The sequence below is a fragment of the Panicum virgatum genome, chromosome 2N (genome assembly GCF_016808335.1).
Source record: "Panicum virgatum strain AP13 chromosome 2N, P.virgatum_v5, whole genome shotgun sequence".
Taxonomy (NCBI): Eukaryota; Viridiplantae; Streptophyta; class Magnoliopsida; order Poales; family Poaceae; genus Panicum; species Panicum virgatum.
The window spans coordinates 10504256-10622834 of record NC_053146.1 but is presented as its reverse complement, the minus strand read 5'-3'; the positions used below and the strand labels follow the sequence as shown (position 1 = coordinate 10622834).

General features: G+C 48.4%; 14 protein-coding genes and 1 pseudogene across 29 annotated transcripts; 8 read left to right on the top strand and 7 right to left on the bottom strand.

The window, feature by feature from the left end:
• Positions 1–1340: 1340 nt before the first annotated feature.
• Positions 1341–4144, bottom strand: LOC120662379 (annotated as a pseudogene).
• A 4695-nt stretch (positions 4145–8839) lies between these two features.
• Positions 8840–14430, bottom strand: LOC120662378 (2-oxoglutarate-dependent dioxygenase 11-like). Its single transcript, XM_039941540.1, has 5 exons — positions 14362–14430; positions 13473–13737; positions 12437–12605; positions 10985–11285; positions 8840–9079 (listed from the first exon to the last, which is right to left on the bottom strand). Exons 1-5 carry the CDS (start codon positions 14428–14430, stop codon positions 8840–8842), a joined length of 1044 nt encoding a protein of 347 aa, XP_039797474.1.
• A 7224-nt stretch (positions 14431–21654) lies between these two features.
• Positions 21655–23303, top strand: LOC120662377. The gene is made up of 2 exons (XM_039941539.1): positions 21655–22751; positions 22859–23303. The coding sequence occupies exons 1-2, from the start codon at positions 21655–21657 to the stop codon at positions 22971–22973; spliced, it is 1212 nt and encodes a 403-aa protein (XP_039797473.1). The 3' UTR covers positions 22974–23303.
• Positions 23304–23553: 250 nt separating this feature from the next.
• LOC120658027 (DIMBOA UDP-glucosyltransferase BX8-like) lies at positions 23554–25467 on the bottom strand. The gene is made up of 2 exons (XM_039936236.1): positions 24665–25467; positions 23554–24579 (listed from the first exon to the last, which is right to left on the bottom strand). Exons 1-2 carry the CDS (start codon positions 25140–25142, stop codon positions 23687–23689), a joined length of 1371 nt encoding a protein of 456 aa, XP_039792170.1. The 5' UTR covers positions 25143–25467; the 3' UTR covers positions 23554–23686.
• Positions 25468–25585: 118 nt separating this feature from the next.
• LOC120658028 (mitochondrial import inner membrane translocase subunit TIM10-like) lies at positions 25586–28971 on the bottom strand. Of its 2 annotated transcripts, XM_039936238.1 has the most exons (7): positions 28818–28910; positions 28646–28702; positions 27698–27750; positions 27343–27381; positions 26795–26864; positions 26339–26390; positions 25586–26084 (listed from the first exon to the last, which is right to left on the bottom strand). In XM_039936238.1, exons 2-7 carry the CDS (start codon positions 28685–28687, stop codon positions 25723–25725), a joined length of 618 nt encoding a protein of 205 aa, XP_039792172.1. In that variant the 5' UTR covers positions 28688–28702; positions 28818–28910; the 3' UTR covers positions 25586–25722. The 2 variants fall into 2 exon arrangements, with proteins under 2 accessions (XP_039792172.1, XP_039792171.1); XM_039936237.1 differs by lacking the exon at positions 26339–26390 and having other exon boundaries at positions 25729–26084; positions 28818–28971.
• A 1156-nt stretch (positions 28972–30127) lies between these two features.
• LOC120658026 lies at positions 30128–31101 on the top strand. The gene has a single exon (XM_039936235.1). It carries the CDS (start codon positions 30466–30468, stop codon positions 30808–30810), a length of 345 nt encoding a protein of 114 aa, XP_039792169.1. The 5' UTR covers positions 30128–30465; the 3' UTR covers positions 30811–31101.
• Positions 31102–31498: 397 nt separating this feature from the next.
• On the bottom strand, positions 31499–37989 carry LOC120658022 (glucose-1-phosphate adenylyltransferase large subunit 4, chloroplastic/amyloplastic-like). The gene is made up of 16 exons (XM_039936232.1): positions 37771–37989; positions 37450–37602; positions 37096–37269; positions 36879–36971; positions 36702–36785; positions 36558–36613; positions 36141–36234; positions 35819–35931; positions 35419–35491; positions 35229–35309; positions 35066–35152; positions 34880–34984; positions 34242–34348; positions 34093–34153; positions 33385–33509; positions 31499–31987 (listed from the first exon to the last, which is right to left on the bottom strand). The coding sequence occupies exons 1-15, from the start codon at positions 37951–37953 to the stop codon at positions 33408–33410; spliced, it is 1566 nt and encodes a 521-aa protein (XP_039792166.1). The 5' UTR covers positions 37954–37989; the 3' UTR covers positions 31499–31987; positions 33385–33407.
• A 2951-nt stretch (positions 37990–40940) lies between these two features.
• LOC120658025 (transmembrane protein 184A-like) lies at positions 40941–45376 on the top strand. Its single transcript, XM_039936234.1, has 6 exons — positions 40941–41277; positions 42361–42434; positions 43529–43678; positions 43809–44094; positions 44298–44531; positions 44668–45376. Exons 1-6 carry the CDS (start codon positions 41119–41121, stop codon positions 44986–44988), a joined length of 1224 nt encoding a protein of 407 aa, XP_039792168.1. The 5' UTR covers positions 40941–41118; the 3' UTR covers positions 44989–45376.
• Positions 45377–45419: 43 nt separating this feature from the next.
• LOC120658024 (pentatricopeptide repeat-containing protein At1g31790-like) lies at positions 45420–47057 on the bottom strand. The gene has a single exon (XM_039936233.1). It carries the CDS (start codon positions 47007–47009, stop codon positions 45699–45701), a length of 1311 nt encoding a protein of 436 aa, XP_039792167.1. The 5' UTR covers positions 47010–47057; the 3' UTR covers positions 45420–45698.
• A 2281-nt stretch (positions 47058–49338) lies between these two features.
• Positions 49339–49943, top strand: LOC120662376 (pectinesterase inhibitor 8-like). The gene has a single exon (XM_039941538.1). It carries the CDS (start codon positions 49380–49382, stop codon positions 49941–49943), a length of 564 nt encoding a protein of 187 aa, XP_039797472.1. The 5' UTR covers positions 49339–49379.
• Positions 49944–58599: 8656 nt separating this feature from the next.
• Positions 58600–61491, top strand: LOC120658021 (guanosine deaminase-like). Its single transcript, XM_039936231.1, has 5 exons — positions 58600–59037; positions 60339–60398; positions 60599–60789; positions 60911–61015; positions 61106–61491. The coding sequence occupies exons 1-5, from the start codon at positions 59022–59024 to the stop codon at positions 61292–61294; spliced, it is 561 nt and encodes a 186-aa protein (XP_039792165.1). The 5' UTR covers positions 58600–59021; the 3' UTR covers positions 61295–61491.
• A 1167-nt stretch (positions 61492–62658) lies between these two features.
• LOC120658020 (guanosine deaminase-like) lies at positions 62659–64140 on the top strand. 4 transcript variants are annotated; one of them, XM_039936230.1, is made up of 5 exons: positions 62659–62873; positions 62955–63013; positions 63159–63365; positions 63448–63552; positions 63678–64140. In XM_039936230.1, the coding sequence occupies exons 3-5, from the start codon at positions 63309–63311 to the stop codon at positions 63858–63860; spliced, it is 345 nt and encodes a 114-aa protein (XP_039792164.1). In that variant the 5' UTR covers positions 62659–62873; positions 62955–63013; positions 63159–63308; the 3' UTR covers positions 63861–64140. The 4 variants fall into 4 exon arrangements, with proteins under 4 accessions (XP_039792164.1, XP_039792163.1, XP_039792162.1 ...); XM_039936229.1 differs by having other exon boundaries at positions 62659–62882; XM_039936228.1 differs by having other exon boundaries at positions 62659–62882; positions 62955–63365.
• Positions 64141–64753: 613 nt separating this feature from the next.
• Positions 64754–66386, top strand: LOC120662375 (guanosine deaminase-like). Its single transcript, XM_039941537.1, has 3 exons — positions 64754–64772; positions 64859–65229; positions 65978–66386. Exons 1-3 carry the CDS (start codon positions 64754–64756, stop codon positions 66242–66244), a joined length of 657 nt encoding a protein of 218 aa, XP_039797471.1. The 3' UTR covers positions 66245–66386.
• A 27949-nt stretch (positions 66387–94335) lies between these two features.
• On the top strand, positions 94336–100111 carry LOC120658018 (probable polygalacturonase). Of its 10 annotated transcripts, none has more exons than XR_005668481.1 (9): positions 94355–94558; positions 94651–94766; positions 95440–95760; positions 96022–96142; positions 96230–96404; positions 96500–96570; positions 97084–97778; positions 97943–98132; positions 98219–100111. XR_005668481.1 is itself a non-coding variant. In XM_039936219.1 (8 exons), the coding sequence occupies exons 2-8, from the start codon at positions 94749–94751 to the stop codon at positions 99767–99769; spliced, it is 2907 nt and encodes a 968-aa protein (XP_039792153.1). In that variant the 5' UTR covers positions 94336–94558; positions 94654–94748; the 3' UTR covers positions 99770–100106. The 10 variants fall into 10 exon arrangements, 8 of the variants coding, with proteins under 8 accessions (XP_039792153.1, XP_039792154.1, XP_039792152.1 ...); XR_005668482.1 differs by having other exon boundaries at positions 97943–98150; positions 98239–100111; XM_039936219.1 differs by lacking the exon at positions 97943–98132 and having other exon boundaries at positions 94336–94558; positions 94654–94766; positions 98264–100106.
• Positions 100112–101578: 1467 nt separating this feature from the next.
• On the bottom strand, positions 101579–106294 carry LOC120658017. Of its 3 annotated transcripts, XM_039936217.1 has the most exons (7): positions 105673–106294; positions 104437–104651; positions 102851–103070; positions 102672–102757; positions 102464–102582; positions 102264–102355; positions 101579–102136 (listed from the first exon to the last, which is right to left on the bottom strand). In XM_039936217.1, the coding sequence occupies exons 1-6, from the start codon at positions 106048–106050 to the stop codon at positions 102294–102296; spliced, it is 1080 nt and encodes a 359-aa protein (XP_039792151.1). In that variant the 5' UTR covers positions 106051–106294; the 3' UTR covers positions 101579–102136; positions 102264–102293. The 3 variants fall into 3 exon arrangements, with proteins under 3 accessions (XP_039792151.1, XP_039792150.1, XP_039792149.1); XM_039936216.1 differs by lacking the exon at positions 102464–102582 and having other exon boundaries at positions 102851–103025; positions 105673–106283; XM_039936215.1 differs by lacking the exon at positions 102464–102582 and having other exon boundaries at positions 105673–106280.
• Positions 106295–118579: the final 12285 nt, after the last annotated feature.

The following is a 118579-nucleotide window of genomic DNA, read 5'->3' as shown; positions in this document are numbered from 1 at the left end:
GAAATGGCATAAATGGTGCCATGTTCGTTACACCGGGTTTAGAAGGAAGGCCGGGGGTGGTAGGCCGGCCCGGCGGTGGTGGCGGGCGCGGGGGCGGTGAGGCCGTCGGCGGTGGCGCCGCCGGCCGGGCGGTGGAGGATGGCGGTTGGGCCAGGCCGGGGCGGGGGCGACGACGGCCATGGCGGCGGCGGCGGCGGTTGTGCGGGAGGGGGCGCGCGGAGGAGCCACGGGCGCGGGAGGGTCTCGCCGGAGCCCCGCGCCGGCGGCGGCCGGCGCGGGGCTTCGGCGAAACCCTCCCACGCCCGTGGCTGGGGAGGCCGGGCGGGGGGGGGGGGCGTGGGCGTGAGGAAGAAGAAGGGGGTGAGGAAGAAGACTGGATGACTCAAGGTTGAAGATGAACAGGGATCGTTAGATCTTGATCCAATGGCCTGAAATTCGAGTGTGGGGAAGAAGAAAAATACCCAAATATGGTATAGACAACCCCTAGTTTTTTCGTCTATACAAAAGGTCCCCTAAACCATACAAATTACAATATTTTGCGCGTTCTTCTTATTACTAGCCGGCATACTGGATTACAGATTGCTTCGCGTATTTTCGATCAAGCTGGTGAAGCAGAGCAGAGTAAAACTGTAGATTTGTTTTTTTTTTAATAAAGAGAGATGAGTAACTCAGTCTCAGAGGATCGGTAGTACCCGTTGCATTCCAGGCACGGCGGGATCGGAGGATGCCCGCCGGCTCGGCGAGCCGGCGTTGCTGCCGCGGCGTAGCCACGTGTATGGTGCTTCGCCTCCGTCGTTGCCGGCAGCGGCATGTGGGCCATCAAGAGCAGCCAGGCCCCACCTGGCCCAAATCAACCTATGTCTGCAGCCATGTGTACTGTCCATCTGTTCTAAATTATAATTCATTTGATTTTTATCCTAAATTTCATCACTTGTCTTATTAAAAAATTTATGCAAAATATCACTTCTTTTATTAATAAAAATTTCTTTTTCACTTTATTTCTCCTTGCACAAACTTTTATTCAAACTCAAATTTTGCATGCGCATAGATAATTGTGTGCTCTATCTATATGTAAATTTTTTTTAATGTAGTTTTATATGCACCGGTTTAGGTACTACTACTTAGGCCATGTTTAGTTTCCAAAAATTTTGCACAGTATCCGTCACATCGAATGTTCGGACACATGCATGGAGTATTAAATGCAGTTGAAAGAAATAACTAATTACACAGTCTAACTGATTTGCACGAGCTGAATCTTTTATGTCTAATTAGTCCATAATTGAATATTATTTGTCAAATAACAACGAAATGTGTTACAGTACCAAAATCCAAACTTTTTCACCAACTAAACACACCCTTAATAAGTTGGTACCAGAGCATACACGTTTTCTCGTAGAAGGCTTTCTCTTTAGCCTCAAGTGTGAGACTGTGAGTGCTTTTACTCCTCAACAAATGTTGCGCGGAATCGGGTATTGGAGAGCGTCCTGCGTGGCCGCTCTGCACACAGAGCTGGACAGACTTTGTTCAAGTCTTAGATACTAGCAGGCATGCCTGCATTATTGTACACAACTAGTAGCTGCAAGCTAAGCTTGCTGCATGCTCACAGTTTCACAACCCAACTCGCGACAGAGTAGGAAGCACACTAGTCTTGTAGCACGCATTATTGGTGATCAGATCACAGCATTCGTCGACGATGGGTCGGTCGATCAGATCACAGCATGATGGCCCAGTCCTGCGTGGGACTCCCCGTGGCCGGCGACACGACGACCTCCCAGCCGCCGCTATCGGCCGCCCTCACGTCCAAGACGCCCCGGCGCCGGCGTTCAGGACGCTGCCGTCGTTGCGGAACCACCACCAGTGCCGGAGGGGTAGAGGCACCACCAGTGCCGGAGGGGTAGAGGGACCACCAGGTGCCGTCGCCGCAGGCCGCCACGGACGCCGGGCCCCCGGTCCCGCTCGCCGCCTGCAGGCAGAGCTCGCCGGGCCCGACGACGGCGGTCGCCAGCGGCGCCGTGTAGTTGGTCGGCGTCCACGCCTGGAGGCTGCCGCGGTCGTTCCGCTGCACCGTGAGGCCCGTGAAGATCGTCGACGCCGCTGCCGCCAGCACCAGGCCGCCGGACGCGCGCAGCGCGATCGCGCCGTCGGCCCGCGCCTCCCAGACCACGCCGGCGTCCAGCGCGCGGGGGCAGTCCCAGACCAAGACCCGGTCTCCCGGCGAGGTCCCACGTGCTGGTCAGGCACATGCCGCCGGACCGGACGGTGCCGTCCCGCTTGAAGGTCCAGAGCTGGTCCGCGTCGCCGTTGGACTTGCACGGCCAGACCTGCACCTGGTTCCCGTTGTGGTACCAGCCGTTGGGCACGGCGACGCACCTCCCCTCCATTCCCGCGACGCGCACCGTCAGCTCGGCCTCGGCGCACGCCGGAGCGCCGCCGCCCATGTCCGGCTCTTGCGCGACGGACCTGATGACCAGCATGGGGGAAGAAGAAGAAGCTTTCTTGCAGCTGTCGTGGAGCAGGAAGGACAGGAGGGGGACGACCCGACGCACGTTGTCCACCGGCATCCAGTTACCGTCCCGTAGCTGGACGCTGACCGGAGCCGGGAAGACGCCTTGGTGAGACGCTTGGACGGCGGCGGAGAGCGCTGGCCAGCTCGCCTGGAGTGCCGCTCCGCACGCCGGCGCTCATCTGCCGCTCGACATACGGGGACATCGCCGCGCCGGCGATCATCATGACGCAGGTGGCGACGCCGCGGCCCACGTCTTGTTTCGTGGCCTTGCCGGTGGCAAACAGGAAGAGGGACGAGACGGCATCGCCCAGATCCTTAGCTCGCCATGTTGCGGCGGCTTCAAGATCGTCGCCGGCGACGGCGACACCACCTGCACCAAGGCTGTCGCTGCTGTAGCAGATTGCTGACGAGAACGCGCGGCCTGATCTTTTGAGCAGGCACGAGTACTTCCCTGCCACGTAGGCTGAGAAGTAGGCTCCGGTGACATCCATTTTCAGGCTGATGGAATGCTCCGCCGTGTTCGTCAGAGTGATGTTCAGAAATGTTTGGAGCGCAAGCGGATCATGGACGGACCTGGCTGTTGTGCCCGGGTTGCAATTCTGGGAAAAAAATTCAGTAGTTCTAATAACTATATACATGTATAATGTACTTAAGAGGTTAAAGTGTGTTTCTTTGCCATTTTAAGACTGTAATTCGTGTGAAACTGAAAGCAGCCCACAGGCCACTCCTATCCGGACGGCCCATGGCCCATCTAGCCTTCCCACTCCCCCAATCCATCACCATCAAGCAATCGACCCAGTTCAGCCACCAGCCGTAGGGATAGGGCAGCTTCGTCCACTCGTCCCCGCGACGGAATCGCGTTGCGCGACTCGCGCTGCTGCTCACCGCCAGCCGCCAGGCCGCCCGCCCGTGCGGCTGCTCGCAGCAGGTCGCCCGCTCCAGCGCTGCAGCGCGCCGCCCGCCCTTACCTCTTCCGGTCTCCCTGCGCGCGCGGACGCTCGCGTGCGCCGCCGACGCGCCCCAGCTTGGAGTTCTTTGCTTCGATTTAGAGGTAATCAAAAATCAAATCTCTTTGTCCTTTGGCACTTTGCTATGTTCTGTTAAATGTCATTTTCAATTGAAAAATTTATAGATGCGCATTTGTTTCTTTGTAGGCAGTGGCATTTCGTTTCTTAAAAAATGAACAAGTCAAAGTCGATTGATCTGAAATCAATGTGGGAAAGGGCTGCAAAGGCACGCAGAGTAGATGTAGATTCCCCTTCCACATCAAGACCACAAGTAATCAGTATTGAGAGTCATGCTCAAGCTCAAAGTACCCCTTCTGTTGAGCATCAACCAGAGTGGGCGACCTGGTGGGCATACCCTGCTTTAAATTCCTGGGTCCGCCACTGAAGCGGATCGTCCTCGCTGAGGAGCACCGGGATCCCATTGCTTTTCTTCCCCTTTGATGTGCTCATCAGAGCAGCACGAACAGAAGCGATGAAGCTTCTGTACGTCTCTGGTGTCGCCGAAGCGGTGCTGAACTTCACTTGTGGGTAGTCTGAGAGCTACTGCATCGGCAGTTTCAGACGGTAAAGCCGGAGATGCAAGGCAGAGCAATGGTAGTACTGGGCAGGGGCGGACACAGTAGAGGTGCATGGGTAACCCAATAATTTTGACTAAAGAATTTTAGTAAGTACAAATATACATATATGTATAAATGTAGTTGAGTCGGATTATATCTAACTAGTCTATCAACCCGTGCTCCCGCACGGGCTAATTAAAATTAATATAAAAATAATATCAATAATTATATCTCACGCCTTTTTCATCTATTAAATATTTTAACACATGCTCTAAAATATATATTTTTATTATTTAGTTACAATAAATTTTATTTTGTGCACCTCCATATGTATTTAATATATGTTTACTTGAATTATTTGTTTGTGAATTGGTATTTTTATATCTTCCATCATACATGAACACATGATGACATATATCGTGGGTAGTATTTTTATATAAATAATAATATAAATAATATATTAATAATGATAGAAATAGTAATTTTAGAATTTTATATTAGTGCACTTTAATATATTATTATAATTATATAATTAGATTCATATTTATGAGTAATTTAATTTGTAATAATAATGATATAGTTGATAATTTATATGCAAATTTAGGGGGTATTCGTATTAGTTTTATAATGACATAGGTGGGTAATTTACATAAAGATTAGGTGGGTTATTTTAAATTTTTTTTATAATGGCAGATGTAGGTAATTTACATATATGTTTAGGGGGTTACTTTAGTCTATTTTTATAATGGCAGAGATGGGTTATTTATTAGAAAATATAACAGATCCGATGGTTATTATAATTAGAGTTGTTGGATTGATGGCCGGATGTTTCTAATTTTTGTGAGAATTTATAGAATTTCTCTATTTTTTTTCAGAGTGTTCATGTAGAATTCTAGGTGGTTTCACGTGAAGAATCTAATTAGTAATAGTAAGATTAAACCCGGACAAGAGAAAAAAAAAGCCTACGGATCGGCATATTTGCTCCATTGGTTGGCCTGCGGCTCCTATCTCAAGAATCACCAGGAACCCAAATCGGCCAATCCTGTTAAGTCGTTCCGCTGATGCATCGCCGGCCCTGACAGGAACAAATCGGAGGCAGAGCCCATGGGGGGCGTAGCTGGCGGCGACCAAGCCACACCAACGCTGCACGCAGCAGCGACGAGCACTGGAAGTTTAGCGGCTGCAGCACCAAAGGTCCATGTGAAATGCAAATTGGCAATTAATTCATTAAGTGCTATTCGTGTTTGTTGCAATTGGTTAATGTTCAAATGACTTGATGAATCTAGGAATTGGTTCAGAAGTTATTGACTTTGTTTGTTTCCCCCATTCTATTCCATTCTATAAAAGAATCTCGCATGCATGGTGTACTAAACGAAGTCTATTTGCAAAAAAATTTCAGGAATGAGTGTAACTTTTCGCGACAAATTTAATGACGGTAATTAATCGATGATTTGCTACAGTGATGCTACAGTCGGCGTCCTCTAATCGCGCGGTCAAAGGCCTCATTAGATTCTTCAGGATCACTAGCGCGGGAGTTCTGAAGTTGATTTTGTAAACTGACTTTGTTTGACACCGTAATTAGCGATCAAAATGTCACAATTCACTAGCACAGCACAAATCAAATGGGGCCAATGTAGTTTATTTGTTTAACTGGAGGCAACAAAAAGATTGAAGGTTATTTATTCGAAATCTTTATGGCCTAGAGCAGCAAATAAACCGAAATCATATAGCCAATGCCTTTTCGCTACATGTAAGTACACCCAATGTTGAATTCCTGTGTCTGCCACTGGTACCAGGTGCAGCAGCATCAGGAAAATTGGTAGCATCATCCCTCCTTTCATAGTAATAACACACTGCTAAACATACATCACATCTGTAGCTTTTTAGTGTATACTAGCCATGCAATCAAGAAGGGCAAATTTGGAAAAAGTGGAGAGAAGTAGTACCTTGGAAATGTTGAATGGCTTGTGCTGAAGATACAGTGAGGAATGGGGATGGCTCAAATGACTTTCAGATGTTTAAGATCAGAGCTATTCTGCAGAGTAAGTTGAAGTTGAAGAGCCACCTGTGCATGGCTGGAGGAAGTAAAGGTAATAAGATTCAATAATTTTGTTACGCTCTGTTCATTTGGTTTGTCAGCCAACCAGCCAGCAGTACTGTTCTCTTATACTAAATCAGCACCAGCAGCTACCAGCTAGTCAGCAGTATTGTTCTCTCATAACAAGCCGTAGGAGGCAGTTGAATTTGATAAGACGGCAGTCTTTTTCAAAACTATCTGCCAGCAGCCATAAGTTCATAACGTTATTCCATAACAAAAAAAAATAGCAGAAGAATATATATGCAAATTTATAATGCTGAAGCAGATCCGTAGCAAAGCCAGTGGCAGTAGGCAGTAGCTATGGGATAGAAGAAAGATGAGTAATTCAGAGGACAGACCAGAGGACCGGCGATGCTGTTACCTTATGCTACCGCCATAGCCAAAGCAGGGTGGCGATCGACAGGATGGATCTTCCCACTTTAGAGGTGGACTGGCGCAATGACACTCACCAGAAGCGTCTTGCTGTCGACAGGATCAATGAGGCAGCAGGTCCACCCATCCAGAGCATACTCCAGACCAGCTTGCAGTGTGTCACGCACAGCTCTGGCGAAAAAGGACCGTGCATGTCGAGGAGCACAAACGGCGAGGCCGGCCGGCGAGAAACGCGACGACGGCCGTGGTACGACCGGGCATTATAGGGGTGACAGGGGATCCGAGGTGGCGAGGTTACTTCTCCGCCTAGGCTGGTACGGTGGTGCATCAAAGTTGCTGATGATGGCGCAGCTTAGACAATGTAGCTTGCCACAACAGAACAATGAAAGTCCACTGATTATACGTAATCGAAACCTCAACATGGTTTCCAACCACCGTAAAAGAGCTCAATACTTTATTATTAGTTGTAAAGACTTGACTGTTTCAGGCCATGGTATAGTCGTGATTGACGTTTATCATACATCTTTATAACTTACAGAACACACGATAAACCTTTTTTCTAACTTAACGATAAACCTATCATATGTAGTGTATCATTTTCATTTCTTTTGGCATTGCATAAGAGAATGAAGATCTTGAGAAAGCCAAGGAAAGGATATATCCTTTTCCGGAGAGGCAAGCAATGAATGGAAGGAAATAGAGCTGCCCATGATGCAGCCTTTCCATTAACTAGCCGTGATGCAAGAAAGGGTTAAATTTGTCCGGTTTCGACAGTTGGATGGTCTATGTTATCTAGTTTTTTTGTTGAAAGTTAAAAATCAGACTTCTGTGATAGTTTGAGGTTGTAATTCGGACTTTTCTCTTGAGTTAAAATATTTATGATTATTTTCTCAAGGATAGCTGTACGTAATTTGAAAAAGCATGGCTCAGATTTTGGACATGTCAGATCACATCAGAAAAATAAAAGTTCCACACACGGCATTTGTTATGGTACACTGAATGACTTTGGACCATTGATCTTGTCGACTATTACCTTTAAGGAGGTAATAGTTTTAATATTTATTCTATGTATTTTAAATTCAAAAATTAAGGATCAGATCTAATTTGCATGCATGATTAGTTGAGATCTCTCCTCCATACACTCGTCACATAGTTGTAGGAGATTGGGTGTAACTTTTTTTTTTGCCATGACGTGACATTTGGCAACCAGATTTCTGTTTTTTTTTTGCCATACGATGTGCCGGCCATTAAATTGAGATACATTTTTTTGTCCCCTCCATGCCATGCGCGTCACATACCCATCACTCGTCAGTCGTCACATACTGGTAGCAAATTGGGTGTAACGTTTTTTTGCCATAACGTGACATTTGCCAACCAAATCTTTTTTTACCATATGATGTGCCGGCCATTAAATTGAGACAAGAAACTTTTTTTTGTCCCCTCCAAGCGTGTCACATACCCATAGCATATTGCATGCAACATTTTTGCCATCTCGCCACGTGCCATGTGCCAATCATAATCTTGTGAAATGGATTTGTTATAAAAAAGAGTGACGCCATCGAGTGGGGGGAGGCCAACTTGCTCGAACGCAGATGACTGCAACCTCTGTGATAGCAGCCCGTGGCCTGCAGGGGCGGCGTAGGAGACGGCAGCGGCCTCTATGTAGCAATAGAACTCTAATCCATGACCAACTGTTGAATCCATCTCCCGAGATTACAGGAACCAGGCTAGCGGAATCATGAATCTCGGGACGAACAAGATGCAATCGAGCTCGAGCATGGCTGCAGTCGAATAGAGATTGATTTTGCCTGTCGTCGCATCCGCCTGACTCCCAGCGGATAGAGATTATATTTATTATTTCAATGTTTAAAATTATATTAATTATCTAAGAAATCGACGGCTGTGATTTATTCGAGCTCTTACATCATGGGAGGTAATGGGTGTACCGTAGCAACGACCTTCACACATGCACACCACAGTCATGCACATGCAGGCCTGACATCCAAACATAAGAGTGCCAAGTCTTTTTTTTAAATCAAATCACACACACTGCAGCTTTAGCAGAACATGCTCGTGCTGAAATTGCCACAGATTGTCCTTCACAGGGCCCCTCTGTCTACTCTTTGTGAGTGGACCTGCACTAGCACTGCTTGCATCTGAGCTTTTTCAGAGTGCTGTCATGAGCAAATTACGCTGCTCTTATTCACATCACAAATATGTAAAACAGTAAAAACTCATATTTGGTGTTTAAAGGGTGGTTATTCTGAAGAATAGATATAACTAGCCAATCTCCACTCTTTTAAAGTAACTTTGCATGATCCAATGCTCTCTTCCCGTCTAATTTGTTTGACATGTAGAGTTTCGAGTACTCTTCTACCCCCACTGCCTTGTACAGGGGCCTCTCTTCTGCAATATCCGTTACTGGTGAAACTACCCCATCAAGCGATGGAACGTGAAACGCAGACAAGGTCAACCGTTCCTGATTGGTGTTTATTGTGACCCTGTGCTCGATACTCTTATATTTCCCATTCGACATAATCTGCAAACATTAAAAAAACAAGTTGGGTATTAAGTTGGTCCATATTCAATTCAAAATATGAAAGTGATCGGGTGCTCTAGCCTAAGAGGGGGAGGGGGTGAATTAGGCACTAATAAAAACTTAGACCTATGGCTCCAACTAGTTTGCACAAAGCTTAAACTAAAACATGCTATCTAGATGTGCAACTAGGTTGTTCTAGTGTGAAACCCCTATCCCAAAAGAGTTTAGCAACCTATAGCCTTTCCTATCAAGAAACTATTCTATGAAAGTAAAGGCACACAAATTGTTAGTATGAAATGCGGAAGCTTAAAGAGAGGGATAGGAGATAGCAAACTCTTGACGCGGGTGTTTATCCCGTGGTTCGGTTAGCCACAAAGGCACAACTACATCCACGTTGTTGTAGCACTCACTAAGAGTATTGCTACTCGGCCACCAAGTCTCTTCCGTGAACACAATCACGGTCACCTTGGCCCCGGGTTGCACTAAGGAGGTTCTCCACAAAGGATGGGGGTCTCCACGTCCCCCGCACAAAGATGTCGTCGCCGCTCCACACCAAGTCGGAGGGTCGATGACGTTGCCGGCGAGCTTCACGCTCCAAGGTGCCGGCGCACCAAGCTCTTGTTTTGGTTCGCTAATGAACCACAGCACAAAGGCTCTAAGCCTTGCAAACTCACTCACTAAGAGCTAATCCTTTACACAACACTCTCAAAGTGTGCTAAGGGCTAAGGATATGATCTTGATGCTTTTGTATGGCTTGGAGATGTCCTTGGGTGTGTGTGGGATGTCCAGCAACTCCAGCAATCTTCAAATGGCCGGGGTGAGGCGTATATATAGGCCACCAAGTCTTGTAGCCGTTGCTCCAACGGTTAGCTGAAAATCTGCGTACCACCGGAAGAACCGATGCCTCTTGGCGGGGTAGCGTCGGTTCATCCGGTCACTCATAACACGAAGTAGCCGTTGGACTCCTGTCGGCTGACGCAGAGACCACCGGTTGAACCGATGCTTTGCACCGATGCCTCACCGGTTCAACCGGTGCTAAAGGAATCTTCTCCTGGACGCTGACGTCATTACACCGGTGGTATGCACCGATGCCCCATCGGTTGAACCGGTGCTGAAGACACTTCTCCTGAGCACCTGACATCGTCTCTGGTACAAAGGACGGCCAATGCACCGATGCCCCTTTTTGACCCGTCGGTTCAACCGGTGCCTATAGGCTGACTTGGCTTCGACTCCCTTCTGCACCAAAGTACCATGGCGTCGGTTCTTCCGACTACCATCGGATGCTCCGATGCCTATGGCGTCGGTTCTTCCGGTGCTCCTGATCCGAAGAGCTTTCAGGGCGCTGCCCTGAGACCCGCGAGGGGCGGCTCCCCCTCGACCCCCGTCCGCTAACCGGGTAGCGGAACCCCCGTAGGGGCTGCCCTTCGGGCCTTGCTACGCCTATTTTCTCTTTCTCTTTGTCATCACTTGAACCTAAAAGCCTGAGAATGATCATCTTAACAATCATATTAGTCCAAGTGTTGTGTTGTCATTCGATCACCAAAATCACTCGAAATGGCATAAATGGTGCCATGTTCGTTACAAAATATAATCGTTTATCTTGATGAGTATACTGTATGCAGGCCACCTCTATATTTTAAGAAAGCATTTCGAGAAAAAGGAATGGTAAACAGGAATGTTTTTTGCGAGAAGCTTTACCCTATATATAATGGGAATTTAAGATGCTATGTAGAAGATAATATTTTTAAACAGTGATTTATAAACAGAAATCCTGATTAATCTTTTTTTCATGGTTATATGTGTTGATCATGGATTTTTCCTATTGACACATGGATTTTTCCTATTGAGTTAATAAAATAATATGTCCATATATGGCAGAAATTAATTTCTTGAAAGACTTTGTACCTCAAGAAAGTCACCCACATTCACCAACAATGCATTAGGATTTGGTTTCACAGGAATCCATGCATTGTGCCTTTTAATTTGAAGGCCTTCCACTGAATTAACTTCTAAAAGGAAGGTTAGAAAAGACCCATCTGAATGGGGCGAGAAGCCCAAAACCTTCTTGGCCATGGTCATGCATGGAGGGTAGTAATTCATTCTCAAATATTGACACACATATTTGTCAACCATCAGTTCGAGATCGATATCTAGTGTTTTTGCAATGACGGTAACAATAGAATGTGCAGTTTTCATCAACTCAGATGATTAATCTTCAATGGATTTCCTGGTATGAAAAATTAAAATGTCAATTATACTGATATATATAACGACACACGCTGAAGTGTATTGGATTCTTGAATGTATAATTTAGTTGTTTGTCCTGTTTTAGCATTCGAACCACAGTACAACTCATGGCTTTTTCCGACCTTCTTGTTGAGTAGTCTATGGACATACTACATTCTCATGACCATCAACTCTTTTGCAATAATTCTTGTGTGTGTTCAAAATTTAAATTTTTTCGCATACAATCCTGATGTGTCTTGTTTCTTGTTGTTTCTAGTGTTCACTATTAGCAGTTTATAAAAGAGAAAATCTTTAGTCACTTAACTGTTGTGTTGAACATTGACTACAGAAATAAGAAAGGTATGTCCTCAATAATAATTTTTAAATACCTCACAAACTGGAACGTCCACTAACGCTCCTCTACAGCCTCTATACTGCTGTACAACTAAAGAGACATATATACAACTTAAAAAATGAAAATAAATCCAGACATTTAATGGTTGACCAGTTAATAATGACATTTAAGCTTTATCTGTAAAAGTTCATGTAGTTTGAGGATAATTTTAATCTTAGTCTCTATTCTATTTTATTTTGGTGCCTATGCCAATGGGTGACACGTACGGGAACCAATAACATTATGTTCAATGTGTAGAGAACTGACATGATGTTAACTCAATACAGGAGAATAAGGTTTGTTTGGTAGAGCTCCAACTGATTCTAATTCTCTATGGAGCTGATCTATAAGAGAAGTGATTTTGTAGCTAAATGTGATTCTCTTTGATTCTCTAGCATAGACTCTTAAAATCAGGATGGAGAATCACTTCACAGAATCAGGACAAGCTAGCTAATTTTTTCAGCTCCCAGGCTCTTAGTTCATTCCACAGAATCACTTCACGAAATTACCAAAGAATCTATTCTCCCTAAAAAACAGTTTGACAGAGCTCCTGCTGGATTCAGCAGAGAATCAGCTCGCTCTACCAAACGTACCCTAAATAGTCATAAGCGGGTCTAAAGGCCACAATAATAGAGTTGTCGTATGATATGGATGTTGAATCACACGCAACACTGAAGATGTCAATTTATGACAACTTGAGCACATATATTTTCTCGCAGATTTCTGCAGTAACACACCTGAAAGTATGCGGTTGAACAGGCCAATATCTCAGATCTCGGGCCTCAGGCGGATGAGCTATGATGACAAACATGTCGGACCAGTCAAGTGTTTGCCTCTCCGACACAACAAATGATAGGCCATAACCTTGAAGGTCTCCTGGAAGCTGTGCATATAGGTACTCTTTACCTCGAGCGGAAGTTGGAAGAACTTCTCAATGTCACATCTTATACTTGCAATAATCTCGTCTGGTATCGCGTGATTTACAAGCTGTGAGAGACAGAACGAAGTTGGACATCAGTGCTTAATAGCAAAACACGCATCAGAGCAATTAAACTAGTTTGATTGGTGTTTTCAAACTTCATATATCTTTTTATTTAGATAATGGATACAATCCGGCCTCTATATATACATAGCCAAAGTTTACAAGAGTCTTTAGACTCTAAGCTAAAGCAAAAAGCCCAAAAAGAAGAAGAACTAAGAGCTAGCTAAGTTTCTCACTACTCTCTTCAAAACTGCGCTGATCTTGTGTGCGGAATTCTTGAATTCGGGCATCAAAACTTAATCTTGTGCAGTAGCAATCCTTCGCATCCTTGTTTATTTAGAAACCTTGATGTCCAGACAAAGCTACCGAAGTGGAAGCCACATGTAGAACTGCAAAGACAACGCCTTCAGAAGGAAAACGACGTAGGCACGCCGCCGCTGCCCGTCCAACATGGACAGTGATTACACCTGCAAGATTCACACCAAAAGAGAAGGGGGTGCATCGACCGGCTCCTTCAAAGTCACCCAAAATCGACGTCGCCAGCCCAACAGCAAGGCGAAAGCTTTCGCCACCCAGCCAACTCTCAAGCTCCCATCAAGATCCAGTGTTGATGCATCGACAATAGCCACCACCGCACAATTCAGCACATAGTGCTGGCGGCCCGCACCACATCGCCGTCGCCGGTCTGGCCCGCACCTCGTAGAAGTAGCAAGCGAAGGAGGGAGACGACGCCATCGTTGGCAGGAGTCGACGGTGAGCAGCCCCTCGAGCCCTCGAGAAGATCCGAAGACCTGTGCCAGCATAAGCTGGCCGCCCGATGCCGGCAAGGACCTCCGGCCGGACAGCCTCGGCCCTACGCCTCTCCCGTAGCTCGTAGAGGTAAGGAGCGGAGGAGAGCGACAACCACCGCCGGCGGGAGTCCACGGCGAGCAGCCCTCCCTTGCCCGGGAGAAGATCCGCAGATACCACGAGGCGACCTCCGCCTTGCTGCCGCGCCGCCAACGAAACAGCAAGCACGACGAGGCCACGGCTGCCGCCCGCAACCGAGGGGCTGCCCTGCGACAGAACCGCCAAGTTAAATGGTTTAATTAATCGTAATGGCCATCATTTGAACGTATTAGGCACATTAGCTTAAGTAAGTGTAACCTGACAATATGTTTCCAATCCACAGGCCGATCGAAACACACCATAAGTCTCGCGCGACGGCGAGCACAGACGGTACCAGCATAATATAATTTCACAAAAATAGATAATAACAGAAATATTTACAAAACAACTTTAAATTTAGAATTTACATAGAATAAATGACAGCAGCGGAAGAGAATATGACCTGAGAGAAGGAAATTTGATTGAGAACCAATAAAACAAAACGATAACTATGAACACGTAAGGACGTCACATCGAGCCCACTGATGCGAATCCCGGTTAGCTTCTATACCTGAAACAGGGTAAACAACAAACTCTGAGTATACTAATACTCAGCAAGACTTACCCGACTATGGGTATACATAGCCCACTATCTAGACATGCACGGCTTTCTGGCTGTGGGTTATTTTGCGGAAAATCAAATAAGAGTGAGTCCTTGCTTTCAATAATTTAGCTCAAGATTAGGAATGGTGCCTATTTTCTACGGTTTGCATATCTATACCAACCAGTGTGGAAAAACAATTGATTAGGTACCACTATACTGATTATTTCATTCCCTTCCATATTCTTATTACGATGTGACTCAGAGATCAAGGTGCTCATGTCCGAAAGCGACTAACGGCGAATCGATCCGATTTAAGCTTGCAAGGTGGACCTAACCAACACGGCACGTATTAGCCCCGTCGGACCATACGGACCAACCATTCCCCTCCCCGCCTCGAACTACAGAACCGCCCTACCTACATATAGTCAGCCGGGCTCAACGAGAGACCACCAAAAGTAAACATATGCATCACAATTCTCCGCGACTACCCGACTCGCCCTAAGGGGTGGTGATGAAGTTCTGTACTTTCGAAACAAGGCAGTACTCGGCTTACCGGTTTCGACTACCTCCTACTCCCGGTATGCGGTTAGTACAAATCAAACATGATCAGCAGGGCCGACAACGGCACGGTCCTTAACCGACACAGACGGGGCTAGACAGTTCCCGTCCGGTCTCCAATTCTTTTCCTTTCCTCCATATTCCAATATTCCATAATCAAATCATAAAGACATCCTATATCTCGCGAGTAACAGGACATTACTCGACTTCTACCGAATCCAAATTTTAGCATGGCAAGGATAACGACATATACATACTAGTATTCCGACCAATGGAACCTAGGAATCATGCAACTAGGGTTTCATCCAACGCCTAAAAACTTAATGCATAAGCAAGTAAATACATATATAACATTTCATAAGTTAAAATAATAGATTATGCTCCGGGGCTTGCCTGATGTAACACTAAATTAGTGTTAGGTAGATGATACTCGCTTGGCGAGTATTCCGGTCCAAGCATGTACTCCTGGTTCTTTGCCTCTTCTGGATATGTCCACCAACATCGTCTTAGTGTTCGGTTCCAATATCACGTCCTTCACGTGGTTCATTTATCGTACCTAAATGAGGTGCAATAATGCATATGTATGAATGCACAGAGGTACAATAGACAATGCATCAAAAAGAGCAAGCAAGACAGACACAAGGTCACGACTGAGCATCCATAAGCATGAAGGTCATGAGCTAGCTTTAGCAAGCATGCAAATAATATCAAGCTTAAACAAGAGTTGCATGAGCAACATCTAACATGTCATACATGACTTATGATCACCAGAAAACATAGCATCCAACCCCAAATTAATTTATCTAAAGCCTTTCTTAATTTATTTAGATAATAAGACATACATGCATATATATATGATCATACATGTAAAGTGCACAATAAATTCTACCAAAATCAAAGTAGATCACCAATACTCCTAATAGTCTACTGCACAAATTTCACATGCTCAGGTTTTATATTTTATTGATTATAAAACAGACAAATCTTTATTGCACTTAATCGTGTGAGAGCAAGTTAAATGTAAAACTTCATATTTTCTGTAAACACATGGCCATATTATATATTTTTAGACTAAAATAACATCATACAAGGGCAGTGAAATCACATTTTCCATTTTTACACATTTCTATTATTTATAAACTATTTACTTAGCATTTAACAAGTTAAATACTCAATGAACTTTAAATTTTTACCATAGCACACACATCACAATAATAGACTATCATAAAAATTTCATATCATTTAGAGTACTATAACTGCAGTTATGAAAAAGACAAGCAACACTAGCATTAAAACCTTAACAAACATAAATATGTTTTTACAGCAAATATTGTCAACTAACACCCATCATATTATGATTCCACTGCACAGATATACTCACAAGGATTCCAAAACATCTTAAATTGCTATTTTACGATTTTTCTACTATTTTCTATGGATTTTCAAAGTTTCAAGCGATTTGGTCCCTGAAACACTATTCCTATGAGTCTATGACATTGCAGAAAACCCCCTGCACTTGTTTGAATTTTAGCCCGAGGTCCTTGACGCGAGTTGGAACACAGGAGGTGCTCGGGAGCTCGATTCGGCCAGAGGAAGCCATGCCAGCGGCCTGGGAGTGATGGAGAAGCATGAGGAGAGTGAGATCTACCTGTAGGTGGGCTCGGTTGGGGTTGGGAGCGACCGGAGAGGCGCCGGCGTAGGTAGCAGCACCTCGGCAGCGGTGATGGCGGCGTGCGGCGGCGCTCCAGCGAGGGAGGACGATGGGGCGGCCATGGAAGGTTTCAGCAAGGCCGGGCGGAGTGGGGGCGCTCGGCAGCCCAGCACAGGGGCGCGTGCACGCGGCTCGCGGCGAGCAGCAGCATGCCGGCGGCGGCGTGGCTCGGGAACGAGCGCGGAAACTCACGGAACGCACTGGAACGAGGAGAGCATGAGCTTCAGGGAGTCGAGGAAAGTCGATTTTAGCCTTTGGTTGTCGGAGATGATGACCGGAAGTGGGAGTTCACCGCCGAGCGGATCTCGGTGGCCATGGCAGGCTGCGGTGACGAGCTCAAGCGCGAGCAGGAGGGCTGGCGTGGTCTGAGGAGGAGAGGAGGGATGGGCACGTGCAGAAGGAGGAAGGGCAGCACGGCATAGAGGAGAGGAGCGTCGCGGCGTCACGCACGGACGGTGCCGTGGCAAAGTTGGGCACGGGAGCGAGCTGGCCGGTTCGAGCGGCTTCGAGAGCGAGGATAGGCACGGGAGGAGGAAGAGGAGATGACAACTGGGGCCCACAACTAGGTAAAATATCTGGGTTATTACAGCCCCCGACGGGGTGCGACCCACGCCGCCGCCAATCCGGCCGCCGCCCGCAACCGGGGCGAGCACCGGCGGCGGCGAGCCGGCGATGCCAGGTAGAGCGGGAAGGGAAGGGCGCGCCGGCCCATCCACGAGCAAGATCCACCATTGAAGGCCCCGCCGCAGCCTTCCTAGCCGCCGCCCGGACTTCCGGGGGCGAGCTCCGGCGGCGGCGGCGCTAGGGTTTTGGGGGAGGGGAGGGGAGGGGTCGGGAAGGGAGCGTTTCGCGAGAGTGGTTGGAGCTCTACTAAAGATGATATAAAAATGCTAACAATGGAAGGTTGATAGCTTGGCATGCCATCGACAAGTAAGAGTAAGCACAAATTCGTTCAGTGATTTGTGTCTCATCGCCATGTCTGTGATATTATCAGTAGCCTAACACATATGATAAATTTAGGATTTTAAAAAACTAAAGCATTGGATCTTTCTAGAAATCATATGATGAAACCATAACAAATAAACTTGACAAAGGTTCAGCTGGGGACTAGCTACCTCATCTACTCAAACATACAAATCAACACTGGTTCAACTCATCTTGTTACAAGTTCAACTGAGTGTGTACCTGAAAAAATCCCCAATCCTCACAAGCAGATCTGAGGCGTGCAGACTCATCTTCCGCAAACTCAGGATCGAAGAGCTTACCAAGGTCGATCATCGGAACCTCGCCGGATTGCTCGGCAGCGACTTCATCATCTTGACCATCCAGTCGGATGTACCTTTTAAGGTTCTCTTCTATCAACCTCTCAGGACATGTTGCGAGCTCCTGTACATTCCTGACAGGGAGCGAGGAAGCCACCCTTGACCACCTAGTTTCACCGCTCCTCGGAGCCTCCATCTCGATCCAAAGTTTCAAACTTGCAAGGCTCGAATCATGTATGTAGTGCTTGGCTTGCTTGTCATGTCGTCCTTGGTGGGTGGGCGCAATATAGCTAGCTAGCTAGGAGGCTCCAGTTATTGGTTCAGATCCTAAAGTAGCATTTTTTTTGGCACGTCACATCCTGCTTAAAAATAAGTTTGTTGACTCGATAAAGAACTTTATAATGTGATAGCTTGCCCAAAAATAAGAATGTCATCCATCCAACTCTAGAAAAGTCATTTGGTTTTAATAATGCAACAGCATGGACACAGTCTTTAAACTCCCATTTACTTAGTTCATTTAAGTTGTTGTCTTCCTAGCTAATTAGGTGCCACTTGTGCTTATCTTGCTAATCAGCAATTTTTTGTTCCTTATTAAACATTTGGATTAAAAAAAGCTTGTTGATGGAATATGTGCAGGTCAGCATATCATCTTTGGTCAAAAGTCTAGTTCCTATCTCTAATTTGGCATTCTGGTACAACTAGAAGGCGTTACTTGAGGATCTGTCCAAACAAATCTACAGGAGAATCTTCTAGCTGGCCTGATCAAGAAAGCATTACAAAACCAAATTTACTCTAGGAAAAGATAAAGGGAGTATTATTTCCAATGAAGAACAAAAAAAACTGTTGCATTTTATCGGATGAGTAATTTTATCAATGGTTTGGGATGTTGTCATTGGTATGGCACCATCATACTGTTGATTATTAAGACTAAAGCTACCAGTATAGTTATAAGTTATGCCTATTGTTTATTAATGCCCTGTTTAGCAAGGCTCCAAGAGCGACTCCAACAGGAGCCCTGCCAAACGGTGCATTTTGCACTAGGTCCAGGTTAGGAGCCGCCCATGGAGCCCCTCGCGGCTTCCACATGCGAGGAGGGGCCCGGAATAGTGGCTCCACGCAGCTTCGGCCTCCCTTTGCCAGCCCTGCCCCTGGGTGGGGCCCGCCAAGGCACGGCCGGCAGGGACAAGTTGGCCGGCGGCGGGCATAGGGGCACGGCCTGCGGGGCGGCCAGGGAGGAGGGACTGCGCGGAGGAGGTGGCTGGCATCGGCCGCGGGGAGGAAGTGGCCGGCGGCAGCCGTAGGGAGGGGGAGGTGCGGGCCGCCGGCGCTCTAGGAGGAATCGGCGGTGGGTACTGCCGCGCAGGGAGGAGGAGGAGGTGCGGGCCGCAACGCTCTGGGAGGAGGAGGCGCGGGGCGTCGACGCTTGAAGGAGGAGGAGGCGGTGGGGCTAGGCGATGGAAAGGAGGAGGCGGCGGTGGGGCTTGGCAATGGAAAGGAGGAGGAGGCGGCGGGGCTGGCAGCTTGAAGGGGATGGGGGCGAATGGATAAGAGAAGAGGAGGAAAAAAAAGAAAAGAGAAAGAAAAATAAAATAAGAGAAGAAAAAATAAAAAAAGAGCAATTTAGATATTTTACAACCTCAATCAAACAAGTGAAGTTGTTTTGCCAAACGTTTTTCAAAACGACTCCAGCTCCACCAGAGAAGCCGCTCCACCAGAAGAGCCGGAGCTATTTTTGGAGAAGCCGGAGCCCTGCCACACAGACCCTAAATATGGGTTATATAGTTACTCATTGAAGTGCTTATAGGCAAGCTTATGAGAATGTGGGCTTTCTATGTCAATGGATTCATGAAATGTTGTCGATAAAAGGGCCGGGTGTGATAATAATGAGAGACGATTGTGATTGCAACCCAACAGTGGTCCATGTCCCGTTTCTTTCCGCTTCAGTTTGTAGGCGGCCCAGTTGTGGCCTTAGAGTCGAAGCCCATGCCCCCCACCACCCTTATTTTTCGTCTTCTGTTTTATATTTCTCTTATCTTACTTTCTTTCTTCCATTTTACTTCTATCCTCATTCCTCTCGTTTTCTCCGGTCCGGCACGCAATATTCACATGTTTCATCTTTATTTTTCATAATCAGATACAAAAACACATATACCTGATTGATTGTTAAAGTAGTGAAAAGTAATTCCGTCATACATATTGAATTGTCCTAGCAGTGAAGATTTAGTGTTTTCGTGATATATTTTGTATTGTTTAGTAATAAAAAAGTAATTGTTTATTGGTATATTTTGATTGTTCCAATGTAAAAATCTAGTGTTAAAGATTCTTGCATAGTTGCATGGTTAGAAACATGTACCTTAAAATATTCATCGAAAAAGTATCACGTAAAAAAATCATACTTAGGCTCTCATACTTAGGCTCTGTTTGGGGACGCGGGTGAGAAAAGCGTGATAGCGATAAGCCAACGCGGCTCGCGGCCCGCTTCTACAATTCTCGACCGTGCAGTTCAATTTCCGCTTAAAGTGCGGGCGGGCGGCTGGAAATGTGTGTTAGACGCGCGGTGTTTGGCGGGCTTATTCTGCGTTTTTCGCTGATAAGCCTCGCCAACACGGTCCCAAACACGGCCTTCGAGCAACTCCAAGAGCTTATGTAAATGGACTTGGTTATGTAAAAGAATAAACAAAATTTACAAAAACTGGATCCAACAGCTTATGCAAATCTCTCCCTTAGCTATCCCATTAGCCATTCCCGGTATCCGGAAAGCAAAAAATACATGCCCGCTCCGTATCCGCCTTGCGCCTCGCCCCTCGCCCCTTGCCTCTCGGCTCGAGCTCCGAGCTCCCTCCGGTGTCTCCCCGAGCTTCGACGTCGGTGGCGGTTGTCGAATCCGCGGTGACGGTGGCTGAATCGACGGCGGCGGCGACCGATTCAGCAGCAGTGATCCTTGCTGTCGTCGCCAACCGCTCGTCTTCGCCTCGAAGGCGGCGCTGGTGCTCGTCTCAAAGGCCATCGTGGCGGCACGTCGTGGCAAACACGTGGAGCTCGGCCAGGGCGACGAGCTCCGGCAGCTGCCCGACTGCTGGCTCGTCGTCGACCAGTGGCTCCGCTGGTGGCCCACCAGCATGATCCTCCTCCGGCGAGGCCCGCCGCCACTACTGCCTCTCCTCCGACAAGGGCCGCCACCACTGCTGCCCCTCCTCCAGCATGGGCCGCCGCTGGTCCTCCTCCGTGGGCATGGGAGGGTCACTGACATGTGGGTTTGGATGTGATTCAGAGTTTGGATAGTCAAGATTTGAAGGGACGGTTGGTTTCTCCACTTGTTTTGAAACTTTCTAATTTTTTCCTAATCTTTTACCTCTTCATTTAGCTAGGAATTTTACCTAGTCTGTTGGAGTTGCTCTAGATTCAATCTTATGTTAAAAAGATTTTGTTGTAAGAAACATAACTGAATTTAATTTAAGCACCTGCTCCGGGACTCTGAATCTTTTTAGTCCCAAATTTTTACTTGCTGCTGCATGCACCGAGGATGAATGATCATGTCATAATTTTGGCAACGGAATTAATTAATCAGTTAAGTCGAAACTTGGATGACTATTAGCGAAGTCACGGAACCACATAGCCATTAAAATTTTAGTCAATCTCTTAAATGTCATTGACCCCACATGTCATAGACACAAAAAAATCCATTCAATGTCATTTAGTAGCATTTAAAGAATTGGTTATAAATTTCAATAGCTAAGGAATTAACTCAACCACATAACTATTAGCGCCAGAACTTTTCCTTTTTTTAAAAAAAAGCGCCAGAACTAACAATTCCGGGGCGTGCGCGCGAAAAAAAAAGGCAGTAACAAAAACAACTTGGCGGGAAAAAATGGCGGGGGCTCGCAGTTCCCGCCAAAAACCGCGAGCTGCCAGTGCAAAAGTTCTGAGATCCACGTCGACCCTCCTCGCCAGAGGTAGGGAAAGAGCCCACGATGGCGGCGCGGAAGCAGCCCTGGATCGCCCCCGGCGACGGCGTGGACCACCTCACCGCGCTGCCGCTCGAGCTCCGCGCGCAGATCGTCGCCTCCCTCCCGTTCTGGCAGATCGTCCAGCTGTCGGCGCTGTCCCGGCCGTGGCGCCGCATCCACCACCACGCGCCCGTCGTCAGGCTCCGCATCTACGAGTTCGTCTGCATGGAGGACCGCTCCCGCTCCCTCCCTGGCTTCGACGAGGGCGCGATCCTCAGCCTCCGCCTCGCCCTCGCCCGCCGCGCGCAGGACGAGACCGCGCCCAAGGTGGACACCCTCGACCTCGACTACAGCGTCGCCGACCCGCGCCACGCCGACCACCTCATCGCGCTCGCCGACGCGCGCGAGATCATCCTCGACGTCCCCTACAACGGCAACCCCGCGTCCGTGCGGGTCCCGTGGAGGCTGGATCTGCCGCCCGCGGCGCGCCGCCTGCACGTCGACGGGGACTACATGCACCTCGCGCCCGCCATCGCCGGGCCCGGCGCCGCCACCCTGCACAGGCTCCGCCTCGACAACGCGTCGCTCGCCGAGTGGCCGCGCCTCCCTTCCCTGCGCTCCCTGGCCCTCGACAACGTCATCGTCCAGGCGCCGTTCACGCCGGCCGAGTGGTGCCCGCTGCTCGAGCACCTGGCCGTCTCCATCTCCGCGGTCGAGCAGGCCCGCGTCGACATCCGCCTGCCGCTTCTCAAGAGCCTCGACATGGAGGACGTCGACATCCGCCCGCACCGCGACTCCCTCGAGCCGTTTGGGGAGGTCACGATCGACGCGCCGGAGCTGGAGGAGCTCGTGCTGACCTGCGCGTCCGGGGGCACCACGGAGTATAGGTCGTTCACGCTAAGGGCGCCGCGGCTACGATACCTGCGCTATCACAACCATATCGCCGGCCGCGTCGACGTCGATGTTGGCCGGCCAGGCAGCGTCAGGGCGGGCTCGATCAGCTTCGAAACCAATGAAGAGATCGCGTGCCCCGAGATGAAGCTCTGCAGGGTGCAGATGATGCGGATGCTCGAGGGCCTCCTCCCGGAGCTGTCGCCGGAGGACGTCGCCGACGCCGCGAGGTCAGGCCGGGACACCTCCACCCGCTTCTCTACGAATTGTGTTGATTAGGGTATTAGATTAGTACTAATTCGATGTGATCTGAGCCTCGCTTTGTTGTTCAATGCAGGCCTCACATGACGCTCGACAAGTACAGTGTGGAGAGCTTTGATAGTGGCAAGATGATCCCGGAGGAGAGGCTCACCTGCGACCTCAGCGCCCTCATGTCCTCGCTCAAAGTCTGACGAACGCCTATTGGTGCTGCAGCCGCATGACAGCAAACTTGCAGTGCCAACTCTGGAGTTGATCTTATGGAAGTCCAGCAAAGCAAGTGCAAGTCTGAACATTTCTTGCTGTTCTATCGTCTGCTGCATAGACTGTAATCGCATTACATTTTTCTGCTACTTCAGCGAAGTTTAGTTGAACTTAAGCATGACCCTTTCTGAAGATCTTAAAATCTTTGATGCTCCCTGCACAACGCTGTGTAGGTGACAATTGCAAACGACATACTTTTGGAACTCTGAAAGTGATATGTTGTGGAAGCTCAGCAACCGCAAGGCATGTGGAAGCCCAAATTTTGCCTGAAGTACTCTATCTGATGCATAGTTGTGATTGAACTGGATTTATCTGTTACTTTGCAAAACTACCTAAAACCCGACTTTTCCAATGATCTTACAACTTTTGATGTTTATTACTGCATTATGTTGCCCTTATATTTACCGTTTGCTGCAAGTGCCGAATAATATCTCGAGAATATACACAGATGGGTGTGATTTTTGTCATACAGATACTACCTGCTAAAAAGTAAAAAAAACACTTTTTGACATTCAGATGCAGTCCTTTATTTCATGTTTTGAATTGATAAAACATGACACCACACACGGCTCATTATTCAAAGACAATGTCATGCACAAAGCTGAATGGCACACCATTCAGTCCCCAACCATGATCATGCTCATCAAAGACCCAAGATGAACTCCACTAGGCCATCCATGGCCAAGCTAGCCGGGCCTCCTTCCGCGACGCACTCCCTCGCCTGCATCCTCAGGAGGCGAGCCCTCTCCCTCGGCGCCTGCGGCCCGTGCTCCCCGACCATCAGCCTCCGGATCGCCCTCGCCATGGCCGTCCTCTCGACCACCCTCCCGGCCTCCAGCCCGATGCCCCACCGCCGCGTCACGCACCGCGCGCTCCCCGTCTGGTCGGCGAGCCACGGGTGCACGAGCATGGGCACCCCCTCGCACACGGCCTCCATGATCGAGCTCCAGCCGCCGTGCGTCCAGAACCCGCCGACGGCCGGGTGCGCCAGCACCGCCCTCTGCGGCGACCACGCCACCACCTTGCCCCTCCGCCTCACCGTCTCGTGGAGCTCCTCCGGGAACGGCGGCTCGTCGTCGTCGCCGCCGACGGAGCCGGGGCAGAGCGCCCACAGGAACGGCACGCCGCTGCCGGCCAGCCCCCACGCCATCTCCTCGAACGCGGCGCGGTCCACGCGCGCCGCGCTGCCCAGGCTCACGTACAGCACGGAGCGCGGCGGGCGGGCATCTAGCCACTCCAGGCAGCCGCCGTCCAGCACGTGCTGCTGCGGCTCCACCGGCGGGCCGCCCGCCAGGTGCAGCGGCCCGACGGCGAACACCGGGCGGGACAGCTCGCGCCGGATCCCCGCCAGCTCCGGGCCCTCGATGGCGTCGAACGTGTTGAGCACGACGCCCAACGAGGCGCCCCGCACGGCGCCGGCGACCGAGGCGGTGAAGCGGAGCACCGTGTCGCCGTCGTCGCTGCCGTCGACGCCGATCAGGTCTCGCACGCGGAGCGGCTCGAGGCCCGGCACCACCTCGTCCAGCCGATCGGCCTCTGCAACAAGGAAACCAAACGACGGTCACCAAGGTGTACGTGCCAGCCGTCGTCGCCACGAGATCACGGGTTTACTGGAACGTGCCTTGGACGGGGGCGTGGCCGTCGGCGCGGGGGCGCGTGGCGGCGAGCATGGCAAGGAACGCGGCGGCGCTGTCCGCCCCCAGCGCGAGCGCGGGGACGCCGGCGCGCCTGGCCGCGCCCAGCATCCTGTACCACTGGCCGTCGACCACCGTGCAGGCGACCGGCTCGCCGCGGCGCACCAGATCCTCGAGCGCCGCCTGGAACGGCGCCTCGCAGGCGGCGTTGAGGCTCATCACCCGCTCGGCCAGGTCGGGGCTGGAGGCGATCTCGTCGGGGAGGGACTCGCCGATGGAGACGAAGGCCAGACCCGGGTGCCGCGCGGGGTCGGGCGCGTTGAGGTCGGCGTGGAGCACGGTGACGCCGAGGCCCCGCGCGCGGAGGAGCCCCGCGAGCTGGAGCATCGGGGTGGTGTGGCTCTCGGACGGGAAGGGGAACAGCACCACGCAGCGGCCGGTGGGAGAGCGCCCGTCGCCGGCCATCTTTGGTGTGCTGGTGCAGTGGTGCTGAGTTCAGGCGGCTGCGGCTGCGCGAGGAGGGAGAGGTTGGCTTGCACTGGCAGCGGCACGCCGTCTTGGCGAGGTTGGCGAGGAGTTGTGCGAGCTTATCTTGCCACGGGAGCCTGATGAGGCGCGTGAAAGGGCGTCGTGAGGCATGACCACGATGAGCTTGCTTCCTCTGTCGTTGCCTTGCAAAGCGAAAACAGAAAGGGGATAGATCGAGCTAGGAGACGAGTAGACGACTGCTGTTTCGGAATTGCCGTGGCAAGAGAACACTCTGATCATGTGTTTGTTTCTGGATGTTTGGCTTGGCTAAGGATGACACACAGACTCAGGCTGCCACGCGCACACACGTTTTTGAACACGTTCTAATTCTAACCAGATACATTTTTGCAGTTGAGGTGGTACTCGAGGAAGGTTTTGAATCAAGGGTAAAGCCACCATTTTGTAAATTAACAACGTGCAAATTCTGGTGCTCGTTGTTTAATCCAGCATCAAACTCAAGACAGCTAGACACCATGGCGGCACACATAATATGCCCACGATACAAAAACGACAGCATCTACAGTACGCCAAGGGCACAAATAGGTATGCAACTAGGAACAGGGGAAGACCAGTTATGTAAAATGCTGGAAACATAGCTCATCTTCTCATTCTCAGTAAGGCTTAGTTTGCCCGGATAAGAGTAGATGCCATGTTGCTTTCCAAGCTCAAAACGCACGGTACATGCAGAATTTGGTACCGGTGCTCGTTGTCCAAGTGCCGAAAGTTCGGGGCTAAAGATCGAAAAATGTAACTTCTCTAGTCCTGGTTTACTTAGTAATCCGTCAAACCTTGGAGCCAAAATCGAAGACTTCCACCACAAAACGAAATTACATCTCACTTGGGGGCATTTCCAAGAAGCTGTCCAACTAGAGAAGTCACCTGAAGAAATTCAGAAAGAAATAACAGTCAGATATGAACTGCGCTGAGGGGGAACTGAAGGGTAATCACATGACATGCCCAGTAATAATTCTAGTTTCTGTATCGATAGAAGACTGAAGTAAACAGAGATAGAAAGCCTTAAGTATCTGTTCTGAATTATTTAATGCTCGAATTAATACAAAAGAATGGTAGATTCGTGCAAACAAGTTGAACCATGCAACTACATAGCTAGAACAAGAAAAGAAATATATTACCAAATTTGTTTGCTCTTAGACATAAACTCCAAAGGAAAAGAAAGTAGACTACCTGTTGAGGTAGAAACATTTAGAAACAATCATAGGCAATTTTTCCATAGAAATCATATGAAAGCACTTCAAAGACTTTGCTCCCCCCCCCCCCAAGCACTAGTCTATTAACGTCAATCCGAAAACAGCAAATATGAGTCTCAACCATAAGCAAAATCGCAATAGTACAGAAGTCTACAAATTCAGCATTTCACAGTTTTTAAACTAACTTCATGCACACACTATCTCTTCACTAATAAAGCATGTAAAACTGCAGGAAACTAGATAAACACTCAATGTGAAATGGAGCATGTAAAACTGCAGGAAACCGGATAACCACTCAATGTGAAATGGAGCATGTAAAACTGCAGGAAACCAGATAAACACTCAATGTAAAATGGATCAAGAACACAGAAACAAACTTGCCTGCCAATACTTGGAAACACATCGATCAATGCAGCTGTTCTCACCCATATTGAGCTCAACTTCTTTGTGCCTATAGATACAGTGAGCATAATCAAAATCAATCAATCACATGTAATTAATCAGTTCTGCACTCACTGACACCATGGCAATGAATCCAAGAATGTAAATTTTGATGTTGGGAGGCATTCTGTGCAAGTTGTGTCTCAAATATTTTAACTATAGCACATATGATTATCTTCATATCACAAATGGATTAACAGAAGCACCTACAGCAATCAAACAAATATTCATATATATGAATGCTATTATTAAAAAGAAAGGCACAAATGAAGCAGTAACTTATAGCATAACCACAGGACAATGAATATATGCTAATTCCAATGTTATCAAATCGTCCGAATCGCAATTAGTTGTCCTAATCGGTACTAAGGCGACTAGGTAAAACCCCGATTAGTCGGACTTATTGCCCGATTAATCGTGACTAATCGTCCGATCAGGACCTTATTGGTGCCATGGCGACTAGGTTCGATTAGACGATTCAGATGTACCTGTTCGCAATGCACTTGTCAAAACATGTCTGTGTAAGCCTGCAAATAGTGAAACATGAAAATCAGACAAACTGCCAGACAAAAACATCCATAGAGTTCAAGTATAATACTGCATTACTACAATCATTTTCATAATGTTTTGATTTAAGAACAACATGTCATGGTCAGCCCACTGAGATCAGGGTTATCCAGGTCGGTACTTATGAAAAAAAAGGCTGTCATGCAGAAGGGAAAATAGTTTTAGTGGTATCAGCAGGAAACTGGACTTCAGCTGATGCATGAAACCTCAAGGCTCCTGATGTAGTGAAAATAGAATCATAGAAGCAAATAAACATTGGGATCTGAAATCACTCACCGATTGAACATATCAACCCTGTACTCCATCTCTTTCTCTGCCATTCCAAACATCTATTGGGACATATACAATCAGTGATTTCAGAAAATCTCCAATTGTAATATAGTGAAAAGAAGTCTGAATGCCATTGTTTACATGCAGAAACAGTACCAAGGTACAGCATTTCAAGCAAAACAAGGTTGGAACAGAACATCAGCAAACGTTGGAGATCAGTGATCATACTAATTGATATAAAGTGCTGCTTGTTCTTAGATATGGCTATAAATCTATAACTATATTGCAAGGCTTAATTTAATAACATACAACCATGCAACCATAATCTGACTAACATTTGAGTGGTGCAATAAAAATGCATTTTTTTTCTCTTGAAGATTTGGACTAGTATAAACTCCAGTATCACAGGAGTTGGTTAGTCTCGGTGTGGTATGGTACTCAATAGAAAGGCACATCAAAATAGAACCACAGATCTATTAATGTCTCTACTTAGTATCAGTATAGAACAACACCCAAGTCCCCGGTACAGCTGTAATTATTCACTGTAACCTAAAACACATCAAAATTCAATAAAGTACATCATTTGCAATCAACAAACTAGTTCAAATGAGTTTGTTCCCCATTTAAACTCACCTAAACCTCCGCAATCCCGCATAGTTCATTAGTATCATCTAGTTCTGCTAAATTCACCTCATCAAGTGCTATTCTAACACTACTATATTTCTTTAAAATCAGAGCCTTCCTCTCACTTGTTTATTTAGGGTGACAAATCTCGGCGACAAGGCGACGAATCGATCTTAAGACACAATTCTCTTCACAATAACTGATTTGCCATGCCATTTCTGTCGAGCGAACTCAGCAAACACTCGTTCCCCCAAATCACATGGAGCGGATATAATCTGAACTTGGGCAAGGTAATCTGCAAAAAGTAAATAAATAAAAATAGGGACGCACCTGCTCCTTCTGAAAGTTAGTCGGCTCACCACCTGCGGCCATGGCTGCGTCTCGCTTCTAGAGAGGAACACAAGGCAAGCAGTCAGTCAATCTAAGATCCAAGAAACGCTATAGCCGAAAGCCTGGAACCCAAGGGGAGAAGAAAGAGACGAGAGATCCGAGGAAACCTTACCAGATGGAACCACGAGCGAAGCGGGAAGTGGGGGCGAAGGGTTCTGGGAGCGAAGGGCTGGGGCTGCCGGCGGCGGGGTCGCAGAATGGGCAGCCACCAGTGCTAGGGTCCCGTTGCAGGCGGCGGAGGAAGAAGACTAGAAGAGGAACCGATCGAAGAAGAGGAGGGTTTTGCGGGAGGGGGAAAAGGTAATGTGGGCCAGAAGCCCTTGACGGCCCATATAAGAAAGCGTATGGTGTGGAATTGGGCCTTGCAACTGATGTGCATCCTGTCACGAGGCCCAAGTATAGAGCCAGCCTTCCCTTTCTGTTTTATTTTTGGAAAAAGTCTGTTTTACCTCCTTCAACTATCACGAAAGTTTGGTTTTCCTCCCGCAACTACGAAACCGGATACTTCACCTCTCTCAACTTTTCAAACTGTGCATTTTACCTCCCTCTAGTGGTTTTGAATACTGTTTTGATATAGTAACCACGGTTGCTACAGTAGCCATAGTTTTGCCTTTTTCTTTTTTTTAAAAAAAACTATTGAATCTTTGAAAAATCATTGTAAATCATAAAATGAAAAATTCAATTTTGTTGGACTCCACATGAGAAGATCTACACATTGAACATATAATATGATATATTTTAATATAAAATTTATAGAAAAATCATAAAATAGAAAATCTAATTTTGTTAGACTCCACATGAAACAATGATTTTTCATAGATTCAGCGAAATAAATAAAAAAGACAAAGACAAAACCTTCGTAGCAAAAAATTTATACTAAAGCATATCATATTATATGTTCAATGTGTAGATCTTCTTATATGGAGTTCAACAAAATTGAATTTTTTATTTTATGATTTTTCTATAATTTATAATGATTTTTCAAAGATTCAACTAAATTTTTTTTTTAAAAAAAAGAAAAGACAAAACTACGGTTACTGTATCAAACCGCAGTTACTGTAGCAAAACAGTCTTCAAAACAACTCGAGAGAGGTAAAATGCACGGTTTGAAAAGTTGAGGGAGGTGAAGTACCCGGTTTCGTAGTTGCGGCAGGAAAACCGAACTTTCGTGATAGTTGGTGGAGGTAAAACAGATTTTTTCCTATATTTTTTAAACTAAACGTCGTGCTTCTGTTTCTTTGCTTTTTTTTTCTTTTCTCAAGAATGTATGGCCAGGAGCCCTTCTTGTAGCCAGCTCAAAACAATCAGAACAGTCAAAATACCATTCCACAAGTTCATCGTCGGAAGAATTGCAACAATCCAAATTCGGATTTATTATTTGAATTCCACACACTTGCAACGGTTACTCCACACCAAGGTTGCAGTTAGAGAGATGGCCATGTCAACACCCAAAACCCCAAGTGCCATGCAACTAGCACTTATGAGCTCTATCATCGCCCCCATGGAGATACCCTGCCACCCATAAACTGCCGCGAGAACCACATCACCAGCGGTCGGTCGGCCGGTCGGTGAGACCACACTGAACTGAACTCTGCCGGCGCGGATAAGCCGCTTGTGGACGCCACGAGCTTCCAATCCGGGGGCAAATACGAGAGCCGGGAAGCCCGAAACGCCACAAGAACAAGAATTCTTGGCGCCCCTTCCACGAGAAATTTCGATATTTGATACTCAATTCATAGCCCCACGCACACGCTCCTGCCATGGCATCATCAGTAGGCTTCGGCACGGTCGCGCCGGCCGCGGCGTCGCCAGCCGGCAGGACCCTAGGCCACCGCGCGGCGCGCCCACCCACCGCGCGCGTCGTCGTCCCCGCCGCGACGAAAGTGGCGGCGGCGAAGGCGGAGGAGAAGGGCCTGTTCGACGCCATCTTCGGCGCGCTGTACAAGGAGGAGCAGCTGCTGGAGACGGACCCCATCCTGAACAAGGTGGAGGGCAGGGCACCCGCCGCCCCCGCGCCGAGGAAAGCCGCCGGTAAGCCGGCGGCCGCACAGAGCGGCGGGGACGGCGGGTTCAGCTTCCGCGGGCTCTTCGCCAAGAAAGGGTGAAAGGCTCGTGAATTCCCCCCGCGGAATCGCACGATCGAAGCTTCTTCAGCCGTCTCCATTGTAAAGCGCTTACCATTGCTTTTCTTTATAAGAGCTTATACCATTGCTTGAGAGCACTGAGCATCGTAAGAGCATTTCCAGCAGTTTCCAAAAAAAATTCTAATAACCGTCTAATATGGATGGATTTTGCAGTTCTCTAATAATCTGGATTATTAATTTATTCCCATAATTATTGGGAAAAGGGAAAAATTTTGCAGTTTCCCAATAGAGATGGCTTTTGCAGTTCCCCAATAATCTTCAATGCAACTATTTTCTTTCACATTCTTAGTTGATTGCTCTTGTTGCCAAACAGCAACCTCACGGCACAAGAGGATGTGTCTTTTGATCAGCAAGATTAGCAAATTTGTGCTCTGGAAGTAGGATGTTGCTTTTGTAAAGTAACATTACTAGTACATCCAGCCTCGTCATTATAGTTGTCGATATATTGATCTCTAATCCACATGATTTTCATCTATACTTTTCCTAAGCATCTTCTCAGAAAAGAAAATAACTGACCCAACAAAGCTCTTACAAATTTTTCACTATCGACCTTCGTCAGCAGCATCACTGGTAAATAAATATGATATAGGAGTACGATGGTCAACAGCACCAGTAGCATCAGAGGCATGGATCCCGTGCAGACACTTCCTTGCAAAAATTAACCAGTTACATAACTCCATGCTTAGTTCATGTTCATCTGCACAAATGGGGATCATTCTGAATTAAAGAAAAAAGGGACAGAAACGCCCTTTATTTGCTACTCTGTTCCTTATATAATGCACTATATACCATGTTCCCAGTCGCGCTGTAGCTATCTCTGCCTCTACATGTACAATTACTTACGTAAATTATTTCAAAAAAAGAAAAAAGAAAAAGACAAAGTTGGCCCTGTAGGCGCCAGCACTAGCTGAAGCTTATGAAAGAACCTGCAACTGTCTCATGGTCTGGCCATACTGCTGGACTGCTGTTGTGTCGCAGCTGCAGGAGCTCTGTGCCTCCATCCACGGTTCTTAGCTGCACTGACCCATCTTGTGGTCCTTTGTGCCGTTGAGGTTTTATTCACTGCGTCGGCGTCGAACTCTGCTGTGAGCTTCAATGGCGTGTTCCAGAGGTAACACTTCATTGAGCGATTGGCATTCTGCAATTTACAGGCATGGATTTATGACTCAGTGACAAAGCACAATTTCAAAGGAGTACCAAATAGCGTCTAGTAACACCAATTTAAAAAAGAACAAAAACATTCACCAATGGTTCATAGGCAGGACTAGAATCAGAACAAGAATTTATCTCTATCTATCCTTAGCCCTATTCAACCTACTTTAAACAGTCAAGTTCTATATATTTTATAATCGGACATCTTTAGGTACCAGCTATGTCATCATCTATAAGTATGTACTACTGAGGCCAAGTTGTGCGTACCTCACATGCACTATATAGTTTGGCCATATCATAGAATACAAACAAGATACAACGAATATAACCATGGTATACATGCCAATTGCATCACCTCACACCATACATGGATCAGCAATTTATCAGCACGACTTTGGTAACTAGTGAGATTTATTCGCTGTTCATGTTTTGTTCAGAAGAAAGCTTAACAGAATGCCAGCTGGACTCTATTTGCAATTGGCCATACACAAATCTTTCCCCTGCCATACTACTTTTTTATAACACAAACGACGTTTAAGGTGCAATCATTACATTAAATGTGAAGAGACTAGTAATGGACAAATCACACTCTGTTTTTCCACAAGGCGTTTTTGTTTCGTCAGGACAATAATTTGACACAAAAAACTATAATCAGAAGTATTTTCAATACAGATCTAATAACGTCATTTTTTTGTCACAAAATTATGCACCAATAGAACAATAATTCATTTTTGTTTCCCGACATTTAGGCTGTGGCACACAGCGGAAGTGAGGATCCGTAGGTGTAGGACAGGCTGAACATTTATAAGCTCCGCTTGGCTATAAATAAATTATATGGATAAGGTGTCTGGGAATATTGCACAGGAAGGTGCGAAAGATACAGGCAATTAATGTGATGCCAACCTTCCAGAGCTATGAATATTTTCAATTTGAGTTGATTGACTAATTTATTGGCGAGAATTAATAGATTTTACCTGTGTTTCTTCACTAGCTAACAGTACGGATGTAATTTTGAGGCGGTGCTAAAATTAGACAGCTACTACCGATCAAAATTCTCCATTCTTTATCTGAAGATTTGACTTGTTTATTAGCCTATAATTATAGACTGCATACACAGCATTCTTTCTCTTAACGAACTTCATGATGATGTTTATTTGTACCGAAATTATCATATGCAGTTCCATTAAGATGAGGCTTGGAACATTTCTAGTTGTTAGAAGTCAATACTAACCATCTCTGTCATATCAGAATAGTCTTATATCGCTATGCACAGCTCGAAGAAAATCTTGACCATAATAATTGATCTCTCATGTATATCCAAAGTGTTGACTTCACTATGCCCACTAATTGATTTTTTTCCTTCTTTTTTTTGAATGCGCTTACCTGCAGATAGTTCCTGCGATCTTCTAAATAGTTGTACCGTCTGGAATCACTGCATTTTTAAGCACCACAGTTATCCCAGAACGAATATAAAATCCTTCCGTTGGCCTGTCTGCTTCTTGCACATTCTGCATTCACAAGCAAGGGAATACTGTGAACATCTAGTCCTGAAATTTTATACAGCAGATAATTTCATAGCATGAACAAACAATGCTAGCAAAATACATTATCCTAACTCTACATAGAATTGGCCAAAGTCCCATCACAGTATTTACTGGCCATCCTGTTTTAGTTAGATGAGGACCATTTAATTACAGCACCGCCTTCTTTTAAGAAGAGATTAAGCTTTTCCTAAGTGGGTTTTCTAAACAAAATGTATGTACCACTACTTCTGTAAAGATACATGCAACCCAAAATACATTCTCAGATCCAAGTAAGTTCCCATGCATTAAAGCTGGCATACCATGTTACTCGTAATTAGCCAAATAAGGATGAAATCTATGAATCATTGACCAATAAATTAGTCAATCTACTCAAATTAAGAAATTCTAAGCATTGTATTAATAGTTCACTTCCTCAACTCATATTATTTCATCAGGAAATGACTAAAGGAAGTGAACTAACAAATATTGAAGTGCATTGTATGTACAAATTTGAAGGACTTTGCTCAATAATTAAAACATAACATTTTTAGAGGAGGGGGCGTCATACATCTGAGTTCATAATGACAACATTCTTCCCAATTCGTGCATTTTTGTCAATGATACAGTTCCTGTATAACAAAACTACAAGTCAAAGGAATGTGCATAATACCTGTGCAACCAAGTTTATACTTTATACACGAGTACATGAAAAATAACCTTATTATAGTGTTTTCTCCAACACCAACTGGAACTTTTCCATCTGATAGTTCAGAAAATCTCTCCGCTTCAGTCTGGTAGTAATCTGCCCCCATCATCATGGTGTCCTAAATCAGTTTATATTGATTAATATACTCAGAAAAAAAATTATTCCATAATATTCAAAAAGAAAAATAAATCTTTCATTATAGTACTAGATATTAGCAATCCCATTAGCAGAGAAAATTCAGCAATTAACTAAGCTGACTTCCAAACTATAAAAGGTTACAAATTGGCACCAAAATGTTAAACATCAGAATTCATATATGCTCAATGATGCATGGTGAAATTGCAACAAGTATGTACATTACAGAAGACAAACAAAAATAGATAGGAAGTGCAAAGTACTAATTTGCGGCTGCGGTTACAAGCTGGGCTCCATCATCTGATGATTTACTTAGCATTCCAATTATCACCAGTAAGCATTAAGCAGTTGTTACTACTCAAAACCATTATGATGATCAGCCATGCTATTTGAGTGCCAAGGCGTAAGGGCCAAACATTTCCCCTACCTACCCACCACTCTCATGCTCCCTCGCTCAGGTATGTTTTGGATTTGGTTTGGATCTGCGTAAAATTAGTAATACACAATACTTTACCTTAAGCTGCACCCCAGGTTCTAATCTTGAGCGGATACCAATGACAGAGTGCTCAACACTGCACTCTGTTAGAAAGCAGCCATGTGAAACTATAGAGTTCAAAACCTGCACAGGAATAGATATATCAAGCAAGCCTGCAAGGTAATGCATTATCAACAAAATGATTTATTGGTAGGAAAATCTGACCTTGCAATCTTCTACCCTGGTTGGAGGTAAAAATCTAGGAGATGTGAAGATAGGCTTCACAGGATCGTAAAAATAGAAGTTCGGACACTGGAAAGATAATAGATGACATAATTATCCTGCATAGAAATATTATTTCTGGAAACGATGTCAACCGAAAGTGAACCTGATCAGTGAGAGCAAGGTTTGCTTCAAAGAAAGACTTTATTGTTCCAATATCTTCCCAATAACCATCGAACAAATAAGGCTGGAACCAACAGAAGAATATGTTATTCAGAATCATGTGTTCATGAAAACTAATAATGGGTATCATTTGTTCATTTTGGATTTTGGAGGACTTTTTAGCGCATAAATACCTGCACATCATAGTCTTTTGCGGCCATTGGGATAACTTCTGAGCCAAAATCATTAGCTGTAGGATAATGGCCTCTAATAAAGATGCACAATAAATAAAGAACGTAAGTTTCACCACCCCCCAAGTGCATCAAAACACGAATGAAGGTGCATGGAGGAATCACAAAGATGCAAAATAATCCCTATGTCTTACAAGTCAGAAGAGCTAACAATTATGCGGCTTCTGAAAAAAAATATGTTCGTTACGCACCACAAAAGAAAAGGATAAATTAAAAGGAAGCTAGGTGTATAGTTATGCACAAGAGTATGAACACAAAGTACCACTGTTACATTGCTCTTTCATGCAAATAAATTTTAAAGGATCACGGAAAAACTTTCTCAGTAGTTAGTCCTAATTCTTACTTCAGAAGCTTTCGGAGAACATCTGCCTTGAATACATATATTCCCATTGAAGCCATATATTTGTATGTATCTGCAAGCTCTGGGGATAACCCAAACAAGCCCATATCCACTTGCTGCATTAACAAGTATCTTAGATTATTTACAAGCTTTTCCATAAAGTAAACTAATCAAAGGGAAGCATCTGAAATGAAGCTGGGGAAACAGAGGCAGGAAAACCTATGAATAAAAATGTTAACTAGCAAAAGAAAGGTAATATGCTTTCATCTATACATGCAAATGATTAATAGTTGTTTGTCTTCAGGGTAGGCATGAGGGCATGTACCATTGATTTCAAATTTTCACCCTTGGGCTTTTCAAGAAAATCAGTAATGCGACTGTTCCTGTCGGCCTTCATCAATCCCAAATCAGAAGCTCGACTGCATGTGAATGAGATAGCAATGAATACATTTACAAGAAGGGAATATGCTAGTGTGGGATATGTCAATAGAAAACAAGGCCATTGTGTACTGCCTACTTGCTGGTTATTATAAAATGTAAAGAAGAATGAGATACCCAAAGCATTCCAGCACGTATATTAACAATGAGCATAAGACAAGTAAGCTCTAGCAAATCAATAGTACAGTACAGTATTGATAGGTAGCTAATATATATCACTTTGCTCTGTTAGCCAACTGAAGGCTAGTTGAAGCACCAAGACATAGAACAAATTCAAAGGGAGCAAGGGGCAAAGGTCAATGACCTCTCATCCATAGGAACACAAGCAACTGAAATGTCAGCACCAGAGTCGACATGCTTCTGCAAAAACAGCCATAATAACATATCCTTATGATGCAGTGAGAAATAAGGCTGAAATTAAATCATCAGCTTGGAACAGAGATGAGACCTGCACAAAGTCCATGTAATCCATCCTGTAGAGGTGATCACCAGACAGAATCAGTATGTTTTCTATACATTTCAGCCTTGCATCCTGCAGAAAGTATGAAGCAAAAGTTAACACTGAAAAAGTGGTAGCCTCCTACAAAAAGAAGAGCAATATAATACGAGATGGCCCAGGAAGAACCTCAAAAAGCCAGAGGAACTGCCTGACAGCATCAGCTGTTCCCTGGAACCATTTCTTTCCGGATTCCCCAGCTGTCTGGGTAGCTGCCAGCACCTATGCAATGTTCCAATGAGCAAATCAGACCATCAGAAAACACGGTCAATCACCCATCCTGCAACCCCGTGATGGTAGCCGTAGTTTCACAATGACACATGTTAGAACGACCACCAGAGCGTACCTCCACGGACCCACCACTGAACCCAACCCCCTCGCCAAAGTTGTATGTCCGCGCGATGTGGCGGTTGAGGGACTGGGAGTTGAACTGGGTGAGGACGTAGATCTTGTTTATCTTGCTGTTTATGCAGTTGCTCATCGGGATATCGATCAGCCTGTAGCACCCCCCAACGGGCACCTGAAAGCAGAGACACGATAACTGAATGTCTGAATATCCACCGGAGCTACCGCGCAGCTGAATCGATGCCACGGATGGCTACGGACTGCCAATCACAAGTCACGAGTCGTGTACGCTGAACAATTGGGTGGCGATTGCGCGCGATCGAGGAACGGGGAGAGGACGAGCGAGGGTGGTTACCGCGGGCTTGGCCCTGGTCTGCGTGAGCGGGAAGAGGCGCGTGCCGGCGCCGCCGCCGAGGATGATGGACGCCACGGTGTCCGGGCTGACGTCCCTCCGCGCCGCCGCCGCAGCGGCCGCCGCCTGGGCGCCCGCGTCCTCCGCCTGCTCCACCTGGCACGCACCACAAACCCGAGAATGTGATCGACACGGCACGGGGGACGCGGATCACGACACGCCCCCAAAACCAACCGGCGCGCGTGCGCGCGGGCCAGCGTTGTCCGATTCCTCGGACCACGCGGCCCTCCGCGGCAAGCGCGACGCGCGGGGCCCGCGACTCACCTTGATGCCCCGTGGGGCGTCGGCGAGGACGCAGCTGGCGGCAGCGGCCGCGGCGGCCGACACCGACGCCGACGACGCCCGGGCGCAGCGCGGGGCCGCGGTGGCGGCGCGGCGCGCGGGGCGGGGCGGCGCGGGGAGGAAGACCGCGCCCGCGAGCGGCGCCGCCGTCGCCGGGGACGCCATCTCGGCCGTGGCGCCGCGGTGCGTGCGCGCGGGAGGGAGGAACGCGACGGCGAAGTGGCGCGCGGCGAGGCGGGGGAGGGGGGGGGGGGACACGGGTGGGAGAGAGAGTCTCTGCCAGTGGGGGAGCAGCTGGGGGTTTTGTACGGGACGGGTGGGGCCGTGGGGGAGCCGAGAAGAGTGGGGAGGAGCGTGCGGGCACGGCGGGGGTTTTTCGGATCCAGCTCCGCGCGCGGTGGCTCGGGTCACGACACGAGAGCATGGTTCGGCGGTGCGGTGACCCGGCTCGGTGCTCTCCCCCTTCCCCACGCTCCCGTTCCACCGCTCGCCCTCCTAGGCGCTGCATGGGCCTCGCGCGAGTGGCCCAGAAGATACGGCAAATTTTTCTTTTTCATAAGAAACAAGCGCGAGTGTCTAGTTTCAATGAATTTTACGGAGGATTTTTATTACATTAAATATTATTAATTTTGCTGATGTAGTTATAAAATTATAAAAGAGAATGACGAAATTTCATAGAATGTGAGGAGAGTCTCATCATCATAAAATACAGGTTACCTAGTTCTCAATTTAGATAACTGTGCACTGAAATTGGCCTAAGGGAGTGTTTGCTTTTTAAGTTTGTCACTTGTCCCGTCACATCGCATGTTTAAACACTAATTAGGAGCATTGAATATAAACTTATTACAAATCTGATTTCATAAGTCGAGATGAATCTATTAAGGCTAATTAGTCCATAATTTGACCACTAATTGCTACAATAATCCTCCACTAATCGTGCATTAATTATACTTAATAGATTCGTCTAGAGTTAAACTTGCAACTTATACGATTATTTTTATATTATGTTGACCATTTGAATATTCGAATTTACATCCGAACATTCGATGTAACAGCGATTTAAAAAACCAAACGAGACCTACATCTATATATATATATATATATATATATATATATATATATATATATATATATATATATATTAGTGGAACTCCTATCCATCATTAATTACTATTTCTTTGCTCTCACGTTGAACCACATCACCTGAATAATCTCATCAATCCTATCATTTTGTTTAGTTAATCATATATGTTCCCTCCATTGGTTCTCACTATCTATTATTAACTACTATTCTATACTCACACGTTAGACCACATCACCTGAACAATCTCATCCATCTAATTATTATATTTAGTTAATCCTAACCATTCCTCCGTTATTTCATTCTTACATATACATTAATAACTTATCCACTCACTTGAAATTAAACAATATGCCCAGGTATCTCCTGTCCTCCTAATTTTATTAACTACCTATCCTTTTGTTCTCCTCTAACTGACAAGTAAGATGAGCAATCAAGAGTTGGCAGTTAAGTGGTCGTGTGCACAATTACTCTTTATGGTTTCTTCATGTGTGATAAATCGTCTATCGTACCCATTGTTCTCTTCCTCGTATATTTTACAATTTATATGACGATCTCATGATGCAACCTATTCGTACATATCATCATCCTCTTAAATTATAGATGTTTGTATCTACGATACTCTTTTAAATTCTGCAGCATTGGCGGGATAATTCACCTATTTACGATTATAACTGCAGCCTTCCAAAGACCTTAGGTACTAGGTTCTCCTTTTCAAAAAGGCAAGTGGACAAGATATACATGCCCTTTATCATTGACATCCGTTTCACCGTTAAATATATTTGATAGGTGGTTTTTACCACACTATCAGCCACATCACACATATGTACTACTAACATGCTAACATATAGAAATAAAATAGAAAGAGTTTTGTTATAATGATTGTAAAGTACTAATGAGTACTTTCAGGTACTTTTATCTTGAAATTTTTCTGGCCGTTGATCAATGAAAGGTATTTATAAATATTAAATTAAATTAATATTCGGTCTTATTTTTTGGTACTTGATCCCACATTTTTGTACCACCATACTTTTGTCTAGGTACTTCCAGATTCTTTTTCTACCTTGATCACCATATGATTCTGTTAGATAGATAATTTTTGTTTTTCTTCAATCAATTGTAAAAATTCTCAAATAGAAAACGTGCTGTTTGGAGGGTTCTATCATTGATCTCGTGTGGCCGATCCATTGAGCAAAGAATATATGCCAACCTCCTTTTCTTTTAAGTAACTTCACAACTCACGTATTCCAGTATACAATTTTTATTTTATCATTATAAGAATATATAGGAGTGTTCTAGAAACATTTACAAGAGGGTATTTTTTGTCATTTCATCCTAAAAGGTAAATTGTCTTATGTAAAGATGCCAAGTACCATATATCAACTAATTTGCTCATATGATTCAATAAAAAAGTCCAGCTGATGCAGTTGCAGCACAAGGCCCTGTTCGGCTGACCGCATGAGTAATATAGAGCTGGTAGAATGAATAGTATTCTGTGAGAGAAAATAAGCCGAGACAAGCCAAACCTAGATAAGCCGAACAGCCTCCGCGCAAGTTCCCTGCTCCCCGGCAGACAAGAAACTCCAGCCTTCAGATCCGCGCACAAGCAGTCAAAAGTCAAAGGCACTGTTTAGATCACAACTCGTAAATCCTATAAACAAAAAAAAGTCACATCGAATATTTGGACACATGCATGGAGTACTAAATGAAGTCTATTTACAAAACTTTTTTGCATGGATGGGCTGTAAATCGCGAGACGAATCTAATGAGCTTACTTAATCCATGATTTGCAATAGTGATGGTACAGTAACTATCCGCTAATTATGAATTAATTAGTTTCATTAGATTCGTCTCGTGATTTACAACCCATTTGTGAAAAAATTTTGTAAATAGATTTCATATAGTACTTCAAATTAGTAAGATTTTATGGTAAAATTTTTTTACGTTCCATCAAACACGGCCAAATTCATCTTTGAAAGAAAAAGAGAGGAGTCAAAATTCAGGAGCCCAGAATTTTGACACGCCACGCGGAAACATCCGTCCCCGACTACCCGCCCGCCCGGCTCATCCCCCAACACCCCCTCTCGAATCTCGATTCCCCCCCCCGACATCGCCACCTCCGCCTGCCTGCAGCCTGCTCCCGCTCCCGCTCCCCTCCCCGCCGCCTCCGCCTCCGCCTCACCTCCCCCACTCGCCGCGAGCCGCCCTAGGGTCCCCCCCCCCCCCCCCCCCCCGCGCTGGCGGGCGGGATGGAGGGGTGGGCCAACGCTGCGGCGTACACGGCCGCGGCGCTGGCGTCCGCCGCGGCGGCGACGGTGGTAGCGCTGCGCCTCGTGCACCGGCACCTCCTCCACTACGCCGAGCCCACGCACCAGCGCTTCATCGTCCGCATCATCCTCATGGTCCCGGTACCCAGCTTTCCTCCTCCCCTCCCCCCTCTCTGGCCACCCAGCTCCGCAGGCGAATTTTAGCGGTTCCCGTCAGCTCCTTTAGCTCGTAGCTGCGATTTGTGGGCGAACTGTGACTTGGTATTCATGTCCAACTTAATTTCTTGTACAGCTGTGACTTGGCCAAAATTTATTAGCTAGGTGTGCAACAATTGAGTTTCGTATGCATTTATAGCTTGTACTAGTATGCGGCATCTGCCCGTAGCGTTGATAAATTTGTCTTTAAGGAAAACAAGGGCCCCTGTTTCAAAAGGTTGGTGTATTGTGGTATTTCGGTTTTGGGGAGTAATATTGTATTCTGAATGTTGCTCATCATTCTTTATGTTTGCTTTCGGATGGAGAACGAAACCAGTTTTTCTGAATGTTTCTACTTGCCACTGCAACCAACAGATAGTTGGTTTACCTATATATTGCGATAGGAATGTGTCAGCAGATAGCTGGTGTACTTGAAGCTGAAAATGATGGTTGGAACTACTAAACCTTATAGCTCTGTGCAAGTTTAAGTAATGTGCTGAGTGGAACGGGTTCTATTCTTGTTGTGTGCCCTGTCTCAGATATCCTTTACTTTGTCTCATATGATTAATTTGAATGCATTATATTCTCGTTCTGTACCCTGGCTCATTTGTTCAAAGATTCTCTATACCATCTAACATAAGTATTTTGTAGTGCAACTAAGTCTGTACCCTGGCTCATTTGTTCAAAGATTCTCTATACCATCTACCATAAGTATTTTGTAGTGAAACTAAGAACGAGCAGAAGGGAAATAATTTTAGAAACATTACTATTCCAGTTCTGTTTCCTGCATGGTTGATTGTTCATCAGCCATGTAATGTTAGATATAGATATATTAGAGTGTTTAGTTAGGTTTTTTGTGACATATCTTTGTCCTCTATTAAAATATTATTACTCGTGCATGTAATGTGAATGTTAAATGGCAGTGTGGAATGGGTTGTGTTCAATTGTATAGTTTCATTATCTTACTGATGAGTTTGTACATTTTTAGCTTCTATCTTATTAACTACAGTATGTATACATTATTTGCAGGTGTATGCGGTGATGTCATTTCTTTCTCTCGTCTTACCGCATAAGGCAATCTACTTCAATTCTATCCGAGAAATGTAAGTCAGCCACTTGTAACTCGAAACCTATCTTATTTTATTATGTGTCATCTAATGGATGTTCGTATCACTTGAAACATGCATACTTGAATTTCCGATTGATAATGATGGACTCATAATATGAACTGAGTAATAAAACTGCTGTTGTATTGCTCTCTTTTTTAGCACTCATCTGGCTTAACTTCTGTAAGATGATATGATTCATCTTAACCCATTATAAATTGCAGCGTTGCATGAAACAAAGCAAAGCTATTAATGTGGAAGGTTGTGAACTTGCAAGTTGCAACTTGGTTACAGTATTGCACTACCTGTATTGCCAGTTTGCCTTGGTATACCTTACATAGAGAAGTAACTCAATTTGCTTATGTTAGTGAACTATGATCTTTTTAGTAGTCAACTTGACCAGTAATGATGCACAATCTGACCCAAAGCAAGAATGTTAGTTCAAAAGAGCGATGACCTAAGTCTTGAATATATATATTAGTTACGGTATTAGCAATATTCCCACTGGTGTTTCAAAGGATTTGGGCAGGGTACTTACAACACAGCAGTACGAAAGTGGCTCCTACTGGTTTTGTTGTCGCAAAACACTGGAATTCAATTGATTGCATACTTATCCAATCAAGGATCAAGTCACGGAGAGAATTGATCATGTGGACTGTCATTCTAGCTATGCATGCCTCATGATAGTGCTGAACATCTTCGTAGTGATAGTGCCTCATGTGGATTGTTTTCATTAGCAAATGATCACAAATATATCGTGCTTAATGTCCTTGTCTGATCCCTCCTTCAATAATGAAAAGGATGAAGAGCAATGTTTTGGTCCTCTTGAAAAGTTCTGCTGGTATGTTGTGGATTCTTAACAATGCTCTGGTGTAATTAATGGCAAATGAGAGACATGGCGATCCACATTTTTGTGTTATTAATTATTGCATTTATTTATTTATTTGCTTAGGAGGTAATTTGATTAGATGTCCTAAATATTCTACCTCCTGCTGCTGTTCACTTAGGATGGTCAAGGTCCTGTTTATAGTTCCCTGACAAATACAAAGCTAGAATCATATTGAAACTTGCTTTGTTGGATTGTGTTTCAGCTATGATGCTTGGGTCATCTACAATTTCTTTTCACTTTGCCTGGCGTGGGTTGGAGGTCCTGGCACTGTGGTGGTAAGTTTGAATGGCCAATCTCTGAAACCCTCATGGTTTCTGATGACTTGCTGTTTACCAGCTATTCCTCTGGATGGGTGCGTAATTCTCTTTTGTCTGATTAAATGATCAATACAAAAGTTTTATGCTTGTCCACATGCTTTGAAAACCTTGTCTCATGGATTATGACATTGCAAGTGCTAAACAGTTGAAAATTTTCTCTGACAGGCGTTTTATAAGGAGATGCAAACAAGGCTGTCTGCAGTTTGTGATCCTGAAACCAATCTTGGTTGTTATTACATTCATACTTTATGCAAAAGGAAAATATGAAGATGGAAACTTCAGTGTCAACCAGTCTTATCTCTACATAACTATCATCTATACAATCTCATACTCTATGACACTTTTTGCTCTTGCACTATTCTATGCGGCATGCAGAGATCTACTTCAGCCATATAACCCTGTCCCAAAGTTTATCATAATCAAATCAGTCGTGTTTCTCACGTATTGGCAGGTAAAGTCTGTTGTAGGGATACATTCATTTTTTTCTCAGAATCTACTTGGGAGCCACTAGTCTGTTCAGATTTCTTACATGTGATGGTAGTTTTGCAAGCAAAATGATCCCATCCATTATTTGTTGTTACTCAGTGAAATATGTTTTGTTAAGATTCGAAAGCTTTTTGTTCGAGAAAAATAATTCGAAAGCTTTTCTCACAGGGTGTGCTGGTTTTCCTTGCTGCAAAATCTGGATTCATAAAAAACGCTGAAGAAGCTGCTTATCTCCAGAATTTTGTGCTATGTGTTGAGATGCTCATAGCAGCCATTGGGCATCGATTTGCATTCTCTTACAAGGAATATGCTGGCTCCAATGCCCGTCCTTTTGGTGGTTTCAGGGGAAGCCTTCTTCATGCTATGAAATTCAACGACTTCTATCATGACACTGTACACCAGGTAAATTAGTACACACTTGCAACACAGATCAGCCTGGTCCCAGATGCAAAACATGTGCGCAATGTCTGTATCTCAATTTCCAGATTTTAGTTTGAGTTTTTTTTCTTCCGTCTAACTGTTTTCTCCCATGTTGCAGTTTGCACCTACATATCATGAATATGTGCTCTACAGTAACGAAGAGGAGGATGAACCGACAAAATACAGCCCTAGCACAATCGTGCCAACTGGAGAGCACATAGTAGAACTGGCAGAAGTCCCTGTCGTGAGCTCCAAAGCTCCAGCAATGTCAGGCTTACTGCTGGATGAGGTGGATAAGGCAGAAACAACGCCCACTCAAAGCATGGAAGTCAAAATTGCTACTTCCACAGAATCATACGAACTTTCGAATTTCCTCAACGTAGACTTATCTGATTACCCTGCCGAGGTCCCTGCGATCCCTGATGTAAGAGAACAATGACCTGGCGCTGTATATTTGGGATGTAAATGGACAGTAGCGCTGTTGAGCTGATCCTAGATCACGCTGTACATAGAAATGTGGTGTGTTGGTTCTGTTTCATTGTTGGCCCATCTGAAGGGCGTGTTTTTTTTTTCTGGGTCGGTTAAAAGATTAGCCAATTGCGGAGATCAGTGTTAGCGGAATATGTGATGTCAGTATGAGGCAGGAGTGTAAGCAACATGTCTCAGATTTGCTGTTGCTGATGAGGTGGGTGTCTATTGAACGCTGTTTCTGTCCCGACCTTATAAATGTTCACGTGTACAGTTTGTAAGATCGCACTGAGATATGGATTTACTATCCTTCATACAAGCTCAGATGGGGCTTGGAATAATGGATTTCATTTTCCTGTTGCTGTAGTAGCATACTTCATGCTTGAATGCCACAAACCATAGTTAATCCACATTACAAAGGGCTGGTTGATGATTAATGAGCGGTGCTTGTTGTAAACTATACTTGTACAAAACATGGCACCACGGGCATCCAAACTGAAAAAGATACCTTGAAGTATGGACGCTCAAATTACACTGACCGGACTGACTATTGTTAGTCACAGGTAGTAGTACAAGTGGTATCACTGAAGGACTTTTGTGGTGGCACGGCCACTATTTTCTGAATCCGGTACGGGTGCCTTCTGACTGTACAGTCAAGTAACTCGCTCTGGCAGTTCAAGTTCATCTGAAACAGGCCAACCTTACCGCATCCGTCATCTCTTCAGAAGGATTCATCCCGGCAGCTTTCATCTGGTACATGACTCTCGCGGCCTCCCTGTACCGTCCACCGCGAGCATACGCCATAGCCATGGCGTTCCAGCACACCGCGTCGGGCTTTCCACCGATCGCCTCAAATGCCCTTGCGGCATCTGCCAGCCGCCCTTGCTTGGCGTACATGTGCACCAACCCCGAGCCGACGAACTGGTTCGCGTCCGCCCCGCGTTTGATGGCGTCGGCATGCACCTGCCGCCCGCAACACCCTTGGCGGTTCTCTGACTCTGCGAGCACGGCGAGGATGCTCGACAGGGAGAAGCTGCTCCTGGGAACGCCGGCGGACACCATGTCCCTAAAGACATCGATGGCCTCGTCCAGGAGGCCGTCCCGGTGGTAGGCCGTGATCAGGCTCGTCCATGCCGACTCCGGAACCGGTTCCTGGCAGTGGCGCCGCATCATCATCGCAAGCACCTGCCGTGCTCTTTCGTGAAGGCCGCCGCTCTCACAGTAGAGCTGTACCAGTGAGCTGCCAGTCTCGCCACAAACTCTGCCTTTCTTGATGACAAGCGCCTGCACCTGCTCGCCGAGCCGTAGTTCGCCCGCGCGAGTGCATGACCGTAGCACGGCCACAATGGCGTGGGCAAAGCCATCGTCGGTGAGGTCCCATGCTTCGTGACACATGCGCGCGAATAGGCGCATCGCTTCGTGATGGGAGCATCTATCCGAGCAGGCGGAGACCATGGTCGCCCACGCCATGCCGTTCCTGCTCGGCATTTCGTCGAACACCCGGCGGGCGGCCTCGATGTCCCCACTCGCGGCGTAAGAAAGCAGCACCCGGTTGGCGAGCGGCGGTGGGAGGCCACCGGCGGTGGCGCATACGTGGGCGTGCACCGCGGTGACCTCCGCTGCGCCGGCGCAGTCCCTGAGGAGCGAGACGTAGACCTCCTCGTCGGGCGGGAGGCCGAGCGCGTCCATCAGACGGAGCACGTCGCCGGCGCCCGAAGAGGACGGAGGCGCGGGCGCCACCTCCGGCGGTGGTTTCTTGGTGCAACCATTGTCGCCGGCGGTGTCGGTGGCGGTGGTGGTGCTGGGGATTGGGAGCTTCGGGCGCGAGAGGAGCGGCGGCGGCGGTTTGGCCGGTTTGTTTAGGGCCGGCAACCGTGCCTTACTGGTGGAAACCGCCCGAGAGGTGGCGTTCGCGGAGAGCTGCCGGCGGCGGCGTGAGAGGCGGGGAGGCGCGGTGGCGCAGAACGGCTTGGCGTGGGAGCAGCGCGCCATGGCTGCAATGTTGGCTGAAGCGGTGAGCCAACAGCTTGGTTTGCCCAAGAGACGAGGACATGCTTATTAGATGGGCCTGGCGTCGGATCGAACCCGGCCCAAATCTTGGACCTGCTCTTCTTTTTTTTTTACTAGGACAGACTAAAGGACCGGTCACAATTGAATTGATCAAACCACAAAATACTAGTGCTGACGAAATCCTTCTGAAAACGAAAATAATTGACTGCCGACGAACAAAAAAAACGACCACTCGGTCCTCCACCAAAAGTCCGTTCCACTGAAATTGACCAAAATGGTCCATTGCATATTTGCTTAAATTCATTTGCAATGCTTATTTCGCAAGAGCAAAATTAGCAGGAAGATTTTTGTGTCTATGTGGACGTGTCACGTGATGAAGTTTTAACCTTTTTTATCTAATGTTTTTATTTCCAAATACAAAATCCCTATCTTGCTATTTAATGATGACGACTTTAATTTCTTTTTTTTCTATTAGAGGTGAGTTTGGCTTAGTGATGAATTTGAATTTTGATGCAATATGTTCGCCATTTCACTTGGAGGTTAGGTTAGGTGGGTGTAATTTATGGTCTGTTTAGATGGATTAAAGTTGAGTGGTAAACTTTAGCACTTATTAGCATTCATACCCTAATAAGGTTTTGGAAAAAGTTCAATTTACACACTCGAACTATCGTAGAAGTCCGATTTTCAACATTCAGCTACAAAACCGGACAACATAAGCCATTCAACTGTCAAAACTTGACAAATTTACCCCTTGGGGGTGATTTTGAAGGTGGCTTGCATTAAAAAATAAATAAATAAAATTAAAAATCAAACTAATTCATTTTAAATTAAAAGATATGAAACTAGTACTAAAATTTTTCAAAACAAATGTAACATATGCATTATTGCTCCATTTGAATTTTGGTTATTCAAAAATAATAAACATAGCTACAAATAACCAAATATTATGAACAAAAAAATCTAAATAACTGACAAGTATTGTGCCAATAAGTAGGTTACATTTTAGAAAACTTTTGACATCCATTTCCTAATTTTTGACTTAAAATGAATTACTTATGAATTTTTTAGTTTAAAATAAAATATTTTTTATTTTCACAAAATGGAAAACCATCTTCAAAACCATCTAAGAGGCTAAATTTGCCGACTTCAACAGTTGGATGGCCTCTGTAATCCGGTTTCATTGTTGAAGGTTGGAAATCAGACTTTTTTTTGAAGTAAATGGCAGGAGCTCTGCCTTTCAATTAAGAGATAATAGAAATTTAATGTACAAGAAATGTTAGCCAACCAACGGATGACTAACCCACCCAAGTGCCGCGGTACAACGCAACCCTGCAATGAGTCATCGTCGCCAAGCTGGTGGAAACCAGCAGCTTCGACTTCCCGAAGCAAACCCTTGACGACCACCAAAGGACTGGCAAAAGGCTGGTCACGTAGGTCATTGTTGCCGAGCTCGAACGCAGCGCGAAGAGCAGCTCCAACTTCCTACGGCGGAGCCAAGGCCCCATCCCCAATGACCGTCAACCACACCCGCAGCAACCCCCCACGGACGAAGGATAGTCCGCTCTGTGTTATTGTTGCCGAGCTACATCTCCGACGAAGCAGCTCCGACTTCACGTCACCGGGTTTGGCTCTGCCCACCAGGCAGCCGCCAAAAGGTGGAGGGCGACCATCGAAGATAACAAACAAGGCCACAATGACTTCCAGATGCGACGCCTTCAAAAAGGGCACGACGCCGAAGACGTCGTCATCGCACGTCCAAAAAGGACAGGGTTCTCACCCATGGAGGAAGATGTGAGAGGGAGAGGAAGCACAACGCCCCCAACAGAGAAAAACGACACCCACGGGCATCGCCGTCGTCAAGGCTTTCGCCCAAATGTACCTCCCCTCCTCTTCCGAACGAAACGCCGGACCTTGATGACCCAGTTGCCAGCCACCACCGTCGTCGAAGTCGCGTCACCCCACAACTAGACTTTAAAGATAGTTCGATTGTATAACCTAGACTTTGCCCTAAAATTTTTTGGTCTTGACTAAAGTTTTTGGATCCAGATACTCCTAGATTTTGTCCGAGTTTGCGTCATGACGCGTAAAAATTCCGTGTGCGCCTGACTTGTATTTATGTATATACTGCGTGGCTTGCATGTATATGTATTGTTTCTACTCGTAGGATGAAAAAAGAGAGAGGAAAAACGGCAAGCATATTCAACTTTGAAACGATCCCATTCAGCTCATTTATGTTATCCAACGTGCGCAAATTCAACTCACTTCTACCGCTCCAAATTAAATTAACCATCCTTCTATACATAGGATCTCATCTGATCGAAGAGCACCGAAAGAACCAAGGTGGATTTCGCCATGGCCTCCCTCCAAGCTCTCTTGTGCGCCGCCGCGCTCCTCCTGCTCGTCCCGCACGCGCGCACGGCGTCCACCACGCTGGTCCAGGAACAGTGCGAGAGCTACGCCGGCGGCGACCGGGGCAGCTACGATTACTGCGTCTGGAAGCTGGGGCGCGACCGGGGCAGCGCCAGCGCCGACGCGCGCGGCCTCGCCGCCATCGCGGCGAGGATGGCGAGGGCGTCGGCCAAGGCCACGGCGGACAGGATCGCGGGGATGCAGGCGAACGAGACGGTCCCGGCGCGGCGGGACTGCCTGGCAGCGTGCGCCGCCGAGTACGCCGCCGCCGTGCGCCGGCTCGGGCGCGCCGCGAGGGGCGCCAAGCGGGGCGGCGCCGCGGACCTGCAGCGGGCGCAGACGCTGCTCGCGGAGGCGGCGGGCACCCCCGCGCGGTGCGACGGCGCGTTCGCGGCCGCCGGGCAGGACTCGCCGCTGGCCGGCGCGGACCGTGGGATCGACGACGAGATCGAGCTGGCTCTGTCCCTCTTGCCCTCGACGACGCCGGCGCCGCCGGTTAGGCCGTGAACGTGCATGGAGCTAGATTGCTAGAGAGCAAACTGAACACAAGTTCGATCTACCCGTAAACAAAAGGAGAGATCCATGTCATGTCCTCTCATCATCACAAATTGGAACATGGAACTTCATGTCTGTATTACCAAGACACATAAATCTACAAGGGCAACTCCTACGCATGAACACTTGATTGAGTCAGTAATTCGACCAACGCTAGTTTCCTAGAACAGCAAAGGCTCCATAGACGACGATGCTGGCAAGAAGGGCTAGTAACAATGAAGTGGAAGACAACGGGACCTGCAGCCTAGTTGCTCCTGTATGTTCAGGAGGGTAAAGATCCATGTTCGAATGAGAAATCAGCACACATCACATCAAATTCTTTTTGCAAGAACAGATCAATCTGTCAGCAGCTCACCTGACGACGATGGAGGTGGCGGCGGCGGCGCCACCGCGGCAGTAGTAAAGGTAAACTCAGGTGTCAGCGGCGGGAGCGGCTTGCCTGCGAGATCGAGAACAAGCAAAGCAAGAACGATCACGATCGATCCAAATTCATGGCTACATATGCATGTTTGGGGAGAAAATTTTCACGGGGATCATCAGTGAAGAACGAACGAACGAACCCGAGCAGTTGCGGGTGATGGCGACGAGGACGGAGGCGTCGCCGAGGCACTCGGCGGTGACGTTGACCACGGCGCGGGCGCCGTCGAACTCGGGGCCGATGAGCCTGGCGGCGTCGCCGCGCATGACGTGCATGAGGCAGCACGGCTGCCGCGCCACCGTGGTCCTCACCTGCACGCAGCACGGCACGGGGATCTCGTCGCTCCGGTGCTCGATGAAGTCCAGGCACGACAGCAGCCGCTGCAGCGACGGCACGCACGTCGTCTCCTGCTCGCCGGCCGCCGCCACCGCCGCGACGGCGAGGAAGAAGGTGGTGGCGAGGAGGGCGCAGCAGGCGGCGAAGCTCGCCGCCGCCATGCCGTCGCGTGGTGCGGGACGTGCGCGCATCGAAAGGTACGGTGTTCGTTTGGTTTACGTTGCATGTAGTGGCCGGCCGGGCCGGTTTGCTATGTAGAGCCGTGGAATCTTGGGCAGCAGCGTACGTGCTGCACCCAGGCTCTGTCCCGGAAGTGCCTTTTTTTTTAGATTTACTCCTTTTAATGTGATTTAGATTTTGTATTTGCATAAGTCACCCATCCTGAACCGTTGGATTTGCTACATACAGCATATATGCAGCCAAATTCCAGCTCGGGGTACATGCCTACAGTCTACATGGTAAAGGTGTGGCATAAAGCAGAAACTCCAAGAACCGTTAATACAGCTCATAGTTCGTTCCATGTAAGATGCTGGATGCATCCTTGGTGTCTTTTTTCTTTTTTTTTTCTTTCTAAAGAAGAATCCTTAAAGACAAAAGACATCTGGCATGACTCACACTACTCAGGGCCGTACCGGCAAATTTGAAGGCCCTGTGCGAAACTATGAACTGGACCCTAGTACCATCGTTGCGCCTGCGAGTGCCCAGTGAAATCCGGAAGGTGGAAGTGCAGACGTGACTTGTGCTGTGCCTGGCGAGCGGTTATAGTGGAAGCGAAAAAGATTGCACTGCGATCTGCAGATTTGATTGAAAGACAATGGTCAAGCGGCATATTTCCTCTTCTATGACATATTTGGGCTACAGTTTGCTTCGTATTGGATCAAAATATAACTAAAACAAAATCTACTATATAACTATACCTAGTATACTCGTTATATTTTGGGGCCCCTAAAATTTGGGGGCCCTGTGCGGTCGCATGGCCCGCACGGGCCTAGATACAGCCCTGCACTACTCCTGTCATAAGAAACATGCAGCCGATGAACAAGCATCCAGTAAGGCAGTAACAGCATCAGAGGACTAAACGTGAGTGTTCCTCTAGAAGCTACCCCCAGAGCACAATTGCCTGACCGCTGCTATAAGAAGGGGTTACACTTTATAGTTTCATCTGTCCCTTCATCCACCATAGCAGTAGTCTTCCTCCATTCCGGCCTCAAGCAAGGATGGATCTTTCCCCAAAGCTTTTCGCTGTCTTCTTCCTCCTCTTCCTCGGTTCCAATGGTATGTCAACTGCTTGTTTAGTACATTCACAAATCGTTGAGCCTGAAATATCTAGGCTTCAGAGTTTGGAATAATCCTGCACATCTATCAGTACAATTCTCGCGAGATTTTTGCATAGACAGGTCGTGTTTGTTTCAGGTTATGGTCGATTTTGAAGGCTCGATGTTGAGAAATTCAAGAGTCAGATAACTCCCTGAATTCAGAACCGAGAATCCATTACCAGCTAGATTATCAATTCTCTGATTTTTGGATTTCCTAAAATCATACCTTCAAGGCTTCAACCAAAGCTGAAACAAACGGAGCCATAGTTCCATGTTGGAGACAGGGATTGAATCCATCAGATAGCAGCAGGGCTTGTATCCATATAGCTATAGCTAGTCATTCAAGATCATCTATTCACTTTGTTCGTTTGGGTTGTCTGCCAACCAGTCAGTAGTGTTTTTCTCTTATACTAAATCAGCATCAGCTACCAGCCATCAGCCAACCAACACTACTTTTCTATCATAACAAATTAACATCAGCCCCCAGCCACAACCAACATTACTTTTTTCTCATAACAAATCACACACATGATGTTGATGATTGGATTTATTTGTGTGTGCAGAGATGCAGCAGGGCCCGGTGCGCGTGGCCGTGGCGAGGGAGTGCCAGTCGCCGAGCCACCGGTACAAGGGTCCCTGCGCGCGCGATGCCAACTGCGCGAGCGTCTGCCAGACCGAAGGTTTCAGCGGCGGCAAGTGCGGCGTAGGCTTCCGTGCCCGCTGCTTCTGCGTGAAGGCTTGCTAATAAGCTACCTGCTGATGCCTGGCATCCTGCATACATGTGCTCAATAAGAATAAAACAAATTGTTGTGCGTAGTCCGACCCTTTTTTTGAAATACAATTGGCATCTTTTGCTATCTTATTCGTTTTTAAAAAAATACCGAATAAGCAGATGAATAAAATAAACATATGGAAATCTTGAATTTGAGACTTGTTTGTAATGTTGAGGCAACAAGATGTACGCAGTAACACAGCTGGTCTTTAGATGGTGGTTCCGGCACCCACAACATATGTTTGCACAGATGCGGATCGAGAAGCTGAACATTGGAGGAAGGGTTCATCTTCCCTTTCTTCTTCCTCCTCCTCTCTTAATTTGCTTCCTTCTTTTTAACCATGGTTGGAAATTGTAGGGGGTTCCATGGACTTTATGGAGGTAGGGGGTTGGAGCCCCTCATCAGCCCCCCCCCCCCCCCCCCCCATATTTGATCCGCCACTGTATTTGCAGAAATCATTATGCGCATCCAATACGTAATAAATATGCACCTTTCTGTTCTCCCATCACGAAATCTCCTTACACTCCTGTTGTTGTAAGTGACATCTTGTAGCGTGCTAGCCTGTTTGTTTTGGCTTTTGCTTTTTAAAAGATGTTTTTTAAAATTAAAGTTAACTTTATTTTGATGAGCTAAAAAGTCCATGCGGTTTCTCCGGCTGATTTCGTTTTTCTTTGCTACTATTTTTTATGGTAGAAATGGAAATGAACCAATTGGACACCTAGGCTAGCCTATGGTATCTAGAAAACAGAATTTAATTGGAAGCTAAAACTGGACTGTTCCTAAAGCCCATGGTAAGAAATGAAGAGGAATGACCCCCATTCACCATGGTGGGGCCAACGACAAGTATGTACAATATTTTTCGCTTCCACTAGCCCAAATAGCCCACCATACTTTTGGAAAGTCTGTGGCGTAACTATGCGCCTGTTCGGATGGGTTAAGATGGTTGGCTGAAGTTACTGTTAACACCGTAGCTACAGTACTACAGTATTATGCCTCGCTGTGGGTCATTAAGCCTCTGCAACAAATAACTGCTACAGTACCATCTGCTACAATAATCAGCTGCTATAGTGCAAGATATCTCTCAAAATCAGTTGTTACAGTGAATCAGCCAGCTTAAACTAGCCATCCGAACAGGCTCTATGACAACGCCGTTGTGTGAGTTGCTACACAACGACGTGATAGATGGGGCATGTAAACTGAAACTTTATCTATTGGTGTAAAGAACTGAAATGTCAACATAAGTAAGAAAGTTAAGATAACTATCCATTGAACTTTGTATTTCTCTAGATGCTATATGTTTTTTTTTCTTTCAAACAACTTTCAATGCCACTCCCACACTAAAAGTCTAAAACTATAGGCCACGTGCTATTCTACATGTGCAGCTACATCCAACTAACTACTAAACAAATTTTCAGTAACGACTACTGTGCGCGATTACTTAGCACCATTTTACTGAACGTGATTTAGTAATTCGGTAGTTCGGTTCAGTAAATTTTGGTCAGTTCGGTCAGTAATTTAACTGTTACTGTAGAATAAATGCTACACCAAAGGTGCAGATTTGTATTACCATACATACAGAGGAATTTAGAACGATTTGATTTTAAACAGAGTGGGTGCATTGATAATAAATAATAATAAGATTGATCATTAGCGAAACTTTATTGATTTCAATAAAGTATATCAAGGTGATATATCGTCTTGATATTTTTCTGATTTCTGTCCAAACGACACACAATCTAAATCAGTTTGAAATAGATCCCAGCATGTATCAAGGATATTCAAATGAATACCCATTATTTTTTTTGTCAAAACACTTTGTGCATATAATATATAGTATAGTATATGTATGTGTGTTTAAAAAACAAAAATAGCACAAATAACAAGGTGTTTATATGTTAGTCCAAAATAGAGTAGTTTGTAAACAGTTATTGAGGCTCACTCACATACACATGTCAAAAACTAGAATTTAGATTGTCAATTTTTTATACTTCTGAAAATTTGAATATCCATTTCTCGGAATCTGGACCCGCGCCCTAATCCTGACACACTAGTAACTGTCAATACTAAGATTGGACCGCCACCCATATGCCCGGACAAAAATATTCTTGGCCACCTGATACAAGCACATCATGTGAAATAGACTACTGAAGCATAATCCACTTACGGAGCCCGTGTGTAATGAGAAATAAGATTGATGATGATTGATGAACTGGTGAGGTTGATGATAGTATCACACACGTAGGCATCTGCGGGCGTACGGAGTGCTACCGCTTCACGCTGGCCTCTCGCCCTTGTGACGTACGTCTTCAATTCGCTCAACAAAGCTAGGCCTCCCATTAGCCGCAGCATTATTTGGGCGGCACCAACCGCTCGCTGTGTGCCCACATGCCCCACACGACACATGGTACGTGCTCGATCGGCTTCCTCGTGCATGAATCAGATCACCACCTTGCGGCCGGGAAGATGCTTTGACGGATCACGGATGGCGTACGTGTCAGCATGACCCAGCACATGGTTCTTATCTTTTTATCCTTTTGCCGAGTGATGATAGGCTTAAGGGCATCATCATCATCATCATTATTATTATTAAAATAATAATGCTTTTATTATTATAAAACTTGGGCAATATTTTAATGGAAAAACACACCAGTTATGTTAACGGAAGTAATTAAGGACAGTTATTGGATATCCTTACATTTTTTTTCGATTTGGATGTCTAAAATCTAACCCAAAGCTTTGCAACAATATGTGGCATAGTACTCGGCTAATCCAGCACTGATGGTTGGTATGGTACTCGACAAAGAGGAATGATCCGGCTTGTTTGGATGGGATAGATGGATACATCCACTACACGGTGAAGAGGAATGACAATGTCTTTTTTGATAGGGTAACTAAATGGTAGTGGTCTAGGGATCGCAATTGCTAGAGCACGGGAGAATGAAGATTAATGATTTTTTTTTGAAACGAACCAAGCAGGAGAGCTGCCGATTATATTAAAAAGAAGAAACAACTCCCAGACTGGGCACAACAACAAAAAAACAACACATGCCGGTTGGATTGGGACATCAACGCGGCCACGCAACTTCACTCGAAACTCGACTCAACGGCACCCGGCAGACAGAAAACAACCCGGCTGCAAACTCAAACTCAACTCCACGTCAAACCACCACAACCAGAGACAGCCTCACGCACATAAAGTCGTCGGAGCCAAGCGTGGCCCCACGCCGATAGGGAACCCGAAGAAGCAGACTGCACCGCACCGAGAAGGCCACCGCCATACGGGACCCTACGCCGTAGTGCCGCTGCAACACCATCGACCACTTGACAGAATGATATCACCAGATCCAGACCACTCCACAATGCGCGGGGGCCTTGCCACGTCTGCCGTTGAACTCCACTCTCGTCGCCTCGAAGAAACACCGCAAGCGGGGGCCTTGCCACGTCCGCCACAGCACTCCATGTCACAGATCTGTCTCTTGTGTTGCCATCAGAATGGTGATCATAATGGTGGATACTGTCGCCCCGCCTCCCAGGGTCCCCATCGAACAGTCGAGCCGCTGCCTCATACCAACCTCGTCTCGTTGCATAACACGCGTGAAAGACCTCCACCACCGTGCTAGAAAGCTAAAGATGTCGCTCGCGCCGTCTTCCGACGATGTTTTGCACCGGAGTAGCTCAAGCGAGGTTGAGCAACCCGCTGCAGTCCGCTACAAGCCTAGTCGTCCCATGTTGTCGATGCCGCAAGCACCGTCCTCCAACGCTGTTCCGCACCGAACTGACAGCCGCCAAGCATCGCCGGCCGCCGCGGTACGCTGCAAGCAGCCACCGACAAGCATGTGGCAACCCCTGGCCGCTGCCACAACGACGAATGCCTCCACTTGAGCTCAGCAACCCCGTCAAGCTCGCATCCATGCCGCCGCCACCAATTGCAGTCTCCCAAGACCAATGAAGTCCAATATTACCAAAGCCGAGTTGGGTCTCAAGAGACGATGCCTCCAAGAAGGGCACGACGCCAAAGGCGCCGCCATCGTCCGTCCAAGAACTGGACAGGGTTTCACCCAGAGAACCCTCGTGCACCAGGAATGGGGCTCCAACATGACGCCCCCACCGGGTAGAATGACGCCCTAGGGTGCCGCCGCCATGGCCACAAGCAATAATGCCGGCAAAGGCTTTCGCCCGGAGCTTCCCAACCCTGGTAAGCATGCACGTAGCCCGGCAAAACGAGACCGCAGTCGAGGAAAACCCTATCGGGGTGGCGGCGCCGCCGTGTCACATCGTGTGATGCTGCCGTTCCGCCACGCGCCGTGCTCAGACCTCCACGCGCGGCCTCTGGCGCCGCCGTCGGCCGCACACGCGGCCTCCCGCCCCCGCCGCCGCCAGCCCACGCCACACTACGATCGCAGTCCGCAGTCCACAGCCCGCAGCCGCCGCTTGACGCCGTCGCCGGGCCACCGAGCTCCACACCGGTGCCATGCATAGCGCCGTGCGCGTGGCCGTGGAGGTCACGGCCGTGCCGGCTGCCACCAGCGCCAGCCAGCGGCCGGGCCCATCCGTGCGCGAGCTCCATTGCGCCATCAGCGGCGCCGCCATGACCGCCGCTCCCGCACCTCCCGTGCAGATCCGGGTCCGAGCGGCCAACAATTGTCGATTGGCCTCGCCGCCGCCTTCCTTGCAAGCCGCGAGGGCTTCCTGCAGCTCGCTCAGGCGGCGGCGCAGCCGCGGGGGCATGGGGACGGGGGCTGCTGCTGCTACGAGTTGGCCGCCGCCCGAGTCGTCCACGCGGGGAGCGACGCGGGGGCCTCAGTTATGGTAGAATGAACTGCACCGAAGAGTAATGATTTAAGCAGAGTCATAACCATCTAGATTACGGATAGAGATTATTAAAAAATTTCGTAATAATAGTATGCTTTCTATTTGGATCCATGGAATGAATAGGGCATTTTCGGACCTGATAGAGTTATATATAGAAATTCGGATTACGGGGTAAAGATTAAAAAAATCTGGATATACAGGACAAAGAGGAATGAGCCGGCTTGTTTGGATGGGATAGATGGATACACTACACGGTAAAAGAGGAATGGCAAGGTATTTTTTGTAGGGGTAGAGTCATAACTCATAACCATATAGATTATGGATAGAGATTATAAAAGAACTAGTAGATACTAACAATTTCGTAGTAATAATCTGATTGTTTCTATTTAGATCTATGGAATACAGGTGGTGGTTAATTGGATTTTCAGCTACGTATTCATGGTCCCTGCGTGCTAATAATTGGATTGTACTAGGCCACTAGCTATGTGATTATAGGAATCTAGCTTAGGTGGTTAATTTCTACCGTAATCTGACCGTGTGTGTCATTTATATTTTTTTAATCCGGTTTCCATGATGCGTAAGCTAATACAAACACACCGTAACTCCGTAAGCTGAATGAGGCACATGTGAAGGTGTGTGATCAGTGGCGAAGCCAAGATGGTTTTAACCCTGGTGCACCCTCCATTACAATCAAAAAGCTAGTATAATTAATATGATAAAATTTAATTAGCTATTAGGAAAAAAAATTTCACCATGGTGCATGTGCACCGGGTAAAGCTCATGTAGCTTCGCCCCACAGTGTGATCCGAGAGCGGCGGCGTCATGGCCGGCGCCGCCGCGCCGGCGACGTGTCGGAGTGCTCAGCCCGTACGCCAAAGACTTGATCCCAAACTCAACCCAATCGTAGACGACTAGACGTTCTTCCTCAGCCCTTCTTCGTACGGCAGCAAAACGTGCACGAGCAAGGCACCCCCGCACATGGCCGCTAGATGAGAAGGGCCCACCACCGGCGACGGTGCGCCAGGTCCACGGGGTTCACGGCGGCGCCGCCCGACCCGCCTGCCAGCCGGCGGTCTGGCTGGCGAACAGCCGCGGACAGGGTGGGTGCCGGTCCCGCTTGCCAGCGGCTCTGGGCGGCGCCAAGCGGAGTCGCGGCCGGCAACTCTTCCCCCTGGGCCCACCCGCCTCCTTATTTAGGCGAGCGGCGGCGGGTGGGCACGAGAGGCCGAGACGAGACGAGACGCCATCGTCGCGGGAGTCGGGACAAGTCACAGGTCGACCGGGCCACCGGGGAGCCTCCGTCCGCGTCACCCCCTTCTCCTCTCCCGCGCGCCCGGGAGCTGCCGGAGCCCTCCCCGCCGCCGCCGCCGCCGCCATGGAGGAGGCGCAGGGTACGTCTCCCTCCCGCTTCCACCTCCCTCTCTCTCCCCCCATCCTGACGGTAGCATGCCGGTGCGCGACCCGCGGCGGCGGATTCCGGTTCGATTCCGGCGCCCCCTCCCCGAACCGGATCCAGGGCTCTGGTCTTGGGGTGATCCTGTTCTGTTTCGGGCGAGAATGAGAGCGAAAAGCGGCGGGGGATAGGGGCTCTTGGCGTCGGAATCTTTCCGTTCTCTGCTTCTGCCCCGGTGGCTCCGGGACACGAATCGCCATCGGTTACTGCTTCCGCGCCGATTCGAGTGCAACTTCCTTCAGTACTAGAGTCGTTTATAGCCTAAATCCTGTGAAATGCAGGCACCGGTAGGGTCAGGCCGCTGCTCCATGCTTCCTGGAGCGCTCAGCTCTGTTCTTTGAGCACCCGATTGTGCTCATAACAGAGGAAGAGGTCCCAATTTGGTAGCTTTTTGCCTCCCACATCTTTTTTTGCTCTCGCTGGAATCCGTCAAAGCACGCATCGTTGCCTTAAGTTCACTGTTAAATGGTTGGTGGAAGCACACGCATCTGTCAACAATCGCCCATCGGTGTTGCGTTAATTGTAGCCTCGAGATGCAGATCCATGTGTCAGGCATAGTCCTATGCTCTTGCTCCGTGGTTTCCTGTCCTGTGCCTTTGGAACGTTCATCAGTCTGCCAAAGGCGTCCTTAGCGGTTGGATTGTGAGCAATGCTGTCAATCTTGTCTGTCATACCCACTCATCACAAAGGCGTCCTACTGCCAACTGCTAGTGCCAAATACATTTAGGGAATATATTAGGTGCAAACCAGCCCTTTCTTATATGGAGTAGGTATCAACTACCAAGTGATAGGAAATAGTACCTGAAAAAAAATGTGGTGTTTCGTTCCGTATGTAAAGATTCTTCACTAAACTTACAGACAGAGTAACGTTAGGGCATTCTAGAATCTGGTTGTTGGATTTAGAAGCACAAAGTTTGGACCTACTTAAATGAGTTGAAGTCTGATGAAAGTGCTGAACTGACGATCTCCTGTCTGCAACTGTGCCATAGTATTAGCCAGAATTGATGTGACGAGCTAAGTTGAAAATAATGTTCTTGCCTGAAATGAGAACCTACACCACTGTGCTGTTACGTATTTTCTTGCCTGCCTGACTGATTTCTTTGTGGTACCTCGAGACACTACATTTTCAGGACAATGGAAGATATATACTTAGTTTTCTTGTCGTATTGCTTCTATGATCATTGTTAGCTGAAGGGTATACTGCTTATGATCTAAATGTTCTTTGCTTTTTAAATGTAGTTGTGCAGTCAAAGGATGGAACCATCTCGGTTGCTGCTGCATTTGCTGGTCATCAGGAAGGTAAGACCATACAAGTACAACAATGAAATCACTTTTTTTTTACTTCTAGGTCCCATGTAGTTGCACAGCTTAACTTACAGACAGAAATCAAGCATTTATATCTGATCTAAACAGTCATAATGTTCAGTCTTTGTTAATTTGCAATATGTAAAGGACAGCAAGAAAACTGTAAAAACACGCGTTCTCGCAACTTTTTGCAGCTGTACAGGACAGGGACCACAAATTTTTGACAAAAGCAGTGGAAGAAGCCTATCGGGGAGTCGATTGCGGTGATGGAGGTCCATTTGGTGCAGTTGTCGTCCGAAATGATGAAGTAGTAGTTAGCTGCCATAACATGGTTCTGAAGCACACTGATCCAACAGCTCATGCTGAAGTAACTGCAATAAGAGAGGTAAAATGCTTCGAGTTCAAGCCACTGTCAGAAGTTAACACATTTCTTGTGATCCTTAGTAGCTCATTCCATTCTTTGATATCTGCTGCCTTCACATAATCTCTGCATGCTCATATTTCAGGCTTGCAAAAAGCTAGGGAAAATTGAGCTGTCCGACTGTGAAATTTATGCGTCCTGCGAGCCATGCCCAATGTGCTTCGGTGCAGTTCATCTCTCTCGGATCAAGGTTCATGCTCTTCTCTGCTGTTTTGATTGCTTAGCCTGGTGGACTTAGCTGATACTTTTTTCTAACATTTCTACTCATTCTGCAACGCAGAGGCTAGTTTATGGAGCTAAGGCCGAGGCTGCCATTGCCATTGGATTCGATGACTTCATCGCTGATGCTCTGAGAGGCACTGGATTCTACCAGAAGGCCAACATGGAGATCAAGAAGGCTGAGGGCAATGGTGCTCTGATCGCTGAGCAGGTCTTTGAGAAGACCAAGGAGAAGTTCCAGATGTACTGATGTTTAGCAGAAAAACAAATCTCATATTTGTACAATGCTCATTCAGAAGGAATAATAAAATGCCCAGATTTCCATTGCTTCAGAAAACCATCCGTCCAAATGTATTATATTCCAAGGATATCCCAATCTCATGTAAACTTACAAGGCGGTTCTTTGCTGTAGCTTAATGTGCAGTTAATGGAATTCAGTTTCTGTCATTCTTATGGTACCTTAGCACGTTTTTAATCTGAGTTAACTAGCATAGAGAACGAATGCAAATTGAGAACGAAATACCACTTTCTAAAGTTTTCCCTCATTGATGAGCTTATTTGTTCAGCAGAAAGTACTGACTGAACCCGGACTTTAGAAGATGCTCATATCAAGATATGTTTCTACACAAAAGGTCAAAAGTATGTATAAAGTGCGATCTTTGTTATTTTTAAGGTTCTCACACAATCACTTCCTTACACACCAGTATATCTGTATCAATACATCTTGACATGTTGTGCATGTATAGCTTTTTATACAGGAGTAGATGGAGATGTGTATGCTTGCTGTGTACAGTACCTTCCCCACCTACTAACCAGCTGCAATCATACTTCATATTTAACAGGAAAAGTCTACATAACCCGCTGAAGTATATTAGGATTCATCTCCTTGACCCCTCAACTGTAAAACCAGGTATTGAACGCTAAACTATTCAAAACCATCTAGCGGGTTTTGCTTAGGTGGCATGCTGATATGGATAAACTTGCATACGTGGCATGCATAAATTTGTCTACACGGCGTAACAAAACATTTTGTGCCTTCTACTTTCAACATCTTCACTCTCTTTGTCTGATGTGGATGACCCATGTGTTATTCGTTAAGCCACCCTTCAAAACCGTCTAAGGAGTTATTTACACGGTTTTGAATAGTCCAAAATATTCAATACAGAGGGTTAGGTAAACGAAGCCCAAAACTTTGGGGGTTAGGCCACCTCCAAAGGATAGCATGTCGGCAAACAGTGCTAAAAGCATCTCGCTGGTGAGGGAATAAGCACTAGCCTCGAACGTTTTCTAAAGCCAGTCTTAACGAGAGTTTTATGAAGAGTTTCATAGCATAAAATTCTGTGACACATCATTAATTTTGCTGACATGGCGAGAAGAGAGAATGAGAGAGTTTTATAGGATGAGAGAGAAGTTTCATCCCATGAAAATTAGCTGGCACGATTAAGTTCTAAGTCTTACTAATTGTACTGTGCTATAAAACTGTACAACTGACCAACTTCCTCTCTGTGCACGTTTCCGAAGTATTGACATGACATGCTTCTCTGTCCAGCGTCTCTCACCTCCACGTTCAGCTTCCTCCGGCAACGTCGCCCATGTGTTGGACAGACACTTTTTCAGTTTTTCTATTCAACACGAGCACCACACTGCAGGACACAGCGATCCCAAACTTGTCCTCACATGAGATCTCCTCCCTTCGCCGTCAGCGCTGCACCGACTCCGCAGCTCCAAGCCGGCGAGCTCTCTTGTCTTCCCCACGCAAGCGCCGCCGGTAGTCCCAGCTTCTTATTCTAATCTGCTCCTGCCAGTAACATCCATGGAGGCCGCCCAGGGTGCGTCATGTATGTTTTCACTCACTTTCTTCCATTCATGGTGACTAACTCTGTTCTTGACCCGATACGTTGGATGGTCAGGAGGTTCTGTTGGGATCGAAGTGCAGTTCGATAGAACTTGGAATTTATCAGAGTAGCCAGTATGAGATTTCCAGTTTCTTGATTCCTCAAATTTTGTTTCATGTTCTAGTAATCGCTGTAGGAGTGACTAGAACAGCTTTGGTTTTCTGGACTCGAGGATTGTAGACTGCCAAAAGAGTCTTTGATTTGGGATTTGGTTATCAGCAGCAGCTGGGCAGGACGACAGGGACTACAAGTTCATCGCGATAGCCGTCGACGAGGCCTACCGAGCAGTTGACGGCGGCGGCGGCGGCGGTCGGCCCGTTCGGGGCGGTCATCGTCCGCGGTGACGAAGAGGTGGTCAGCTGCCACAACATGGTCCTGAAGGACACTGATCCATCGGCGCATGCTGAAGTAACCGCGATAAGAGAGGTAAAGGTCATCCTGCCAGCCATGCCCATTTGCTTCACACACATGACTCTTGATCTTGTCACATCACTCGCATCGATCTCAGGCCTGCAAAAAGCTAGGGAAGATCAACCTCTCCGACTGTGAGATCTACTCGTCATGTGAGCCATGCCCTATGTGCTTCGGCTTAATCCGTCTTTCCAAGATCAAGGTTCATACATCGCTGCTGCTCCACTGCTTAACCTGAAAGATCATTTTATTTCCTTTTTTTTACGAACTGCAAGATCAAAGTAGCTGAAGATGATTGTTCACACTATGTTCGGCCGGCTTTTGCAGAAGGTGGTGTATGGAGCCAAGGCAGAGGTTGCCGCCGCTGCTGGGTTCAACAGCACCGTCCCTGATGCTTTCGTAGAGTACTATAAGAAATCCGGCATAGAAGTCAGGCAGGCCGAGGGCGAGGCAGCTCGGATCGCTGAGGAGGTCTTTGAGAAGGTGAAGGAGAAATTCCAAATGAAGTGATGTGCCGCAGAAGACATGACAAGAAGGTGGATCATGGATGATTTGTGAAAGCTTTTTTTTCTGAAAATTATTTGTGGAAGCTAAATGAGCAATGCCATTGTCATGTCCATGTTTTTGTAGTTTGTGCAGCCGGGACTTCAAACATCAGATATATATGACCTATATGGTGCTCATTTGTAATCTATGTCATGAGCTGTGACTTCGTAATAATGCCCCAAGCTATATGCATCGAACTATGCAACCAATGCAAAGACCATTTTTTTCCAAAAAAAAATCTAAATAGTTGAGTTGAATTTTATGAGTGAACTGTTGATAAACCAAACCACAATTTTAGACCAGTCTCAATGGAGAATGTTATCGCACAGGTAACTATGTCGGAGAAGTATCATCCCATGACATTTCTATCTCATCTCCCCTTCTCTCTCCTCTACCATATCAGCAAATCTGCTGATGTGGCATGACATTTAGTACTCATATGTGTACATCTCTCTGCTAGAGATTTGTATTGGTACACGAGGAAATTAAATCAGCAACGCATATAAACACCGTGCCATCAAATTTTAACCCGAGCCTGACGGAGCAGCGATGTTCTTCGGAGCCTCCGCCACCACCTGATCTGATTATTACCTGAATTGCTCGTCGCCGGCGACGTCATAAACACATCGGCGGACATCCGGGCCGAGCGAGGCAGCCGAGACAGACAGCTGCCAGTGGCCTGGAGTCAGCCACGAGACAGCGACCCCAGCAACCTCGTGGCCTCGCCCCATCACCATCGCAAGTGACTGCACCGTCGTCTTCATCCGCGAGCCGAGCGTGGTCACCATGGCCACCCCCCCCCCCAGCGGACACGTTGCCTCGGAACTTGAGCTCCGATCTCCCAGCTCCTGCCGTCCATGGAGGTGCCCCAGCAGGGTATGCGTACTGCACTGCTTCCTGTGCTCTTTTCTCCCTTCTCTTCATCTCTTGCCTCGTGAAATGAAGATTACTTTGCCGATCAGCAGCGGCTGGGCAGGAGGACAGGGACTACGAGCTGATGAAGCAGGCCGTCGACGAGGCCTACCGGGCAGCCGCGCGCGGCGACGGGGGGCCGTTCGGAGCCGTCATCCTCGGCGACGACGACGCCGTGGTGGCGAGCTGCCACAACCTGGTCCGGAAGAACACCGATCCGTCGGCGCACGCTGAAGTGGCCGCGATCAGACAGGTAGCTAATAGCGAAACTGCCGAGCACGTTTGCGTTTCTGATCTTCCACCTGTTTCCTCACACGGTTGCAGGAGGCTCGGGAGAGTCGACCTCTCAGGCTGCGAGATCTACGCGTCGTGTGAGCCGTGCCCGATGTGCTTCGCCTTGATTCGCATGCCCAAGATCAAGGTTCATACTACTCCATAGTCCATACATGACTGCTCATGCCGTTGCTTAACCGTAAAAAAGAATTTATTTTGACGGGGAACTGCAAGAAGTATCTTCATCTTCTTGTAAAAAAAGGGTCTAGTTTACGATTTCGAACTATCACAAAAATCTAATTTTCATCTTTCCACTACAAAACCGGATAACGGAGGACATCCAACTGTTGAAATCGAGCAAGTTTGGATCTTAGAGTGGTTTCAGAGGTGGTTTTTTATTTTGTGAAAAGTAATATTCAAATCTAAACTAAAAAATCATAGTAATTCATTTTGAATTAAAAGAAATGAGACTAGTACTAATTCTTTTTCTTAAAATATAACCTATCTATTGGTACTATACTTCTCGGTTGTTCAGATCTAATTCTTTTATATTTTTAGTATTTATTTGCTCATATATCAATAATAGATAGGTTATATTTTAGAAAATTTTGGTACCCGTTTGATATTTTCTAAGTTAAAATAAATTAGTTTTATTTTTTTACATCTAACTTGAATTTTTAATTTTTTTAAATATAAACTACCTTTGAAATCAATATAAAGGCTAAACTTATCTGGTTTCGACAATTCGATGATCCTCGTTATCTACTTTTATAGCTGAAGAATGAAAATCAGATTTTTACGATAATTCGAGTATGTAAATTGATTTTTTTAGAAAAAGGAGAGTAGCTAAAGATGGTTGTTCACACTGTTGCTTATCTTGATTCTTGAGCAAACAGAAGGTGGTGTATGGGGCCAAGGCGGAGGCCGCCGTCGCCGCTGGGTACGACGCCTCTATCCCGGACACTTTCGTGGAGTACTACGGGAAATCCGGCATCGAGGTCAGGCAGGTCGAGGGCGAGGCTGCCGGGATCGCCGAGCAGGTGTTTGAGAAGCCATGGGAAACTCCGGGTGAGGCAACCAGACGGACACGAACGAGAGGTGGATGGTCTGAGAAGGCAAAAGGAATGGTGAAATCATCACGACTCTGTTGTCTTTGGAACTAGCAGCTCAAATGTATCATCGGTGGGTTCACATCCTGATGAAGCTTGTACTGCAAATACACGGTCTTTTATCATTCCATCAATAAACGTGTGTACCGCAACTATGTGTTTGCACTATGGGAACATCTATACATGTACTCCGTCTCAATGAATAGCATCATCCTTTCTTTTGAGGCATGGATGATTTCAGATGATTTTAGTATGGAGGTGTCAATCGCAAAGACAAAGACTAGTGCATTACAATTTGGAAGGTGTACTAAATCGATGCTTCTTGTGCTATGAAAGTAGATGACGTCTAGAGAGACACGTGCAGGTAAATTTAGAAATATACTCACTCCGTTCATAAATGATAGTCTTATTTTAAAATCTAAAAATTTCAAAATTAATAGTCTTATTTAAACCCACCTACCCAATGCTTCTCGAGCCCAACGCCCATTAACTGCGAAGGAGTAAATTCACCTACCCGATGCTTCTCGAGCCCAACGCCCATTAACTGCGAAGGAGTAAATTCGTGCATCAAGAAACAACATAATATTATAAAAGCCGGCTGGATGTAGGAGGGGCATTAAAAACCATTTATTTTTATGAGGTTTAAATATTAAAAATCACTTAATTTCACTCATTAAATAATAACGTGATAATTAGGATTGATATGCAATATTTTTTTTTGCCATGGTTATTGTGTCCATCACATAATAAGACTATCATATGTGAATGAAAGGAGAACTCCGTAGATGAAAATCATTTTCTTTAGATTTAGAGAGCCCCAATCTTGAACATTCACATGTGAATATCTACGACCACAAATGGAAACATCTACCAATAAAGCCAGAAGCTTACATGAGTACTTAAGACTCCAAACATCTAACCGAGGAACACAAAAGAAAAAAAACGAAAGACTAAACTTTGAACTGCTTAAGCTTTGAACTTGTACATCCTTCAACCTTGCTTTGGTCCTCAAGTAAAAACAAAAATCACACATCATCTGTCTTTTTACAAACTCTTGATAAGGATCATAGACACACCTATACCTTCCGGTCACCTTGTGATCTAGAAACTGCAATAATCGATCTCTACCACGCCAATAGATCAAACAAAACCATTACTCGAAGCTAACTGTGATGTCACAATCAAGGACTCCAAGATGACGCCTCAAGAGGAGAGCAACATTAAGATGGTTCTGCCACTCGAACTAGTAAGTCAATTCTTTGGTTTTCACCTGAATCTGTCCTTGCATGTTGAGATCCTCACGATAATGCCTTCAGGAAGAAAAATGATGCCCACAACACCATCATCACTGGCACAAGCTAGGCTTTCGCCTAAGAACATGCACACCATGAGGCAATATTCGGCGACCGGTGACCCTGATAGCTCCACCAGACCTGAGGGCGAAGTTGCCACCCCAGACCCACGTGCATGAGATCTCTAGGGAGGCAATGGTGCACCGCACTAGGCGGACAAATGTCCTTGTAGATCGTACCGGCGCGAGGATGGCGCGGTGCAACCCCATGGGCACGCCGACGGGCCTACCACCGCTGCTGTCGGTCACCATAGTGAGCCCCAGTGACAAGCACGCGAGAGAGGCCGTAGCACCGGCAGCCACGAGCCCCTACGGGCCGGCCACCAGCGGCCATGCACGGTGAGGGAGGGACACCAGCGGCCGCGGGCCTTGGTGAAGTCCAGCGAACAAGGGCTAGCCCCCTGGCCATCCCGACGAGGGAGCACAGATCCGGCCCCCGGTGGCGTCGCACATTAGGACCCAGATTTTACTGGGTCGATCCAATGACCCAGTATCCAAAACTAAAATTTTAGTGTAATTATTCATTGGACCGGCCCATAAAATTATAGTGTCATTTGGTGCCGAGAAGGCTGGGTCAACTAGCCGACCCAATCTCATCGTTGCCAACCTCCCCCATCCGACGCCCCTGCCCCCATCGTGTGTCGCCTCTCGTCTCGATGCCGCGCCACCCCTCGACCCTCGACGCCGCGCCGGCCCCCTCGTCATGATGTCGCCCCCTCATCTCGACGCCACGCCTCATCCCCGACGCCGCTTCTCGCCCCTGATGCCGCCCCTCCCGGCACCGCTCCTCGTCCCCACGCTGTCCCTCCTGAAGCAGAGGCGGATCCGGATGCGGCGGATGTAGATGCGGCGGCCGGCCGCGGCACTGCGCCCGTGAGTAGACCAGAGGAACAGAGCGCGGCGGCCGGGGATCCCAGGTTGGTGGCGGCGTAGAGGAGGAGGAGGAGCACGTCAGCCATTCACACCTTGCCTGCACGGATGCGGCTGCACTGCGTACCTCGGTAATATAAGGTCTACAGTGAGGCCTGACAAAATATGCCTCGCGTGCCGCGGCGGCAAAGCACGCCTCAACCACATGCGGGACACGTGGCACCCCCGGACCCCGTCCTGGCGGTGTATTGGTTCTACGCGCGTGGGAGGTCCGGACGGACGCGAGGAGGTCTCTGACCCATATGGGGGGGGTCCGAGCCCTCGTCTGTTGGCGCAGAGCTTCCCCTCTTCAGGTACACGTGGCGTCTCCGGACCCGACCTAGAGCGGGGCGCGGGTCCGGGGCCGTTGGCCTGGTGAGGTAAGAGCCTGACCCGTGGGGCCGACTGCTCCGCCCCTTAGGCTGTAGTTACGAATGACTACGCGAGTCCTGCCTTGCGGCAGTAGGAGTGGGTATCCCTGCTACAGGGTACCGACAGTGGCCCCCAGGCCCACCTCGGGAGAGGCAACGAACCCGCAGGTGGGGCCACTACTGTGATTTGGCTCTGCATAACTTGAAGCCTCTAGCGTTAGACTATGCACGCTACAGGAATCTTGTCTGGCTTTGACCATCCATCGGGTTTTTCGCTGTCTCATCCCATCGCAACGGCTTACTGACTTGTGGCCCCCACATACAGTGGTACACTGTAACAGAACCGCCTAAATTAAACCGGCTTAAGTGCGCTAACTATCATTTTAAATATTAATCAAGCCACCACGCACTTAAAACGGTGTAATCCGGCGGCCTGCTGGGTTAAGGATCGAAAACACCGGAAGTCTCACCCGAAGGCGAGCACAGATGATTACATGCAAACAGAAGTTTCTCAAATTTAAATTACAAAATAGAGCTTAACAAAATGAGTTTATCTAAAATATCAAAGTTCAAAAAGCAGCGAAAAATAAATATAAGTTTGCTTCAAAAATCACGATACTACGAAGACGTGAGGATGTCACATCGAGCCCACCAATGTGAACCCAGGTTAGCTCCAACCAGCAACAGCTACCTGAAAATAGGGTAACAACAAACCCTGAGTATACTAATACTCAGCAAGACTTTCCCGACACGGGTATACTTAGCCCACTATCTAGACATGAAAAGCTTTTTAGCTCTGGAGTTTGTTTTGCTTAAAAGCTACTAATACTGGATCCTTACTTTCAATATTTTAGCTCAATTTAAGTTTATCAAGTACCAACTAGATTTGCCTAAACATCTAGAGCACGCATGGTTGATCACAGTATCTTTTCACAGTACCACAACCAAACATTCTCAGTTCAATCTCATTCCACTTCTTTACTACGATGTGATGAAGTGACCAAGGTTCTCTTAACCGAGAGAGACGGCGAATCGATTCGATTTAACCTTGTAAGGTGGACCTAACACACACGTCACATATAGACCCCGTCGGACCCTACGTGGCAACCCTTCACAAATGCACACCGAATAGCCGAACTGCCCTGCGACCCGGGACTGCTAGCCCCACCGATACCAACGAAGGGTCAGCCATGAGTTTGTATACTAGCTCCACTGGTGAAGACAGTATCAAGTCCGCCTACCGGTGCACATATGGTACTGAGCTTACCGGTTTCGACTACCTCCTACTTCCGGTATGTGGTTAGTACTGTTCAAACTTGGTCAGCACGGCCAACAACGGTACGGTACTCAATCGACACAGGCGAAGGCTCACTTTCCATTCATTCCATGCCCAGAACCAACTTTCCTCCGCCCGGTCTCCATTTTCCCTTTCTTTTATCAATGCTTCATTCTCCAGTAACTTTTCCATAAGTAACAAGACCTATATCTCGCGAGTGACAGGAATCACTCGACTTCTACCGAATCCTAATTAAGCATTGCAGTACTAACGACCTGTTTACTAGTAGAGTGACTGAGGAAACCTAGGGATCATGCATCTAAGGTTCCAATCAACTCCTAGAAACTTAAATGCACAATAATTATATAACAAATATTGAATACTGAAATTAAGGGATATGCACCGGGGCTTGCCTGGGTTTGACACAAAGTCAGTTAGTTAGCTTGTAGTCTTGCACCGGCTTGACATCATCCCAGTCCAAGCATGCACTCCAGTCGGTCCTTCCGTCTTCGGAATTGGTCCACCCGTGCACCATCTTCTGGCTCGGCTTCAATATGGCCCTCCGGTTCCACATGTCGCACATTTAGCGTACCTAGATGATATGCAACAATGCAAATGCAATGCAATTAAAGGAAAGACATGACTGGGCAATCAATTATCGAGTAAACACAACAATCAAACTCAAAAGGCAAAAGAGTTGGTGCTGCAACATGAGAGTTCATTCAAGTATTTTAGCCTGAAGTGTTTCCTACTAAAAAGCATTACTAGCTTGCTTAGAAAAAGCTAAGCAAGGATATAAAGCAAGAAAGAACAATTTATTTAACCAACAAGGCATAAAAGTAAAATAAATAAAAGCAACCCCTGAACTAGTTCTCAAGAGGTTAACATAACTTATACACGACTAACTTAAATTGTTGGAATTAACAAGCAATCATGATTTTCCAACATTTATTGATAATAGGAGGTAATTAAATTAACCCCAACATGACATACAAGTTAATTTAAATCAAAAAATTGCAAGCACTCACCAAATAAGGGTTAGCCAAACCTGTCTATCTAACAAGAGTTAATATACTTCACCCAGAAATGACATAACTTGATGGATTGAAACATGCAGAAAGGAGAAGTTTAGCAATGCTTTTGTAAAATGAAGCCGTAGCTGGAAACCAAACAAATATAAAAACATAACTTGCAGCCATGTTTCAGTAACAAAAATTAACTGACATGATAAGATATTGGTAAAGAGTGTAACAAAAATTTATTAACATTTATCGGTGAACGAAAACTTTTATTTTAGCCCTAGGAAGACAAAATGAACAAAAATAGATTTACAAACATGACATAGCCTCTGGTTCTGAAATTTTTACAGTGAACTAAACATATAAAGAGTAATCTACTGCATTAATTTCATAATTTTTTGAATTCTAGAACTGCAGATATTAAATAAAAAAAGCTAAAACAAGCATTATTCATGATTAAATCAAAACATCACAGAAACATTAAACAACCAGTATGTTAAATATTTTTCCTAAGTTATACATGTCAAAACAAAGCTAACCCATAAGTTTTACATTTTTTTCCATTTTTCTACTATTTACTATGCATTTTCAAAGCTTGCAACCACTTAAACTAACATTTAAACTAGAGCAAAAACTATTTATAAACTGAAGATCAACCTGTAAGGAAAATTGTAGATCCTAAGACAAGGAATCCAACAAATTTTAGTTTGCATTTTTTTTGATTTTTCTACCATTTACTATGATTTTTCAAAATTTCTGCCAATTATTGCAAAACAACCCTTTGCAGCACTATTCATTTGAGTCACAGACTTCGCATAAAACCCCCTGGAATTGTTTCTATTGCTGTCTGGGGTCCCTGGTCGCGAAAACAGGGGAGGGGTGGCGCTTGCTGGCCGGATTCCGGCGAGGGGGCTCGCCGGCGGCTAGGGGCCCGAGGTGGAGGAGCTAGAGGGGATCGGGAGCTACCTCGGGTGGTGCTCGGCGCGGCGTGAGGCGGACGGAGATGAGCTGTCCGCTGCGAGGTGGGGGCGGTGGCGATGGTGTTCCGCGGTGACGGCGCTCCGGTGAGGGAGGGCGAGCGAGCAGCAGCAGAAGAAAGAGGAGGCGGCATGGCATGGCGGGGACGCGCGTCGCGCGCTCTGCGCACAGACAGCGCCGTGGACGACTTGAGCACGACTCCGCTCGGCTTGGGATAAGGGCGAGGACGACGCAAGGACGAGCGAGCAGTAGCCGGTATGGGCAGGCACAGGGCGACGGCGAGCAGGCGCTCGCCGCGCGTCGAACGGCCATGGGTGCCGGGAGCAGTGAACAGAGAGGGGAAAAAATGGTTCAACGAAACTCAGCTCGATTTTGACCGTCCAAAACTCAAAACTTCATATAGAGACTTGAAATTTGGCCAAAATAGAAATTGTAGAGGAAGAGAAGATCTACAACTTTTGTTTTAGGCGAAAGTCGTTTTGAGACTCGATTCATGGAGAAAAAGTCGGTCGAACACAGCTAGGTCGTTGTTTACTATGCAACTCGATTAGCGCTAACAACTAGATTATGCCCATGATTAGCAGGTTAAGCACATAATTAGTATTGCAATTAACACTAGGGTGTTACAGACTTCCTCCCTTAAAAGAATCTCGTCCCGAGATTCAGGACGAAAGACTCTTAAGGGAAGAGAAACAGATCAAGCATCAAAAGCAGTAGGGAGCAACCACACTAGAGAAGATCGAGGTTGAGGGTGGGAGCCGTTGCAGATAAGAATGGAGAACTTAAGGAGAAATTAAGTAGCAAGGTATAATAAACACGATATCTCCCACGATTTTATTCGATTGGTAACTTGTCCGACTTCAAGTGTTGTATGCCCTCTCGTTCCAACAGCAATGGCATAGGTAGTTTGATCATCCCGGCATCTTCAACAAGATCGCTTGTCTACCACCTCTTAATGACGGCGGCACATTCAAGAAGACATCCGAATTTGATTCTGGCACGGCACTTCAACTAGATTGTACAAGCACGCCTTGCACTATTTTCAGGTCCAGAAAGAAAAGGTAAAGGATAATCAATGACGATGATGCAAAGTGGTCAAGTTCTCACAGAGTCGAGATAAAAACATCCTTCAGTGTTGAATGTTTGCAGATCTTGATGAGAGTTATTTTAAGATTTATGGATAGTAGAGGAAGATAGTACTGACGATTGGCTTAAGAGGAGTTTTTGGAACATCCTTGCTCAGGATTTTGCTAGTCACAAATCATGATTTTTATGCCAATGAAATGTCACTATGCTTAGGGATAGTGACAGAATGTTCAAACTCATGATGCATATGCTCAATAACCACAATAATAATGGACTCTTGAGATGGATGATTGCAGGACCAATGCAATGCAATGATGGACTTCTCCATGCGAATGAAACGGTGCATGTGATATGATGCATTTGCCATGATGCTGGTTCAATGATGCATACATCATGATGCAAGGATGACAATGCTCTCGATGTATGCATGTATGAGATGCATAAGCATAATGCGCACATGCATGAGTTGATGATGCACATGGTCCGTACCCCGTAACCATTCTCTCGTGACTAACACCTTGTTAGCTCTATACCCTCGAGGAAGGATCAACAGATAGGACACTCGTAAGGTTGCATAAAAGAGGATCGCAGTGAGTTACGTCACACATACCTAGACACCAGCGCGCTCCTAGTGACTCAATCATGTGGTTGTAGCACACATGAGGCCCTAGGTTCCGTCGCGGCATCAGGGTCATGCAACTAAACACCACCATAAGAGAAATCAAGAGTAGCAACCCAACAGGCCAGAAGAGGCAAGATAGGTTAGAGGGAACCCAAGACAATCCATGATGTTACACTCGAATGCATTCCCGTTACTCAATCTATGGATTCTCGACGATGATGCAACACCATGCACTGACCAATGATGTGATGCAGAATGTTACAACGACTCTACTCAAAAGTTATCATTATCATAAATCTTTTTAAGTTATCAAAAAAATTAACTGAGCAAGAATGAAGGTACAAGATTCAGGTATTAGAGTCAAAATAGCCAACAACATCAGGCATATGACAAGTTGAAATAGAATAGTTATTGAATGTAATAAATAACATTCGTACTCGCTTTATTATATCTTTTTACGTGATATGTGCTGTGATATACTGTTCATTCTGTTGAATATACGTGTGACTTGATCCTGGCACGTATATGATTGCTCGGTTTATGTCCTTTTATAAATCGGGTGTTACATTGAACGAGGGGGTTTTGTTTACAAATGTCATGGCTTAGCCAGGGAACCATGAGGAAAAAGGAACAATGGTTTTATAAGAATAGATTCAAGGCATTGATCAAGGGTTGGATTGATTAACAAGCTAAGATCAACAATAAGGTTCATACCAGACCTAAGCCACTAATTTACAAAAGACTTTCTCAACTCAAGATCAGACTAGCAATTCACGTTAGCCTACTACCACAACACAAACCTAGGAAGACATTCAGATAAGCAACACAGTTTTAGAGAACAACATAACAAGCATGACAATTAAACTAACTCAAGATATGCCATGATGCATGCACGTTCTATCGTTCCTCAACAACAATTGCCAATAACTAGGCATACGGAGACAACCGGTGGCACAATACGTACTCTCCCTATATATACTAGTTGTTCTTACGTTCAAAGCTAACGTAATGTGGTTAGCATACCTGCAGACAAACACAAAATATAAAGAGATATATAAATCCATTTCTGGACCCTTCGTGCCAGCACACACGAACGGCCCCCATGTGTCCTACGCCACACGGGTAACGCATATGCAGTTTCCCACATATTCACACATACATTACCATCCACTATAGAGATGGCACCCAAACGTTTGACGCTAAATGGGCAGTGCTTCATACGTTACTGGGGCAACATATTCACTTCCTGTACAAATCGCCTTATGGGACACCCAAGGGTACACGTGTCCCAAGGTATACGGTTATGTCTAACCACATAACAGGTCTTCACCTCGTAACATTACCTTACGAGATGGCCGTGATTACAATCACACGGTGGGAAATCCGCACTCCATATCAGGCGGCAGATAGCAACAGGCTCGTTTGAATTGAACCTTATCACCTCCTCGTATGCTCATCATACGGGACCCGCACACGTATGAAACACGTGAGCTATTCTAAAGGACTACCAAGAATGCTCACCTTGCTTACCTCAGCGTAGGTGCATCGTTACAGAATAACAATTGTGCACAAAAGTAGGGTTTAACAAAAAGTAAATGCTGGAAGTGCTGGAATAAAATAGATATATAGATGCCACCATAGCTAATAAAACCTGAATAGGGCATACGAGCTATCTATCTTATTCCTTAACGCATCAAGCGTCAAACTTTCGAAACCGAACATTTTGCAAGCCAAAAAGGTTAGTTTTTAAACTTAATTAAGCATACAAGTAATCATCCCCAGTGCGTTTCGGCTCTGATACCAGCTGTAACAGAACCGCCTAAATTAAACCGACTTAAGTGCGCTAACTATCATTTTAAGTATTAATCAAGCCACCGCGCACTTAAAACGGTGTAATCCGGCAGCCTGTTGGGTTAAGGATTGAAAACACCGGAAGTCTCACCCGAAGGCGAGCACAGATGATTACATGCAAACAGAAGTTTCTCAAATTTAAACTACAAAATAGAGCTTAACAAAATGAGTTTATCTAAAATATCAGAGTTCAAAAAGCAGCGGAAAATAAATAGAAGTTTGCTTCAAAAATCACAATACTATGAAGACGTGAGGATGTCACATCGAGCCCACCAATGTGAACCCTGGTTAGCTCCAACCAGCAGTAGCTACCTGAAAATAGGGTAACAACAAACCCTGAGTATACTAATACTCAGCAAGACTTACCCGACACTGGTATACTTAGCCCACTATCTAGACATGAAAAGCTTTTTGGCTCTGGAGTTTGTTTTGCTTAAAAGCTACTAATACTGGATCCTTACTTTCAATATTTTAGCTCAATTTAAGTTTATCAAGTACCAACTAGATTTGCCTAAACATCTAGAGCACGCATGGTTGATCACATTATCTTTTCACAGTACCACAACCAAACATTCTCAGTTCAATCTCATTCCACTTCTTTACTACGATGTGATGAAGTGACCAAGGTTCTCTTAACCGAGAGAGACGGCGAATCGATCCGATTTAACCTTGCAAGGTGGACCTAACACACACGTCACATATAGGCCCCGTCGGGCCCTACGTGGCAACCCTTCACATATGCACACCGAATAACCGAACTGCCCTGCGACCCGGGACTGCTAGCCCCACCGATACCAACGAAGGGTCAGCCATGAGTTTGTATACTAGCTCCACTGGTGAAGACAGTATCAAGTCCGCCTACCGGTGCACATATGGTACTGAGCTTACCGGTTTCGACTACCTCCTACTTCCGGTATGTGGTTAGTACTATTCAAACTTGGTCAGCACGGCCAACAACGGTACGGTCCTCAATCGACACAGGCGGAGGCTCACTTTCCATTCATTCCATGCCCAGAACCAACTTTCCTCCGCCCGGTCTCCATTTTCCCTTTCTTTTATCAATGCTTCATTCTCCAGTAACTTTTCCATAAGTAACAAGACCTATATCTCGCGAGTGACAGGAATCACTCGACTTCTACCGAATCCTAATTAAGCATTGCAGTACTAACGACCTGTATACTAGTAGAGTGACTGAGGAAATCTAGGGATCATGCATCTAAGGTTCCAATCAACTCATAGAAACTTAAATGCACAATAATTATATAACAAATATTGAATACTGAAATTAAGGGTTATGCACCGGGGCTTGCCTGGGTTTGACACAAAGTCAATTAGTTAGCTTGTAGTCTCGCACCGGCTTGACATCATTCCAGTCCAAGCATGCACTCCAGTCGGTCCTTCCGTCTTCGGAATTGGTCCACCCGTGCACCATCTTCTGGCTCGGCTTCAACATGGCCCTCCGGTTCCACATGTCGCACATTTAGCGTACCTAGATGATATGCAACAATGCAAATGCAATGCAATTAATGGAAAGACATGACCGGGCAATCATTTATCGAGTAAACACAACAATCAAACTCAAAAGGCAAAAGAGTTGGTGCTGCAACACGAGAGTTCAATCAAGTATTTTAGCCTGAAGTGTTTCCTACTAAAAAGCATTACTAGCTTGCTTAGAAAAAGCTAAGCAAGGATATAAAGCAAGAAAGAACAATTTATTTAACCAACAAGGCATAAAAGTAAAATAAATAAAATCAACCCCTGAACTAGTTCTCAAGAGGTTAACATAACTTATACACAACTAACTTAAATTGTTGGAATTAACAAGCAATCATGATTTTCCAGCATTTATTGATAATAGGAGGTAATTAAATTAACCCCAACATGACATAAAAGTTAATTTAAATCAAAACATTGCAAGCACTCACCAAATAAGGGTTAGCCAAACCTGTCTATCTAACAAGAGTTAATATACTTCACCCAGAAATGACATAACTTATGGATTGAAACATGCTGAAAGGAGAAGTTTAGCAATGCTTTTGTAAAATGAAGCCATAGCTGGAAACCAAACAAATACAAAAACATAACTTGCAGCCATGTTTCAGTAACAAAAATTAACTGACATGATAAGATATTGGTAAAGAGTGTAACAAAAATTTATTAACATTTATCGGTGACCAAAAACATTTATTTTAGCCCTAGGAAGACAAACCGAACAAAAATAGATTTACAAACATGCACATAGCCTCTGGTTCTAAAATTTTTACAGTGAACTAAACATATAAATAGTAAGCTACTGCATAAATTTCATAATTTTCTGACTTCTAGAACTGCAGATATTAAATAAAAAATATTAAACAAGCATTATTCATGATTAAATCAAAACATCACAGAAACATTAAACAACCAGCATGTTAAATATTTTTCCTAAGTTATACATGTCAAAAAAAGCTAACCCACAAGTTTTACATTTTTTACATTTTTCTACTATTTACTATGCATTTTCAAAACTTGCAACCACTTAAACTAACATTTAAACTAGAGCAAAAACTATTTAGAAACTGAACATCAACCTGTAAGGAAAGTTGTAGATCTTAAAACAAGGAATCCAACAAATTTTAGTTTGCATTTTTATGATTTTTCTACGATTTACTATGATTTTTCAAAATTTCAGCCAATTATTGCAAAACAACCCTTCGCAACACTATTCATTTGAGTCACAGACTTCGCATAAAACCCCCTGGAATTGTTTCTATTGCTATCTGGGGTCCCTGGTCGCGAAAACAGGGGAGGGTGGCGCTTGCTGGCCAGATTCCGGCGAGGGGGCTCGCCGGCGGCTAGGGACCCGAGGTGGAGGAGCTAGAGGGGGTTGGGAGCTACCTCGGGAGGTGCTCGGCGCGGCGGGAGGCGGACAGAGATGAGCTGTCCGCTGCGAGGTGGGGGCGGCGGCGATGGTGTTCCGCGGTGACGGTGCTCCGGCGAGAGAGGGCGAGCGGGGTTAGGCCGGGAAGCTTCAACGCGACGAGAGGAACCCGTTCAGGTGCTTAGCTTGAGCGGAAAAAGGCCGGAGGTGGGGGCGCGGCGCTGAGCTTCCGGCGGTGACCATGGCGACTGCGGTGGCGAGCTCTGCTCGTGGCCACGGTGGCCATGGCGCGACGCTGGGAGGCGGGGGCGAGCAACGGCATGGCCGGGCGGTGCCGGCGCGCGCGTAGCGGGCGAGCAGCAGCAGCAGAAGAAAGAGGAGGCGACATGGCATGGCGGGGACGCGCGTCACGCGCTTTACGCACAGACGGTGCCGTGGACGACTTGAGCACGACTCCGCTCGGCTTAGGATAAGGGCGAGGACGACGCAAGGACGAGCGAGCAGCGGCCGGTATGGGTAGGTGTAACACCTGCCTCACGGACAGTCCGCTCGGGGCCGGCGGACAGTCTGCCAGGCATCACCCAGATATTTATCTGGATGGATGTGGGACCCACTCGTCATTTCTCTCTTCCTCCTCACTTCGTCCAGAGCCGAGCGGAGCCGAGCGCTCGCGCCGTCGTCGTCCCTTTTCCCTCGATCTCCCTCCTCCGGCCACCAAACCTCGATTCCTCGCGCGGGAACCTTCCTCGGCAACTCCTCCACCTTCCCCAACCTCTAGACCAGCTTCTCCCCGGCCGGAATCGCCCCCACCACCACCAGAAACCATTGGAGGTGCTTGAAGCTTGCTCCACCGTCGATACACCTCTCCGGTCGTCCTCCACTTGAACCGACTGCGGGAATGGATTTGTGGTGAGTTCCTCGTGCTCCCCGGTCTTTTTCCCCTTCCGTGGTGCATCACCGGCGCCGGAGAACAGCCGCCGCCGCACTTACTGCCGCCTGTGGCGAGGGTCAGAAGCTAGGTATCGCGGACGGTCCGCCTGGGAGGTGCGGACAGTCCGCCGGTCAAATAGTTTTCGTCCAGAGATGATGTTGTCTCTGGTGGTTTAGCAGAATGAACTGCAGACAGTCTGCTATAGGGGAGTGGACGGTCCGCCGTTGAAGCTTGAAGTTTGTCCAGAGATGGTGTCTCTGGTGGGGTTCGTAGGATTTAACTGCGGACGGTCCGCCGCTTGGGCGCGGACGGTCCGCAGTAGAGTCTAGGATTTTGTCCAGAGACGTTGTCGTCTCTGGTGGATTGAATATGTGAACTGCGGACGGTCCGCCAAGGAGGGCCGGACAGTCTGCAGGTAGAATTAGGAGTTGTTCCAGAGACGTTGTTGTCTCTGGTGGGTCGGTAGAATAGTACGGCGGACGGTCCGCCACTTGGGCGCGGACAGTCCGCAGGGTATTTCAGTTAACGTAAAATAGTTACATCTTTGGGCTGCACTCATTTATTTCATATGCATACGTGTAGCATCCGCAGCTGAGGGCGCCGTATTTGAGGTGATCGCGGCACCGCAGGAGCAGCCGACGCAAGCCCAAGAGGAGAGGTGTGATCACCCGGCCCAAGGCCCGTCTGACCCCAGTTCTGTGCAGCAGCCTGAAGGCAAGCCCCGGTGCACATCCTATTAATTTAAATTATGACACCTATATATGTATTTGTTACTTATGCATTACGTTTAGGAGTTGTTTGAAACTCTAGTTGCATGAACCCTAGGTGTCCTTGAGTTGTACTAGTATGTATTGGGCGATAGAAATGCTATGCTAGACAGGGTTCGGTAGAAGTCGAGTAATTTTTGGTTACTCGCGAGATTAGGATCATTTTTATGTTTCTAGATATGAGTTACTAATTTTTGGATGAAAGTCTTGGAAAGAAAGAAAGAATAGAATCTGAGACCGAGCGGGAGAAGTGTAGTTCCGCCTGTGTCGGTTAAGGACCGAGCCGTTGTTGGCCCTGCTGATCATGTTTGAACTGTACTAACCGCATGCCAGGAGTAGGAGGTAGTCGAAACCGGTAAGCCGAGTACTGCCTTGCTTTGAAAGTACAGAACTTCTACCCACCCCTTAGGGCGAGTCGAGTGGCCGCGGAGAATCGGGATGCATATGTTTACTTTTGATGGTCTCTCGTAGGGCTCGGCTGACTATATGCAGGTGGGGCGGTTCTGTAGTTCAAGGCGGGGAGGGGAATTGTTGGCATGTATAGTCCGACAGGGTAAATACGTGTCGTGTTGGTTAGGTCCACCTTGCAAGGTTAAACCGAATCGATTCGCCGTCAGTCGCTCTCGGATATGAGCACCTTGGTTACTGCGTCGCAACGTAGTGTTGTTTTGGAGAAAAACGGTTATACCCATATTGATGAACTTTTGATATATCTTTTATTGTTACATTATGTTTGCTCTAGATTTGGTTATGCAAATATTAGACTATGCTAATTTATATAGAATTTGGACTGAAACAAGGAAAGTGAGGAATAACTTTAGTTGCTGTTTTCTGCAAAATAACAACCAGCCAAAAGCCTTGCATGTCTAGATATGTGGGCTAAGTTATACCCACTGGTCGGGTAAGCCTTACTGAGTATTAGTCTACTCAGGGTTTGTTGCCATAATTATTTCAGGATAAGCAGACGTAGACTTCTGTCCCTGCTGCGCCATGTTCATCCGCCGGGATGCTGAGGAATGGGAGGTTGTGGAGCCAGACGTTTAGTTAGGGATCTCCCTAGGGCACATTTTTTTTAGTTGTAGGTCCTCTTTCCTCTAGTTGAACCTGGATTTCAATAATGCAAAGTTTGTAAATTATATTTATTCACTCTTGGTTTGTAAAACTTAAAGTAAAGTATTATGTATATTTGTTGTATTTTCAAATATGTGTCGTGCTTGTACCATCTGCGCCCACCTTCGCGTGGGACTATCGGTGATGTTTCGATCGGGACGTGGGTTGAGAAAGGATCGTCAAATTAAGCCGTTAAGCTAATGAGCCCGATCTGTTCAAATGACGGCCATTACGCTTAATTAGAGTTTTAATTTGACGGTTCCGTCACAGCAGGCACAGGGCGACGGCGAGCAGGAGCTCGCCGCGCGTCGAGCGGCCATGGGTGCCGGGAGCAGTGAACAGAGAGGGGAAAAAATGGTTCAACGAAACTCAGTTCGATTTTGACCGTCCAAAACTCAAAACTTCATATAGACTTGAAATTTGGCCAATATAGGAGTTGTAGAAGAAGAGAAGATCTACAACTTTTGTTTTAGGCGAAAGTCGTTTTCAGACTCGATTCATGGATAAAAACTCGGTCGAACACAGCTAGGTCGATGTTTACTATTCAACTCGATTAGCGCTAACAACTAGATTATGCCCATGATTAGCGGGTTAAGCACATAATTAGTATTGCGATTAACACTGGGGTGTTACATACACCTAGTCACGCGAGCGACGCTCGGCATTGTTGTGGCCGGGGTAAATGGGATCTTTACCACTAGCGCAGTTCCCGAAAACCCTGGTCTTGCCAGCGCTTTGTGCGCGCACGTCAGATCAGCTTCCGCCTCGCTTCGCGCGCGGGCGACGGTTCAGATCCCGCCTTTTTACACCTTCGTTTTTTACCCGCCTCCCCTGATAGGCAGGCCTGGGCCCCCTGGTCATGGACTGGGCGGCTAACGCCAGGCGTGAGCGTCGCATGGCTTCCAGCGATGGTTCCGGGCGCGCCGGATGGATCAGGCTTCATAAAGGGCCGAATCGCATTTCGCGATTAATTTTCCGCATTCTCCTTCTTCCTTCCAAACCTTTGCGCCCCTTTGCCTTCGAGCCTCCTCGCCCCTTGCTCTTCTACGCAGATTGTTCCTCGCCTCCATAGCAAGATGGCATCCCTCGTTCGTCCCCGCCGTTTCCAAACCGAGGAGGAACTGAACACGGTGAGCCGCCTGCTTGGGTGGAGTCCACAGGAGACTGCCTGGGGGATTTGAGCAGGCTCGGTTCCCCTCGGCGATCTGCGCGCCGGGGAATTTGTGCTGTTTATTTCGCACATCTCCACTGGCTTGGGGCTGCCGATCTCTTCGTTCTTCCTACTGCTGCTGGAGGATTTCGGCCTCCAGCTCCAGCATCTCACACCCAAATCCATCCTCATGACGTCGATCTTCGTCCACCTATGTGAGATGTTTGTGGGGGTGCGGCCCTGCGTCATTCTCTTCCGCCACTTCTTCGTCCTGATGAAGTCCGGGAAGGGCAAGGATGAAGTGGGGGCGTACTATTTCCAGACGAGGAGTGATTTGAGGATGCCCTACATTCCCGGGCTTACTGGCGGGAATTGGGAGGATTGGCGCAGGGAGTGGGTGATCACCACCACCGAAGCCAACGAGCATCTCGTCATGCCGACCGGGGACCCGCCTCCGCCCGCTAGTCCTGGAGGGCCAAGCCGTTCCTGCCGTCGGAGTTTGACCCCATGCTGAGCAAGATCAGGGCACTGACAGAGAGCGGCCTCACCTCACTGCACGTGCTCAGGGACTTCCTGAAGCACCGGTTCACCCCTCTGAAGCAGCGGCTGCGTCCTGCCTGGAGCTTCACCGGACTCCATGACTGCAGCAGGACCCACAGCGGGGAGGGCAGCGATCTGACCCAGGAAGGCCTGGAGGTCTTGGTGCGTGCGGTGACGGGGGAGATCTTCATCCCGGAGCGCCTAATCCTTCCTCAGGGTACCGTTCCTCTCTGCGAGGACTCACGCCTGAGGACTGCGGTGCTGGCCGCTCTGCCGACCCTCGACGATGGTGGGCTAGCGGCGCGCCAAACTAGGGGCGACCCGGACCGTGGGATCCGAATCCCTGGTGCGTCCGAGGAACAGGCCATGCCGAGCGCCGCGGGGTCTGGCCCTTCTGCCAATGGCAAGCAGGTTGCGGCTGGTAGCTCCGCCGCGAGCGGTCCCAGCCAGGCCCGAAGCAGCTCCAGCGCATCGCCCGAGGAGGCGAGCCGGCACAGGTTGCACCGTAGCGACGGGACCCCAGTTATGGAGCCCGCTGCAAAGCGTCAGAGGACCGCTGAGGACGCGGGACAGGGTAGCTCCCGGGCCCCTGGTTCACGCGGGACCCCTGGAGTAGCCGCGTCGCCACCACCACCACCGGGAGGTGCCTCCCCCGGGCAACAACAGCAGCAGCAGCCACGAGGTGCGCCTCTGCCGCCGCCACGGCAGCCACCACCACCGGGAGGTGCCTCTCCCCGGCAGCAGCAGCAGCAGCAGCACAGCAGCAAACACGAGGTGCGCCACCGCCGCCGCCACGACAACAGCAGCAGCAGCCTCCACCACCACCGCCACCACCAGGGCAGCAGCAGCCACGAGGTGCGCCTCCGCCGCCGCCACGGCAGCAGCAGTCGCCCAGCCTCCGTGGACGCTGGAGACCCGGCGCTTCGGGGTAAGTGTTCTTCTGTTCACTCCCCTTATTCCCAGTGCTTCGCTTTTTGCTGAAGGACTTCTTCTCCTTGTTTGCCAGGGCCTCTCGTCCAGGCAGTTTTTCTGCCGCTGCTGGCTTGTCAGCGGGGGTCCAGGCGACCGGCGCCTCGGCGGCAACGGCGGAAGCGACGGCGGATGTGGGGAGCTCGGGTGCGGCGACCTCCGCTAACCCGATGGCGCCCAACGCGGCGGCGGTGGATGCACCAGTCCCAGGCGCAGCAACGCCCGATGCGGTGGCCCCCGAGGCCCCGGCTACGGTGGAAGACGCGCCGACACTGGGCTTGGCGACGGCGAGCACAGCGGCAGCAGGCGCGGCAACGGCGAGCACCTCGGTACCCGAGGTCCCGACGTCTGTACCGGATATCCCCTCCCCCAGCTCCCAACCTGCAGCAGAGGAAGAGCTGGAGGTGGTCTCTGGTAGGCTGTTCTTGTAGGGTCCCCTAGAAGAGGATGCGGTTCCCTTCCCCTGGGTGCAAGTCCGGGTCCGGCGGACGATAGAAGAGGCAACCTCTACCACCGAGGTTGCATTCCGGCGGGAGTGGGCAGTTCTAGAGAGCGAGCGTCAGCACCTCGGCGATTGGCATATCCGCCTGGAGGAGCACACGAAGGCCAAAGCCTCCCGTGCTGCCGCCACCAGGTCAAGCTTGAGGCCGACCTTGAGTCCTACAGGAAAGGGCTCCGGAAGGTGTTCGACCGAGAGCTCGCGGCGGCGGGACGGGAGAAAGCCCTGGCGCTGCGAGAGGAGGCTATTGCCAAGGAGGAGGCCAGCCTTGCGGCCCAGCGATCCGAGTTCGAGTCTCGCAGTCAGGGACTTGAGGTCCGCAAGCTGGAGCTCGACAAACTCTCCGAGTCCCTGCATCAATGGCGTCAGGAGCTGCAGGAGACCGCCAGCTAGCAGGCTGTTGCCGAGATAGAGCTCGAGGGGGAGAGGAAGTCCCTTGCCAGGCGGGAATCCCTCACCACCAGCATGGAGCAGGCCCTTGCGTGCCAGCGCGAGTGTCTTAAGACCATGAAGGAGTCAGTGGCGCGGAAGGAGGCCTCGCTCCAGGAGAAAGCCCGCCAGCTGGTGGTGGCTCAGGCGGCACTGGATGCCTAGGTGCAGGAGGCGGTCCAGGAGGCAGTCCAGAAGCTGCAGGAGGACCAGTGCATGGGGGCCCATTGAATCATCGACTGGGCAAGCGAAGCAAGCTCAGCTCTGGTGCCACTTGGAATGAGTCCAATCCAAGTGGCGGAGCCGCCAGCTTCAATTGCTGACGCCCTCCTAGTGCTGAACTCTGCTTCAGATAGACTCCGGTGCTTGGAGCCGATCCTTGCTGGCCACCTTGAAGCCGAGGGCCGCGAGCTATGCCGGATGGTGGCAGAGTACATTTTAACCTGCCTCCGGAGCCACAACCCTGCTATCTCGCTAGCCCCCGTCGTCGATGGTCTAGTGACGGAGACGGAGGCCTCCGCTCGGGAAAGCGTACGGGATGTCGTCGACTTCGTAGCTGCTTATTTCAAGCGGGAGTCTGTAGATTCCTGAGCTGGACCATCACAGCAGGCGAACTTTTGTTTTTTGTGTTATGTAAAAACATTATACTTGTTGAAATTTTAATAGAAGAAAATTTCAACTTAGCTATTTGTCAGTTGCTCTGGTTTGTGGTATGCAGCACCGCGGCACCCTGGCCCCTGGTAGATAGGTTCAGTTGTTAGAACCTATCTGCCATCCGAGCCGAGAAGACGCTCTGGACCCCCGTATGAGGTTGAGCAAGTGTCCTTGGGCATAGGTGTAGCATAGATTGCAAGTCAAACGAGCGACTTATTCCCTGTATAGCAGAAAAAACTACAGAGAGGAAAATCAAAATCGCTAGGATGATAGTAATGATACTGCAACTTAGCTGTTTGACGCATGCAGAATCGATCCTTGGTGTCTGGCTCAAAGCGAATGCTCCGGGCCCCCTAGGAGACAGGCTCAGTTGTTTTGAGTCTGTCTACCACTGAGACTGGACCTTTATCTACATGAAGCATTAAAGCGGATGCCGGGACCCCCTGATAGGTAGGCTCAATGGTTTGAGAATAGCTACCACCAGTCAAGGTCTAACCTACATACCACTCAAAGTCAGAGCTTAGTAGCAGGCTCGCGGGACCTATTCTGGACCGGCCCCCAAGCTAGTACGAGGTCCGGGGCTCCGGATACGCTGGTCCAGGCAGCACAATGCTTGTTATAGAGTGGTGGAGTGTGTAGGCTTAGGGTACGCAACCAGGCTAAGGCGCTAGACAGGGCTCCGGACCACTCCAGGAAACAAACACGACTTTACCGGACCTGGCTCCGACGTTCTGGACCCCTCCCTAGCAGTGGGTGAGGCCATTCTGTCGTACTCGATCCTTTGAGATATGGAGCTGGAACTGCCGTGTAGGACTTAGGAAGCCAACCCTTGAGCTAAAATGAGGTCCGGGCCCTTAATTACCCAGCTCCGGATACTAGAGCACTCGTTACAGGGTTGTGGAGTGTGTAGGTTTTGGGTACGGAACCGGCTAAGCGGCTACACAGGACTCCGGACCACCCCAGGAAACAAGCACCCCCTCTCCAGAGCAGGTCCCTAGGGGTCCAGACCCCTCTCCCAGCAGCAAGGGGGTCCGGACCTGGATAGCAGTCCGGCAACTCAATACAGATCTTAGCTGCAGCGACAAGAGTGGAAGTCCGCGCGGGGGTTAGAGAGGGAAAAGCTCGAGAATCAAAATGCGAAATAAAATTTTGACACAAAGACAGAACTGGCAGCAAATCATTCCTTTGCAACTTGATATACATGGCTTGCGCGATGGATGCCAGAGGCCGGGTTTATGAGGGCGGACCTCTACCGCTCTGAGCCGCGCGTTAATGTTAGCCGATGGTGCGATGGATGCCAGATGCCAGGTTTACGAGGATGGACCCCCACTGCTCTGGACCGCACGCTAATTCTATCTTATTACAAAGGAAAAATTCATTCTCCTGCTCTGTCTAAGTGTAAAACTTACGCAGATACTCTATGTTCCATGGGTTGGGTAGCGGCACCCCTTCTTCTATGGCAAGGCGAACGCATCCGGGCCGGCATACTTCTGTAACCTTGAAAGGACCCTCCGAGCTAGGGGAGAGTTTGTGGAGCCCTGCTCGGTTCAGGATCCACCTCAGGACGAGGTCCCCAGCCCGGAGCTCCCTACTATGCACAAACCGTTGATGATAGTGCCTGAGCGCCTGGTTGTAGCGTGCATTTCGGATTGCTGCTCGCCACCTTCGTTCATCAACGAAGTCCACATCATCACACCACAGTTGTTCCTGCATGGATTCGTCAAAAGCCTGGACCCGTGGTGAGTCTAGGTGAATTTCCGGGGGAAGGCATGCTTCAGCCCCGTAGACCAGGAAGAATGGGGTCTCCCCGGTGGCTCGGCTGGGTGTGGTCTGGTTGCCCCATAGTACGCACGGAAGCTCATCAACCCATTTTGCACCATGCTTCTTCAAGCAGTTATAGGTGCGGGTCTTGAGTCCCCTAAGGACCTCTGCATTCGCTCTCTCGACCTATCCATTGCTGCGGGGATGTGCCACGGACGCAAAGCATAGCTAGATGCCGATGTCCTCGCAGTACTCTTGGAAGAGTCTGCTTTTGAATTGGGTTCCGTTGTCCGCGATGAAGCGTCTTGGGACGCCAAATCTACACACAATGGACTTGAGGAATGCGACTGCTGATTCTTTGGTGATGTTCACCACAGGGGTAACCTCCGGCCATTTTGGGAATTTATCAATGGCGACGTAGAGGAACCGGTCCTGCTTGATGATTAGCTAAGAATCTCCCTTCACCAGGAGCTGCCGGACCCCCAGAGACAGGGCTTGTGTCAGGCCAAAGATCAAGGCTTCGCACTCTGCCATGTTGTTGGTGGCCTTGAACTCAAGGTGCACCATGTACTTCAGCTGATCTCCGTTTGGGTCGATGACGACCACACCAGCTCCAGTCCACTGCTTGCGGATGGACCCGTCGAAGAAGAGTGTCTAGTGGGGCTCGGTGAAGACTGGTGTCCTAACTTCCGGCTCCGGGGTTCCGGCATTGTGGACCAGACCCCCAGAATTGCTTGGGGAAGGAGTCCATTCTGCTATGAAATTAGCCAGGATTTGGCTTTTGACAGTATGGCGGGGCTGGAAGTCTAGCTGGAACTCAGCCAACTCTGCTGCCCACTTGGCAATGTTGCCCGTGGCGTTGGAGTTGTGTAGGATCGCTCTCAACGGATAAGATGTCACTACGACAACTCTGTGTGCCTGAAAATAGTGGAGCAGTTTCCTGGACGCAATAAGTATGGCATAAATAAGCTTATGCGTCTCAAGATACCTGTCCTTTGCCTCGTGGAGGACTTCACTGACATAGTAGACTGGCTTCTAAATGGTCCGGACCCTGGCCACCGAGTCCGGCTCGCCCTTGTCCACCATGTCAGGTCCTTGGGCCCCCAACGGTTCTGGGTTCCCACTGGGTCGAGGCTCCTCCGGACCCCCTTGTCCGGGGTCCGGACCTTCAGACAGAGGAGTGGTTGCCGGATCCCAATGTCCGTGGTCCGGCTCACCATCCTTGGCTGGGGAGACCCTGGTGTTCCCCTGGCAAGCTTGCTCCGTCCTCTCGGCCACCAGCACCATGCTGACCGCCTCTGCAGACGCAGCAAGATACAAAAACAATGTCTCACCTGGCTCTGGAGCCACCAATACTGGCAGTGAGGTGAGGTGCTGCTTCTGTTCCTGTAAGGCTTGTTCAGCCTCTTCAATCCAAGAGAATGCACCGGACCTCCTCAATAGCTTGAAGAAGGGGAGGGCCCTCTCAGCCAGCCTCTAAATGAAGCGGCTAAGAGCGGCCAAAGATCCAGTAAGCTTCTGGACGTCCTTGATGCGGCCAAGAGGCCTCATCGCCTCGATCGCCTTGATCTTAGCTGGGTTTGCCTCAATACCTCGATGTGAGACAAGAAAACCCAGCAGCTTCCCCGCCAAGACGCCGAAAACACACTTCTCGGGATTCAGCTTCGTGCGCGTGGCGCGCAGTCGGTCGAAGACGAGGGATAGGTCCTCAACTAGTGTTGGCCCTACCTTAGTCTTGACTACAATGTCATCGACATACACCTCAACTATATCTCTAATTAGATTACAGAAAGTTTTGTTCATAGCTCGCACAAACGTGGGTAAGGCATTCCGCAGACCATATGGCATGACAATATAGCAATAAAGTCCATCCACTGTTACAAAAGCAGTATGTTTCCTATCCTCTCTAGACATTTGAATCTAGTGGAAACCAGAGTATGCATCTAGGAAAGACAAAAGGTCACACCCGGAGGTGGAGTCCACAATCTGATCGATACGTGGAAGAGGATAGGGGTCTCTAGGACATGCCTTGTTGAGGCTGGTGCAGTCGATGCACATCCGAAGCTTCCCGTTGGCCTTTGGGACGACGACCGGGTTGACCAACCACTCGGGGTGGTGGACCTCCTCGATGAAGCCAGCATGTAGCAGCTTTCGAACTTCTTCACGGATGAAGTTCTGCCGCTCCATGGACTGCTTCCGAGGTTTCTGGCATACCAGCATGGCGTCGGGGTAGATCCTCAGATGGTGCTCGATCACTTCCCTAGGGATCCCGGGCATCTATGACGGTTCCCAGGCGAACACGTCCACATTTGCCTGGAGGAAAGTGATGAGCTCGTCTTCCTATTTCTCCTCCAAGTTTCCTGCGATGCGGGTAGTCCTGGAGGAGTCCGCTCCGATCTGCACGGTCTTCACGGGAACATTGTCCGAATCAGACGGCTGAACCTTAGGCGCCTTTGTGGGCGCCCTGGCTCGCGAGGTGGATGGGTCCTCCTCGGAACGTGCAGCCTCTGCCGCCAGAGCATACAGTTTCTCAACTACAGCGACGGCAGCGGTGCGGTCACCCCGCACGGTGAGGACACCGGCAAGGGAAGGCATCTTCAGGACCAAATACCCGTAATGGGCAATAGCCATGAAGCGGTAGAGAGCCGGCCAGCCAATGATGGCATTGTATGGGAGGTTCACCTCCGCAACATCAAACTGGACGCTCTCTGTGCGGAAGTTCTCCTCGGTCTCGAACGTGACCGGCAGAGTGATGCTCCCCAGAGGGAACACCGGATGTGGGCCCACTCCGGAGAATGGGCGACAGGGAGTCAGCTTGGACTCCGGGATCTACAGCTGCTTGAGCGCTGCATAGCTCATGATGTTGAGGCCAACCCCACCGTCAATCAGCACGTGATAGAGGCTGATGTTGGCTATGACAGGGGCGGCGACTAGAGATAGTACACCAGCCCTAGCCATGTTCTCCGGGCAGTCAGACGGCCCGAAGGAGATGGTGGTGTTCCTCCACCTGTGGTGCGGTGCCGCCTTCGAGACCCCCGGCTTCGCCGAAAGGACCTCTCGGCGAAGGGTCTTCACGTCCCACCGGGAGACGAGCTCCCAGCTTCTGCCGTACATTACGTACAACTTCTTGCGGCGGTCCTCGTTGTCAGAGTCGGAGTTGTCGTGGCTGTAAACGCCCTTCGGCTCCCGAGCGGGGGATTGGTACCCCAGCTCCTTCTCCCCGACTGCGGTCTCGCTGTCGGAGGCTTTCTCCTTGCCAGACCGCTGGCGAGGAGGGGGTGAGCCGTCTTTGGAGGCCTGCTCACGCCGCCCACTGACCCGCTTCGCGAGTTTCTGGATCTCGCGGCAATCAGCAGCGCTGTGGTGAGCGGTGGGATGAACTGAGCATGAACCGCCGTTGCCACCTTGCGGGCGCGGGCGCTTGCCATGCGCATTCTGGCCCCCAGCCGCTGTCGCAGCAGCTGGTGCCGTTGCTGCAGCGACTGGATCGTCGGGATGTGGCTCCCCGCGACCCCGGTTCTTGTTCTTCTTTTTCTTGCCACCGCCCTGGACGGTAACCTTGGAGCCACCAGCCTTGGCGTCTCCGTCTTGGGGGGCTGAGTGCCATGCGCGGCCCTCAGCGGCCCTGGCACACTTGTCAGCCAGGGAGAAAAGCATGGTAACGCTTTCCACCTCGTGCGTCGCCAGTTTCTCGAGCATCTTTTCATCACGTACCCCCTAACGGAAAGCAGTAATGATAGATGCGTCAGAGATACGAGGAATGGTAACCCATACCTTGGATAGATGAATGCCCGTAGCGTCTCTCCGGGTTTCTGCCTCACGGCGTGGAGGTGAGCCTCCACACCATGCTGCTGGTACGCACTGGCGAAGTTTGCAGTGAACCTCGCACAGAGCTCCACCCAGGACAGAATCGTTCCAGGAGTGAGGTTCATGAGCCAAGTCCGGGCTGGCCCAGTCAAGGCTACATGAAAGTAGCTCACCATGACAGCGTCATTACCACCAGCTGTTGGGGGCCAAGACCAAATCCGACCCAAATCGAGACTGATTTCAGATCCCTTGTAATCCATCCCATGGCCGGAGTTCACGGATTTGGGGTTGCCGGAGTTGGTATAAGTCAATCCCATGGTCAGGGTTCACGGATTTGGGGTTGCCTAAGGTTATGCACCATGTGGGGTCACCACAGCAGCAACGGAAAATGGGTTCTTCTAATCTCTATCGACAACCGGGCGTTCCGCATACAGGAGCCATGGTAGATAGGGGATCCATCAAAATTCTTATACGGCGCGCGTGCGCCGCTACCCGTAGTGGCGCGCGGGTAGCGGCGGACGGCCCATCGCCGAGCTAGGGTTTGGGGGGAAGGGGTGGCCAGGGAGGGTGGGAGGTGGGCGGAGCGGCCGCCGGCGAGGTCGCCGGCGGCCAGGGTGGTGGTGGGAGGCAGCGGCCTTAGAGTCCGGGTTGCTGGGGGTGGGGGGCGGCTCGCCGGCTCCCATGGCCGCCGGCCATAGAGGAAGGGGCCGGGGGTGGCGGCAGCTCGGCGGTGGAGGCGGGTTGTCCGGCGGAGGGCGCGGCGGCGCGCCGGCCGGGCGGTGCCGAACAACCAGTGGGCGGTGGCCGGCGGCAGGGGCAACGGGATGGTGCGACGGCGGGCACGGTGGCGTGCTCGATTAGTGCAGTGGCGGCGGAGGCGGTCGGCGGCGGGGGCGTCGGGAGGAAGAAGAAAGGAGGAAAGAGGTAGAACGAAGGAAGAAGAAGAATAGTGTGTACCTGTTCGTTGGCGACGCACGCGCGTCGCGTCGACCAGCGTCCCCCGGGATCCATGGTGGATTGGTGGTAGTGGCAGGGGAAGGTCTGGTGGATTGGAGAAGGGGAACAGGGAATGAAGGGGAGGTTAGAGATGAGCGCCAGGAAAGAAAGGAGAAAGGCAACGGGGAGAGAGAAGTTTGTTCGCATGCCAGGAAGGGGACATAACTGACAGATGAGCCCTGGGTTGTGCCTCAGACGTGAGGCAAAAAATATGGTATGAGGCACAACGCTTGGCTGTGCATGCATCTCGAAAAAATCATCCAACGGCAGCAAAGTTCACTTCCCTGGCCGGCGCCGGCGGAAAACATTCACCCGCGACGGCAGCCACCGGAGGCGGCCTGGGGCGCGAACGGGCGGGCGGGATGCTGAGTTGCCCCCGAGCCGCCACGGAGGCCGACACGGGTCAGGTTGTATCAGTTTTCCTGGTCTGCACGTAGATGAAAATCATAACACAGCTGAATTTGCGATAAACATGCTACTATCTTTCAATAAATATTCTTAATTACTTTAGCTACCTGCCGTGTGTCCAATATATTGAGATCTTATTTGGTAGAGCTCTTCCAACAGCTCCATCGCCGGTTTTAGGATGAGCTCTATCAACCATCCAACGTCAAAACTGCTTCATAATCGAAGCACATGGAATCTAATTTTCTCTCTCCTCCCCCTCCCTCTCACAAGAACCAGAGACCCATAGATTAAATTGCCGCCCCTCCAGCTACGGCTCTTACGAGCAGATTCCCTAAAAAAAAATCCATAGTGCAAGAGCTGGGCAGGGACGCGTTGCTGATGCGCCTCCACCGTTGCTTCCCCCGCCATCCGGCGCTGCCCTGGCTTCGGCGCCTCCGCCGCCGCCAACTCTAACTCAACTCGCCGCCGCGCTGCCGCCCTCTCCTCGCCCCCGCCGCCGGCCACCACCCATCGGGGATCCGACCCCGCACGGCCGCCGGCGCTCCTGCGCTGCCTCGCGCTCCACCGGCCAACCCGCTTCCACCGTCGGGCCGCTGCCGCCCCTAGCCCCTTCTAGGTCCGGTGGCCATTAGAGCTCCGGCCGCCTCGAAACCTAAAGTCCGCCGCCGCCCTCCACCACCCCGGCGGCCGACGACCCGCTCTGCCCACCTATCACCTCTCATCGGCCACCCCTCCCCCTAGCTCCCAACCCCTGCTAGCGGTGGCCGGCGGTTTGTGCGCCTGTTTCCATCGCGCGATAAATAGACTTCCCGGATATAGATTTCCAAATGGGCCAGGCACGATGGGCGGCCCGAGGCCCGGCCCTAGCTCGGCCCTAGGCCCGATCTATTGTGTCTCGGGCCGACCCGGCCCGATAAGGAGTTAGTGCTTGGGCTGCCACCCTGGCCCATAGTGCCGACCCGAAGCAAGACACGATAATGGGCCGGCCTGATGGCGGCCCGAAGCACAACACCATCTATACCCCTCATCCGTGCCCCCCCGCTCCCCTCTCTCTCTCAGTCTCATTCCCTCTCTAGCTCTCTGCCCTCCACTCCACCGCTCGCCCCAATCTCTCACAGTCTCACTCCCTCTCCCTCCACTGCTCGGTGCTCGCCGCCCAGCCTCCAGCGCGCAGCCGCCGGCCCCCCTCTCCTCCCTCCTCCCTCGCAGGGCGGCGTCGCCCCTCCTCCTCCCTCCTCTCTCGCCGGCAGACGGCGGCAAATCTGGCGCCCCCGGCGCAGGTGCGGGCCGAATCTCGACGGTGGACTGGATCCATGGCCGCAGCGCCATGGCCGAGCTCGACCGGATCTGCGGCGGCGACTCCTCCGCCCCTCCACCCTTCCCCCTCCCTCTGCGGCGGAGGCTCCTCCGCCCCTCCACTCTCCCTCCTTGCGTGGCGGCGTGGGGCGGGGGCGCGGGGCTGCTCGGCTCTGCTGGAGCCTGGGTGCCCTGCTCCGTCCGCCGCCCTCCAAGACGGGCCGCCCAAGCACGATGGGCCGGCCACAGCACGATGGACCGATCGTGCCATCGGGCCGGCCCGGCACGAAAAAGTGGTCTTAGTGTCGGGCCTGGGCTGAGTTAGCCACAACGCCCGACACGGCCCGGCACGAAGAATTTATCGGGCCACGTTGGATCGGGCCAAAATGGGCTAGTGCGGGAATAGAGCCGGGCGGCGCATTTGGAAATCTATATTCCCGGAGCCCGGCTGGAGCTCTGAGGCTCTGATTAAAAAATTTGCTTAATGGAATCGGCCCTAATCCCGCTGCTTTTACATGCTTTGACCGCGCTGACCGTCTGACCGACGCCAATGCGCCATGATTGACGCTGCTTCCACCTCCCAATCCTCCATAGCCTAATCCTGCTGCCGCAGTGCCGCTGTCCGGCCACCGCCGCCGCTTCCGCTTCGAGCTGTCCCGCGAGGCGACGAGCCGAGAGCGGTTCGCCGCCGGAGGAGCATCGCTTCTTGCTCCGCGCTGCCCTCTCCGGTGAGTGAAGCGCCACCGGTTCCTCCGCTCTTGATTCCCCCCGCCCTGGATTCGCTTGACGAGCTCTTCGTTGGCTGTTGTGGCGTTGATAGCAGGTGTGTCTTACTCAGGGGCTCCACCACTGACGGCGCGGTTGCCTTGATGGGGAGTTGGTGACCGGTGGAGAGTGTTCATCAGCCCGAGCAGGAAGATGAGTAGATCTGCGAGCGTAAGGATGGCGTTTCCTTCTTGATATCCGAATTGCGCTCTTGTTGCCGGTGCTTGCATTTCCTTTCTTGGCGTGGTAATTTCTCAGCTCCTTCGCTGGGTGGGGGTCAACTGGGATCTCCGAGTCCCAGGAAGGATCTAGTGAAATCACTGCTGCTTGGGCGGAGTTAGTTATGGGGGTAGATTTGGGGGCAAACGAATCAAATGAGCAAGTAACCGAAAGCAGAACTTGACGGTTGCTTCAATTTTCAAACCATGGGTTTGGGGAATGTGTGCTGAGAGCATGAGGCAGGCATACTCTTTCTGTAGGCAGAAGTGGGATACTACATTGCTACTTGCGTCTATTACGCCAGGTCCACACTTGCTATGTTGTTCATGTCCGAAGTCTCTCAACTTGGAAAACAAAAACAACGTTAACTTGGTAGAATTGAACCTTGAACGATTCAGAGATAACAACTTAGTTGTCATTCTTCATTTGCTCTTTTCTTCTGATGTGACTTTTGAACTGATAAAAAAACAAAACATGGTTGATCCAGACGTGTATCTGTTTGTGGATTGTTTTGTTTTGCTTTGTTGCTTTGTTCCTGCAAAAAAAACACTTTTACTGATTGTCAACAACAGATGACTTTTCTGTATTATCTGATTATGACGCTGTCTCTTGGATTTTTTTGCAGACATTTCAAGTCCTTTTGGTTTTAGCGACGACTGTTGCTCAGACACAATGGGCTAGTGTATCAGGCATGTACTGCAATGACTTGACACCAAACGTTGAAAGGCCCCACAGTGCCTCAATAACCGATTTTGGTGCTGTTGGTGATGGCACAACTCTGAACACGAAAGCATTTCAGAATGCACTCTTCTACCTCAACTCATTTGCAAACAAGGGTGGGGCACAGCTGTTTGTGCCTGCTGGAAGGTGGTTGACCGGGAGTTTTAGCCTAATCAGCCATCTCACTCTATCACTGGACAAGGATGCAGTAATTCTTGGATCACCAGTAAGATGATTTAACAAATGGTTTGTAGACAATAATTTGCCCACTTTATTTGCTGTTTTGCATCACCTGTAATTTCAAATCTGTGATTCTCATGTTGTTCTCACCTTGCGGAAAGAAAGTAGAATGACCTGCGCATCTTAATCTTAACAATAATAAATAGTAATGATCATGCGGTAAATCTCAGTTTTTTTTGTTAAGTAAATTACTATGAACCAACAGTGCGTCCATTTCATTATGGTGCCCTTGTGAGTATATCCGCAGGACTCATCTGACTGGCCAGTTATTGATGCTCTTCCATCCTATGGACGTGGTAGAGAACTACCTGGTAAAAGACATCAAAGTTTGATATTTGGGTCCAATCTTACGGATGTGATAATAACTGGTAAGTATTGTAGTTGCATCCCGCACTTCGTTTGGCTAGCCTTTTAATCTCCTGGTACATGACAAGGTGTTGGTTATGCCCTTTCAGGTGCTAACAGTACCATTGATGGCCAAGGTGCAATTTGGTGGGACTGGTTTCACAACCACACTTTGAATTATACTAGACCACCCCTCGTTGAACTGATGTACTCTACCAGAGTTGTTATTTCCAATCTAACCTTTATAAATTCGCCATTTTGGAATATCCATCCTGTATATTGCAGGTTCCTTTCTAACATTCCTCTTGTCATTTATTTCTGAAACGCCATCAGTGGCATGGTTAATTTATCATGTTGAATGTTTTTTGCCCAATTAACAGCCAAGTGCTTGTCCAGCATCTCACGATCTTAGCACCTATAAGTTCACCAAACACTGATGGCATTGATCCAGGTATGCTTTTTTCTTTGGTGCAACTTGCAGTGCTAGATTGCCTGAACTCTTTCTTTGTATTCATAGTTGTTTTAGTTTATGCCCTGTTTTCAACATTTAGCAGTTGGCCCCTGTGCTTACTAAAAGAATCATCATCCGATATTTTAGGACCTTGTTCTTGCTTTAACAAAACAATAAATCTGGACCAAGGAAAACCATAAGTAACTATTTGAAAGATAGAGTACATGTGGTATTCGTATATAGTCTGTACGCAGGATATGTATCAGATATGTGCTTCAAGTGTAGCTCTGATTCTTGCTTCAGATATATGATCCCTAACTAAATGAACGACCATAGTTATTACACAAATTTGGAAAACTTTAAATGTTGTTTCTTGATGTATGACACCAGTATTTTCCTGTATGATTCTAACATTGTGAACTCCTGAACTGCGTATTTTTCTCCAATTTCTTTTCTGTTTCTTGTCCATCATCTCTAGTACTAAATTACTAACGCAACATGAAAGTCATCCAGACTCATCTACAAATGTCTGCATCGAAGATTGTTACATCAGAAATGGCGATGACATCGTCGTCATCAAGAGTGGGTGGGATGAATATGGCATTTCTTTTGCTCATCCTAGCTCCAACATTAGCATCCGCAACATCACAGGACAGACAAGGAACAGCGCTGGAATCGCTTTTGGAAGCGAGATGTCAGGTGGCATATCAGATGTTCGAGCAGAGGGTATCCGCATAGTCAACTCAGTGCATGGGATCAGAATCAAGACAGCCCCAGGGCGTGGAGGATACGTGAAAAATGTGTATGTAGCTGATGTGAACTTGGACAACGTTTCCATAGCCATCAGGATCACGGGAAACTACGGTGAACATCCTGATGAGAACTACAACAGGAATGCACTCCCCACCATAAGCAATATAACTATCAAGAATATCGTGGGTGTCAATATTGGTGTTGCGGGAATGTTGCAAGGCATCTCAGGGGATAACTTCAGCAATATTTGCTTATCAAATGTTTCCCTCAGTGTCAGATCCACGAATCCATGGAATTGTTCACTTGTCGAAGGGTATTCGAACTCTGTGTCACCTGAGATATGTGAGCAACTGAGAACCGGTCCTGGGCCTGGACAAGTATGCTATGATGGCAATAGCTATCCAGCAGCAGCAGCACAACCCCAGTCACCACAGAAGTCAAGTGCTTGCCGATTGGTAAATCCTTTCTTTTGCATAAGGTGGTTTCTCTGTAGGTAACCATTGAGTATATCTACTTGATGCATTTGTTTCCTTGTTTCTCCGGCGGTTTTGTAGCTGTACTTTATGGGTCAGTGTCTTGTACTCATGTTATTCCAAAACCTTCTTGTTGGGGCATGTAGGTGCTGATTATTACTGGAAATGAAATAAATATGTTTGGCTTGACGAACAAGGAAAGCAACTAGTGTCATTATTTTCTGTTCAAGCGTGTCCAATGCTGGCCTAGATTTTCCTTGTAGCATACGGGCACTGACCTTGAAGTTATCTACAATCTGTCTTGATGTCTCCGTTCAAACAAACCTGCAGGCTTGGGTAAATAAATCTTTTGAGGTCGGCTTAGATAAAGAATTTGGTTAGCCAAAAATGCACTATAACACCATGCAAAAATTTATTTGCAGCTGAAGTTTTCTCATTGCAGCGAATGAAATAACTTCATCCTTCAGGGGCTGCTGCGCAACTTCATCATCCCCAATCCTCCGGCCGAGCCTGCATACATGGGGCAGCGTCTTGCAGTGGCATCCACCAGCGAGGATCAGCTTGATCAGAGACCAGCCACAGCTGACGTTGATTCTACGTGGAGTAGCTATGGCAGCACAATCCGCAGCATCTCCTTTCCCCAAGGTGTTGGCTGGTCAGCTTGGCTTCACCAGTCTGGTGGCAGTGGCACAACCCCCAGCAGCTCCTTGCTGAGTTCGTGCACTGATGGTTCCCGCCCAAGCTCCTCCGCCTCCTCTTGGGGCTCGGGCGCTGCAGGATTCAATGCAATCAAGGCCAACGAGCTCAGGTTGATTGCACGTCGGATGGTCCGTGACGGGCATCTGCAGGTGCTGACAAGAGAATTTCTGGGCGGCGGAAATGGTGTTCTTCAGGGGTGGTTCACCGAGCTGGATGTGGATTGGGTTCTGACGATGACAGAAGACATGTCATGGCGGGCGGAACAGATGGTGGTCCATGACCGTGCACGGAGGTGGATCCGTGCGTTCACCACCATGGCACACGCCTTCCTTGCTATTCGTTCTGATCTCAGGCATGCGGTGGAGGGGGCCAATGAGCAGGAGCTGCAATTAAGCGGATTTGCCTCAGCCAGCATCTCCAAGATGATGCTCTTTGTTGATGCTGTAATTGCTAACGTCGATTGGACGCCGGAGAACCTCCCGGTGGCGCTCGATGTGTACATCTGCATCTCGGACACGACAGCATCCTCTCATGATCAGGCAAGCTCCACAGCGCAGCAGATCGTCCTGTCCATTTATGGCGCCACCGCTCATCATACTAGGAGGCGGAGGCTGGCCGCCGCCATCCACCGGGCTATGAGAAGCCTCTCGGTGGACTACTATGGGGACGGTGGCTCCTGCGGGGCTCCACGGGGGAGCGAGCTCCACGCCACGACGCGGTACACCATGGATTTTGTCCGGCTGCTCTGGAGGAACGCGGGTCTGGCCAGCTCCGTGCTAGATGACGACGGCAGTGGCAGCGTGGTGTTGCTGGTGAGCGACGTGATGCGGTGCTGGGAGTTCTCCCTGGTGTCGGCATCCATGTTGCTCCCCGACGCCACCCTTCGGTGCGTGTTCTTGCTCAACAACTATGGTGCCATGGCCGAGGCATTCCCGGACTCTGGACTCCATGACGAGATCGGCCGGTGCATGGAACATTACCTCGACGCGGCCTGGGCGCCCGTGCTGTCCTGCTTGCACAGTGCCCCGGTGTGGCCGCCGTCGGCCAAGCTGGCCAATTTCACGGCGCGGTTCTGGCGAACCTACAATGCTCAGAAGTTGTGGCGAGTCCCGAGCCCAGCGCTCAGGGGGAGGCTGCGGAGAGCGGTCGCGGGCTTGGTCATCTCAGCTTACGCCATGTACTTGAAGGAGCATCCTCTCAGGGATAAGGACAGGGTGAGCATCATGGCACCTGAGGAAATGGAAGAGATACTGAATGAGCTATTTGAAGGCTGAGAGATATAATTACGATGGGCCACCTGGAATGAAAGTTGTGCCTGTTTGCATCATCATCAGTACATACATTAGATTTAGACCTATGGCTTCACCGATTTCTCAAGAATGCGTTTGTGTGCGTGTACAATTTGCAGGTCCGATCCGGCACGCCCGCTGGAAGGGTGCAGGGGTGCTGTTTTGAGTGAGTTTGCGAGTTCGTTTAGATAGTGTACATGTATCTAGATCAAGAGGCTTGAAAAGATGTGAAAAAGTATGTGTGTTCAAACTTATTGTCCCTTTTTCTTATGAAACAGGACCTACTGGATATATATATTAAAACAAAAAAACGAGAGTTTTATGTTACAAGAGCCAAACTTTCATGGCCTGAATATGCTTTGACTTTGCCCCATGAATGACTGAAGAAAAATGAAATTTAAAACTCTGTTGAACTTTCTGAATGCTATGAGCTTCCGCACCGAAAATCAACACATTGCGCGAACCCCAAATGCTCCAGCATGTCAAGATGATAATCTCCATGAAAAATGGTACTTGCAACCAAGTTCTGGAAACCTCCAAGAGCTGAAATGATTCAATGCTTCTTGAATTATTTAGGCCTATTGTTCTGCAGCATTGAACGGCAAAAGGGCACCTCAAGAAAAGATGTTCCACTATTCCTCTATATCTGTTCCACAAATGGCACAACCATAGTCTTCTAGGTCCATATTTCTTCTTCGTAATACCCCTTGTGTACTGAGTTTGTTTTGCAGGAGGAGCCAAAAGAAAATTTTGTGGTTGAGCTGACAAGATGAGTTCCAAAGCCAACAAAAAACATGGTGCATCTCCCTATGACCTTTCATTTGCTTATATGCCTTAGAGCATGAAAATGTCCTGTTCCCCCAGATATATACCCATCTGTCCTTCTCATCAGATGCTGGCAGATTAGAAATTATATTCTGTGTGAAAGCCTCATCAGAAAGTGGTATGTGGAAGATTTTGTGTAACTGTGATGCATTGATACCGCCTTTTGCAGTGAGAGGTTTTTATTTCTGGTAAAAGAGTAGAGCTGTGGATATGCTATTTTGGAGCATCCCAGACAACCAGCAAGAGATGCCAATTTTTCCTCTGATACATTTATTGGAACCATAACAGATTTTGAGAAGTTTACTTCCAAACCTGTTGACTGAGAAAAATAATCCATGATTTGCTTTAGATAGGTTAACTGCAATTGACATGCTTCCATGATTATGAGGATATCATCTCCATATTGTATGACTGGGAAGTCCGTTCCTGCACCAGTTAGAAGAGGCAGATTTAACAGGCAGATCGCTTGCCTTGTTAATCAGGGTTTGCAGAAGGTCAGCAGCAACAAAGAATAAAGGAGAGACTGGATCTCCCTACCTTACCCCTTTTGCAATGAAACATCTTTCCTGCTACTCCAATTAAAAGAACTGATGAGGTTCCTGACTTAAAAATCATCTCCATCCATTGCATCCATTTTGGCCCAAAACCTTTGTGTTTTCATTACTTGCATCATTAATTGGTGCTCCACCTTGTCAAAAGTTTTTTTTCTCCAAAATCCAGCTTCAGTGACCAGTATAGCACAAGTGCAGATATTCAAAAGACCATGCCTGGCAATCAGGAATTGTCCTGGACTTGATAAATCTATTACTGATTCTGATGAATTATGCTTCCGATCACTTGTTGCAGCCTGTTTGCTAGAATTTTGGTAATTAGTTTAATTGAGCAATTGAGTAGAGAAATTGGCCTGAAATCCGATGGTATCAATGGACTGGCAATTTTTTGGCACTAAAGTGATGAATGATCCATTTATGCTTTTCAAAGATAATAAGCTAGGTACTCTCGATTCCATAAATTTAAATTTTACAACCACCACTTCCTGTTTTACAAGTCTCCATTATGTTGTTTACTTCACTCAAAAGTTTACCTATAGCAGAAGAATTATTGGAGACGTTACAAATTAGCTGTATGGCGTTGAACTACTGAACCATATCAAAAAAAAGTTCAGAGATGTAAGCGCTACGTTACAACATAGTGTTACAGGTAGCCGGCTCAGCCAACAACAGAAAATACTAAAAACAATTTACAGCATGAGGCGAGGCATCTCTTGTCATCTCAATGCTGTGTTGTAACGGGTGAGAAAGAACCGGAAGTCATGATGGTACACTTGGCGATGACGAAGCCAATCATCTGCCGCCTGCATGAGGGAGGCTGCAAGCTGCTGCTCCTCAGGCCTATTCGATGACCAAACAGAGCTCCGCAGTTTGTAGGATGCCAGTCCAAAGACGGGCAATGTTAGCTTACCAGCTGCGTTCATACAGTGGTTAAGCCCTCCGAAACTCGGGCATGCTGGTGTCCTGGGATCAGTATCTGCAAAAAAAAAGGCATCTAGTTATTCAACAACATGATAAAGACAAGAGCTTCATAGAGCTATAAAGAACTAGTCTATTTGATGCAAAAAGGATGACTCTGAAAATTGTCATAAGACAGGACTTACCCATGGAAGGTGTCGATAAGTAATGAAATGTCAAGAAACATGCATCCAGATCCTTGAGTGTTGGTCCAGTAGGGATTCTGTATATGGGGTACCTGCAATTGTATGCCCCAGGATGAAACCAATATGTAGATTCATAGCAACACTTAGTTAAAGTATTGCTCTTCTACAGAAAGTACTTTGACTCAAATTTAGCAAGCGACCCTTTGTTTCAGTCGTCGTGAAATGCATTCTCTGTTTGAGCCAGCAATGACAATCCCAGTTATAGCAAGGACGGTAATCTTTCATAGGACTTAACCAATAATATAGTTGGAAACTTGTCCTATGAGAAATGGAAAATCTCAACAAAAAAAAACAAAACTACGAACATCAGTGAAAATGACAAGAGAATCCAGATCATTACAGACATACCATGCAACAGACATCCAACTGGTTGGCAGAAGATCGCAACTTCTGAACGTCTTCAAATCTGGAAATTTACTTGCAAGAATTGATACCTGAAGTGACATTTCAAGTAAAGCATCGACAAAAAGGAATATATATGATATCCATAGTCAACTTTCATTTCATATATGAAAAAGAAGACTTGCCTTATCTGTTAAAGGCTCTCTACCAAACGGTGGATCGGTCTCGATATACTCAAATATTGGATGAGTGGACGGTGAGTGCAATTCAGCATCATCCCTTTGGAAACCACCCTCCAATCGACATGTTGCTTCCAGAGAACCTCTTAACCGGTCAACATCAGTTTCACTGCTGCCTTCGCTGTTAGTATCCATAGATTCCCCGTCACTTTCCTCCCAAGGATGCCTTAAGTAAGCGAGAAAATTAACTAAGAGAATGTTATGAACAATGAAATTCGCAGAAGCAAAAAAGACAGCAAAGATGGCGTTCTGAAACGTTGTGATTTCTTTCGTTTGCTTATTTTTATTTCTGAACAATGTTCCAAAGCAGCTAATATAATTCTAGAGAAAATACAGCGCTACACCGCATATATAGGAAGAAGGAACTATTTCTCGAAAATACTAGAAAAGGTGTATTTTCATTGTTAGGGAATATGAAACCCAGCAAAATGACTAACTTAAATTATATACCCCCTTTTCTGCTCTAAGCTCCAATCATATAAGCACTCAAATTAACTTCATATACAATGGATCAAGTTTCTATCCCTAAATTTTCAACAAAATGATTACATGAACATGATAACTTTTAAACTGGCATTGGCGACTAATATATCTTAATGGTAGTTTTGATAACTCCATTTTCTTCCAAGCAAACTAATAAGATGAGGTCCTGAGGACATCTATCTTGACATCTAAAACGGAGCAAATACCTCTTGTTCTAATATGTTCTATTAACACCCCAATTCTATTGGTGATTAAACCAAATTAATGGCTTTCCCCAAGCAGTCAAAAAATAGAACACACAAACGAACAACAAACAAATAGACTACACCTGACTACAAAACAACTTAGGAGACGAACTGGGGAAACACTCAACTCGTAGTTTCTAACTCAATAGTTACAACCTCAAGTATGAAATAAGCTTCGGCGCTCAATAGACACGATGCATCTTTATTTATATTGATAATATCAATATGTTAATCATGTAAACAAAAATTAGTTAATATCATTTATCAACAGGAATTTCTGGACTCCATCACAAAGAAAACTGAATCGCTGATCCTGTAGAGTTTAGTATAAACCATGCTTCCATTTAGGATCCATTTCAAATTCAATAAATAAGCTCATAAATAATCTACTACAAAGACATTGTTTTGGAGTAATATTCGAAAATTTTAATAGATGATAGATGAACAATATATGAACAAATATGTTTCACTGACCCTCCAATTTTAACATCTACCCACAAAAAAAGATGAAGCATTGTGGGCAGAAGCGTTTGGATGAAAATGATTTGGTTGTCGAGGTGGTCTGAAAGGTAACAGCACAATGCATAGCCATAAAAGAACTGCAGTCCAATCGTTACAGAAGAGCAATGCATGAAGCATCAGAGTTTGCATAATAATTACAAGGACTCAGCAACCATGATATTCTTTTACTTCTGTTTTGCATTTACATCAGCGAATCATTGAAGAACAGAAATTTGACAACTGGCAAATAAGCAACATAATGCCAAAGAAAGGGAAGAAGGTTGAGCTTAAATGCTATCTTACCTGATCCTCGCTGAAACCTTTGAAGGGTCTGCATACAGCTGTATGGCAGAAAGGTATGGCACATAATACTGAATCACAGAGTCGCTGCCATTTAACACAAGGGGAACACCAGCCCCATAAAAGCTCCACTCCTTAAAAGCCTCCCAGAGATCACCAAGGCAGAAATATGGTGGTGAACTTGTAGCTTCACAATTTCTCCATCCCCTCATGCTTGTCTGGATAAATGCATAATCCATTAGCACAAACAAACACAAATAGCAGAAACTGAACGACAAAATAAACATATTCTTCAATCATCCTCACATAAGATGTTTTATTATTATAATAGAAACTGTACCTCTCCTGAAAACAAGACTGCTGGCCTGAACATAAACAATGATGCTGACTAGATTCTGTTGGCACTAGGTTGTTCCCATCCGGCTACCACTGAGAAATAACCTAGATTGGCTCACTCACTCGACCAAAGACCACCATAGGGAACTCATCCCAACCCCTTCAGAAAAAGTAGTCATCTTTCTGTATTTAATTAGCAAATTCTGATCCTTTGCTCTAGCAACAAACTGCTCAGATAATTACCAACAGCAACAACATTTCAGCACATTTTGTTGCCAATCTGGTAGTCTAAAAAAAGATTAACTGCCGTCTTATATTTACTTTTCTAATTGCAACTCGAGGATACTGCAGCAGCGCGGTGTCAAATTTGCTGGAAATGCACGAGTGCCACTTTAAGCTAGAGATAGATGAAATTACGTCACCGCTATGGGACCCAAGCTTTCCTCATCCATAAAAGAAACAAGAACCACATATACATATACCACCGATCATCAGGCAAATAATTTAACAGTCTGTTTTATGTTGCATTTTCGTGCCAGAAGCATCTCTCCACACAGTCAAAACAAGCATATACGAATTTGCTCAAGCATATGCACGCACATCAATCGGTGAGTCGGTGACAGCAAAAGAAAGTACGCAACTCTTTCCCTAATAAGTGGAAGTGAAATTCGTTACAAGGGTAACTTGGCACGAGAGGAAAGCAGAGTCCCTTCACACGCACGGTTCCCAAACTTTCCCCAATCGAAACAGCAATACGAATCAAATCTTACAATCAGCAGCAGTACCGCTACATGTCCGTCCCAGAAACATCTCGCAGCACAGTCATCGGAAGCATCAAGCACTCCAATCGGCAGGCACGCAAGTATTGCACAAAGGGGGATGTAAAATTCCGACGAGCCTGACCTTGGGCAAGTACTGCACGGGCACGGACGGCGTGGTGGAGCTGAGGAACCTCTCGAGATTCCCGACCTCATCCATCGGCGGTGCCGGCGGCGGGACCACGCCGGCATCGGCCACCGCCTTCGCGGCGGGCGCCGACACGGACGGCTTGGAGGGCGCGTCGGGCCGCCTCTCGGCCTCCTTCGGAGGCGGGGCGGCCGGCGGCGGCTTCTGCCTGGCGGCCCGGGGCCTTTGCGCCACCGCCGCTGGGGACGAGGGGCGCTGGCCCTTGAGCCGCTGCAGCTGCTCCTCCTGCTGCTGGCGGCGCACGTGGGGCGGGCTGTAGAAGCGGTCGACCCTGACGCCGCCGCGCGACGAGGAGGCGCCGGACGGGCCGGCCATGGCGGGGGAGGAGGCGCTGGCGCTAGGGTTCAGTCCGGCGGCGGCGCTCCGAGGCCGCGGGGCGGGGGCGAGGGCGGGGGCGGACGCCGCGAGAGGCGGGGGCAGGGGTAGGGTTTTGGTGGGCGCTAATTTGGGGGCGGCGGGAGGAAGATCTGGGAGTGGAGAGCCGCCGTGGCGGGCGGCAGCGGCAGTAAACAAGGTGGAGGGATTGGGGAAGGAGGAGGGGTTCCGTTTGCCGGTTTGGTTCTCCTCCGTTCCGTTGCCGTGTTGCTCGTGTGTACTGTGCAGCCCCTCCCGCTAGGCGCTAGCTGCTGCTACGGGAACCAAAGGGACGTGTGTCACGGCGTGAATAAACGGGGAAGCGCCATGCGTTTATCTGAAAGACTGAAACCTTTAAAATTTCGGAAAAATGGACTTATGATCGAGACTATGAGATCATCAGTTGTTAGTTAAAGTTTAGTTCTAACCTTGAAAATAACCTTTTCTGTTCAAAAGTCAAAAGTTTACTGTCTCTTGCAAACTTAATATAATTTGTCTATTGTTGCCTCTAGCTAATGGGCTTGAAGAATATGTAGGCTTCTACGTGTGGATTCAATCGTGATTACTAATATTTATCTTGCCGTCTAACTATAGTATTAGTTAAGAACATAACTTTATTGATACTATTTATCTTTAGTATGACCACATAAGTTAAACATTTGTATGAGTTTAGGTTTTTATAAAGTCATAATACATATTTTAAATTGGAGTAAAATGCACTGGGGTCCTTAAACTAGTTGACATGTTCTGTTTAAATCCATAAACTTTGAAAGTGCATTTTTAGGTCCACAATCTATTCAAGTATGTCACTTGAGGTCCAAAACACCTCTTACCAGCGTTGACCGCCTACGTGGACCGCCACGTAGATCCAACGTGGACCGTATATTTGCAAATCACCCCTTTCCTCTCCCAAACTTACCCATCCCTACACTTTGTTCCCCAGGCCTTGCGTGGTGCGGCTCGGCCGGCGCTGGACCAGCGGTGGCGAGCGACGAGGCAGCAAGGGAGGCGAGCGAGGGCAGGGATGGCGCGCGCATGGGCCGTGTGGGGGTGTGGCGAGCCTCACCGGCCGGCGCAGGGCGGGTAACGGCGGCGAGGAGACGGCCCAAGATGGAGGATGGCGGCGGCGGACGGAGCTTCGACGCCGGGAGCTCTGCACAAAGCGGCAAAGGGCCGGGTGAGGGCTCAAACAGGTAGAGAGGAGGAGCCGTGGGTGCGAGGAATCGACGAATGGCTCACCGGAGAAGACGAATCGACGGTGGCCGGTGTCGGGGAAGGAGCTCATGGCGGCGGCAATGGAGGAACATAAGGAAATTTGGGGGAGGGTTTGGAGCTCTGTGCTTCCTCTATCCGCCGCGCACTCAATCAGCCGGGGATCCGCCGCCACAGCACTGCTCCGCGCCCGGGGAAGCACCGCTGCCGGGTGGGGAGAGCCCGCGCACGTCGGGAAGGACCCGTGCCGCCGCCTGCTCAGCCACTGCCCAGATCCACGCGCCTGCTCGTGCCTGGACGTGCGCCCCCGCAAGCCCACGAGCTCGCATCAGCCGTTCCGCCTCCCGCGCGCCGTTGGTCCCGTGCCGGCCCGCCTGGCCGCCGCCTAGTTTCGCGCGCCACTCCCGCTCCCCTGCTACAAGCCCGAGACAACACGCGCCGCTCCCCTGCTGTAGGCCCGCGCCGCACCCCGCGTGCCGCTCCTGGGCCTCCCCCTCGCGCGCCGCTAGACCCCATGTCCTGCTCCGCCTCCCGCGCGCACGCCACGTGCTGCCGGGGTCCGCCAGAGGTGCTTCGCGCTCGGGAGGACGCCGACGCAGCAGCGAGCGGTGCAGCAGGGCAGTGCGCGTGGGTGCCGACGAGGCACGCGCGGCGGCCCGGCGGTGCGAGAGCAGAGGAGATGAAAGGATGGGGGAGAATTGAGGAGGACTCGGCTTGGGAGGGGTGATGTGCAAATATACGGTCCATGCTGGATCTACATGGCAGTCCACATAGGCGGTCAACGCTGGTAAGAAGTATTTTAGACCTCAAGTGACACACTTGTGACACACTTGAATAGATTGTGGACCTAAAATGTACTTTCGAAGTTCATGAACCTAAACATAATATGTCAACTAGTTTAAGGACCCAGTGCATTTTAATACGGTTGCATAACTAAATAATGAAAATAGCTTCTAGCAACAAAGTTAGATGTAATTCTCTTCTTCTCTTAATAAAAAAACGCACTCGGACACGGTCGTTAAAAAACAAGTTATATGCTTTCCATCACTGTACCCGGTCAAACCATGGAGCAAAATGGCGCCGAGTCATTTGAGAAACCGAGCAGGTGTTGGAAAAAGAAAACAAAAGAAAAGAAAGGTACAGGTCCTGGGCAAGTAGTGTGGTGAGACCAGGGTTTTAAAATCCGACCGCTAACCGGTAACCGCCGGCCTCCGGTTCCGATATACCGGTCCGGTTTGGCCGGTTACCGGTCGGAACCGGACAAATTCAAATTTAAATTCAAACTTCCCAGTTCAACCGGTTCGTACCGGTATACCGACCGGTTAGACCGGTTTACCGGTCGGTTTGACCGGTTTACCGGCCGGTTTGACCAGTTTGCATTCAAATCCAAATTTAAAATCGCATGTGTAACCGGTATACCGGCCGGTTAGACCGGTTTACCAAGTGGGCTTTAATGGGCCGTCTCATTTTTTCCTTTTCTTTTTTTGTTTTAAATTTAAATGCCCGAAAAGTATGTTAAACGAACGAATTTTTGAGAAAATTTGACACCATTATATTCGTCGCAACTTGAAGTATTTTTAGGAATTTTTTGGAATTTTTTCATATTTTTGAATTTAAATTTAAATTTTGAATTTGGACCGGTTTCATACCGGACCAAACCGGAACCGGGCCGGACCGGTTTGACCGGTAATCGGTCAAACCGGACCGGTTACCGACGGTTCGGTTAACCCTGGGTGGGACAGCACAAATATCGAATAAACAAAAGGGTCTGATAGGTTAAAATCGTTGTGAAGTTCAGGATAGATAAACCGGATAAGATTTCCAGCCGGGTGCATGCGCAGATGCGCTACTATGCACTGCCGAGCGATTCTTCCCGGATATCCAACAAGCCCGAGTACCGTAGTCCGGCCGTAGCGAGGCATCCGCCGGGGCCCACGATCCGGCCGTCCACGCGGCCGGGCCCCCGATCCAACGGCCCACGCGTGACGCGTGCGCGCTCCCCGCGCTGCTGGTGCCGTGCGGGATTCTCTAGAGTCATCCTGGGACGTGGCGAATATTCGCCGCTCGGTGGTCCCGCCGTCCGTGCCAAGTTGATCTCACTGGAAGGTGGGTCCCGCGCGTGTGTGGCCGGCTCGGGCCCACGTGTTAGAGGCACGGTCCTGCAGCAGGGACGGTGCGCGCGTGGACGAACGGCCTCCCACGTGACGAACGACACGGGGGGTTGGTTAGTCTTGGTCGGCCTCGCGGGCGATAAGGCCGGCGACAGTGACCGCGATCTGGGGCCCATGCTGACGGTGGACGATGGATGGGCCCATGTCGTCGGCGGGCCAGCGGAAGTGGGCCCCACGAGACAGGAACAGATCAGATCTCGGACGTGCGTGTGGGGTGGTCATTGTCTCTTTGAGGGATGCCCGTGGGCCCATGGTGGCGGATGGAGCCCTTCGCGGCTGGTTGGGGAGGGCTTTCGTTCGTGCTGATGATCTGGGCTGGCTTGGATATACATACGTAACAGTGCCCAACTGCCCCTTAAACAACAACCCTGCATCCCCCTCAAAACAAAAAACAACAACCACCCTGCATGCTCTCAGGAAATAAGGTTGCAGCATTTTCGCAAAAAAGAAAGAAAGAAGGAAGGTTGCAGCGTTGATATTCCCTCCCCAGGAATAGTTATTACTAGTTGAACACCCCCCGCATTGCTACAAAATTTTTGGACAAAAATGCCCAAGTTGAGTGTACTGAAAAGATTGAGATATAGTTGCAGCCAATTCATATAAGAAGCTCAAGTTGATGAAATTGATAAAAAGAGGAACCATAATAGGTATGACATGATCGCTTTAATTTTATTATGGGAGTAAATGGAAAAGTATGTAGCATTTTCTGAAGTGATTCGATTTTGTATCGACTCTCTTGGTTAAGCAAAGTTTCTGCAAATATTTTAAAATACCTGAAGTGTGATGAATGCAGTTGTGTGAAATGTTGATGATTGAAAATATAGTTGTATCGAACAGTAAAATATTAAGGAGGAACTAAACATAGAGTCAATATCAGAACATAATGAATGAATATGAAACACTGAAGAGAAGAGGCCTGGAACAATCCTGCAAAGAAATGATATATTCAGTGACCATGAATCCATGGTTTTCCAAGAATAGATTTTGTGAATGATGCGATTAGTACTCTAGTAATGGTGGAAGAGGAAACACGTGCCTCCTCAACTCTTAGGGGCAGGAGGCGAAGAACTCATATGGACGGCGTCTCTGCTGCACGATGCTCTTCTTGCATGCCACAGTGATGCAAGGCTAGAGAATGATTTAAGAGTAGCGAAACAGCTAGAGAAGGCGAGGAGCTGCCAGAACCGAATGTAATAATGGAGTTAAAGGTGTGTGCAATGCTGCAATGGCTTCGATCGGGCAAAATTTATAGAGCGTTGGGGCTGTACAGATCATGAGAAGTGGAAGGGGTGGGGGCGGCATTGGTAGACAAAAAGACTGGAGGAAACGATAGCTTGGATGATCAAGTTACAAACATGAGAGAAATGAAGAGACAAGATCAGAAGGTGGATAAAGGACTTCTTCCATTGTTGGTGGCTCAATGAGGTTTGAGAGAAATATAAATTAACGTTTCCTAGTGGGATGCATCAATATTAAAAGACAAAAAGACCATAGGAGATGAATTGTTTTGCATTTTTTTGGAGCAAATGTGAGTTTATTTATTTATTGATATTAGATAGACTAATATTTAATTGATAAATAAAAATAACGTTCATGAGGCAATAATAAAAGGAAATAAATTGATAAATGGAAATAACGTTCATGAGTCAATAATAAAAGAAGATAAAGAGAGGGGGTTTAACACATGTATATTACATAGAATAATATTTAATTGATAAATAAAAAATTTGCACTACTACAGAAATGATTTCTAGGGACGCCCTGTTTTTTTTTCCAGAGGCGGATACAAATGTACCCCGCTCCTACAACAAAAGTTGGGTACTGTAGCATTTTCACCGGCCCCTGAAAATACATCTTCAGGGGCGGGTGACGGCACCACCCGCCCCTGAAGATGCATTTCCAGGGCGGCTCACCCTACCGTCCGCCCCTACAATGTTTGAAATAAGGGAGCGTCAGCTACAAAAAATTTGTGCGGCTGGCAGCGCGAGGCTGTAAGGATCGATGGACCAAGAGGGGGGGTGAATTGGGTCTTTTTCAAATTTCTAAAACAATTAAAGCAACCTTAACCTATGCAATGCTAGTAAGGCTCAATTCACCAACCGGCTAACTAAGCAAACTACACAAGCTAACAAAGATATGAAAGTAAGTAAGGTAGAGCTAAGTTATGATCTCTAAGGTCAAGCACAAGAATAATTGCAAGAAAGTAAGTGCTTGAAATGAAAGAGTGGACAAGAGACAACCAGATTTTTTTTCCGTGGTGTCGATGTGTTGGCATACACCCCTAATCCACGTCGTGACACTCACTAAGAGTCTTGTCACCTCCCATGTCACCGAGACTTGGGCGCTCACTAAGAGTCTCCGTTCACCATCCCGGCGTGGTGGAGCTCAAGCCACGTACAAACTTCTTCGGGCTCCCACAATCCTTGGCAAGCTCCGTAAGAAACACCTTCAATCACCAAGATCGCCTAGGTGCTGCCAATCACCAAGAGTAACAAGCTACGGTCTTCACTTGAGCAAGAACCGATCACCAAGAACGGATGCACACAAGCTTCTCTCTACTCAAGTCCTTAGTCTTGCTTCTTGAATGATTGAATGAACAAATGTGTGGAAGATGAAGCTCAAGGTGGCTCTCAACAATAGTATAGTGTATGAATGTTGCCTGGTGTCAAGAGAGTGCAAAATGACCCATTGGAGGGGTATATATAGGCAAATCACACGAATAGAGCCGTTGGAGAAAAGCTGCCAGAAAACTGCTTAGCGCCGGTTAATCCGACGAACCTCAAATAGCCAGCGTCGGTTTAACCGATGAATGTAAACTGCCCATTTGGAAAACTAGCCGTTACAACTTGGGCAGAATAACCGACGTATCATTGGTTTAACCGGTGAGTGTAGTTGTCTACTGATCAACTGAAAAACCAAGTCTCTGGACAACTGCACCGACGTTAACTCAAATCCATCGTCAGTTTAACCGGTGAGTATAACTTCTGAAATCCCTGAGAAAACCAACTCACTGGATAATTGCACCGACGCTAATTTCAAACATCGTCGGTTTAACCGGTGTATAGAACTTGAAACACCCTGGAAAAACCAACTCTGGACTAATGCACCGATGTTCATTTGAAACATCGTCGGTTTAACCGGTGTATAGAACCTGTCCAGACTCTGATAACTGTGTTTAACCGACGTATAGAAAAGTTGAGTCGTCGGTTAAACCGGTGTATAGACTTTTTCTGATTTTGCCTTTTCTGATTTGAGTCTTGAATGAAATCCAAATATTCTTGAGATATAAGTTAAAAACCACTTATTTGAACTTCTCGGAACCTGAGTGACCATAGTGTGCATCCATTTTTAAATGACCATGTCCATGCTGAAGTTACTTGACCTTAACCCCTCTTAATAGTGCGATCACTACAAAACTATAAAACCTATACTAACCTAAGTGTTCTTCTCAACCTTACGACACTTAGGACTAGAAAGATCCTTAGTCTTGATATATATTTGAGTTGTGTCGTGGTGCTGCAAACCACAGCCGGGTGGCGGAAGGCACCCGCCCTAGCCCAGAGGGTGTGTACTCGGGGGTTAGCTAGTCCTAGTTAGATCTCACTCAAGAACACGATGAACACAGCAAGATTTAGAGTGGTTCGGGCCGCCGGAGCGTAATACCCTACGTCCACTGTGTGTTGTATTGCCCTCCCACGAGAGTGAGAGAGTTCGCGAGAGCTTGTGTGTCTGGGGAGCCTCCCTGTGTTCTAGCGGGCGTGCTCTCCCTTTTATATGTCCAAGGGGAGCACGTACACTGAGCGGGGCCCCGACATGTGGACCCGGCGATGTATTATAAACTACACTTTGGCCTTCAATGCCTCAGATCCGGAGATCTTGTCGTCGGCTTTCGTGCGTAGCTTCTGACCAGGGATGGTCTTGAGCTGTCCTGTCGGAGTAGAGTCTAGCCTCTGCAGCTGCGCGTCGAGGTCATGATGAAGCGCCGAACTACTGACTCAGTCCACTGCAGCAACGTGCACTGTTGCTCCAGTCAGTAGCTGGTCATCATGACTCGTCGCCCATGCGTGCGGCGCTGAGTCTTTAATGCTTGCCTTGGTAACTGTCGAGCCGCCTCGGCAACTGGCGATCCACAGTGTGGACTGACAAAAGCTGCCCCGTGCCCAGCGGCAGCAGAGCACGCCTCAACCACTCGCACTTAATGTGGGTGGGTGAGGGAGCTTCCAGCGGAAGGCTTGTGTCCGCGCCCGCGTCTGCGTGACACGTGGCGGCTCTGGACCCCTCCCGAGCAGCTAGCTGAGCCGAGAGCTCACGGGGGTCCGGATAGACACGTGGAGGTCCCGGACCCATCTGCGGGAGTCCGGATGGCACGTGGAGGTCCCGGACCCACGTGCGGGGGTCCGGGTCCGCGGCCATAGGTACTGAGCATTTCCACCTCTGGGACACGTGGTGACACCAGACCCGTCCCCGAGCGGGAAGCGGGTCCGGGACCGTTGGTCCGGTGAGATGGAGTCGAACCCCAGGGGTCCGGCTGCTCAGCTCCTTAGGGCGTAGTTACGGATAACTACGCGAGTCTTGGCACAGTAGGAGTGGGTACCCCAGTTGCAGGGTACCGACAGAGGCCCCCGGGCCCGCCTCGGGAGAGGCAACGAACCCGCAGGTGGGGCCACTACTGTGAGCAACTTGGCTGCTTCTGGCGCCCAGCGGTGCGCGCCGCAAGGGTCTTGTCCTGCGTCGTCCATCCTTTGGGTCACCTGGTGCATCATCACGTTTGGACCTGCACATGACTCAAGGTAGATGCTTAGTAGCGTGCCCACGGGTCCCAAATCCTGTTGGCTGTAATCCTTTGAGATAGACAGCTAGGTTCAGTGAACGGAGCTCAAGGGGCCGGCCTTTAGGTTAAGAGAAAGTCCGGACCTCCAGGTTCCCAGTCCTAGGTACTACGGCACTCATTCACAGGAGGTGGTGCGTGCAGGCTTGGGGTACGGAACCAGGCTAAGCGGCTACACGGCTCCGGACCTCCCCGGAGAATGAGTGTGCTTCCCTGAACCTGCAGGTTCCCAGGGGTTCGAACCCCTCTCTTCCATGAGGGGTCTCGAGCTAAGTCACTAACTAGCCAACTCAATTCGGACCACAATCACCGCACAAGAGTAAGAAGCCACGTGGGGGTTAGCGCAAACAGAATGCGTAGATTGAAATTGGAATATAATATACTTAGAGGCGAACTGAGAATAAACTTTTCCTTTATAACTAGATGTACATGAGATGTGCGATGTAAGCCAGAACACGGGTTTATGAGGCCGGAGCTATCCGGACCTCCGGGCCCCCAGTCTTAGGTACTACGGTACTCGCCCTAGGGAGGTAGAGCATGCAGGCTTAGGGTACGGAACCAGGCTAAGCGGCTACACGGCTCCGGACCTCCCCGGAGGGTGAGTACGCTTCCCTGAACCTGGTTTGCAGAGGTCCGGACCCCTCCACGGGGGAGGCTCACCGGACTGGACCACACGGAAGTACTACCTAGTTACAAAGGAAAATGTTTTATTCCCTGCTGGGCCTCTAAGGGTAGGACTTACAGAGATGTAGAGTCGGGGGTGCGACCGGAGTCGGCTTAACGTCGGAGAGAGCCACCAGAGTCGGCTTAGTGCGACCGGAGTGGGCTTTCCGCCGGAGTGGGCTTGGTGCGACCGGAGTTGGCTTTCCGCCGGAGCGGCTTTCTCACATGAGTGAGGTATGCTGCGAGCTGGGATGTCGCTCCGCCGCTCGCAGCTTGTGAGGGGGCCCTTGATGGGCGCCCTGACTCTTGCCGGCGAGCAGCGCGCGCCGTCGCCGACGGTGGTTGCTCCATAGGCACTGTTGCCCTTGGAGCAGGAAGGCGAGAGGCGTGTGGCGCGGATGATGCCACACCCTCTGTCATCTCCACGTCGTCCACACGAACCATGGAGACGAGGAAGAGATGAACTACGACCAGCTAAATACCCCTACCTGGCGCGCCAAATGTCGGCGCGGATAACCACAGCCGGGTGGCGGAAGGCACCCGCCCTAGCCCAGAGGGTGTGTACTCGGGGGTTAGCTAGTCCTAGGTAGATCTCACTCAAGAACACGATGAACACAGCAAGATTTAGAGTGGTTCGGGCCGCCGGAGCGTAATACCCTACGTCCATTGTGTGTTGTATTGCCCTCCCACAAGAGTGAGAGAGTTCGTGAGAGCTTGTGTGTCTGGGGAGCCTCCCTGTGTTCTAGCGGGCATGCTCTCCCTTTTATATGTCCAAGGGGAGCACGTACACTGAGCGAGGCCCCGACATGTGGACCCGGCGATGTATTATAAACTACACTTTGGCCTTCAATGCCTCAGATCCGGAGATCTTGTCGTCGGCTTTCATGCGTAGCTTCTGACCAGGGATGGTCTTGAGCTGTCCTGTCGGAGTAGAGTCTAGCCTCTGCAGCTGCGCGTCGAGGTCATGATGAAGCGCCGAACTACTGACTCAGTCCACTGTAGCAACGTGCATTGTTGCTCTAGTCAGTAGTTGGTCATCATGACTCGTCGCCCATGCGCGCGGCGCTGAGTCTTTAATGCTTGCCTTGGTAACTGTCGAGCCGCCTCGGCAACTGGCGATCCACAGTGTGGACTGACAAAAGCTGCCCCGTGCCCAGCGGCAGCAGAGCACGCCTCAACCACTCGCACTTAATGCGGGTGGGTGAGGGAGCTTCCAGCGGAAGGCTTGTGTCCGCGCCCGCGTCTGCGTGACACGTGGCGGCTCCGGACCCCTCCCGAGCAGCTAGCTGAGCCGAGAGCTCACGGGGGTCCGGATAGACACGTGGAGGTCCCGGACCCATCTGCGGGAGTCCGGAAGGCACGTGGAGGTCCCGGACCCACGTGCGGGGGTCCGGGTCCGCGGCCATAGGTACTGAGCATTTCCACCTCTGGGACACGTGGTGACACCAGACCCGTCCCCGAGCGGGAAGCGGGTCCGGGACCGTTGGTCCGGTGAGATGGAGTCGAACCCCAGGGGTCCGACTGCTAAGCTCCTTAGGGCGTTGTTACGGATAACTATGCGAGTCTTGGCACAGTAGGAGTGGGTACCCCAGTTGCAGGGTACCGACAAGTTGAATACCGAGATCGCCTTTTTGAATAACGAAATTGAGGGGCCTCTTTTGACATATGACCAAATGAGCGATAATGATTCATTAAGCTGCACAAACTCATTAGTCACAATAATGGTTGTCATTAATCACCGAAACATACCTAGAGGGCCTAGATGCTTACAGAGGCAGCTATTAATATCTGGGCACCAGCGGCAGCTCTCTCATCTCTCCCCTCTGTCTATCCGCTCATCTCTCATCTCTCTCCTCTGTCTATCCACCCATCTCCTCTATCTCATCCTTTGGAGCACGGGGCACGACGCGGTCCTCTGGGACGGCAGCCTTACGGGCAGCCGGGGACGGCGCCCTCGGCCAGCGCGACGGAGAGCCCTCGGTGACGGACGGGAGCTGCTGGTCGGGGCTGACACGGGGTGTAGCTATCGTAGAGGCTCTCGTACTAGTACTGCCTAGGAGAGGGTCCGTAGAAGTAGTAACCGGCTCAGCAGAAGATGCATCAACATCTGAAGTAGTGAGTGCTGAGGCTGCCGGCTGTGTCGACTGCGGAACTATAGACACCTCTCCTCCTCCCCCTGAAGGTAGTGTCTGTGGTACAACGGGGAGGGCGATTGACTGAACTGCCGACGGTGAGTCCTGGAAGAGTGTAGTCGCTGGCAGTGGTGAGAAGAGCGGACGACCGGCAGACCCAAGGAGTGCGGACATCGAGAACATGGTCTCCGGTGTCGCCGAAGTAGCTGGAGCTACAGTAGGGGCTGGAGCTGGAGTGACTGTAAGCTGAGGTGCTCCAACACCCTGAAGGCATGGCTGCTGCGGGGCGAGTCCGGTGTGAGTGTATAGCTGTGTGATCATCCCGAACATCGCCATCATGCCCTGCTACATCTGCTGAAACTGAGCGTCTGTCCTCTGTGATACTCGATCAATGAGCCCGACAAAACGCTCCTCGGCTGCAGCACGCTCTCGGGCAGCCTCTCTTTGAATAGCTGCTAGCTGGGCCTCATGAGCTCTCCTGGCCTCCTCCTGTGCTATCCGATCCTCTCGCTGCTGAGTGACAAGCTGCTGAAGAAGAGAGGTAAGCTCGGATGGCTGAGTCACCTGGGACTCTGTGACTGTGGCAGTTGCGGGTGACGAGTGAGCTGGCTCTCTAGACCCTCCTGCCTCGTGGTCGTGACTGGCGGGTGCTGCAGGAAAGTACTCGGCATCCTCGGAGGAGTCTGACTAAAGCTCAGACTAGTGAATCTCATCATCCCCTCCGGGAAGCTGTGCCTCGGCTGCCAGAAGTGTCTCGTCCTCCTGTACTACTCGGGCATGTGCCTCTGGTGATAGCTGTGCCATAGCAGCTCTCTCGGCCTGTCTGCCTCTCCTTCGGTCCTGGGGAGCTGTCGGACGGTAAACTGGGAACCGGGGAGCCTCATCCTGACGGTATACTGCACTGACGGGTGACTCAGCTGGCACAATCATAGAACATATATAGCTGATCCAGTGAGCATAAGGGAACTGACGTACAACACCCATCCCGTCAGTGATCACATCCTCGATCTCAGCCAAAATGAAGTCAACAATGTCAAACGGCTCGTGAGTGAGTATGTGAAGAAGTAGCAGCTGCTACAAACTAGTGAACCCCTCTAGGTAGCCACTCCTCGGTAACAGGGTCCTCCAGAGTGCCATGTGAACAACGTACGCCTCTGGGGTCAGCAAGCTAGGGACTCTGGCATACGAGGCTGGAAACGGCTGGCGGAAACACTGAGAGATCGCCTCGTGAGAAGGTGCAATCCTGCCAATCATCGCTCTGCACGGTGGATCTGCGTCTCTGTATACCATCTCGTGTAGGGAGACATCAACCAAATCGACTCCGAGAATCCCTGCAATTGTCGCCCTGGACAAACCAAAAACCTGGCCTCCAAACACGAAGTGTACGGCTCTGCGCTCGGGAGCGATCCAGGCTGTGGCATAAAACACTCTGACCCTGTTCTCGATATATCTGTTCTGCTCTATCTGAAGCAGCCTGGGCAGGC

What these genes read in the sequence shown, in the direction of transcription:
- LOC120662378 (XM_039941540.1), bottom strand. Translation starts at nt 14,430, where the DNA reads ATGAGCACCTTGATCTCTGAGTCACATCGTAATAAGAATATGGAAGGG. An exon ending in GCCAGCTTATGCTGGCACAG is followed by an intron (nt 12,606 to 13,472) that starts GTCTTCGGATCT and finishes CTTCCGCTCGAG; the next exon opens with GTAAAGAGTACCTATATGCA. An exon ending in GTTCAACCGCATACTTTCAG is followed by an intron (nt 11,286 to 12,436) that starts GTGTGTTACTGC and finishes TGAAGATTAATC; the next exon opens with ATCTGAGTTGATGAAAACTG.
- LOC120662377 (XM_039941539.1), top strand. Translation starts at nt 21,655, where the DNA reads ATGGCGGCGCGGAAGCAGCCCTGGATCGCCCCCGGCGACGGCGTGGAC. An exon ending in GACGTCGCCGACGCCGCGAG is followed by an intron (nt 22,752 to 22,858) that starts GTCAGGCCGGGA and finishes TGTTCAATGCAG; the next exon opens with GCCTCACATGACGCTCGACA.
- LOC120658027 (XM_039936236.1), bottom strand. Translation starts at nt 25,142, where the DNA reads ATGGCCGGCGACGGGCGCTCTCCCACCGGCCGCTGCGTGGTGCTGTTC. An exon ending in CGGCCACGCCCCCGTCCAAG is followed by an intron (nt 24,580 to 24,664) that starts GCACGTTCCAGT and finishes TCCTTGTTGCAG; the next exon opens with AGGCCGATCGGCTGGACGAG.
- LOC120658028 (XM_039936238.1), bottom strand. Translation starts at nt 28,687, where the DNA reads ATGGCCGCAGGTGGTGAGCCGACTAACTTTCAGAAGGAGCAG. An exon ending in GTGTTTCCAAGTATTGGCAG is followed by an intron (nt 26,391 to 26,794) that starts GCAAGTTTGTTT and finishes CTACCTCAACAG; the next exon opens with GTAGTCTACTTTCTTTTCCT. An exon ending in TCTAAGAGCAAACAAATTTG is followed by an intron (nt 26,085 to 26,338) that starts GTAATATATTTC and finishes GAATTTCTTCAG; the next exon opens with GTGACTTCTCTAGTTGGACA.
- LOC120658026 (XM_039936235.1), top strand. Translation starts at nt 30,466, where the DNA reads ATGGCATCATCAGTAGGCTTCGGCACGGTCGCGCCGGCCGCGGCGTCG.
- LOC120658022 (XM_039936232.1), bottom strand. Translation starts at nt 37,953, where the DNA reads ATGGCGTCCCCGGCGACGGCGGCGCCGCTCGCGGGCGCGGTCTTCCTC. An exon ending in CAAAAGACTATGATGTGCAG is followed by an intron (nt 35,310 to 35,418) that starts GTATTTATGCGC and finishes TGTTGGTTCCAG; the next exon opens with CCTTATTTGTTCGATGGTTA. An exon ending in ACCTTGCTCTCACTGATCAG is followed by an intron (nt 35,153 to 35,228) that starts GTTCACTTTCGG and finishes TTATCTTTCCAG; the next exon opens with TGTCCGAACTTCTATTTTTA.
- LOC120658025 (XM_039936234.1), top strand. Translation starts at nt 41,119, where the DNA reads ATGGAGGGGTGGGCCAACGCTGCGGCGTACACGGCCGCGGCGCTGGCG. An exon ending in GCATCATCCTCATGGTCCCG is followed by an intron (nt 41,278 to 42,360) that starts GTACCCAGCTTT and finishes CATTATTTGCAG; the next exon opens with GTGTATGCGGTGATGTCATT. An exon ending in CCAGCTATTCCTCTGGATGG is followed by an intron (nt 43,679 to 43,808) that starts GTGCGTAATTCT and finishes TTTCTCTGACAG; the next exon opens with GCGTTTTATAAGGAGATGCA.
- LOC120658024 (XM_039936233.1), bottom strand. Translation starts at nt 47,009, where the DNA reads ATGGCGCGCTGCTCCCACGCCAAGCCGTTCTGCGCCACCGCGCCTCCC.
- LOC120662376 (XM_039941538.1), top strand. Translation starts at nt 49,380, where the DNA reads ATGGCCTCCCTCCAAGCTCTCTTGTGCGCCGCCGCGCTCCTCCTGCTC.
- LOC120658021 (XM_039936231.1), top strand. An exon ending in ATTTGCTGGTCATCAGGAAG is followed by an intron (nt 60,399 to 60,598) that starts GTAAGACCATAC and finishes AACTTTTTGCAG; the next exon opens with CTGTACAGGACAGGGACCAC. An exon ending in AAGTAACTGCAATAAGAGAG is followed by an intron (nt 60,790 to 60,910) that starts GTAAAATGCTTC and finishes CTCATATTTCAG; the next exon opens with GCTTGCAAAAAGCTAGGGAA.
- LOC120658020 (XM_039936230.1), top strand. Translation starts at nt 63,309, where the DNA reads ATGGTCCTGAAGGACACTGATCCATCGGCGCATGCTGAAGTAACCGCG. An exon ending in AAGTAACCGCGATAAGAGAG is followed by an intron (nt 63,366 to 63,447) that starts GTAAAGGTCATC and finishes CATCGATCTCAG; the next exon opens with GCCTGCAAAAAGCTAGGGAA. An exon ending in TCCGTCTTTCCAAGATCAAG is followed by an intron (nt 63,553 to 63,677) that starts GTTCATACATCG and finishes CGGCTTTTGCAG; the next exon opens with AAGGTGGTGTATGGAGCCAA.
- LOC120662375 (XM_039941537.1), top strand. An exon ending in TTCGCATGCCCAAGATCAAG is followed by an intron (nt 65,230 to 65,977) that starts GTTCATACTACT and finishes TTGAGCAAACAG; the next exon opens with AAGGTGGTGTATGGGGCCAA.
- LOC120658018 (XM_039936219.1), top strand. An exon ending in CACTGATGGCATTGATCCAG is followed by an intron (nt 96,571 to 97,083) that starts GTATGCTTTTTT and finishes AAAGTCATCCAG; the next exon opens with ACTCATCTACAAATGTCTGC. An exon ending in AGTCAAGTGCTTGCCGATTG is followed by an intron (nt 97,779 to 98,263) that starts GTAAATCCTTTC and finishes TTCATCCTTCAG; the next exon opens with GGGCTGCTGCGCAACTTCAT.
- LOC120658017 (XM_039936215.1), bottom strand. Translation starts at nt 106,050, where the DNA reads ATGGCCGGCCCGTCCGGCGCCTCCTCGTCGCGCGGCGGCGTCAGGGTC. An exon ending in CCGTGCAGTACTTGCCCAAG is followed by an intron (nt 104,652 to 105,672) that starts GTCAGGCTCGTC and finishes GCATTTATCCAG; the next exon opens with ACAAGCATGAGGGGATGGAG. An exon ending in AGTTGGATGTCTGTTGCATG is followed by an intron (nt 102,356 to 102,671) that starts GTATGTCTGTAA and finishes ATACAATTGCAG; the next exon opens with GTACCCCATATACAGAATCC.